The 143,382-nt window shown below is 48.1% G+C and overlaps 9 protein-coding genes and 5 pseudogenes across 9 annotated transcripts; 4 read left to right on the forward strand and 10 right to left on the reverse strand.

The window, feature by feature from the left end:
* Positions 1-12,523: 12,523 nt before the first annotated feature.
* LOC117193535 (glutaredoxin-C4-like) lies at positions 12,524-13,113 on the forward strand. The gene has a single exon (XM_033398281.1). The coding sequence runs from the start codon at positions 12,667-12,669 to the stop codon at positions 13,015-13,017; it is 351 nt and encodes a 116-aa protein (XP_033254172.1). The 5' UTR covers positions 12,524-12,666; the 3' UTR covers positions 13,018-13,113.
* Positions 13,114-40,406: 27,293 nt separating this feature from the next.
* Positions 40,407-42,216, reverse strand: LOC117193406 (annotated as a pseudogene).
* Positions 42,217-52,534: 10,318 nt separating this feature from the next.
* LOC108159773 lies at positions 52,535-53,188 on the forward strand. The gene is given in 3 exon segments (XM_017293332.2): positions 52,535-52,768; positions 52,771-52,799; positions 52,858-53,188. Coding segments are annotated over 3 exon segments (249 nt in total). The 5' UTR covers positions 52,535-52,674; the 3' UTR covers positions 52,984-53,188.
* Positions 53,189-53,862: 674 nt separating this feature from the next.
* On the reverse strand, positions 53,863-55,263 carry LOC117192964 (trypsin-1-like). The gene is made up of 2 exons (XM_033397686.1): positions 55,237-55,263; positions 53,863-55,038 (listed from the first exon to the last, which is right to left on the reverse strand). The coding sequence occupies exons 1-2, from the start codon at positions 55,261-55,263 to the stop codon at positions 53,944-53,946; spliced, it is 1,122 nt and encodes a 373-aa protein (XP_033253577.1). The 3' UTR covers positions 53,863-53,943.
* LOC117192965 lies at positions 55,213-60,782 on the reverse strand (annotated as a pseudogene).
* A 166-nt stretch (positions 60,783-60,948) lies between these two features.
* Positions 60,949-62,041, reverse strand: LOC117192966 (annotated as a pseudogene).
* LOC117193201 (serine/threonine-protein phosphatase PP1-like) lies at positions 61,936-63,145 on the reverse strand. Its single transcript, XM_033397952.1, has one exon. The coding sequence runs from the start codon at positions 63,005-63,007 to the stop codon at positions 62,048-62,050; it is 960 nt and encodes a 319-aa protein (XP_033253843.1). The 5' UTR covers positions 63,008-63,145; the 3' UTR covers positions 61,936-62,047.
* Positions 63,146-63,391: 246 nt separating this feature from the next.
* LOC108160898 (serine/threonine-protein phosphatase alpha-3 isoform-like) lies at positions 63,392-64,578 on the forward strand. Its single transcript, XM_017295170.2, has one exon. The coding sequence runs from the start codon at positions 63,482-63,484 to the stop codon at positions 64,544-64,546; it is 1,065 nt and encodes a 354-aa protein (XP_017150659.2). The 5' UTR covers positions 63,392-63,481; the 3' UTR covers positions 64,547-64,578.
* Positions 64,579-64,581: 3 nt separating this feature from the next.
* Positions 64,582-65,967, forward strand: LOC117193202 (serine/threonine-protein phosphatase alpha-2 isoform-like). The gene is made up of 2 exons (XM_033397953.1): positions 64,582-65,728; positions 65,800-65,967. The coding sequence occupies exon 1, from the start codon at positions 64,677-64,679 to the stop codon at positions 65,613-65,615; it is 939 nt and encodes a 312-aa protein (XP_033253844.1). The 5' UTR covers positions 64,582-64,676; the 3' UTR covers positions 65,616-65,728; positions 65,800-65,967.
* Positions 65,968-68,241: 2,274 nt separating this feature from the next.
* On the reverse strand, positions 68,242-83,963 carry LOC117192967 (annotated as a pseudogene).
* A 570-nt stretch (positions 83,964-84,533) lies between these two features.
* LOC117192973 lies at positions 84,534-86,094 on the reverse strand (annotated as a pseudogene).
* Positions 86,095-93,960: 7,866 nt separating this feature from the next.
* Positions 93,961-95,568, reverse strand: LOC117193003. Its single transcript, XM_033397729.1, has 2 exons — positions 94,264-95,568; positions 93,961-94,175 (listed from the first exon to the last, which is right to left on the reverse strand). The coding sequence occupies exons 1-2, from the start codon at positions 95,344-95,346 to the stop codon at positions 94,164-94,166; spliced, it is 1,095 nt and encodes a 364-aa protein (XP_033253620.1). The 5' UTR covers positions 95,347-95,568; the 3' UTR covers positions 93,961-94,163.
* Positions 95,569-97,796: 2,228 nt separating this feature from the next.
* Positions 97,797-99,474, reverse strand: LOC117193002 (proprotein convertase subtilisin/kexin type 5-like). Its single transcript, XM_033397728.1, has 2 exons — positions 98,381-99,474; positions 97,797-98,307 (listed from the first exon to the last, which is right to left on the reverse strand). Exons 1-2 carry the CDS (start codon positions 99,446-99,448, stop codon positions 97,897-97,899), a joined length of 1,479 nt encoding a protein of 492 aa, XP_033253619.1. The 5' UTR covers positions 99,449-99,474; the 3' UTR covers positions 97,797-97,896.
* Positions 99,475-102,673: 3,199 nt separating this feature from the next.
* Positions 102,674-106,755, reverse strand: LOC117192974 (L-asparaginase-like protein GL17509). The gene has a single exon (XM_033397696.1). It carries the CDS (start codon positions 106,753-106,755, stop codon positions 105,601-105,603), a length of 1,155 nt encoding a protein of 384 aa, XP_033253587.1. The 3' UTR covers positions 102,674-105,600.
* Positions 106,756-143,382: the final 36,627 nt, after the last annotated feature.

Here is a 143,382-nt window from a genome sequence, read left to right on the forward strand (position 1 = left end):
AAATTTATGCATGTAGGCGAATGTGCGATGCATGCGAAAGAATGAATTCGCAAATTTGCATCCGGACGTGAGATCGGCATGTGGAGACGTGATTAGCAATCCTCTCTTGCGAAGCTCCAAAGTTGCAGAGATACAGGCCACTTATCCTTGGAGCCTAGCAAAAAGGATGACTGGATAAGATGGTTGGGAAGCGAGCCTCTCGAGAGAATATCAGCAGGATTTAACGATGTGGGAACATAGCGCCATTCCATGGCTGCCGTCAACTCCTGAATTGATGCCACTCGATTTGCCACGAAAACTTGAAATTTAGCTGGCTCGTCCCTAATCCAAGATAATGCTGTTGACGAATCCGACCAGCAATAGAACCGACCTGTAAAGATTCCCATGTCCTTTACATTCTGCATGATTTTCGCAAGCAAATGGGCTCCACTTAATTCCAGCTTAGGAATCGATATAGTCTTTAGCGGCGCCACTCGCGACTTTGAGCACAAAACGTGGCTCAAAGACTGGGCTTCCCTGGACACGACATACACGCAAGCGCCATATGCTTCTAAGCTGGCATCACAGAATCCGTGAACTTCTGTAGCCACACTAGAACGAAGAACCAAGCGAGGAAATGAGATTCGAGAAATGCTTGCCAAACTATTTCTCAAGTCCATCCAAGTTGAATGCAACGCTGAGGGTAGGCTTTCATCCCAATCCAAATTTTCTCTCCAAAGCTGCTGAAGGAAGATTTTGCACCTGACAATGACTGGATTTATCAATCCAAGAGGGTCGTAGAACCGCGCAATCGTAGATAAAACCGACCGCTTTGATGGCTTTGAGTTTGTGTCCAGTGCGGACAAGGCAAAAAGCAGCTGATCCGAAGCAGGGTCCCACGCTAAGCCGAGAGTTTTGGCAATGTCGCTTCCATCATTAAACTTTAGGAACTTCTCTATGTCATCTTCAGGGGTTCCCTCAAGTACTTCCTGGTGACTGGAGCACCATTTCCTAAGTCTAAAATTACCACGGGACAGTAAAGCTGATGTTTGGTGAATCTTGTCCATGACCTGTGCGACCGAATTACCGCCCGAAATAAGGTCATCCACGTAAAACTCCTGCCGCAGAGCAGCTGAGCCAAGAGGGTAGGACTCACCCTCGTCGATGGCCAGCTGGTGCATTGCGCGGACCGCTAAAAATGATGCAGCCCTCGTCCCGTATGTGACGGTGTCTAATGTGTAGACTTGAACCTCGGACTCGATGGAATCTCGCCATAGGATGCACTGATACAAATTGTCGGGTGGAGACACTCGTACGCAGCGGTACATTTTACAAATGTCCCCAGTGAGAGCGACTGGATATGTTCGAAAGCGAATCAATATGTTAAACAATGCAGACGTTGTAACAGGGCCTGGCATCATCACATCATTTAGAGAATATCAAGTTGATGTAGCTGCGGATCCGTCGAAAACGACACGGAGTTTTGTCGTCGTACTGTCCTCCTTTAGGACACAGTGATGAGGCAAGAAATATTTGCAGAGACTTCGGGAATCAGGGTTGACTTGGTGCATATGATGCAAATCAATGTACTCCCTCATAAAGGCGGAATACCGCTCCTTGAGTGTAGGATTACGCTCCAGTTTTCGCTCCAGACTGATGAACCGTCGATAAGCCTGAGCATAAGATTCTCCTAAACGATCAGTATTGTTATTTAGCGGCAGACGAACTGCATACTCCCCGGATGGCAACCGTGAAAGGTGGCTTACGAAATGTGCTTCACAATCGTCTTCTTCTTTGGTATTCAACCCAGCCTCCACACAATTCTCGACTTCCCAAAACATACGAAGAGTTTTATCCAGCCTTGCTTCCATCTCAGCTATCGAATCTGGACAATTGTGCGTAGCCAAAAGCGCCGAGCTTGATACCTTCTGTCCACCGCCAGATACGATCCACCCAAGCCGGGTCTTCTGCAGAAGAGGCAGTCCATCGGTGAGTTTGATTTGCCCTACGCAGAGGAGATCATAAAAAATGCTCGCACCAATGAGAAGATCAACCCGTTGAGGATTGAAAAATGCAGGATCAGCGAGCTGAATGTTAGATGGAATACGCCAATCGGATACATTTACTGTCATACTTGGTTGAGAATCGGTAATCGTGGGGGCGATGAGAGCAGTAAGTGTAGTTGTGTAAGCAGAGGTGCGAGAATGCATACAAATGCTTATGGTGGATCCCTCAGTAGAAACGCTGGTATCGCCCAGCCCAGACACAAGTGCAGACGATTGAGTTCTCCTAAGCTGAAGCTGCTGGGCGAACCTGGATGTGACGAGATGCAGCTGCGATCCTGAATCTAAGATGGCACGACAAGGAACTAAAACGCCAGACCGATTCTTTACGAGAACCACGGCTGTAGCCAGAAGCACGACATCAGAGTGAAGACCTTGGGCAGCAAGAGAGGTAGACGAAGGTAGAGACGAGATGCTAGCAGAATTTTGAGCAACGGAAAGAGTGTCCGGTTGAACGGCCAGATCGGGAGGAGTAATACCTGGGCAGCCTTGTGTTGTAAGCTGTATACTATCGAAGTGCAACAAACTATGATGCCTACCGCCGCATACTCGACATTTTCCACTATTGCATGCGCGGGTCCGGGGCCCCGGCTTTAGGCAATTGAAGCATTGGGAAAGCTTCTTCACTTCTTTGTGGCGCAGGAACGGTGAGAGATTTCCGAATATCTTGCACGAGTATATTCCATGGCCCGCTGAGTGGCAAAAGACGCATACAGACGGATCGGCGGAAGAGTTGGAAGCTACAAACGTTTTCTTAACCTGCGTATAGAAATGGTTTTTTCCCACCTGATCGCTACTAGCGTGTGTCGCTGTAGCATATTCCAACCGCTCCATTTTCTGGCAGCGTTGCTGCAAGAATTCGAAGAATTCCTCTGCGGTAGGTATAGCATCCGACGATGTGTGCTCCTCCCATTTGGTTTGCGTCTTCGAATCCAACTTCTGCAGCAGCATGTTGATGACCATGAATCCTGAAATCTCCTCAGCAGTTCCCAATGTCTGCAACGCTCGCATGTATCCGAAAACTCCCGAAGCCTTTTAGCAGAAGGCGAGTCTACCCTCTTTAGCCCAAGAATCTTCTTGATGTGTGCCTGGAAAACAAGTCTTTTGTTATTAAAGCGTTTATTAAGTATATCCAGAGCCACACGATAATTGGCACTGGAGAGCTCTAACGATCGAACCGAATCCAAAGCCGCATCAGCGAGGCAAGAGCGAAGGTGCTGGAATTTCTCGATGTCACTGAGATCCGCATCCGCTTCAATCACCGACTTGAACATTGCCATAAAATCCGAGAACTCGACGTGTCCACCAGAAAATTTAGGCACCTTCAGCTCAGGAAGTCGCTGCTGGTGAGCCATGATGATGGTACTATGTCCGGAATGGCTTGGCAGAGTCGTAGAATGGCAGCGGCGTGTGACTGGCTTACTTCAACAGCAGCCGGCAACTCAGCTTTCAACGATATGAAAAGAGTATCGAAGATTTCGCGCAGCTCACTCCCAATCTCGTTTTGATCGAGAGCCTCCAACTCATTATGGGCCTTATTAAATTCCTCTCGAATTTCTGCCAACATATCAAGGCGCACCTCGACTTCCGCGGCGGTCAGCTTATCGATTTTATTCCCCACGAAGGATTCGCCAAGCCTGTGCAATCGATCATATAATGACTGACTTTTACGCTTATACAGACTCAGTCTGGAATCAGCCACCACAATATTTCCGCCCGCGCCTGTATTCGGATCGTTGTCCATGTTAACCGTTGTGCAATTCGACACAACAACGGAAAATGAAATACCGCTTAAGCGACGATGTATAGACGCGAGAGCGAGAATGCAAGACACGAAAAGTCAAGAACCGCGGCTGCAGCTGCGCAGAGAATGAGAGATTCGACGATTAAAGTACCGGAATTTGTCTATAAATATCCCAGCCGCACTCTCACTGAATTTGCACTTTAAACTGTTTTTCAACGTGCACCCAAATGTATTTGTTGGTAGTTAAACTACCCAACAACAAAATATTGTATAAATAATAAGTGTTTTAACGGAACGCGATTGAGCAATGGTTTTATATCACGTCGGGGGGTCACCAATTTTTGAGATGCCAAGCTTTTTTGGCACCTATGTGTTTCAAAAATGAAAAGAGATTTCGGGTTAAACTTTATAATTCGTATTTAATCTTGGTGGCTTAGCGGAAGCCGATTGCTTGCTATTGCCAGATAAACTTTATGCGAGATCGATATGCAACCAATGCGCAGAGGGGTTAGCATAGAACTAAACTATAGACGACGGCGTTAGATCAAAGTGATTGCCGAAGTGGCGGCAGCAGATCAAAGTAGTTGCCGAAGTGGCGGCGGCAGAGAGCCCCTTTAGCGGGAGAGCGCAGCAGCTCTGCAGAACGTCAACGTTTTACAACATAGGCGGCTCTCTCTGCTCATACAATAATAATGTTAAAGTTACGGTTATTCTTCAGCGGCTGGCCCGAACAGCCAGCTCTTGTAATTTGGATCAAAACTTTGGACTGCCTCCCTAACCCATAGATCAAAATATGACCAGCTATGTTCAGAACTCAACGCGCCTCGTCCCAACTAAACTTTGTGGCAACTGTACCTCAACAATTACCCTCTCGTTACCCCAGAGAATTCGACGATTTTCATACTTCACCTTAGCAACTATTTACACAGTCTCAACTATCTCAAGAACTATGCAAAGCGACTCGAGACTTGGGGAGGCGCCACTCTACGCCTAAGCTCATCTCGCTGAGCATTTCGCTGGCAAACGCAAACGCGAACGCGAACCGAGAAATCCCCACATGAATAATTACCGCGCACGCAGTTCATTTAATTTCGCTTTCGCTGGGTGGGGCGGAGCTGGAGCTCAGCGAAATGCGGCAGGCACATGAATGGAAATATTTAATGAAGAAATTTATAACAAAGTTTTACAAATGGCGGCAGACTGTACGGAATGGCTGCAGATGCGTAGCGGGGGTGAAAAACAGAGGGTTGGGCCATTAAATAAATTATGAACATTAAATGTAAATTAAGCTAATCAATTAAGACGAAATTGTGCTGAAGATTGGCGACGCCTTCGAGTATGCCATGGCCTTAAAGAACGAGTACGCACAAAGAGGGAGAGCGAGAGGCAGCTTCTGGCCCATTTGCTACCCAACCCAATTAGCCATTAGAAAGGGGACTCCCCCCGACAAATGACCCACATTTAAATGGGGCTGGTGCGGAGAGGGCAGCGATCAATTGAGGAACCTCTCACACCCCGCAACCCGCATAACCCTTTGCTGTGCTGTGTAGTGCAGTGCATAGCTGAGTTAATGATTGGAAATTAATTTAATGATTGGCACGGGGACAGGACAGGCCATTGGGATTAGGCCATTGCGTTGACAAATTGGTGGCAATTAGCTGGGAGGACAACGACCGACGACTTCTCCAGTGGAAGAACAGAGACAAAGGCATTGTTCGTGAGGCGCGTACAGGTACAGGTGGAGGCGGACAGCTCCACTTAACGGACAAGGGCTATCGATCTGCGTGGAGTTGAGATATTGATACGAATCGTCGATGCGTTCAGTGGATGTAGAGAGAAAGGGAGAGAGCTCCTTTTGAGAATTAGATGAAGAAAAGAATAGATAGAAGAAGTAAGCAAGGATAATATACCAAAGAAGTATCGCCGAGTGTTATATGATATTCATTCAAAGCTCCATCAGAAGTGAGTCTGAACAAAATATACATATGTATAAGTATGTAAATATTCTAGTATAATCGTCGTTCAGTGGCATTCGACTATAACCACCAGTCGACCGACCCACTATGGTAAACAGTCGGTTACCCCTTTCAATGAAATTCTTTAACGACCGCCACTAACGAACTGAAAAATTCAAGCCAAACAATAACGAGGGGGAACGTTGTGAGTTGCTGCGGACACAGCAACTCTACGGTTATACCCGATACTAAGTCAGTATGGCTCTCCTCCGGCAGACGCCGCTAATATTAAACGACACGACAAAGAGTGCGTGCGAGAGAGACAGAAAATCAGTCTGAGCGTGACGTAGGGCGTAGCCCACTGCAAATTGATTTGTTCCTATTGGCTATAAAAATGATCTGATCTGATCCAGATTCAGCAATCTGATAGATATGGTCATTATCTATGATTCTGCGTTTTTAGTTGTCTCGAATGTGCAATATTGTGGATGCAACAGATTTTCGTCCTTTGTGTGGGCGGAAGGGGGTGGGGCGAAATTTTGAGATACACGTTTTATAGTAAGATCTAACAGGAGTGCGGATACCAAATTTGGTTACTCTAGCCTTAATAGTCTCTGAGATTTTTGAATATCCCCAGATTTTCGTCCTTTGCGGGGGCGGAAGGGGTGTGGCGAAATTTTGAAACAAACTCGTCTCGGTCCGATATATTAGGAGTGTGGATACCAAATTTGGTTGCTCTAGCTTTTGTAGTCTCTGAGATCTAGGCGCTAATGTTTTACTCTAAGCAAAGCCGCCTATGCTACGTGTGTGTTAGAGAGAGACAGGGCGAGAAAAAATGAAATCGTTTTCTTGATGCTGGCTATAATAATGGTACGATCCAATTCAGATTCCGCAGTCTTAAAGATATGGTCATTCTCTACAATTCTACGTTTTTGGTTTTCTCATATCCTTAAAATTGTGGATGCCACAGATTTTCGTCCTTTGTGGGGGCGGAAGTGGGCGGGGCGAAGTTTTGAAATATTTTTGTAGCAGTGACATATCACAGAAGTCTGGATCCAAAACATCGTTGCTCTAGCTCTTATAGTCTTTGAGCACTAGGCGCTGAAGGGGACGGACAGACGGACAGGGCTCAATCGACTCGGCAATTGATGCTGATCAAGAATATATATACTTTATGGGGTCGGAAACGATTCCTTCTGGACGTTACACACATCCACTTTTACCACAAATCTAATATACCCCAATACTCATTTTGAGTATCGGGTACAAAAAGGCGTCACCAGAGCCGGGTAGCAACTGCCGACTTGAATGGGCCTAATCAAATTAAGTACTAATCCTTGGGAAAAACCGCGAACAATTTAAAATGATTGTTAAGTAAATTTCCCAAAATAATTACAATGCAGCAACGATTCTCAGAGAGCGAGGAGTCCCAGGCGCAGGCGCCAGAAAGAGCGATTTTCTCTAGCATGGGAGAATGTTATTTGTAGCATGGGAAAAGTGCAGGGATACGGACTTCAGACGAAGGACTGGCGCTTTACATATGTGTAAATTGTTAGCGAGCAGATGGCCATTGAACAAGACAAGACGACAATAATGAGTTGGCGTTTTTCGACTGGAAGTTGGTGGAAAGAGGTGCCCCAACTTTTTGGAGTAACTGAAGGAAGGATAATCCACTTAGGAGCGACTCCAAAGGCGGACACCAAAGGCAGTCCTGGGGACGACAACGTTGCACATATGGCTGTGGGGGGGAATTTGTTTTATTACCCAAGCGAAGCCGTTGAGTGTGTGTTGACTGAAAACAAAGGTGCGCACAATAAATTACATTGTTACACGGAAACTTACGACCAGGACACGGACACGGACACACACATGGAGCCAGACACAGAGGGGACACACAACACAGTGTGTATTCTAGTGAGTGCGGTCGTGTTTTTAAATCGTTCCGTATAATTCAGTGGAAAACGTCGGAAGTTAGCCTGGAAAAGAGGCAAAGAGTTGTTAGCGCGAGCCATAGTAGTGCTGCGTTACTTACCTGCGCGGAACGCAAGTCCGCAAGCAGAGAAGCGGCCACCTGGCCAATAGTACTGGCCGAAATCCCAGTGGGACGCCGTCGAGCCCTAGGCCGAAGGGGGGGGAAGGAACAGCAGGTAAGTGCCTGTTTTCCTATTCTTCTTCGCTGTGATTCTTGGCGCCACTTGTTGGTTGCTGCCTTCTTTTTGTTTTTGGGAAAAATTGGCCAAGCACACCGCAAGTGGTGTTGGATAACGACTGAAGAACAGCTGACTAAAGGCACGGAGCTAAGTGCTGGAAAACGACAGCGTCTGGCCAATAGAGGGCGCGGCCACAGCAACCGGAGTTGCCAGATCAACGGCCAGATCGGAGATGAGCGATCAGCGGGAACAAGCTGCGGCTTGCAGCACTCCACTAACAAGCTCATTCGCCTGGGATGAGGAGAATCCCTTTCGCCGGAAAAATGCTCTGGCGCGATCGCCAAACCAGCTGGCGGAAGCAGTGGAGGAGCGCGCAAGATCCTCTCCTCCAACGCTGCAGCGCCCCCAAGAGGAGCAAGCAGACCAGAAGGAGAGGGCCATGGCGCATTTGGCGAGCTTGGGCCAAAAGGCCAGAGAGTTGAGGAAGCTGATGGTGCTCCCAAAGAGGTCCATCACGAACCCAATGAGGGATCTGGTGGATGAGATCGAATATCTGCAGCGAGAGTTGGAATCGTGCTGGCAGGCGATCTCTGCGGAGCAGGCTGTAGCCAAGGTTACACAGCCGGCAGTGACGGAGAGGGCGGGAAAGAGGGCACGGCCAGAGCCCAGGAACACCACCCACCCGTCCCCGTCCCCGTCCCCAAGGCCGAAGAAGCCAAAACATGGACCCAAAAAGTCAAAAAAAACGGAGAAGAAGCCGCAGGAAGGCCAAATGAGGGACGCCGTAGCTCGCAAGGGACCGGAGGACGCCCCAAAGGATCGAGATGTGGGGTGGGTGAAGGTCGTAGCTAGGCAAAGGCCAAAGCCAAAGCAGCAGCAACGACCAAGACCGCCACGCAGCGATGCAATAGTCATCGCCGCCACCAGCACTGTCTCATATGCAGACATTCTAAGGAAGGTCAAGACAGAGCCAAGTCTTAAAAAGCTAGGGCAATCGGTGCAAGGGGTGCGACGCACGGCAAAAGGAGAGCTGTTGCTGATGCTGGAAAAATCGGCGGACCCGAGAACCCACGAGATGCAGGCAGCAGTCAAGGAAGCGCTAGGAAGCACGGTTGAAGTAAGGAGTCTTACCGAAACTGTCATCTTGGAGGTAAGGGACATAGACGAAGTGTCCACCCAAGAGAAAGTCCTAGCGGAACTCAAAGCGCAGGCAGGGGTGGAAATCTGCGAGGCCGCAGCCATCTCCATCAGACCAGCCTATAGGAGCACGCAGACCCTGACTCTGAAAGTTCCACCGGCAATAGCAAAGCCCCTCCTGGAGAAAGGAAGAATTCGCCTGGGGTGGGGGTATTGCAGAATACGACCCAAATCAACTCCCCGAAGATGCTACAAGTGCATGGAATTTGGCCACATCGCGCCTAATTGTAAGAGCAGCCAAGACTTCACGAAGTGCTGCTACAATTGCGCAGGAGCCGACCACCAGGCCAAAGATTGCAAAGACGAACCAAGTTGCATTCTTTGCAAGCGCCACCGGGTGAAGGACCCGAAGCACCAAACGACGAGTTCGAGGTGCCCGCAGTACCAAAAGGCGATGCAGCAAATGAAGGATAGATGAAAATCATCCAACTAAACCTCAACCACTGCGAGATGGCACAGCAGCTGCTGGACCAGACCATAAGGGAGCACCGTATTGATGTAGCAGTCATAAGCGAGCAATACCGGAATCGCAACTCGGGAGAGTGGATTGCTGACTCGAGCAAGAAGGCAGCGATATGGAGCTGTGCGAGTCCCACACAGCAACTACTGCAAACATACGTCGGAGACGGATTCGCCAGAGCCCGGATAAATGGAGTGCACATATATAGCTGCTACCTGCCCGCGAGCCTCAGTCTACAGCAGGCGACGCAGGCACTGGAAAGGATTGCTGAAGATGCGCGGGAGAAACACCCTACGCTCATAGCCGGCGATTTCAACCCCGCCGCCAATGTGTGCAGATCTGCTGGTTAACATAGTAGAAACCCTATTTCCAGAGAAAGTGGCAGCCTCAATAGGGCAATCCACAAATGTACGTGGATTTATTCAATGCTTGCATGTCCGAAGGGACCTTCCACAGACCATGGAAGCGACAGCGGCTAGTCCTCTTACCCAAGGGGAACAAGCCGACCGAGGAGCCATCATCCTATAGACCACTCTGCATGCTCGACACAGTGGGTAAGATCCTCGAGCGCATAATCCACACCAGGCTGGAGAAGGCAGTAACGCGTCAGCTCTCACCGAGACAGCACGGGTTTCGCAAAGGCAGGTCCACGGTGGACGCAATCGGCGAGGTATGAGAGATAGCAAAGCGAGCTATCGATGGCACCCGATGGATGTACGGGACCAAAGAGTATTGCATAGTGGCAACACTCGATGTCCAAAATGCATTCAACTCTGCCAATTGGGATCACATACTAGAAGAATTGAGAAACTTTCAAATACCGCCGTATCTGCAGAATATCATCGCGGACTACCTAAGAGACCGAGTGCTCATATATGAGACGGATAAAGGGACACGTGAGCACCAAATCACTGGAGGAGTTCCCCAAGGATCGGTCCTCGGCCCGCTGCTGTGGAACATCATGTATGATGGAATCCTCAAGATGGATATGCCAATGGGCGCCACGGTGATAGGCTTTGCCGACGACATAGCAATAGTCGTAGTGGCAAAACAGAAAGAAGCGGCGGAAGAAATCTGCAACGACGCGGTAGAGAGAGCCAGAACATGGCTATCAGGGAGGGATCTCTCATTAGCCACCCACAAAACGGAGGCGGTGCTCATAAGCAGCAGGAAAGTAGTGGAGACGGCCACGATCCGAGTAGGAGACTGCACTATTAGCTCCAGTCCAAGCCTAAAGTACCTGGGGGTCATGATTGACCACAGACTCAGCTTCAAGCATCACATGGCGTATGCAAGCAGCAAGGCAGGAAAGACGGCAGTGGCCCTATCCCGCATCATGGCCAACACCGGAGGCCCGAAACAGCCAAGGCGAAAGCTACTAGCGAGCGTAGTTGGCTCAACGCTAATGTACGCTGCACCAATATGGGTTGATGCAATGAAGCATAAAACATATGCCCGAGAATGCAACGCAGTCCAGAGGCTGTGTGCCCTGAGGGTGTGTTGCGCATTCAGAACGGTATCCCAAGACGCCGCACTTGTGGTCGCAGGAATGATTCCCATCCATCTGCTGGCAAGAGAAGCCGCAGGAATCAGGGCACAGCGAACCCTGGGGACTACGGACCAGGACACCAGAGGTGCCTTAAGGCAGCGCACAATCCTGCAATGGCAAGATTCGTGGGATAACAGCAGCAAAGGGCGATGGACCCATAGGCTAATCCCAGACCTGAAGAGTTGGCTGAACCGTAGCCATGGACAAGTGGAGTATCACCTGACACAACTGCTGACAGGACACGGTTGCTTTAAAGCCTACCTGCATAGGTTTAAGCACGAGGACGACCCCTTCTGCGTGGTCTGCGCAGGAGTCATCGAAGACGCAGAGCACTGCTTCTTCGAATGTCCAAGATTTCGGCAAGAACGAGAGGATCTAAGCAACAAGCTTGGAAGAATGCCAGCGGTGTCAAACCTGGCAGAATGCCTGCTGGAGTCGGAAGGAAACTGGGCCTCGATTAGATTCATGGCCATATGGCTACCAAACTGCGTCGCGAAGAAAGAGCACGCAATGCAAGGAGATAAAGGATAAAGGAGATTATTAAGAGAAGAGCCCTACGGACATCTCCCCCGGCGAAGTAATATCTCGCGACAGTACCGCCGGGATCCGGGATAGGTGTGGTTGGTTTTAGAGCGGTTAGAGTCCCTCACTTCGGCTTCGGCTGAGTCGGCATGAAGCTTTCCTGTAGTCACACAAAAAAAAAAAAAAAAAAAAAAAAAAAAAAAGACACAGAGGGGAACACAGATATGGACACAGACACGGACATAGACACAAACACAGACACAGACTTAGACACAGACAGGGGGTCCTCCTGGCAGGAAGTCAGCAACAAGCGTCGCGTTAATGAAAAGGATTTCTCTGCCATCTCCACATGTCTGCAGCTAGTTCTCCATCTCCATCCACTCCCTGAACTTGAAGTGACTTTCCGCTTTTGGGTTATTTAATATTTAAACTCTGGCCAGACTGTGGATGTCCTGAAGAAGGTGTCCCTTCTTTGATGGCCTCGATCCATTAGTTGAGGTCTCAACTGCTGCATATATAAACGCCTCAGTTCATTAGTGAGTCTCGCCCCCAACATCGCTCGATTCTCAACTCGGAAAAGGGTTTACGGGTCTCTGCGGTTCTCTATTCCAACAGTTGCTGCGGTCGCCTTTGAGGCATGAAAGTGCGTGAAAGTGTCATAAGCCAGGGAAGTGGGAAGCAGAGGTAATGGGTTTTATGACAGACCACAGTAATGCGGCTTCAGAAACGACTGCCATTTGGGGCATAGTTGGGTTGCTATTTGTGGGTTTTGCTTAAAAATTAATGATGTTTTAATCGATTTTGAAGAGAACTTTGAAGAGATTCCCTAGAGAAGCAGTGGATAATGAACTGAAACTGAAACCCTATTAAAAGTAGGCTTTGGAAACCCCCAATCATATTCGAATCGCAGTAACTCCTGCAAACTTCAATCAAATTCAGTCACAAATCATAGATCAAAATTCAACAAACGCTCTTTTCATTAGCAATATTTTCCTTGGACTGTGTGCCCAGTGTTTGTGCCAACAGAAGTGGCATCCTGTTAGATTAATGGGTTCAGTCGTCAGTCAACTGCAGCCCCCTGCTCTGTACGTGAACATGAACAGTTCCCAGGCGGAGTTTGTGCGCGAGACGATCAGCAATCACAAGGTGGTGATCTTCAGCAAGAGCTATTGCCCCTACTGCAGCATGGCCAAGGAGCAGTTCCGCAAACTGAATGTGAACGCGACGGTGATCGAGCTGGACCAGCGCGACGACGGCAACGAGATTCAGGCGGTGCTCGGCGAGATGACGGGGGCACGTACTGTGCCGCGCTGCTTCATCGATGGCAAGTTCGTGGGAGGCGGTACCGATGTGAAGCGCCTCTACGATCAGGGCATACTCCAGAAGTACTTCCAGTGATCCACTTTCAAGGATACTGCTGCTTTTTCACCACTTAAACTACGTTTCATCGAATAAATACTCCAAGTTTTTCGCTTCTTCAAATGCATGTATCCCTTTAAAGAGTGCCTTTGCTATATCTTCTTGGTACACAGCAAAAGAACAACAAGGCATGAGGTAGGTAGGAGGTAGGCAGGAGATGGGTAAAAATGCCTTTTATCTGCTCAATATGGCGCTCAAGTTGTTCCTGAAAGGGATCACAACGAATCGGGGGTGTGTCTGGGCCAGGGAGACAATTATGCAGTGAATGCTGAAAGGCAAAGAAGGACTCCGGACAGGGAGACAATTATGCAGTGAATGCTGAAAGGCAAAGAAGGACTCCGGACTCGGGCTGACTGCGCTTTCTTTGCAGCTGCACACCTGCCTGCAGTCGGGGCATTATTTCGTTCCCCATTGTTGTCCCGGATAAGTTTTAATACCCATTTGCATATGAAAAATTGAAAGCATCAACCCAGGAAGCGGCATCCAGAGGTCAAGGCTCTGAGCAATACTCTCAGAACAGTAAATTTCAAAGGAAAAGGATGTGGAATGGAAGATGGGGAATTATGTGTATGGATTGACTGGATTGACTTAGAATCCAGCCACGTCTTTAGAAAAATATCTCATTCTTTGCGTTGCAAATATCTGGGTAAAATTGAAATACTTGTAGTCCCCAAAAGCAAAGAGAAATCCCTCAATTGATTGCATTTTATATACGAGTATTCTGCCTTTCTTAAAGACGACATAAAATTGCTAGCAATTTGTTTTGTCGTTTTCGTAAATGGTTTTCCCTATATCTACTATTTGAAAATTACCTTACAATGTCAAATTACTGACACACACATGAAAGTTGCTCAGGAATATCGCCTGGGCAGGTGCAGATAAACGGTTAAAAAACGCCAGAGTACACGTGTCGTATGCGTAATTTGGCTCATCGATTGTTTTTTTGGTTCGTTCTTTGGGGTTAAATCGCGCGTAAAACCAGCAGCAAGGATTGATTGTGGAAAATGGAGAGCAATCAGGGTTAAACCTCATGCCAGAGTCATGCCATTGAATTTGTAAAAAGCAAACGGGCTTGCAATTGTAATTGGAATAAGATTCCTTGAATTGATGGGTGAAAGGTATTAATCAAAAAATCAACTAAATTTGTACATATGTATGCATCTACTATCAATATTTGATCAATCGCTTTATGATTTACCGCACCTATGATCTCATTATTGTATTTCCTGGCCACTGCTCCTTAAGTTTTCCGTCTCTTTCCTCTTTTCATAGCCATGGCTTTCCCGCACATTTTGGACACTCCCTGGAAAGTGTTCACTCTCCCTCTCGAGCACAGTTAACTTTATATGCAACTAACCCTCGCCAGAGCCAAAAGTCCCTACAATGTTGCTTGCATATATTACATTTCCCTGTGATGTCCCTCAACTTAGTAAGGGAGTGATACGTTTTGGCAGAAAAACTAACACATTGATAAGTGCCTGATACCGGTTACTAATAGATGGGATTTTTAAACGATACTCTAATCATATGATAGCTATAACTTTGAAAATAATGGTTCCAACCGATTAATTTTCGTTAAAATTCTTGGTAAACCTGCTCCTGCTCAGTTCTTGACGGGATTTCCGCTTCTGAAGATCCTTCTAATTTTGTTGTATTAGGTATTCTACTCTTCAGCTAGCCCGCTTTTACATCTAAAATTCTGTAGTTGTTGGACTTATCCAGCGTGAAAGCTTGTTTTGGCCACCAACACGAAGAGCATTTACAACTGAAATGGAATGGAAATTTTTTTATGATCCCCAGGCGCTTGGCCATAATTTTGTTCCTTTTTTTCTGCTGTGGCAGAAGGGGCACTCAAAAAAAAAATATTTAACAGTGGCATATAACTTTGTTTTAATTTGTTGAAGGATGAGTGCAATTGCCACTGACGGACTGACGAAGCGACCGGTTGGACGTAGGGGTCTCCCGTATCTGTGTGCCCCAATAAAAAATGCATTTGGCAGTTTGATTGCGCTATTATCTACTTGGCAGATCCGTCCACGCCGGAGTAACATTGTCGCTCCGACTTTAATGTCCAGAGATTTAATGCAGTGAAATTTTGTAATGGCTAATTTAATAGGGCGTGGCCGCACAATGTATCTCCAGAGGGAGACCATTCAATCTCCCAATTATCAGAGCGTTAGGTTTTCTATTGTACAAAGAAAATATCTAAAAATTTATTAGAATTCCCTCCTGGCAGAAAAGTTGCTCGTTTTCGTGGCATCTCTCTTGCCTTTGGCCTCTTGCCACCTAAGTTTTGTGGCAACCAGACCCTGGCTAGACCAGCCATATATCATATAGTTGCCCTCCGAACGCTGTCTGCCTCGATGCATGCGCATGTGTGCATCTGTGTCTGTGTGTTTGAGTATCTCTGCGTGTGTGTATCTGTGTGCAATGCAGCTCCTCCTTCGCCTGTGATAGACGATTTATTAAGCGTTTTATTATTAGTTTTCTCGCTTGGTGGCTTTTGTGGCATTTTTGATTACAAATTCCGGGCATCAAGTGTTGTAATTATCAAACGAGGGGGAACGTTGTGAGTTGCTGCGGACACCGCAACTCTACGGTTATACCCGATACTAAGTCAGTATAACTCTCCTCCGGCAGACGCCGCTAATATTAAACGACACGACAAAGAGTGCGTGCGAGAGAGACAGAAAATCAGTCTGAGCGTGACGTCGGGCGCTGCGTAGCCACTGAAAATTGATTTCTTGCTTTTGGCTACAAAAATGATCTGATCTGATCCAGATTCGGCAATCTGATAGATATGATCATTATCTATAGTTCTGCGTTTTTAGTTTTCTCGAATGTGCAATATTGTGGATGCAACAGATTTTCGTCTTTTGTGGGGGCGGAAGGGGGGTGGTGCGAAATTCTGAGATATACATTTTATAGTGAGATCTAACAGAAGTGCGGATACCAAATTTGGTTACTCTAGCCTTAATAGTCTCTGAGATTTGTGGATGCCCCAGATTTTCGTCCTTTGCGGGGGCGGAAGGGGGTGTGGCGAAATTTGGACACGAAACGGTCAAGGTCCGATATCACAGGAGTGTGGATAACAAATTTGGTTGCTCTGGCTCTTATAGGTTCTGAGATCCTTGAACTCATATTTTGCAATTGACAAAACCGACCATGAAACCTGTGTGTTAGAGAGAGACAGAGCGAGAAAGAATGAAATTGTTTTCTTGATTCTGGCTAAAATCATTATACGATCTGGTTCAGATTTTGCACTGTAGAAGATATGGTCATCCTCACCGATTCTGCGTTTTTGGTTATATCGTATCTTTAAAAATGTGGATGCCACAGATTTTCGTCCTTTGTGGGGGCGGAAGTGGGCGGGGCGAAGTTTTGAAATATTTTTGTAGCAGTGACATATCACAGAAGTCTGGATCCAAAACATCGTTGCTCTAGCTCTTATAGTCTTTGAGCACTAGGCGCTGAAGGGGACGGACGGACGGACGGACGGACGAACGGACGGACGGACGGACGGACGGACGGACAGACGGACAGACAGACAGGGCTCAATCGACTCGGCTATTGATGCTGATCAAGAATATATATACTTTATGGGGTCGGAAACGATTCCTTCTGGACGTTACACACATCCCCTTTTACCACAAATCTAATATACCCCAATACTCATTTTGAGTATCGGGTATAAAAAGACCAACCGAGTGGAGCGGGTATTCCATTGTTGGAGATTCTTTTTGCGGTTTCCGAGAGATATAGATTGAGGGTTTAATAAATTTGCTTCACATCTGCTTCTGGTTTGGGCGACTTTAAATGGTATCTAATTTTGGCTTTGAATAATTACTGAATGGGTTCCCAAAACTCGTTCAATGATCCATCTAATGACATCCCATCAAGCTAAACGACTCTTCCCTGTAAGAGCGGCTTGAAATGTGTTAAAATTTCCCAAAACGACACTCGCACGTAACATGTCATGCCAACATATAATTATATTAGTGCCTGTATTTCTTTGTTTTACACATGCCATCCCCATACCATCCCCACATAGCCCTCATCCTGTGGCATTGCTCATGGAATCGGACCTCCAGCCAGCGCTGACTTTGAGCTTGTCCAGGCCATGCTTTGGCCATGGCCATGCAACGGAGATCTTTTCAGGTTGATAAAATACAGCGAGCGGGTCACCAACAACAATCGGGGGAGGCAACGCACGTGTTAACAAGGATGCGATACAAAAAATAAAGGAGAAGTAGAGCTAAGTGAGGAAATAAACCCTAGAATGACAGGAAATATGTGTGCGTGACATTGTTACTGTGGGTCTGGAACCGGAAGCAGCAGTGAGTGCCTCCTATTGTTGCTATTTCTGTGAACACGAAAGCAACAGGATATACAGAAAATATGCTACCTGGCTAAGGAATGCATTACAGCATTGATATGAAAAGAGAAAACCCCAGAGAACGACTGACATCGGGAGAGAGGATTCCGTTTTCCGAACTGCAATTATACCAATTAAGTTAACATAGAATGGGGGAGTAGGTGTTGCCACAAAACTTTAGCCTTAACTTTGAGCCTCGACCCCCTAACAATTGGCAGTTGCAATTCCCCTTGGGATGATCACCCCCGTAGTTTGATACCTTGCGATAGCGTTTTAGCTAAACTTTCAACTTTTGGGGCCATTAATCAATTAATTATGTATTTTATGAATATTGTAGGAGGGAGATGCAGTCGGGGGATACTTTGCCATCATCGGGGCGTTCCGAACGGAGCTTACCTTAACGCGACCGCATGAATATTTTAGCTAAATGTTTGGGGAAAGAGTTTTCCTGCGCCTTCAACAGCGAGCTGCCGTTGACGCAGATAATAAGTCGAGACGAGGGCCTTTTACCAGAGAAAAAGGGATAATGAGTTTGCTTCCAGGAAGTTGTTCATCAACTTTCTAAGGAATAAGCAATAAGAGCATAAAGCAGTAGAAAGGAAAAAAGGAACCAACTTTCCGACTAATTAATTAAATGCGCTATAAAAATGTTTGCTTCTGTTGGCGCTGGAAAAGTTTCAGCGCATTTACGGGGCTTGAAAAATGAGCGCCAAGAATGTTCCAGCACCACAGAGTGCAGGACGGGAAAGTGCTCAAGTTATTCGAAAATGTTTTCCCAAAAAAATTATGCAGGTGTTTGCCGGTTGGGGGGCAGGGGATCCCCATTGCCAAAGAGAGTCTTCTCCCCAAGTTTTTAATGAGTTTGCCAAATGCCGTGAAGTGCCGCGGCACTCGAAAGTTTCGACTCATGCGAACGTTAGTCACGATTAATTCCTTTTTTGTATTCGGGAAATTTATTTCAGGAAAAACTTGCTCATGCATGTTTTTTTATCGAAATGTTCTTTTGATAAAGCTCAAACGCAGCTGAATTTACGGTCGCATTCATAGGGACCGGCATGGGTACAGTCGTCTCTTGAAAAGTCTTCCTTCTTTGTGCAGTATCAACAGTGGATGATGCACAAGACGCGAGTACTACTATGGGCTTCTGCATACTCCATGTAACCCCTGTAACTAACACCATTTCGGTTGATTTCGGATTGGATCAGGTTGTAAGCAGTCTTCAACTGATTCATATGTCCAGTGCAGTTCCAGTTTCAGATCCATCATCTTCCCTCCCTCTTTACAAGTCGCTCATTTGTCAGCATCATTCACAATAGCTGTCAATGTCCAGGAACTCTGACCCTTAGAATCCCCCCACGTCATTCAATGCGTTCGTCATCCGAACTCCACCATACTCCGCATCCGACTCCCCGTAGATGTACGCACTCCATCACATACCTGCACCACACATTAATGGTCAATTTCATTTCGATTTGATTGTGTGCTCCTGGGTCTGACGAAACCAGACCTACGAACAGGCTCTTGCAAATTACCGCCGCCTCCTGTGGTGCGCGTTCGTGGCGCTCATTGAATTTCCACCCCAACCCCTTTTCGAAGGACCTCATGAGGGTTTGTCAAATTAGCGCATCGTTTGTTGTGTGCTCCTTTCTGGGGAGAAGGCATGCCACAAAACAAATTCCAGGAGAAAAACTTGTTCACTTTAAACCAAGTGCCTCACAGGCCATTTGCTTGCTCGGAGTGCGGAGGGCCCCATGCAGATTTCTATGCACGTTAAATATTGGCCCACGAATTTATTGTGTCAAGGGATAACTCATACATAAGACTCCAATTACCAATACCTCCATTCATGCTATACCATCAATTCCATTCTGCTAGCCAATCCAATCCAATCTCCTATCCTATCCCTTCCTGGGCACACATCAATGGCATCCACTTTGGTATCGTTATTTGATGGCATCGCACAGCCGTTGCCATTGATCAAACAAGCGAATGGATATTACTTCATCGAGTAAAATATTAAATACTTGAACGGAACGAACATCGAAATTGTCAACGGACAACCATCGAAACGACCTCAAAGTGGGGTCTGCTGTTTGGTGGGGTTGGGGATGGGTATGGTGTTGGTGTTGGTGTGCAGGTTGGCAGAGGGAGCTTGAAACAAAAGTAAATTGCAATAAAAGTTTTGTAATTGACAAACGGACAACAAACAAAACTCCACTTCAGTTGTCGTTTTGCTGGACAGCAGGAAGAGCAGCATCGAGAGAGGCAGCAGGGGGACAGCGGGAGGACAGCAGGCGAAGCATCAGAAACAGCAGGAACACCAGAGCCCAGCAACGGATGGTATGTGGTTTGGCCTGGAGGAGGATGGCAGTCTGTTTTTGTCCTAAACAACTGGCGCTCAAATCAACAAAAACCGATTTTGCCCCCGGAAAACAGGAAGCGGCAACAGCAGCGACAGCGTTGACAAAAACTGTAGGAGGCCCAGTTCGTTCCCTGCTCCAGTGGCTGGCCTGGATGTCTCATCATTTCGTATTGACTTTGAGTGGGGGCCGCACAAACGATTCACAGATTTAAGAAATAAAAGTTTAGTGCCCCAACAGGCAAAGCTGCCACCAATGCCAAACGGCTAATCCACACAGACGTAGACTCTGAGCACACACACACACACACACACACACATAAACACACCGAGACCCAGGAACAACAGGGAGTTGTACCCTCTGTCAAAGCAAACAAAAGACGCGTCTGTGGTTGCACCTCCCGTCCCGATTCCTGCCCGCTAGTTGTCGAACGCAAAATGTCGACGGTGGTTAGGACTTTGACTTGTTTGGTGCCAGCGACAGGATAGAATCAGAATCGGAATCAGGATCGGGATGGTTGAATGGCGGGGATGGTACTCGTAGGATGGTTGGATGCTTGACTGGGCTGCAGGGCTCATTGGGTACGAGTAAATAGACTCACTCGATCAGTGCACCAGAGGAGGGAAATCGGAGTTGAAACCATAGCAAAACAAGAGCAATCTGCTTAAGGTGTTGACTAAAGTTAGCCTTCGACTAAGTTACGTTAAGAGACTTACGTACTTACAAGTCATGCCTCTTCCTATACTTGTTTTTCTCTGTTCTGTTTGCAAAATGCAATTTAAAACAATTTGTCAAGGAGAAAGGAAACCAAAAAGAAAGCCAAAGAGAAACTTAAGCCGAAAATGTGAAAATGAAAATAATAATGAAAGAATGAATTATGAACTTCTATATACTCTACAGAGGTCCCCGAAGGACCTTACCACTTCCGCTCTCGCCCCGCCACAATCTCTCTTACAGTGTGGTACGTGAGTGGAAAGCGTAAGTTGTGTGGCATAAAAATGATTGTGTGTATGTTAAGTTTGGCACGCGGCACGCCTACAATAAACCGCAAAAGTCATAAGAGTGGGAGATGGCGATAGAGATATATAGTACATACATACATTCATACATCCATACATACATAGTTCCCCCGTTGCCGTTGCAAAAGTATGCAGCATATTTCACAGTTCGAGGCAGATGGCAGCAAAACAGAAAAGGACAAAACAGACCCCAGGGACGACAGTGTGCGCCAACTGTCAGCACACGCCTAGACTCATAGCGTTACTGTTAGTCACAGTACGCTCCCATCCACATACCCATGCCCGTCCCATCCTTTCAAATAGGGAGAGAATTTTGACTTATGAGCGCTCTGGGCGTAAGTTATACTTAACTACATGCCGCAAAAGTTGCCACAACTTTATTGCCATTTCATGTGCCATTAAACACAGCAGAGGGAAAGAGAAGGAATGAGTGCGTGCGAGTGAGATGACAGGCGACACCGAAACGGCCTGCTAATCTGTTGATAAATAAACAAAATGCACAACTTGATGGCTTCATTCCCCCACGTCGTTGATAAATGTCATGGCATTTTTACCTGTGCCAACAATGGCCACACTTTTTCACCATCCTTCTGCTCCAGCTTTTCCTCTTCAGTCATGCTGCTCACGTCGCTGGCACGCAAATGTGACCAGAGCCATTGAGAACGCGCTCTGTGGTTGTAGCTATTGTAATCCATCAGAGTCAGACAGAGATAGTAAGGGAGAGTGAGAGAGTGGCGTAATATTCAAATAAAGAATTGTCACCTTGACACGTCTGAGGCGTGCCCAAATGATTACCAATTTACCCATACTCCACGCTTACACTGTCCTCAACGCACTTTCGCTTCCAATATCTATTTGAATATCCGATATCTTATTTATTCATTGCTCAGTTCCATTCATTTTCCCGACTTGAAGGCGGCAGAATAGATGCATTGATTATCAGATAGGCTAGGATATTAAGGCCTTTCGGTTTATTAGCAAAGGTTAAAAAGCACAACTGTAGCGGCTCGATCGTTCTAGAGAGGGCTATTGCTCTAAAGCTTGGAAATTAGTCAGGGCTTACCAGATCCAATTGGCATTGACTAGCGTTAATAGGAAACTGTATAGAATGAGTTTAAATAGATTCAAGCCTTTCCAAACAATGGGTCTTGGTGGTATCCTGTTAGAATCTGCAGAAGTGCTATGTGAAACTGTACTGCGGATGCCGTACTTCCTTTGCAATCCGCCATATGTTGCTAATATTTCTATGCCAGTTATTCCTTATATAAACTACCAAAAAATCACCTTCCCTAGACCCCCTCCGCGCTTCGCAAGTAATTATGTATTTCCCAGTACATTTTTCCCCTAGTTTCCCTAGTAGCCTTCCATGGGAGTTCTCTATTTTGCATGGTATGAAATACAATATTTGTTGATGCGCGGGTAATCCTCGTCCGTAGTCCATATATCATGGCGTGTTTCTCTGTGCAAGGGGTCTCTGATTTGGTCATGGAAATTCATGTTTTAATTTAATGCAAATTGTACACTGATTATGCTGTCAGCCTCGATAGAGGCCCCACATACACATTTTAATGATATACATTTTAATACCGACTGTTCTGGGGAATGTTGGCTACAGCTTAATCATTTAAAATTTAAAATTGACATGTTAATGTATTATACGCCTGCTTTTGAAATGGCAATGCTTGCTCAATTACGAAATAGTTCACAATGCAATTAGATTGCCTCCCTTTAGGCCTCCCCAGCACGACTTTCAGCAACTTGTATCGATTGGCTTTGATTTTTAATAAGTTGAGAAAATGACTTTGTTGCATTTCAAATTTCATTTTGATGTTGATGTGGCACTTCCGATCAAAGTAAAATCCTTACAAATATATTGAGATATTCTTTGCTGAAAGGTTTGTTAAAGTAAATCTGAGTATAAAATTCATTAAAACAAATTCAATAGCACTCAAATCAATGCAGATTCAGCCGACTTACAGTCAGCAGCAGCCCGAAATTCAATTAATTATAAAAACTTAAGTGAAACCCCATACAGACACCCATGATGGCGTCATTATCAGGCAGTGGCAGCAACAGCAGGCCCTGCCACATCCGACAAATGCAATGCGGGAACATGCTGCAGCAGAAACAACTACGATAATGCTGCGGAATAGTCAAAATCTCTAACACACAACAGCTGGAAGACAATACGAAGGCGCAAACCCAAATCAACGGCAACATCCGTGGAGATGCGAGAGTGTTTATGCACATTATGAACAAGCATCGGTTGTACGGGACCCGCAGAGAGGGGTAGAGAGACATATATATCCACATATATATAGAGGGGCATACCTATCACATAAACGTTTTGTGCATTGCAAATCTGTTTCCCTGCTGCTGCCGCTATTGCCCCTGCTGGTGGCAGACAGCGCCCAGAATCCGGATGCGACCCCATTTCAAATCCATCCAAATTATGCACGAAAATTATGTGTGCGAAAGCGAAAATTTCCACAGACAAAATTATGGTTTTCCCAGTTGTTCTCTGGTTCTGCTTCTGCGACTACGACTGGTTTTGTATGGCTTATACGAATATTGCGCATACGACATGTGTTTGGCATATTTAAATGGGGCACAAGCCCAGAGGTGGAAAGAAGGGGTAGAGTGGTGCACTGCCATTAGCCCAATTTGGGCATCACTTTAAGAGAGACACAATTCAATTGTTTGCCTTTCGTCCAATCATTTGTCAAATGAGTTTTCAGAAAATGTCACGCAATGCAATTTTCTTTTCGCAGTGAAAGCAGGAGAAAGCCCCATGAAATAAATGATGCCGGAGCTTGCACTGCTCCTTTTGGGAGTTTTAGTGTCATATAAGTAAATCCCAGTGGGAGATAGAAAAATGACTGAGAACCGACTGCGAAAGTAAAAGTCCTGCAGACTATATAGACTCCATGCTCTACCCGCCATTATTACATTGTTGCATAAGACAGCCATCGTGGGGGGCTAAGGGGGTCGAGTGACTTAGACAGGCAGATGCGTGTGCGTCCTGCAGCCAATAAGTTGCAAGCAGCCGTTGCCACTGCAGCACAAATATCCTTGTCACATGACATTTATGCACATTCGTGTGTGTGTCCTACCTACTGCTGCACGTTGGCTGCAACTACAACTTAAAGCTTTTAATAAAAATGTCAAGTGCATTGAAGTGCATAGGGGGAAACGCCAAAGGAATGCGAATCAGCGAACGAGCGAACAAAGGTCAGCTGTGGCACCATTTAAAGCATGTTGGGAGACCTTTTCATCATTTTGAAGCATGGCATTTAACGTCATTGGACTTCAAAATTTATTGCAAGATCTGATAGTTAAGATTCCATTTAAAATAAAAAAAAACGAGGGGGAACGTTGTGAGTTGCTGCGGAGACCGCAACTCTACAGTTATACCCGATACTAAGTCAGTATGGCTCTCCTCCGGCAGACGCCGCTAATATTAAACGACACGACAAAGAGTGCGTGCGAGAGAGACAGAAAATCAGTCTGAGCGTGACGTCGGGTGCTGCGTAGCCAGTGCAAATTGATTTGTTCCTTTTGGCTATAAAAATGATCTGATCTGATCCAGATTCAGCAATCTGATAGATATGATCATTATCTATGATTCTGCGTTTTTAGTTTTCTCGTATCCTCAATATTGTGGATGCAACAGATTTTCGTCCTTTGTGGGGGCGAAAGGGGGTGGGGCGAAATTTTGAGATATACATCTTAAAGTGAGATCTAACAGAAGTGCGGATACCAAATTTGGTTACTCTAGCCTTAATAGTCTCTGAGATTTGTGAATATCCCCAGATTTTCATCCTTTGCGGGGGCGGAAGGGGGTGTGACGAAATTTTGAAACAAACTCGTCTCGGTCCGATATATTAGGAGTGTGGATACCAAATTTGGTTGCTCTAGCTTTTATAGTCTCTGAGATCTAGGCGCTAATGTTTTACTCTAAGCAAAGCCGGCTATGCTACGTGTGCGTTAGAGAGAGACAGGGCGAGAAAAAATGAAATTGTTTTCTTAATTCTGGCTATAATAATTATACGATCTGGTTCAGATTTTGCACTCTAGAAGATATAGTCATCTTCTACGATTCTGCGTTTTTAGTTTTCTCGTATCGTCGAAATTGTGGATGCCACAGATTTGCTCGTCGTTGCTCTAGCTCTTATAGTCTTTGAGCACTAGGCGCTGAAGGGGACGGACAGACGGACGGACGGACAGACGGACAGACGGACAGACAGACAGACAGGGCTCAATCGACTCGGCTATTGATGCTGATCAAGAATATATGTACTTTATGGGGTCGGAAACGGTTCCTTCTGGACGTTACACACATCCACTTTTACCACAAATCTAATATACCCCAATACTCATTTTGAGTATCGGGTATAAAAACATTTTTTTTTTTGCTGATATTATATCAAAATGCTGATGAAAAACTCAGCCCAATGGCATTGGCTCAGAGAATTTCCCTGCAAAGAAAATATTTGTTTTATCCTTAATGAAAAACACAAAGGGTTGATTAACTGTGACGCCCAGCGCCAGGAAGACCAAGCGCCGGCGCCACAAACACCACAACAATATCACTAGAAACACCAAGACAAGCCATGAAGACTAGAAAATAAGTATTAGTAGGATAAGTAGAACATAAGCGACAAATACATGAAGACCTGCCACATAAGAAATAAATATAAATAAACAAACAATAAAAGAGACATAAAACCAACCACAGCTGATCACCACCAATGGGCCCGTAGCACAGCCACCCACGGTCACACCCACAGCTGACCGCCCCAAGTGTGACCATAACCCAAGCTCCAACGGGCACACTATCAGCCGGTCCGTACAAACGCGTTAGGGACCCCTCAGCACAACGCGCTAGGGACAGACCGTACGATCAGCTGCTTTTCGGAAATAAAAGGGGCTTCGCCAGAGCGATCATCATCAGTTCGGCTCCGGTCAGTGGAGAGGTAAGCATCAGTAGCAGCCACCTTTCCCCTCATCGGAGCGCATTAACCCTCCGCAGCATTATTTCTCCTCGGAGCGCATTAACCCTCCGCAACATTATTTCTCCTCGGAGCGCATTAACCCTCCGCAACATTATTTCTCCTCGGAGCGCATTAACCCTCCGCAACATTGTTTCTCCTCGGAGCGCAATTAACCCTCCGCAACATTATTTCTCCTCGGAGCGCATTCACCCTCCGCAACATTATTTCTCCTCGGAGCGCATTCACCTTCCGCAACAGTATTTCTCCTCGGAGCGCATTCACCCTCCGCAACATTATTTCTCCTCGGAGCGCATTAACCCTCCGCAACATTACTTCTCCTCGGAGCGCATTAACCCTCCGTAACATTATTTCTCCTCGGAGCGCATTCACCGTCCGCAACATTATTTCTCCTCGGAGCGCATTCACCCTCCGCAACATTATTTCTCCTCGGAGCGCGTTCACCCTTCGCAACATTATTTCTCCTCGGAGCGCATTAACCCTCCGCAACATTATTACTCCTCGGAGCGCATTAACCCTCCGCAACATTATTCCTCCTCGGAGCGCATTTACCCTCCGCAACATTATTCCTCCTCGGAGCGCATTAACCCTCCACAACATTATTTCTCCTCGGAGCGCATTAACCCTCCGCAACATTATTCCTCCTCGGAGCGCATTAACCCTCCGCAACATTATTTCTCCTCGGAGCGCGTTCACCCTCCGCAACATTATTTCGCCTCGGAGCGCATTCACCCTCCGCAACATTCTTCCCCTCGGAGCGCTTTATGCCTCCGCGACCTCAACCGACACCGACCAGAAGACTACCAGGACCCGCACGCAACCATCCGCCACGTGCGGCCAACCCGAAGGACGACCCCGAAGGAAGAGCCAGCAGAAAAACACCCGCGCAACTACCAAACTTTGTACCTTTAAGAACAATAAAATTAACTCCATCTCTTTTGTTACCGCTCAAAGCCAGCCTTATTCTTGAACCACGAGACTGTCTTTCAGCTACCACACCCAGAGATCAAACAAATTTCTGTGGAACCCGGCGCGACGAGCAGCCTGGAACCTGCCCGAGCAGGTTGTGGTAGCATAAGAAGCATAATCTCAAAGGTCAAGATGGCAAAACAATGGATAAACCAAGCAACGAAACTGGAGTTACAAAACTATGGCGAGGAATTCGTATTGGAGAAACTGGATGGACTAGAAACCCAAAAGAAACAACTTTTACAATTTTTGGAGGGAACAGACCTCCAATACATATTCGAGAGAGGCTAGACCAACTAGCAAATACCCAAACACGAGGGAGAAGCCCGAGAACCAAGAGCCCAAGGCAACAATCACCAAAAGGAGTACCACAAAAACCAACAATGGAAGAGAGCCAAGGGGAGACCAGGACAGGCAGAAAGAAATCGCTATTTCCAAAACAGATAAAGAAAGGATCACCAGAAGCAGTAGCGATAATAGAAAAAATACGCAAGTGGGACCTGATCTTTACAGGAAAAGGAGGGCTGCTAGAATTCCTGAGCAGGATGAAGGAATTAGCAGAAACCTACGGGGTAGAACCGGACCACCTCGTATTCGCAATTTCGATAATTCTGGAAGAAAGCGCACTAGACTGGTGGCACACAAAGCCAGCGCCAGTCACATCATGGGAGGATGCAAAGGTCGGACTAAAAGAGAACTTCATATCCCCCAGATACCAAGAGGAGCTTGCAAAACAATTGGCAAAGCGAAAACAAGCGGAAACAGAACCAGTTCGAGACTATATCCAAGAAATAAGGAAGTTAATGAGGTTCGGAACCTACACAGAGCAGGAAAAACTGGAAATAATATACCAGAACTGCCGGCTGCCGCTGAAACTATACGTGAAGAGGAGAGAATTCCAAACGCTGTCGGAATTCATGATCATCACAGAGGAATTCGAAAAAATTGAGACAGATGCAGGACTCTCCAAGGTTAAAGGTCGCCAATGGAATTACCCACAAAACGACCAACAAGCTTGGCAAAGGACGCAATACCGACAAAGGAAATGTCAAAGATGTGGAAACTATGGGCACGAGGCCCGAACATGCAACAGGGAACCCGTACTGTACTGCTGGACCTGCAACAAACAAGGAGTACGCACAATAGACTGCTGCAGAAAACAACCGGAAAACACACAGGGCGCAGGACCAACCCGCGAATCTCCTGTGGCCCAAAACCAGCTGAGCGGGACAACACACAACTAATATTTAACAATAACCAACTTTTAGGACGGGCCAGGATTGGATCACAACTGATGGATGTAATCATCGATACAGGGGCAACAAGATTCATGAAAAACGAAAGGCGGCCGAAAAACTAAAAGAAGAAGGCATCGAAGGAGTGGAAAACAGATTTATCCGCCTCGCGGCTGGCAGCACTCGGAGAACAACACGGAGAATCCAACTAATAGTAGAACTAGGGGGAAAAGAGACCACCCAATCATTCCTAATCATGACAGGGGTACCAGACACCCCCATACTAGGAATGGAATTTTTAAAAGATGCAGGCACATCAATAACGTGCGGAGAAGCCACAGTAAACTTCAACGGGGAACCAAACCCAAAGAGAAAGGAGGAAAGCGCAAGAAATTCAGTATCAGAGCCGACGGACGAAGAAATCGAATAATGGATTAAAACGCAATGTGAGCAATGTTACGAAACATCGGATATTTCTGAAGGATGACAGACCAGTCAAACAGAGGTATTACCCAAGAAACCCAGCGCAAATGGAAATCATCAACAAAGAGATCAGCGAACTCATAAAGCAAGATCTAATAGAACCATCACACAGCCCATACAGCTCGCCGATTGTTCTCATAAAAAAGAAAACCGGAGATTGGAGGGTCTGCGTGGACCACCGACTGTTAAACGAAAAAACAGAGAAGGATGCATACCCATTACCACGGATGGACTTTATTCTAAATCAGCTTAAAGAGGCTAAATACATTAGCACGCTCGACTTAAAGTCAGGGTATTGGGAAATCCCTATGGAAAAACAGAGCCGACACTACACAGCCTTTACAGCTCCCGGGCGAGGATTGTACCAATGGAAGGTCATGCCATTCGGACTCACAACAGCACCTGCTACGTTCCAAAGAGCCCTAGACTCGGTAATCGGACCGGACATGGAACCATTCGCTTTCGCATACCTAGACGACATAATCGTTGTTCGGAGCAGAACCCAGCCGATTTGCTGCTTGCCAACTAGCACCTAATTCTTGGCCCTCAGCCGCTTATTTTGTTTGTTACTTATGTCTATGTCACTCATTTGTTTGTTAAAGCTTTGCGCTTGCTTGCCCTGCTAAACGCTCTCTGCCAGCTCGCTCTTCGCTATCTCCGCTTTGGGTCTGCCTACCGACGTCGGCCGAGCGAAGCTGCGCTTAGCGATCGGAGCGGCAATGTAAAGGGCAGGCAAGCCACACTTGCAATTTGGATGTCACGCATTAAAGAACATATCGTAATTTTATTTCTGCGCCGAGTTTTATTTAATTCGAAATAATTAGTCGGCCGATTGGGGATAAAAAACATTATCTCCACAATCGTAATTGGGCGGACGAAAGTTGAACACATGCAGAAACTACAAACGGTATTCGAACGACTACGGACAGCAAACCTACGCATTAACGCAGCAAAATGTCACTTTTTCCAAAAGAAACTTAAATACCTAGGACACATGGTGAGCGAGGAAGGAATACACACAGACCCATATAAAGTGGCGGCCATTAAAGAACTCACCGCACCAACTACACTGAAACAGCTGCACAGTTTTTTCGGCCTGGCATCTTGGTACCGCATTTCGCCACACCCCCTTCCGCCCCCGCAAAGGACGAAAATCTGGGGCATCCACAAATCTCAGAGACTATTAAGGCTAGAGTAACCAAATTTGGTTTCCGTACTTCTGTTAGATCTCACTATAAAACGTATATCTCAGAATTTCGCCCCACCCCCTTCCGCCCCCACAAAGGACGAAAATCTGTTGCATCCACAATATTGCACATTCGAGAAAACTAAAAACGCAGAATCATAGATAATGACTATATCTATCAGATTGCTAAATCTGGATCAGATCGAATCATTTTTGTAGCCAAAAGCAAGAAATCAATTTGCAGTGGCCACGCAGCGCCCGACGTCACGCTCAGACTGATTTTCTGTCTCTCTCGCACGCACTCTTTGTCGTGTGGTTCAATATTAGCGGCGTCTGCCGCAGGAGAGCCATACTGTGTACGCAGCAACTCACAACGTTCCCCCTCGTTTCTTTTGATTTTTCCTGCTTGCTTTTTATACCCGATACTCAAAATGAGTATTGGGGTATATTAGATTTGTGGTAAAAGTGGATGTGTGTAACGTCCAGAAGGAATCGTTTCCGACCCCATAAAGTATATATATTCTTGATCAGCATCAATAGCCGAGTCGATTGAGCCCTGTCTGTCTGTCCGTCTGTCCGTCCGTCCGTCCGTCCGTCCGTCCGTCCGTCCGTCCCCTTCAGCGCCTAGTGCTCAAAGACTATAAGAGCTAGAGCAACGATGTTTTCAAAACTTCGCCCCGCCCACTTCCGCCCCTACAAAGGACGAAAATCTGTGGCATCCACATTTTTAAAGATACGATAAAACCAAAATCTCAACCAGATCGTATAATTATTATAGCCAGAATCAAGAAAACAATTTCATTCTTTCTCGCTCTGTCTCTCTCTAACACACAGGTTTCATGGTCGGTTTGCCTATTGCAAAATATGAGTTCAAGGATCTCAGAACCTATAAGAGCCAGAGCAACCAAATTTGGTATCCACACTCCTGTGATATCGGACCTTGACCGTTTCGTGTCCAAATTTCGCCACACCCCTTTCCGCCCCCGCAAAGGACGAAAATCTGGGGCATCCACAAATCTCAGAGACTATTAAGGCTAGAGTAACCAAATTTGGTATCCGCACTTCTGTTAGATCTCACTATAAAACGTATATCTCAGAATTTCGCCCCACCCTTTTCCGCACCCACAAAGGACGAAAATCTGTTGCATCCACAATATTGCAGATTCGAGAAAACTAAAAACGCAGAATCATAGATAATGACCATATCTATCAGATTGCTGAATCTGGATCAGATCAAATCATTTTTATAGCCAAAAGGAACAAATCAATTTGCACTGGCTACGCAGCCTCCGACGTCACGCTTAGACTGATTTTCTGTCGCTCTCGCACGCACTCCTTGTCGTGTCGTTTAATATTAGCGGCGTCTGCCGGAGGAGAGCCATACTGACTTAGTATCGGGTATAACTGTAGAGTTGCGGTCTCCGCAGCAACTCACAACGTTCCCCCTCGTTTTAATTTCGTATTTTGTCTGTTCTATCCGCAACAAAGTAACCCGGTCGGCTGAGAAACCACTGACCTCAGCTACACTTGGCTACAGAGAAGGACAGGCACAAGTGAGAGAGCCAGGTTGATTTTGTTTAATTAATTGTGGGGCACGTTTGAGCAGTGCTTTTGTGTGTTCGGGGGAGGCGCAGCGAGGCAAACATTTGTTTTAATTATTATGAAATGCAAATTGCATAATTAAAAATGTTAAATTCATTTTAATTTTTAATTACAATTAATTTGAGGCCGCCTGCTGCAGAGAGTAAAATGATTTCCCATGAAACGAAATGAAAGATGTAAATCGGGGAAATGAGTGTGTATGGATGGTTTAATTGGTATCCGCGAAATGCCCATTAAACAGAGGAATCCCTGATCCTATACACATAGAAATCATGGCAAAAATTGGAAATTGCCTTGAAAAATCCTCTTATCAAAGTGATTTTTCGCAGCACTGCCCAATGCTTGATGATGGATGGTGCATGTGAAGCAATCAAATGGTCGTAATGTCATCCACACCCGCCATAAGTGGATACACACACACACACAGTAGCACAGGACACACAACCACTCACATATGACAGGAAACGAGGAGTAGGACGAAGGATGATGATGATGAGTCACTTTCGTCACGAAGCTATTTTTCCGCTTGATTACACGATAAATGAAAATCAAACGTTTGATTGCTTAATGCCATGGACTTAGGGTCATCTGCAACACCACCTACCAAAGCCACTACCCACTCCAGAACTCCAGAAGGGTTGCAACTTTGCGAAAGTATAAGCGTCCAGAGGGATAGAGGTAGTGGACGAGAGAGAGAGAGGGAGTCACATGGCAGAGGCAACATTTCAATTATTTATATGCTCGTTTGTCGCCTCTTCTTGCACCACCCCCTAAGCATTGGGGTTGGGACATGTCTGAGTGTCTGTGCACGTGTCTGATAACCCAATGGATGCTCCAACACTTGACTGCTTTCTCTCACTTCTATTACCACTTCCACTTCTATCTCCAGTTATCATTTATTTCCTTTGGACTTTGACTGATTTTCTGATAGTTGAGTGCGTTCTCTGGCCACAGTGAGAGCTTAAAGTTATTGCCCAGTTCCAGTCCAACACCTCTTTGAAGGAGCGTTGAGGTTGTATGTTGCTTTCGTACTTTGATTGATTTGTTAATCTCAAAGCGAAATACAAATTAAAAGCTTTTTGTTTTGCCACGAGCCCAAGGCAACCCCAGTGCCACTCCTCTGCAAGGACTCTACCTAAACCGCTTATGTTAATTAAATTTTTGGGGTTATTCGATGTACAAAGTTAAGAGCTTTCTTCACCCGCAATCAATCAATCAAAACAAGCGTCTTAGGGAGCGTCTTCCTAGTCCCATCTTGGGTTTGCTTTTGCAACTAAGTTCTCGATGGAAATCTGCTTACATTTCTGACTCATTTCGTTTTGTGGGCTAAGTGGGGCAAAAAGGGTTTAAGTTAAGGGCGGCAAGGGGGCTTCTGTTGATTTCTATCCTACTTATTGATGAGGTGCCAGAGTCCGTTCCAATAGGAGCGGAGCAATCAATAACCAAATGCTGACTGAGACAAATTAGAATGTATTTTAGAAGATGAAGAATTCAAGATTTAGAAAAGAAATTCCTGTTAGATATATTCCTCTCTTATTATATCTCCTATTATATATCCTAAACCGATTTCCTGGTACCTAAAGTGTCTTAACCAAAGTTGGAAGCATTCCTTGCTCCCTTTTTCAGTCAAGTTCCTTTAGTATCACTTTTAGTTCCACTTCAACACCCTTACAACGCCCGAAGCGACACTGATAGCTTAACTCGGACGCAGACTCGACGATTGACACTTGATGAATGGTTCGCTGACTTTGAAAATCTCAATGTCTCAATGTCTGCGACACGTTCACACACCACTGATTTTCAAGTTCAAGCGAAAGACCTTAGATATGTGCACTTTTAATTTCAAATAGAGATATATAGATTAAGATAAAGATAGTAATATGTAGAAAAATGTACAACCTCCCTTTGGTTAATAGTAATATTTGGCACAATTTGATTTGGTTGCAGCCCATCTTCCATTTCCCGCAATTAACCCTCCGCAACATTATTTCTCCTCGGAGCGCATTCACCCTCCGCAACATTATTTCTCCTCGGAGCGCATTCACCTTCCGCAACAGTATTTCTCCTCGGAGCGCATTCACCCTCCGCAACATTATTTCTCCTCGGAGCGCATTAACCCTCCGCAACATTACTTCTCCTCGGAGCGCATTAACCCTCCGTAACATTATTTCTCCTCGGAGCGCATTCACCGTCCGCAACATTATTTCTCCTCGGAGCGCATTCACCCTCCGCAACATTATTTCTCCTCGGAGCGCGTTCACCCTTCGCAACATTATTTCTCCTCGGAGCGCATTAACCCTCCGCAACATTATTCCTCCTCGGAGCGCATTAACCCTCCGCAACATTATTACTCCTCGGAGCGCATTAACCCTCCGCAACATTATTCCTCCTCGGAGCGCATTTACCCTCCGCAACATTATTCCTCCTCGGAGCGCATTAACCCTCCGCAACATTATTTCTCCTCGGAGCGCATTAACCCTCCGCAACATTATTCCTCCTCGGAGCGCATTAACCCTCCGCAACATTATTTCTCCTCGGAGCGCATTCACCCTCCGCAACATTATTTCGCCTCGGAGCGCATTCACCCTCCGCAACATTCTTCCCCTCGGAGCGCTTTATGCCTCCGCGACCTCAACCGACACCGACCAGAAGACTACCAGGACCCGCACGCAACCATCCGCCACGTGCGGCCAACCCGAAGGACGACCCCGAAGGAAGAGCCAGCAGAAAAACACCCGCGCAACTACCAAACTTTGTACCTTTAAGAACAATAAAATTAACTCCATCTCTTTTGTTACCGCTCAAAGCCAGCCTTATTCTTGAACCACGAGACTGTCTTTCAGCTACCACACCCAGAGATCAAACAAATTTCTGTGGAACCCGGCGCGACGAGCAGCCTGGAACCTGCCCGAGCAGGTTGTGGTAGCATAAGAAGCATAATCTCAAAGGTCAAGATGGCAAAACAATGGATAAACCAAGCAACGAAACTGGAGTTACAAAACTATGGCGAGGAATTCGTATTGGAGAAACTGGATGGACTAGAAACCCAAAAGAAACAACTTTTACAATTTTTGGAGGGAACAGACCTCCAATACATATTCGAGAGAGGCTAGAACAACTAGCAAATACCCAAACACGAGGGAGAAGCCCGAGAACCAAGAGCCCAAGGCAACAATCACCAAAAGGAGTACCACAAAAACCAACAATGGAAGAGAGCCAAGGGGAGACCAGGACAGGCAGGAAGAAATCGCTATTTCCAAAACAGATAAAGAAAGGATCACCAGAAGCAGTAGCGATAATAGAAAAAATACGCAAGTGGGACCTGATCTTTACAGGAAAAGGAGGGCTGCTAGAATTCCTGAGCAGGATGAAGGAATTAGCAGAAACCTACGGGGTAGAACCGGACCACCTCGTATTCGCAATTTCGATAATTCTGGAAGAAAGCGCACTAGACTGGTGGCACACAAAGCCAGCGCCAGTCACATCATGGGAGGATGCAAAGGTCGGACTAAAAGAGAACTTCATATCCCCCAGATACCAAGAGGAGCTTGCAAAAAAATTGGCAAAGCGAAAACAAGCGGAAACAGAACCAGTTCGAGACTATATCCAAGAAATAAGGAAGTTAATGAGGTTCGGAACCTACACAGAGCAGGAAAAACTGGAAATAATATACCAGAACTGCCGGCTGCCGCTGAAACTATACGTGAAGAGGAGAGAATTCCAAACGCTGTCGGAATTCATGATCATCACAGAGGAATTCGAAAAAATTGAGACAGATGCAGGACTCTCCAAGGTTAAAGGTCGCCAATGGAATTACCCACAAAACGACCAACAAGCTTGGCAAAGGACGCAATACCGACAAAGGAAATGTCAAAGATGTGGAAACTATGGGCACGAGGCCCGAACATGCAACAGGGAACCCGTACTGTACTGCTGGACCTGCAACAAACAAGGAGTACGCACAATAGACTGCTGCAGAAAACAACCGGAAAACACACAGGGCGCAGGACCAACCCGCGAATCTCCTGTGGCCCAAAACCAGCTGAGCGGGACAACACACAACTAATATTTAACAATAACCAACTTTTAGGACGGGCCAGGATTGGATCACAACTGATGGATGTAATCATCGATACAGGGGCAACAAGATTCATGAAAAACGAAAGGGCGGCCGAAAAACTAAAAGAAGAAGGCATCGAAGGAGTGGAAAACAGATTTATCCGTCTCGCGGATGGAAGCACTCGGAGAACAACACGGAGAATCCAACTAATAGTAGAACTAGGGGAAAAGAGACCACCCAATCATTCCTAATCATGACAGGGGTACCAGACACCCCCATACTAGGAATGGAATTTTTAAAAGATGCAGGCACATCAATAACGTGCGGAGAAGCCACAGTAAACTTCAACGGGGAACCAAACCCAAAGAGAAAGGAGGAAAGCGCAAGAAATTCAGTATCAGAGCCGACGGACGAAGAAATCGAATAATGGATTAAAACGCAATGTGAGCAATGTTACGAAACATCGGATATTTCTGAAGGATGACAGACCAGTCAAACAGAGGTATTACCCAAGAAACCCAGCGCAAATGGAAATCATCAACAAAGAGATCAGCGAACTCATAAAGCAAGATCTAATAGAACCATCACACAGCCCATACAGCTCGCCGATTGTTCTCATGAAAAAGAAAACCGGAGATTGGAGGGTCTGCGTGGACCACCGACTGTTAAACGAAAAAACAGAGAAGGATGCATACCCATTACCACGGATGGACTTTATTCTAAATCAGCTTAAAGAGGCTAAATACATTAGCACGCTCGACTTAAAGTCAGGGTATTGGGAAATCCCTATGGAAAAACAGAGCCGACACTACACAGCCTTTACAGCTCCCGGGCGAGGATTGTACCAATGGAAGGTCATGCCATTCGGACTCACAACAGCACCTGCTACGTTCCAAAGAGCCCTAGACTCGGTAATCGGACCGGACATGGAACCATTCGCTTTCGCATACCTAGACGACATAATCGTTGTTCGGAGCAGAACCCAGCCGATTTGCTGCTTGCCAACTAGCACCTAATTCTTGGCCCTCAGCCGCTTATTTTGTTTGTTACTTATGTCTATGTCACTCATTTGTTTGTTAAAGCTTTGCGCTTGCTTGCCCTGCTAAACGCTCTCTGCCAGCTCGCTCTTCGCTATCTCCGCTTTGGGTCTGCCTACCGACGTCGGCCGAGCGAAGCTGCGCTTAGCGATCGGAGCGGCAATGTAAAGGGCAGGCAAGCCACACTTGCAATTTGGATGTCACGCATTAAAGAACATATCGTAATTTTATTTCTGCGCCGAGTTTTATTTAATTCGAAATAATTAGTCGGCCGATTGGGGATAAAAAACATTATCTCCACAATCGTAATTGGGCGGACGAAAGTTGAACACATGCAGAAACTACAAACGGTATTCGAACGACTACGGACAGCAAACCTACGCATTAACGCAGCAAAATGTCACTTTTTCCAAAAGAAACTTAAATACCTAGGACACATGGTGAGCGAGGAAGGAATACACACAGACCCATATAAAGTGGCGGCCATTAAAGAACTCACCGCACCAACTACACTGAAACAGCTGCACAGTTTTTTCGGCCTGGCATCTTGGTACCGCATTTCGCCACACCCCCTTCCGCCCCCGCAAAGGACGAAAATCTGGGGCATCCACAAATCTCAGAGACTATTAAGGCTAGAGTAACCAAATTTGGTTTCCGTACTTCTGTTAGATCTCACTATAAAACGTATATCTCAGAATTTCGCCCCACCCCCTTCCGCCCCCACAAAGGACGAAAATCTGTTGCATCCACAATATTGCACATTCGAGAAAACTAAAAACGCAGAATCATAGATAATGACTATATCTATCAGATTGCTAAATCTGGATCAGATCGAATCATTTTTGTAGCCAAAAGCAAGAAATCAATTTGCAGTGGCCACGCAGCACCCGACGTCACGCTCAGACTGATTTTCTGTCTCTCTCGCACGCACTCTTTGTCGTGTGGTTCAATATTAGCGGCGTCTGCCGCAGGAGAGCCATACTGTGTACGCAGCAACTCACAACGTTCCCCCTCGTTTCTTTTGATTTTTCCTGCTTGCTTTTTATACCCGATACTCAAAATGAGTATTGGGGTATATTAGATTTGTGGTAAAAGTGGATGTGTGTAACGTCCAGAAGGAATCGTTTCCGACCCCATAAAGTATATATATTCTTGATCAGCATCAATAGCCGAGTCGATTGAGCCCTGTCTGTCTGTCCGTCTGTCCGTCCGTCCGTCCGTCCGTCCGTCCGTCCGTCCGTCCCCTTCAGCGCCTAGTGCTCAAAGACTATAAGAGCTAGAGCAACGATGTTTTCAAAACTTCGCCCCGCCCACTTCCGCCCCTACAAAGGACGAAAATCTGTGGCATCCACATTTTTAAAGATACGATAAAACCAAAATCTCAACCAGATCGTATAATTATTATAGCCAGAATCAAGAAAACAATTTCATTCTTTCTCGCTCTGTCTCTCTCTAACACACAGGTTTCATGGTCGGTTTGCCTATTGCAAAATATGAGTTCAAGGATCTCAGAACCTATAAGAGCCAGAGCAACCAAATTTGGTATCCACACTCCTGTGATATCGGACCTTGACCGTTTCGTGTCCAAATTTCGCCACACCCCTTTCCGCCCCCGCAAAGGACGAAAATCTGGGGCATCCACAAATCTCAGAGACTATTAAGGCTAGAGTAACCAAATTTGGTATCCGCACTTCTGTTAGATCTCACTATAAAACGTATATCTCAGAATTTCGCCCCACCCTTTTCCGCACCCACAAAGGACGAAAATCTGTTGCATCCACAATATTGCAGATTCGAGAAAACTAAAAACGCAGAATCATAGATAATGACCATATCTATCAGATTGCTGAATCTGGATCAGATCAAATCATTTTTATAGCCAAAAGGAACAAATCAATTTAAACTGGCTACGCAGCCCCCGACGTCACGCTTAGACTGATTTTCTGTCGCTCTCGCACGCACTCCTTGTCGTGTCGTTTAATATTAGCGGCGTCTGCCGGAGGAGAGCCATACTGACTTAGTATCGGGTATAACTGTAGAGTTGCGGTCTCCGCAGCAACTCACAACGTTCCCCCTCGTTTTAATTTCGTATTTTGTCTGTTCTATCCGCAACAAAGTAACCCGGTCGGCTGAGAAACCACTGACCTCAGCTACACTTGGCTACAGAGAAGGACAGGCACAAGTGAGAGAGCCAGGTTGATTTTGTTTAATTAATTGTGGGGCACGTTTGAGCAGTGCTTTTGTGTGTTCGGGGGAGGCGCAGCGAGGCAAACATTTGTTTTAATTATTATGAAATGCAAATTGCATAATTAAAAATGTTAAATTCATTTTAATTTTTAATTACAATTAATTTGAGGCCGCCTGCTGCAGAGAGTAAAATGATTTCCCATGAAACGAAATGAAAAATGTAAATCGGGGAAATGAGTGTGTATGGATGGTTTAATTGGTATCCGCGAAATGCCCATTAAACAGAGGAATCCCTGATCCTATACACATAGAAATCATGGCAAAAATTGGAAATTGCCTTGAAAAATCCTCTTATCAAAGTGATTTTTCGCAGCACTGCCCAATGCTTGATGATGGATGGTGCATGTGAAGCAATCAAATGGTCGTAATGTCATCCACACCCGCCATAAGTGGATACACACACACACACAGTAGCACAGGACACACAACCACTCACATATGACAGGAAACGAGGAGTAGGACGAAGGATGATGATGATGAGTCACTTTCGTCACGAAGCTATTTTTCCGCTTGATTACACGATAAATGAAAATCAAACGTTTGATTGCTTAATGCCATGGACTTAGGGTCATCTGCAACACCACCTACCAAAGCCACTACCCACTCCAGAACTCCAGAAGGGTTGCAACTTTGCGAAAGTATAAGCGTCCAGAGGGATAGAGGTAGTGGACGAGAGAGAGAGAGGGAGTCACATGTCGCCTCTTCTTGCACCACCCCCTAAGCATTGGGGTTGGGACATGTCTGAGTGTCTGTGCACGTGTCTGATAACCCAATGGATGCTCCAACACTTGACTGCTTTCTCTCACTTCTATTACCACTTCCACTTCTATCTCCAGTTATCATTTATTTCCTTTGGACTTTGACTGATTTTCTGATAGTTGAGTGCGTTCTCTGGCCACAGTGAGAGCTTAAAGTTATTGCCCAGTTCCAGTCCAACACCTCTTTGAAGGAGCGTTGAGGTTGTATGTTGCTTTCGTACTTTGATTGATTTGTTAATCTCAAAGCGAAATACAAATTAAAAGCTTTTTGTTTTGCCACGAGCCCAAGGCAACCCCAGTGCCACTCCTCTGCAAGGACTCTACCTAAACCGCTTATGTTAATTAAATTTTTGGGGTTATTCGATGTACAAAGTTAAGAGCTTTCTTCACCCGCAATCAATCAATCAAAACAAGCGTCTTAGGGAGCGTCTTCCTAGTCCCATCTTGGGTTTGCTTTTGCAACTAAGTTCTCGATGGAAATCTGCTTACATTTCTGACTCATTTCGTTTTGTGGGCTAAGTGGGGCAAAAAGGGTTTAAGTTTAGGGCGGCAAGGGGGCTTCTGTTGATTTCTATCCTACTTATTGATGAGGTGCCAGAGTCCGTTCCAATAGGAGCGGAGCAATCAATAACCAAATGCTGACTGAGACAAATTAGAATGTATTTTAGAAGATGAAGAATTCAAGATTTAGAAAAGAAATTCCTGTTAGATATATTCCTCTCTTATTATATCTCCTATTATATATCCTAAACCGATTTCCTGGTACCTAAAGTGTCTTAACCAAAGTTGGAAGCATTCCTTGCTCCCTTTTTCAGTCAAGTTCCTTTAGTATCACTTTTAGTTCCACTTCAACACCCTTACAACGCCCGAAGCGACACTGATAGCTTAACTCGGACGCAGACTCGACGATTGACACTTGATGAATGGTTCGCTGACTTTGAAAATCTCAATGTCTCAATGTCTGCGACACGTTCACACACCACTGATTTTCAAGTTCAAGCGAAAGACCTTAGATATGGGCACTTTTAATTTCAAATAGAGATATATAGATTAAGATAAAGATAGTAATATGTAGAAAAATGTACAACCTCCCTTTGGTTAATAGTAATATTTGGCACAATTTGATTTGGTTGCAGCCCATCTTCCATTTCCCGATTTCCGGTACAACCCCTTAGGGTCTCGCCAGCTGGCAGTTCTGAACTCTCGCATAGTTTTCCGTGTAAATCAGATCGCAGATGGCAGCATTGTTGTCCAAGCTCATCTCCGACACCTTGAACTCCGGATTGATGGCTATTTTAAGGATGTACGAGCCAGGATTCAGGTCCGTAACGTCCACCCATTGGCAGTCCAGATTATAGAGGTACACATCGGAGCAGTTGATGGAGATGCCTGAGAAATGGGCTGTAGAAAAGCAACCTTAGAGGATGAATGGTTTTCCTCTCACCCTGGTCTCCATAGTTGGCGCAATTGTACTTCTTGGAGACTCCAGGTAGGCAGGTGCTGTCCTCCAGACAGAACGATGCCTTGTGGCCCTGAGCGACCTTCCGACCGCTCAAATCGAAGATGTCAAAGGTGGCAAACACTTCCATGCTGTGAAAGTGCCTGGTAACAGAGGAATGAGAGTGATCTTGAGTGTTCAACGGAGAGAACAGTAATCTACTCACATGTGGCACATGTGCCACTCCCATTGACTCTTCTCCTTGAAGGGGCGGAAGTCCGCATTGCCCGCATTGATGGCGGCCGCAGTGAACTTCAGGAGCCTCCTTGTGCGATACCGCCAGTGGGGATCGTCGCGCTGTATCTGATAGGCTTCGCTGGCCACTCAGTTTTCCTCCATGGCGCACTGCATCAGCAGCATGGGTCGATCCTCCAGATGCGCCGTCTGCTCAATCTCAAGGTAGTCGATCACCAGATCGGGCGAGGAGTAATCACAGATCACAGCCGCCACATGCTGCCTGCTCCCGTGGCAGCTGACGACTCCTCGGATCGGATCATGGTGTAGGCAGTCGGCCAGCTCCGTTTCGTTGCCGTTGCACTCGCTACCACTGAGGACGGGCCGGGAGACGTTGGAGCCCCCAAAATAGTCCGTCTGGAAAGCCTCCCGTGCGTAGCCGAGGCCCAGCTGGCGACAAACGACGTTTGCCTCGAGGAGGCCCCAACCGTCGGCACAGATGCTGCCCCAGCGTCCGCCATCCAGTCTCACCTCCACGCGGCCCTCGTTCCGCTCTCTACCGCCCCGCAGTTGAACGTACAAGCGGGAGCGCGAGTGAATGGGGAACTTGGGAGGGGCTCTGGTATCAGTGCATCTTCCGGGGGATTGCATTCCACTCCCGCTGCCTCTCCCGGCCCGCAGTCGTTCTCGCCCCATCCTTCGAAGTGGCACTCCACCAGCTCCTGTTCGTGGCCCTCACAGAAGAGATTGTCCATCCAGAAGCGACGCCGGGCGGGGCCGAAGTAGCCGCTGTGCGTGTACCGCCTCATTCCGGGAAAGCCCAGCTGCCGGCACACAATGTGTCCCTCGGTGGCATCCCACTCATCGTCGCAGATTGCGCCCCACTTTCCATTGTGCAGCACCTCAATGTTGCCTGAAAGATAGGCGTGAGTCTGCGAGAATCCGTCTCTGATCAGCTCTCACCTTCGTATTCATTGTCTCCTCCGACTAATCGAATGGCTCCCTCCTCCTTGTTGAGGGCTGTGATGTACTTGTGCACCAGCCTCTGCCGCTCCAGGCGTGCATCCTCCAAGGAACGATGCTGCACTATCCCTGCAGCCAGGTGGCACCAAAGTACAGTCACGTACCAGAGTCTAGGAACCATGATAAAGCTGAAACTAAGATGCGATCCTTGCGCACATTCAACCGCCTCGACGTTCGCTCGAGAACTGAACGCGGCTTGAACATTTGAACGGCGAACAGAATCATTTAACTATGAACTTGCCAGCTCCATAGATACAAAGATAGATGGATAGATAGATAGATAGGTAGGTAGGTGGGCTGTTAGGTCGCTAGAGATACGGTTCAGAAGCTCGCTTATCTGACGTCAGCGACAGACGAGGGCGCAGATCGAGAGCCGATCCACATCCAAAGCTGAATCGGAATCTATTTTCCGCACGTAGCACATATGCATGTCACTTAATGAGTTTTTCAGACAACATTTTGAGGCAACTCTGACATTGCCGCACTCTTTGGGGGATCTTTAAACGGGGAGAGCTGCCAATGGAACCAAATCAGAGCGCACTGAGAAAAATGTACAGAGACGGAGGAGAAAACATGAAGAAATATTTTCAGAGGCATAAATTTGTTACATCTTTTAGAATGAATAAAGCCTCCATATATTTTTCGAATTTCCTTAAATAAAATTTTTCTCAGTGTATTGGCCCAAGACCTTGCAAATATTGCTCCATAAACAAATTCGAAAAGGAAGCAAAAGCCCATGTATCATAAAACACGAGATACTCGTACCAACAATAAAGCACTATAAAATATATTTCTCACAGACATTACCAGCATTTAATGACAGCTTTGTTTGAACCCTTAACCTCCACCTCCAACCAGACCTTCCCCGCCATAAAACCATTGCATTGCAAAATTCAAAATCCAAATAGAAATAATGAGAATGAAAATGAAAACATGGAAACCGACGCCATAATTTAGTGACTGAACACGACCCACATATGAATCTGTTGTGTGTTTTGAGTGGCAAAGTCATTGTCATCATCCAACCATCCATCGGAATCCACAGTGAGCCAGCGGGGGGAATGAAGTCCATTACTTTTGGCATGCGGCCATTTGAAACATTGCATGCAACTTGGCCAACATGAACTTGACACTGAAACAACAGCAAACAACAAGCGGAAAACACATGGAACACTGGGAGTTACTCGTACAATAAAAGCGAAGCCACGCCAAGCGATAATGAGGTTTACCCCGTTTTGGTGCGGATCGTTGCATGTAGAGGGCTGGGGGCAATGTTTACGGGTGCCTCATTAGCAAAAGTGCCAGCAGCCCAGTCGTAATTGGAAATCTAACTCGTTTAGGTCAGCGGCAGCTGCAGAGAGTGAGATAGAGGAAGCTCAAAGCAGATAGAATGCCAGATAGAGAACTGAAACCCATTGAAGCGTGATTTCCATACATTTGCTGGATAGATTTTCAAGATCAATGTGGATCATAGAACGCAACAGTTCTCTAATCATGTATCTCTGACGGATGAACGACAGTTCGTTGTCAGGGAGAACAAAAGTGTGGCATGGATATGGGAAAAGGAGTGCCATATAACTTAATCTTAGAGGCTTAGTCTCCGGGTGAAGGCATATTTTCGTTATTCGAGCTACAAGGCTATACTAATTATGGTATAGAACTGATTATTCACTTAGGTAATAGAACTGTAAGCTCTTTTAATACAACCAACCAGCAGCTAGAAATATTCCACAAAAATGCATGAATATCCATAACTACATAATAATAAATAACCAGCCATATATGCACTATAACCCAAAATACTCACCAGCTATGTAAATATCTCTTCGAATGCCCGCACGAATGGAGCATCAGGAGGAGCGGTGAAGAGCCACAAGGAGGACAATGTCTGTTCTTTGGCTATTCCCTGCCAATCCGAACACTAAAATCAAACTGGTCTGGCAACGCCACAGGCGACGAACCAATCTGCCCTTTTCAGATCCAGTCCCTGCGCTGCGGCTCCTCCAGATCCACTGCCTGCGCTGGGGCTCCGCCAGATCCACTCCCTGCACTGCTGGCTCTCCTCCTGAGACATGAAAATGCCAACGTGTGCTGCTGGCCAAGTCGAAAAAACGGCGACAACGACAGCAGCCTCCTCTTTGGACCTACAATAAAATGAAGGAAAAGTAGCGCAAAAAGAGGACAAAGTGGAAACCAGCAGGAAAATAATTTGTGTGGGAGTTGCCCACCCTCAAGGGATCCTCGGCAAGGGCACAGGGAGAAAAGTGTCTAAGAACGGATAAAAAGTGGTTAAAGGATATTGAAAGGCGGTAAATTGCTTTATTACTTAAGTGAGCCCGAGATGATTAGGTTCACGTTTCGCAGTGGAAAGGCGAACCCATTAACTGAGTGTTAACATGGTACAAGCGACTTGGAACATAATGGGTAAGCAGGGCCATTAACAGAGCGAGAACAGGGCTCAACAGATTACAGCTGTAGAAGGCGGAGAATGCTTTCTAAAAAAAAAACTGGTAACTAAGCCCCAAGCGATGTACATACATATGTCTTCAGGACAGAACTCCATTGCAATTTGGGTTTGAGCTGGATAGGATTCAATGACGATAAGATTGGGTGTGTATACTGAGGCAGAATTTATAAAGAATAAGTTTAAAGAAACAATGCCTCAAGTACTTTTAAAAGTCCTTTCAAGGCCCGTTTCAAAAACAAAGCCAAGTTCTCTCGAAAGCTACTCGTATTACCCTCGATTGCAAACAGAAGCCCATAACATCATTTAGCCCAAAGACAAGCAACGACAAGCGATGGCATTAAATCTCTTCATAATGATATCATACAGTCCTATCATAAGTATGTAGCGGAGCTCATTGGGACATTAATAAAATTGGATGACGCGCTGACAGCATAAATGTCACAGAAAATGCTATTAAAACTAAATTATAGCCGGCATAACCATGATTCACGAGCGGCAAGGCCTCCCATCTGCGAAAAGAAATCATAAAAAAATACAAAATGCCAAATTTGTAGCTAGCTTTGGATACAAAAAATGATTATTAATTCTTAATAAGAAGACGAAGAATGCAAAAAGAGAAATAAAACAAAACTTGTATAAAAATGTGGCAAGTGGAGGGCGTGTATCTGTGGCTCTGCCTTGAAAATGTGCCAAAAAAATATATATTTTATTCTCCACAAAGTAGAAAAAGAAACCATATTTTTCTATGGTTCACAATCAGTGAATGCCCTGCCTTTAATACCCTTTTTTTATGCGAATTTCAATGGAATTTGTTCAGAGGAGCTGGCACGAAACCAAAATAATAAAATTAAAATGCGATGGTTCGAAATTCAGTCAGTCGGACAGGCAAAAGTACGACGAAGCAATACAAATAATAATGAAATCAATGGAATAAATCCCACAGAGAGACAGGGACACACAAGTCTCCACGGAGCGGACACTGTGGATGGGGAGGGGAGGGACATTGGGAAAATGGTTCGTCCTTTCACTCTTGAATTTATAATGAGCTTTCGCTGGTTGAAAGAAGAAAATTTCATTCGGCGAATTAGAAATTATTGCTGTCTAGTAACCCTCAAGTTTAAACACATAAAAAAGCTTACTAATGTGGGAAATTAGGGGATACAATCTCAATAGATATATCTACTTTAAAGAGCCATCCCTTGACCATTAGTTTTTAAAAAGTTCTACCCCAAATGCCGGTATTCTTATTCCTGATTTACTGAAGCGTTCAGATTGGCGACAGTTTATCGCAATTCAATGGCATTCGGGGCATGCACTCAGAATCGCATCATTTCGAATATGTATTCGACATATTGTGTACGGATAACAGGTGGCTTTTCCGGTCTTCAATTTCTGTTTCCTTCATTCTTTTTTCTTGCATCGCTGGATACTGATGTTTGCAAGCTGGGTAGGTATGATTTTTATTCACCACTCACGATACTCTGTAGCTTGAAGGAAAGTGTGCGATTTTGTGTCTGGTCTGAGGACTCTACTTAGTGGACTTAGGGTATGGCAACAGGATATACACATAACAATTTGTGTAGATCTAACATTGGGAATGCGATAAACATACAGAAGTGGGTATGTATTTCTGGATCTATTCACCTTCTATGAGTACCAGAGAATAACGAATACCATCAAGTATAAAGTGGAGCCATTCTCCTATAAAATCTTCTTCCGCACTCACAGTCCTCACATAACAGTAAATATCCAATATGAAGCATTGTAAGTATTGCCAGTCATATATTTTTAGTCAGCCCTTGTAAGAAGTAGCGATAGCTACATTGTTATACCCGATACTCAAAATGAGTATTGGGGTATATTAGATGTGTGGTAAAAGTGGATGTGTGTAACGTCCAGAAGGAATCGTTTCCGACCCCATAAAGTATATATATTCTTGATCAGCATCAATAGCCGAGTCGATTGAGCCCTGTCTGTCTGTCCCTCCGTCCGTCTGTCCGTCTGTCCGTCCCCTTCAGCGCCTAGTGCTCAAAGACTATAAGAGCTAGAGCAACGATGTTTTGGATCCAGACTTCTGTGATATGTCACTGCTACAAAAATATTTCAAACCTTTGCCCCGCCCACTTCCGCCCCCACAAAGAGCGAAAATCTGTGGCATCCACAATTTCGACGATACGAGAAAACTAAAAACGCAGAATCGTAGAAGATGACTATATCTTGTAGAGTGCAAAATCTGAACCAGATCGTATAATTACTATAGCCAGAATCAAGAAAACAATTTCATTTTTTCTCGCTCTGTATCTTTTTAACACACAGGTTTCATGGTCAGTTTTGCCAATTGCAAAATATGAGTTCAAGGATCTCAGAACCCATAAGAGCTAGAGCAACCAAATTTGGTATCCACACTCCTGTGATATCGGACCAAGACGAGTTTGTTTCAAAATTTCGCCACACCCCCTTCCGCCCCCGCAAAGGATGAAAATCTGGGGATATTCACAAATCTCAGAGACTATTAAGGCTAGAGTAACCAAATTTGGTATCCGCACTCCTGTTAGATCTCACTTTAAAACGTTTATCTCAAAATTTCGCCCCACCCCTTTCCGCCCCCACAAAAGACGAAAAACTGTTGCATCCATAATATTGAAGATACAAGAAAACTAAAAACGCAGAATCATAGATAATGATCATATCTATCAGATTGCTGAATCTGAATCAGATCAGATTAGTTTAATAGCCAAAAGGAACAAATCAATTTGCACTGGCTACGCAGCGCCCGACGTCACGCTCAGACTGATTTTCTGTCTCTCTCGCACGCACTCCTTGTCGTGTCGTTTAATATTAGCGGCGTCTGCCGGAGGAGAGCCATACTGACTTAGTATCGGGTATAACCGTAGAGTTGCGGTGTCCGCAGCAACTCACAACGTTCCCCCTCGTATTTTATTTGAGTTTATTCCATTTTTATACCCGATACTCAAAATGAGTATTTATTAGATGTGTGGTAAAAGTGGATGTGTGTAACGTCCAGAAGGAATCGTTTCCGACCCCATAAAGAATATATATTCTTGATCAGCATCAATAGCCGAGTCGATTGAGCCATGTCTGTCTGTCCGTCTGTCCGTCCGACCATCAGTCCGTCCCTTCAGCGCCTAGTGCTCAAAGACTATAAGAGCTAGAGCAACGATATTTAGGATCCAGACTTCTGTGATATGTCACTGCTACAAGAATATTTCAAAACTTTGCCCCGCCCACTTCCGCCCCCACAAAGAGCGAAAATCTGTGGCATCCACAATTTCGACGAAACGAGAAAACTAAAAACGCAGAATCGTAGAAGATGACTATATCTTGTAGAGTGCAAAATCTGAACCAGATCGTATAATTACTATAGCCAGAATCAAGAAAACAATTTCATTCTTTCTCGCTCTGTATCTCTCTAACACACAGGTTTCATGGTCAGTTTTGCCAATTGCAAAATATGAGTTCAAGGATCTCAGAACCCATAAGAGCTAGAGCAACCAAATTTGGTATCCACACTCCTGTGATATCGGACCGAGACGAGTTTGTTTCAAAATTTCGCCACACCCCCTTCCGCCCACGCAAAGGATGAAAATCTGGGGATATTCACAAATCTCAGAGACTATTAAAGCTAGAGTAACCAAATTTGGTATCCGCACTCCTGTTAGATCTCACTTTAAAACGTTTATCTCAAAATTTCGCCCCACCCTTTTCCGCCCCCACAAAGGACGAAAAACTGTTGCATCCATAATATTGAACATACAAGAAAACTAAAAACGCAGAATTATAGATAATGATCATATCTATCAGATTGCTGAATCTGAATCAGATCAGATTAGTTTTATAGCCAATAGGAACAAATCAATTTGCAGTGGCTACGCAGCGCCCGACGTCACGCTCAGACTGATTTTCTGTCTCTCTCGCACGCTTTCTTGTAGAGTTGCAGCAACTCACAACGTTCCCCCTCGTTCCATTTTATTTTAATTTCGTCTTTGGGCTTACCCCTGACTTAGGCTGGGGCATGCCCCAGGACAGAGACGGCCAGCTCTCTCTCTGTGGGGGATTTGCGACAAAAAGTTTTCGCTTATGCTGCTGTCTGTCTTTCCAGACAACGTGTGCAAATATTGATTTTGGGATTTTTATGAAGTCAAAGCTAAACGAGGGGAACGTTGTGAGTTGCTGCGGAGACCGCAACTCTAAATTTATACCCGATACTAAGTCAGTACGGCTCTCCTCCGGCAGACGCCGCTAATATTAAACGACACGACAAAGAGTGCGTGCGAGAGAGACAGAAAATCAGTCTAAGCGTGACGTCGGGGCTGCGTAGCCAGTGCAAATTGATTTGTTCCTTTTGGCTATAAAAATTATCTGATCTGATCCAGATTCAGCAATCTGATAGGTATGGTCATTATCTATGATTCTGCGTTTTTAGTTTTCTCGGATGTGCAATATTGTGGATGCAACAGATTTTCGTTCTTTGTGGGGGCGGAAGGGGGTGGGGCGAAATTCTGAGATATAAGTTTTATAGTGAGATCTAACAGAAGTGCGGATACCAAATTTGGTTACTCTAGCCTTAATAGTCTCTGAGATTTGTGGATGCCCCAGATTTTCGTCCTTTGCGAGGGCGGAAGGGGGTGTGGCGAAATTTGGACACGAAACGGTCAAGGTCCGATATCACAGGAGTGTGGATACCAAATTTGGTTGCTCTGGCTCTTATAGGTTCTGAGATCCTTGAACTCATATTTTGCAATTGCCAAAACCGACCATGAAACCTGTGTGTTAGAGAGAGACAGAGCGAGAAAGAATGAAATTGTTTTCTTGATTCTGGCTATAATCATTATTCGATCTGGTTCAGATTTTGCACTGTAGAAGATATGGTCATCCTCACCGATTCTGCGATTTTGGTTTTATCGTATCTTTAAAAATGTGGATGCCACAGATTTTCGTCCTTTGTGGGGGCGGAAGTGGGCGGGGCGAAGTTTTGAAATATTTTTGTAGCAGTGACAAATCACGGAAGTCTGGATCCAAAACATCGTTGCTCTAGCTCTTATAGTCTTTGAGCACTAGGCGCTGAAGGGGACGGACGGACGGACGGACGGACGGACGGACGGACGGACGGACAGACGGACAGACAGACAGGGCTCAATCGACTCGGCTATTGATGCTGATCAAGAATATATATACTTTATGGGGTCGGAAACGATTCCTTCTGGACGTTACACACATCCACTTTTACCACAAATCTAATATACCCCAATACTCATTTTGAGTATCGGGTATAAAAAGCAAGCAGGCAAAATCAAAAGAAACGAGGGGGAACGTTGTGAGTTGCTGCGTACACCGCAACTCTACAGTTATACCCGATACTAAGTCAGTATGGCTCTCCAGCGGCAGACGCCGCTAATATTGAACCACACGACAAAGAGTGCGTGCGAGAGAGACAGAAAATCAGTCTGAGCGTGACGTCGGGTGCTGCGTGGCCACTGCAAATTGATTTCTTGCATTTGGCTACAAAAATGATTCGATCTGATCCAGATTCAGCAATCTGATAGATATAGTCATTATCTATGATTCTGCGTTTTTAGTTTTCTCGAATGTGCAATATTGTGGATGCAACAGATTTTCGTCCTTTGTGGGGGCGGAAGGGGGTGGGGCGAAATTCTGAGATATAAGTTTTATAGTGAGATCTAACAGAAGTACGGAAACCAAATTTGGTTACTCTAGCCTTAATAGTCTCTGAGATTTGTGGATGCCCCAGTTTTTCGTCCTTTGCGGGGGCGGAAGGGGGTGTGGCGAAATTTGGACACAAAACGGTCAAGGTCCGATATCACAGGAGTGTGGATACCAAATTTGGTTGCTCTGGCTCTTATAGGTTCTGAGATCCTTGAACTCATATTTTGCAATTGGCAAAGCCGACCATGAAACCTGTGTGTTAGAGAGAGACAGAGCGAGAAAGAATGAAATTGTTTTCTTGATTCTGGCTATAATAATTATACGATCTGGTTGAGATTTTACACTCTAGAACATATAGTCATCTTCTACGATTCTGCATTTTTGGTTTTATCGTATCTTTAAAAATGTGGATGCCACAGATTTTCGTCCTTTGTGGCAAAGTTTTGAAATATTTTTGTAGCAGTGACATTTCACAGATGTCTGGATCCAAAACATCGTTGCTCTAGCTCGTATAGTCTTTGAGCAATAGGCGCTGAAGGGGACGGACGGACGGACGGACGGACGGACGGACAGACAGACGGACAGACAGACAGGGCTCAATCGACTCGGCTATTGATGCTGATCAAGAATATATATACTTTATGGGGTCGGAAACGATTCCTTCTGGACGTTACACACATCCACTTTTACCACAAATCTAATATACCCCAATACTCATTTTGAGTATCGGGTATAAAAAGCAAGCAGGCAAAATCAAAAGAAACGAGGGGGAACGTTGTGAGTTGCTGCGTACACCGCAACTCTACAGTTATACCCGATACTAAGTCAGTATGGCTCTCCTGCGGCAGACGCCGCTAATATTGAACCACACGACAAAGAGTGCGTGCGAGAGAGACAGAAAATCAGTCTGAGCGTGACGTCGGGTGCTGCGTGGCCACTGCAAATTGATTTCTTGCTTTTGGCTACAAAAATGATTCGATCTGATCCAGATTCAGCAATCTGATAGATATAGTCATTATCTATGATTCTGCGTTTTTAGTTTTCTCGAATGTGCAATATTGTGGATGCAACAGATTTTCGTTCTTTGTGGGGGCGGAAGGGGGTGGGGCGAAATTCTGAGATATACGTTTTATAGTGAGATCTAACAGAAGTACGGAAACCAAATTTGGTTACTCTAGCCTTAATAGTCTCTGAGATTTGTGGATGACCCAGATTTTCGTCCTTTGCGGAAGGGGGTGTGGCGAAATTTGGACACGAAACGGTGACAGGACCGTTCCACAGGAGTGTGGATACCAAATTTGGTTGCTCTGGCTCTTATAGGTTCTGAGATCCTTGAACTCATATTTTGCAATTGGCAAAGCCGACCATGAAACCTGTGTGTTAGAGAGAGACAGAGCGAGAAAGAATGACGGACGGACGGACGGACGGACGGACGGACAGAAATCTAATATACCCCAATACTCATTTTGAGTATCGGGTATAAAAAACAGGAAAATATCTCCATAGAACCAGCAGAAGAGTCAATAAACGACTATATGAATATTGTATGCCCGTGGAAATCAATTAATTTTTTGCCCCAGCTGCTGGATGTTATACCACTTTGTGGGCTGCTAATTGAATTTGCCATATAATAATATACTCCAGTAAAATAATAAATAAATCCAGTGAACAATGGTGCGATGAGTTTGAAAGAGAAAAGAGACACAGCCACATGTTCCATATCATGGACTTTGTCCCTGTGCAGACTAAATGAATTATGTTGCATGTCTAGCCATTTAGTGCCATAATTCAGAGCAATGTATAGCGGCACAGACAACACCCATCAGCCATCAGCCAACCAATAAAAAGGAAAGCCGGTGGGTACGGAACCTAAATTGCAGTCCAGACAAATTTCATTTGCATAGCGTAATTGGAAATTGTCGCGTGTGGAAAAAATACATAGAGCTTAAATGATTGAAAAACTATAATGACTGATGAAGCTCAAAGCTGTAACAAAAGAGATATCTAAATAGAATCGACATAGAGTAAAATGGAAGGGATTTAGCTTAATTCTATGGCGGAATATATTAGGATAATAATTAGGATAATTCATAGGGCATTCCCTGGACTACGCTCTCACTTCAATCTCTTACAATGATTGAGTGCGTCAAGACCATCACTTTGAGCTTCTGGTATTTTTTGGGCTGTTGATAAATATACTACCATGGTTTTAAAAAACATTATTCCATGCTTTCCGTTCTGCTGCTTTCCATTCTGCTGCTCTCTCCTTCACCAGCACGAATTTTCGCGTGAGATGATACCTAGACTTTTCCGTCATGATAGGTACTCAGTAAAATTTTGTTTACTTAAAAAATTGATTTAAAAATTGTCTGCAAAAAATAATGTTTGAAAATCAGATTCTTTCAAACTTGGCGGTGCGAGTGCGGACCCAAGCCCCTTCCACATAATGGCCATTGCAGTGCGACTAGTGGAAGCTCTGACCCTGGTCACCATACTGGGGCTTATTATCTGTCTGAGCCTGACCGTGATCCTCGCCGAGCGTTCATCAGTTTGATCATGACGTTTCTTGAGGTGAGAATTGTACTTCTATTCGAAGGTTGCTAATACTCATTCTCTAATGATTCTGCAGCCAGCTGCGAATATAGCACAGTTTGGGCTGCATGTTATTGAGAAAATTCTGGTGTATGGCCTGCTCAGCATATTGCGTTTTGTCAATACGGTGGCCAAAACTCTGCGTATTACTGGTCTGGCCTGAGGATCGCCTTCCCCATGTCAAAAGTTGCCAATAAATTTGTTGTTTTATTTTTTCGTTTCCCTTCTATACTCGTACTCGCAAAATCCTCGATTGGGCATCGAAAGCAAAGCCGCACACTAATATTCAATCAAACAATTTTACGCCCCAATAAACTTTTCTAACCTGCGGCGGCCCCAACAAGACTGCAACAAATCAAATAAAACAACACAAAACTCCGCTCAATTGCAGCAAATTTGAGCTTGGCCAGAGGAGGACGAGAAACCGTCGGTACAACAAAATGTTTTTACCACAAAAGCCAATTTTAGACGCCGCACATTTGCACTGCGCTCGAGGATGAACATAATTTTTGGTGCCTTTCCTATACCCTTAAGAAAGGGTATGGCAATTATTGGCAGCAGCTTGTTCTGTGTAAGGGGGTCTCATGTGTGTTGGAAGTCGAATCCCTTACATGGTCCCTCAGTCTTGGTGATACGATACGATCCGATACGGTCCGATACGATCCGAGTGTAGGTGTCTGCAGCGGTTGCTAGGGCTGGATCCATTGGAGTATGAGTATTTTTTGATTTAGTGGCAATTTCGTGGAATGGCCCAAGGGTAGACTTGAAAACAGCAGATTACAGGCGGAAATTGAAGCGAGAGTGGAGCTAACAAGCCGAAACTGGAGCAACCAGAGGCTCCACTGAAGTGAGCCGAGTCGAAAGATACAGAGATTAAGAGAACCAATTACCAGAAACCCTGCAGAAAGCCAAGAATCCAATACAGAGAAAGCAATGTATTACGTATGTACATATTACTTGGAATAAATGTTGTTGTTCTACGTAAAACTCGTTTGAATCATCCAAGTAGAACAAACATGTTTGTGGAACTTGGAAAAGGCTGTTTTTTCATGGGCTCTGGGAAAAATCGCCTTTATTGCTCGTATTACTCGTAATATATAAGTGGAAAATATAGCGTGTAATCTTAGATCAATTTATTAGCTTCCTCAACTTCAGGACCTTCAGTGACCTGTCCTCCCGCTGAGGTGCTCTCCGATTCTGCCACAGGCTGCTCGCTGGTACTGGTGGAGGAGACTGGTTCGGCCGGCTCTTCAGCCTGGGAACAGGCGCAGGCATCGCGGGTATTTTTCTCGATCCATTCGTTGAAGTTGCTCACACGAGTATAAACGCCGGGGGAATTGGGCTTGACACAGCCCTCGCCCCAGGACACAACGCCCGCCAGTTGATAGGCTTGTCCGGCGCCCAGGACATGCATGGGTCCACCGCTGTCGCCCTGGCAGGAGTCCTTGCCGCCCTGATCCACCAACCCAGCACAGATCATGTTGTCGGTGATTTTGTCGCCGTAGTTGCTGTCCCGGCACTCCTGTTGCGTGAGTATGGGCACCTCCACTTCCTGCAGGGTGTCTGAAACAGGTCCGCCCTCGCTCAGGGCGCCCCAGCCGGTGACGACAGCCGTTTGACCGGCATAGTTCTCACTGGGCGTGGGCAGGCAGACGGGATGCATGTCGATGCCTAGGTGCACGGGCTCGCTAAAGCGAATCAGGGCAATGTCGCTGTCGAAGGTGCGGGTGCTGTAGCCGGGATGGATGAACACACGCGCCACACGCCTGTCCACGATCTTCACATTGCTGTCCATTCGATTGTGCTCCAGCAGGCGGACCGTGATCAGACGGTGGTAGAACCCGTTGACGCAGTGCGCCGCGGTCACGGCGTACTGGTCGTTGACCAGCGATGCGCCGCAGTAGAAGCTGCCGAACCACATCAGCATGGCCATCCAGGGATACTCGTGCACTTCCGTCTCCTGGCCCCCGACGATGCGGTGGCGCGTGTTGATGTTACCGCAGGCGCAGGCCGCGCACTCCCTCTTGGCCGGGACACTGGAGTCGGAGTACTCCGGCCCCAGGATCGAAGTGATCCAGTCGAGGAAGCTGTTCTGTCTGATATTGCTCAGCGACTCCAGAATCTTGGCTGGCTCTGCGGAGCTACGCAGACGGGGCGTGGCAAAACCCACATCGCCCAGAGCCACCACAACGAGGAGCAGCAGACAAATGTACCTCAACTAACCGAAAGCGTCCTGGCCAAGACCACGGTCAGAAAGATGACTACAAATAGAACCAAGAACTAGAACCGGCTGAAGAACCAGAAGAACCGGCTTCAGGGAAAGGTGAATGCCTTTCCATGTAGCGAATTTTCTTTTAATCAATAAATATAGAACAGCTTGACAATATGATCTTCGACAGAGCCGAAGCTGGAATACTCTGGCAGAGAAGGAAGACGATTTCATTGAACTTTCTAGCGGGGATCCATATCTCAAGAAAGTCTTAAGCTTTTTTCTTTGGGAAAAAGCCCTACTTTCTTCAGATATAAGTTGTTTTTGTTACAGAAACAATAGGTTTTGTCATAATGAAATCCTATCTTTCAATCGACAGTTTTGCTGAGGATAAATTGGGTTTTGGGTCTCCATTCGCCGCTCATCTTCGCTGGCCAGAGTATTAAAGCAAGACTACTGAACACGCTAGAACTAGAACTACTTGATCTTCTTGGTCTCCTGCTGGCAGAGGCAAGCCTGTTTGGTGAGATTCTTGATCCAGGTCCCGTAGCGATTCACGCGGGCATAGACACCAGGATAACCTGACTTGGCACAGCCCTCGCCCCAAGAGACAACACCGGCGATCTGATGCTCTCGCGTTCCGCTGGCCACGATATGAAGCGGACCGCCGCTGTCGCCCTGGCAGGAATCCTTGCCACCCTCGTCGTAGCCGCCGCAAAGCATGTTGTCCGTGATTTTGTTGCCGTAACGACTCTTGCGGCACGCGTCCTGCGACAGTATGGGCACCTGCACCTCCTAAAGGAAACAAAAGATGAACATTTTAGTCGGAAAGCCAGTCTCCGATGGAGAATAATGCTCACCTGAAGTGTGTGCGAGGTGGGACCGCCAACCTTGAGGGCGCCCCAGCCAGTGACGATGCCCGTCTCCCCTTGAAGCTTCTACCCGGCGTGGGCATGCACACGGGATGCAGCACCTCATCGAACTGCACGGGCTCGTCCAGCTTAATGATGGCTATGTCGTTGTCGTAGTTTCGGGCATTGTACTTGGGATGTGTGATCACCTCCGCGACATTCCGGTCGATCTTTTGGGTGTGGGACATCTTCCGGTTGTGGTCCAGCAGGCGCACGGTGATCCGCTCCCGACGGAAGCCGTATACACAGTGAGAGGCAGTGAGCAGGAACTGGTCGTTGAGCAGCGAGGCGGCGCAGTAGAAGCGACCGCCGTAGAGGAGCATGGCTACCCAGGGGTACTGGTGCACCTCCGTCTCCTGGCCCCCGACAATCCGCTTCTGGATGTTGGCTATCCCGCAGACACAGTCGGTGCAGTTGCGCGGCCTGGTGGTGGTGGTGCTGGAGGAGGGCGCTGGCGTCGTCGAGGTGGTGGTGCTGCTCGCGGGCTCCGGCTTCGTGGAGCTGCTGCTCAGGGTGGCCAGCGTGGCGTTCTCGGCATCGGAACTGCCCGGACGTTGAGGCAACAGCGATAGCACCCACTGGATGAAGGTGTTCTGGGACTGCTTTAGAAGGGGCGAAACCGGTGTGGCTTCCGGACGAGATGGCTGCTCCTCGGCAAAGGTTTTGATTTGGCTGTGGCTTTGCTTTCTCCAGAGCTTTCTCCACCGACTGCCGTGGCTAGTGGCGAACTAAACAGGCAGAAACGATATTTGAAAGCCAGCCAGCCCCATTTCACCCGAATTCCCATGGCCGAGCAACAAAAGTGGTTCTGACCGGTGGCACGTCCACTTTGCCAATCCGCACAACCTCAGTCGGTCGCTTGGTAGCTCGCACACTCAACCAGACAGCGCGATAGAGCGACAGAGATAGAGACCGAGACACTCTCCCATGCGGATTTGCATTTGTATTCTGCGCATGCGTGGGCGCCTCTGGGCACCCGGCTTGACCACACACAATCGCACCACACTCTCGGCCAGCGCCAGCAACCACTCATCATACTCATACTCTACTTTTGGATTGTGTTTTATTTTTTGCGCCACTGAAATAGCGAAAGTTTTATTTCCCGCTTCAAAATTTATTGAAATTCATTTTTAAACCCGATACTCAAATGAGTATTGGGGTATATTAGATTTGTGGTAAAAGTGGATGTGTGTAACGTCCAGAAGGAATCGTTTCCGACCCCATAAAGTATATATATTCTTGATCAGCATCAATAGCCGAGTCGATTGAGCCATGTCTGTCTGTCCGTCTGTCCGTCCGTCCGTCTGTCCGTCTGTCCGTCCCTATTGGCGCCTAGTGCTCAAAAACGATTAGAGCTAGAGCAACGATGTTTTGGATCCATACTTCTGTGATATGCCACTGCTACAAAAATATTTCAAAACTTCGCCCCGTCCACTTCCGCCCCACAAAGGACGAAAATCTGTGGCATCCACAATTTTAAAGATACGAGAAAACCAAAAACGCAGAATCGTAGAAAATGACCATATCTTTTAGACTGCAGAGTTTGAATAAGATCGTATTATTATTATAGCCAGCATCAGGAAAACAATTTCATTTTTTCTAGCATAGCCGGATTCGCTTAGAGTAAAACATTAGCGCCTAGATCTCAGAGACTATAAAAGCTAGAGCAACCAAATTCGGTATCCACACTCCTAATATATCGGACCGAGACGAGTTTGTTTCAAAATTTCGCCACACCCCCTTCCGCCCCCGCAAAGGACGAAAATCTGGGGATATTCAAAAATCTCAGAGACTATTAAGGCTAGAGTAACCAAATTTGGTATCCGCACTCCTGTTAGATCTCACTATAAAACGTATATCTCAGAATTTCGCCCCACCCCTTTCCGCCCCCACAAAGGACGAAAATCTGTTGCATCCACAATATTGAGGATACGAGAAAACTAAAAACGCAGAATCATAGATAATGACCATATCTATCAGATTGCTGAATCTGTATCAGATCAGATCATTTTTAGAGCCAAAAGGAACAAATCAATTTGCACTGGCTACGCAGCCCCCGACGTCACGCTCAGACTGATTTTCTGTCTCTCTCGCACGCACTCTTTGTCGTGTCGTTCAATATTAGCGGCGTCTGCCGGAGGAGAGCCATACTGACTTAGTATCGGGTATAACTGTAGAGTTGCGGTGTCCGCAGCAACTCACAACGCTCCCCCTCGTTTTGTCTGAAGTTTGCACTAGATAAATCTGCTGCTGTCCGACCCACTTAGAGGTGTTTCCTCTGTTTATTCCTTTCCCTTTGGCGACAGGAAAACAAATTAAACTTAAAAATAAATAGAAACGCAGAGACTAGAGCAAAGGGCTACGGCTACGCGTACCAGAGATTGGATCATGGGTGGGGCCACAGTTTAAGTTTAGTTGCTCGTAAAACTTTCACTTGACCCTTGTCAAGCCACTGGGGGCGATAGGTGGGTGGGAGTGTTGTGTTGTAATCAACAGAAAATTGGCACCAGTCAACAGTCCCAGTCCCAGTCGCAGTCGCAGTCCCACCCCCCTGCTATCTGTGTCAGCATCGCTTACTCTTAACATCCTTGGCGATCTGGGGGTGGCTCCATTGACCAACTGACTTAGTCAGAGGGTTGTTCTACTTTGCTTCCGTTCTGTTCTGGCTGATAAGTCTGCCAGTTCAATAAATCGCAGCATTACCCCAAAAATAGTTAGTAGATAGTTCAAGTCGTTTAGAGTGACTCAGAGCCTCCAGGGGCAGTGGCCCATTATCGTTCAGACGTGGTACAATCCAAACTAATGACCCCATGTAATCGTTTGCCATTTACTTTATCATTTACCAACATAAATTAGGACTAGGGCCAGTGCCTGGCGCATTAAGTTATGGAGGGATTTATATACGTACCAGTATATGTATGCCGTCCAAATGCTAATTAAGTGGAGTGCAGAGAGCGGGCGCCACATGCCAAATATTTGCCACACCTGGCACCACAGCTTGGAGTCAGAGGCACGTGATCGTTAATTAAGCGGCAATCCAAATGCATTACATGTCCTAAGGCCCAGGTGCAGCCTTCGCGAGACTGGCCCATTCCATCTGGAACGGATTACGTGACTTTCTGAAAGTTCTTTAATTTTAAATCACAAATTTTGGGATGTTCCTCCCCTCCCATGGGACGCCTGTCCAACTAACACACTTTTCCGTACCCTTTCCGACCATTATTCAAACGCTTTTCGCACTGACCGGTTTTGGGTCACCAAAAAATTGGCAAATTTCCTTTAGAGCAAGTCATGCATTCCACTTCCTCTTTACATTTGTCTATCTCTCGCCAAAAAAAAGCGTAGCCAAAGAAATGAATTTAATAGAAAACCATGAAGCACCAGGGTTGTTGCCCCTTGGCCACGGCCAGGGCCGTCAGTGTGGCGCCTGGCAACCCTGTTGGCGCCACACAGAATTCCTCTCCGCATTGCGTTCTGTCCGTTTTTATAGCATGTGATTGCTTAATTTATTTGTATATATTTGTAAAGTTCTATACTGAGGGGAGAAGAAGGTATAACCGGCACTGTCAGATACTCTGGTATGGTATGTAGTACCAGTCTCAGAAAAGACACTTTCTACGTTTCTATTTATTGTGCTATCTGTCTGGATTATTCCTGTTTGACATAAATACATTTGTATCATAAAAGCTAAAAAGCTAATCAAGGGTAGCCAAAGCTTCGACCATAGGAATGTCTCTAGAATTTGTCGTTTTTGTGAGGTTTTATATCTCGTTTGGAGCTGACCAAATGGTGCCAAGTAGACGCTATGCGCCAAGAATAGTTAAACGTTTGCCAACTGCAATGTAAATTGGTTGCACTTCCGGAATATGCGTTAATAGAGAGGATACAGATGGATAGATACAATGCTAGTAGCAGTAGCTTCATTCAAGCAGATTATCCCAAAAGATTTCCCATTTATATAACTGAATTAAAAGCATTTCTCTAGTTCTTTGACCTCAAATCGAGTTTGGTTACGGCACGAAAAGAGGCGAGTAAAAATATTTTCGCATCCACGTAACCATAAATCATTCGGCGTAAACCCCTGTAACAAATTTGTATGCATGCAAATCAATTGTGCAATTGTTTCTATGAGAGAATAAATAAAAAATAAGCCCCCTCTAGCAGGGGAAGCGACTGGTGGGCGAGGATCCAGGGAGTAAGGACTGCAAACAAGTTGGAAGCCATAAATAAATATCGCTTAAGCCCAGATACCAACATAGAATATAAATTTGCTCTCCCCTCCCTCCCTGTTTGTAAAACAATCAACTTTATTTTGTAAAAATTCAATTTAAATAATGCCGCGGCTCTATGTGTATCGCTTTCTCTATGTTTTGAATGTTTTGTATTTTTTGTGGCTGAACAAATTCGATTGTCGGGGTTTAGTCGAATGCCAGATGTTTGTTTTTTTGAAGGTACTCGATTTTGGTTGGATTATTTGATTAAGCAAAGATGGGTGCCTCTCACACTGGCATATATTTGCACTCTCTATCCAACTACCTTTCAAAAACAATCGTCGAAAAGACCCCCAAGTTATCTTTAATTATTTCACCTTTTAAAAACTTCTTAATATTCATTACTTTTACATAAATACACTGCATAATTTTTGTAGTGTTTTGCTTTTGTTCTGTATGCTGCTAAAATTAAATTGAATTTGCTGCTCGAGTTAATTTAATTTCCTGTGGACACGATGCGACACGAACTAATAAAACGACAAAGACACGTACGCACCTCAGACAGAGCTGCCGATGATGATGACGAAGTGGGCTCCGTTGGTTGCTCTTTCGCCGCACTGTCCGCGTCCATGCCACATGTGTTGCAATTTGCTGTCGAGGCTGGAGCGCAAGCTGATGCGGAAATTACATCGAATTATCTGGAAAAAAAGGGAGAAAGTACTTTAAGAACCGAGTTTAATCTTTACAAGTAAACGGATTTTATTTCTCAGCCAAAATATGTTTAAGTACTTTCGGATACCCTAGGTATCGATACTAATATTCACTGGAGCGTTGGAAGCGAGGTGGTTTAATGGCATTTTTAATCCTCATGGCAGCCCTGAAGACTTTGCCACTCTCCCGAGGACCCAGCCGAATCGAAGTAGAGGTGTGTGGAGTGGAGTTCTTTGCCGGATAGATGTCGAAAGTAATGGTTAGATTTTCAGCGATCTTCATGGTGGCTCCGGAATTTTCAAAGGTGCCACAGTAGTTGGGGGCCGAGAAGATGGTGACCAGTTGGCGCTTGGCAAAGAACTCATAGCCATCCTCCACGCCCTGGTGGGCCCGACAGATGAGATCGAAGTCATTGCGGACGAGGAACCGCTCGATCGTGTCCCGACCAAAAGATATGCTCATGCCCCGCTTGTTCGGCGTCCACCCATAGGCCGTGTGATGCGGATCGGACCACAGCAGGTCGCAGAGCAGGCCCTCGTTGGGTATTTCGGTGGGGCGCTTCAGCTGGTTGATCTGCTCGATGCAGCTCAGGTGGGGACTTAGGCCGCCGTGGCAGCAGAATACCCGCTTCGAGACGATCGCCGCCACTGGCATGCAGTTGTAGCAGTCGACGGAGGTCTTCCACAGCTTGACCGTGTAGCGGCGCTTGCATTCGTCGAAAAAGCCGTAGACCTGGTTGAGCACCTCGCTCTCATGGTTGCCGCGAAGCAGGAAGATCTTGTCCGAGTAGCAGATTTTGTAGCAGAAGAGCAGCGTAATGGTCTCCACGGAGCGGTGGCCCGGTCTACGTAGTCGCCGAGGATTCGCAGGAGGTCCTCGAACTGTCCGTGTAGATCGCCCACAATGCAGATGGGGGCGTCCACCCGCAGGCACATCGCCTCCTACAGGAAGACACTGCGGACCATATGGCAGACACTCGCTATATCCTTTTGGCTGATCGGCCGCTTCGATCAGCGAAGGCGTCCGCACACGAGGGTTCGTATGATGTCCTCGATGTTTGGCTTGCGCAAAAATAAGCTCATATTCAGTTTATAGTTGTGTTGTATATTGAAAAATGCAGTGCAATGCAGTGAGTAAGTGAAGTGTAAGGAAGAGAATACTTTTTCCCACAATTTTCATATCGTGTCAGCCCATCAACATGTTCGGTGTGGCCCCCTCCGTCATGGGTCTCTTGTTGTGATGAGCGTCGTGCATCTTGGGCTTCATCACCACCAGTGTGATGTTGAGATCGGGGTCCACGCACATCATGGCGCCGGCATTGTCGTACTCTCCGCAGTAGTTGACCGCCGAGAAGACGGTGATGAGCTGCCTCTTGGCAAAGAACTCGTAGCCATCCTCGACGACCTGATGAGCACGGCAGACCAGATCAAAGTTGAACCTCGTGAGGAACGCCTCCACCTGCTCCACGCCAAAGGTGAAGCTCACGCCACGCGAGTTCTTCGTCCAGGTGCTGACGGTCGGATCCGGATCGGACCAGAGCAGGTCGCACAGCAGCCCGTTCTGCTTGATCTCCGCTGGCCGCTCGATGTTGCGTATGTCGGAAAGTTGGTGCAGGGAGGGACTCAGCCCGCCATGGCAGCAAAATATCTTCGAGTCGATCACGGCCGCCACGGGCAGGCAGTTGTAGCAGTCGACAAAGTTCTTCCACAGGCGCACTGTGAAGCGGCGCTTGCACTCGTCGTAGAACCCGTAGTAGTGGTTGATGCTGGCCGACTCGTGGTTGCCGCGCAGCAGGTGAACGCTTGACGGGTAGCGCACCTTGTAGGCAAGCAGTAGGGTCAGGGTCTCCACCGAGTGCTGGCCCCGATCCACGTAGTCCCCCAGCAGCAGGTAACGTTTGGTCGGTGGATGCCCCGATGTCTCAAAGTAGCGCAGAAGGTCCCGGAACTGGCCGTGTATGTCCCCGATGACATTGACGGGCGGCTGCACCGCAAGCAGCATGGGCTCCGACAGCAGCACTTGGCGGGCCACGTTCAGCATCGCCACCATGTCCGTCTCCGGAACCTGCAACCGTTTGTCAGCCTTCCAGTTCACCAGCGACGTAATCATTTCGTCCAGCTTCTTTTGCAGTATTGATCGTTCCATGAGAACCAGTGCACTCGCCTCGATCCAAGATTGCTTCTGTTCTCAACGAGCGTGGACCTCTTTAGTGTCAGATCATCAAAATTTAACAAAACATTAACGTATTTTACATGGATGCTCTTAGCTGGCAATTGTTTCCTCACATACGTGATCTTTTCTAGGGTGTCCGGGTTGTTAAAAAATATTTTCGAGGAGGAAAAAGGGTCTTACAAGAGTTAAGATCCCACGTATACGTACATATAACCCTTCTTATGATCGTTCTTATAATATCAAACGATTCTCTAATGGTTCTTTACTGTGGATTGTGTAAGGGTTCAGCATCAGCGTCCGCAGATCTCCAAGCGTTCCTATGATCGAACTGTCAAATTGTATCTTTCTTTGCTTTCAAATATTTATTAAATTTTTTAAAGACTGTATGAGGGACTTCGTTTTTACACAGTACACAAGTACACTACACAGACACTAATTGGCCATAAAATGTCGAGTGGCTCAATATTTTTCCCCGGGGCCAAAAGCCGCTTCTCGACAATGTCTGCGCAGCTGGAGGAGAGCAAGAGGAAATCCAGCATAGTGCACGACAGCCTGTTGCGAGGCTCAGCATCTGATGCAGAAGGGTGGAATCTGGTCGATCTGATCAACAGATTGAAGAACTTCCGGAAATCCAAGCAGACACGCGTAAACATGCTCGAGGACGAGCTGTACCAGCTAATCCACACGGCCCGCGAGATGTTGCTGGGAGAACCAATGCTCCTGTCTGTTGAGGCTCCGGTGCGCGTCGTGGGCGACATTCACGGACAATTCGTGGACCTGTTGCGCATCTTCGATCACATAGGCTATCCTCCATTGGTCAACTATCTCTTTCTCGGAGACTATGTGGATCGGGGCCAGAACTCGATCGAGACGATCACCCTGCTGCTGGCCTTGCGGGTCAAGTATCCCGAGAACGTCTTCCTGCTGCGTGGCAACCACGAGGCGCCCGCGGTGAACCGGGTATACGGATTCTTCGACGAGTGCAAGCGTCGCTATACGGTCAAGCTGTGGAAGAGCTACGTCGACTGTTACTGTTGCTTGCCCGTGGCTGCGGTCATTTCGAATCGGATCTTCTGCTGCCATGGCGGTCTTAGCCCGCAGCTAAAGGACCTGAACAACATCATGTCGATATCCCGGCCCTGCGATGTGCCCGACCAGGGTCTTCTGTGCGACCTGCTGTGGAGCGACCCGGATCGGTATGGCTTCGGTTGGTCGCCGAGTGACCGGGGAGTGAGCTACCTCTATGGCCGAGACGTGCTCGAGAAATTCCTGCATAAGTACGACTTCGATCTTCTGTGTCGTGCCCATCAGGTCGTTGAAGATGGCTATGAGTTTTTCGCAAAGCGCCAGCTGGTCACCGTCTTCTCCGCGCCCAACTACTGCGGGCAGTACGACAATGCGGGGGCCTCGATGGGCGTAGACAAGAATTTGATGATCTCGTTCGATGTACAGCGTCCCAGTACCGGTCGCAAGGTTATAATAAAAAATGTGATTGCCTCGGCCATCAAGTGACTTTGTCTCAGGCCGGGGCAGGCTCCGATGGGAATGGCATTCCATATGTTTCCATCCGAAAACCGTTGGCTTTTCAGAGCGGCAAAATTAACATTTAGTTGTGGGATACCAGACACCAGAGCAACAGGAAATGACGGCTAGTGTCGTGGCGACGGATGCGGGCAACATTGATCAGCTGATACACAAGATTATCGATGTGCGACGCGTAAAGCAGCTCAGTCTTTCAGAGTCTGACATTCGGGGGATCTGCATGCGATCGCGGGAGGTGTTTCTCTCGCAGCCCATGCTGCTGGAGCTATCCGCTCCCGTGAAGATATGCGGCGACATCCACGGTCAGTTCACGGACCTCCTGCGACTGTTCGACTACGGCGGATATCCGCCGTCCTCCAATTATCTCTTCCTCGGCGACTACGTAGACCGGGGCAAGCAGTCCATCGAAACGCTGTGTCTACTGCTGGCCTACAAGATCAAGTTCCCGGAGAACTTCTTCCTGCTGCGGGGCAACCATGAGAGCGCCGGCATCAACCGCATCTACGGGTTCTACGATGAGTGCAAGCGCCGCTACACAGTCAAGCTGTGGCGCACCTTTGTCGACTGCTACAACTGCATGCCCGTTTCGGCCGTCGTCGACGAGAAGATCTTCTGCTGCCACGGCGGACTCAGTCCCGACCTGCTCAGCATGAGCCAGATCGGTCAGCTCAGCCGTCCCTGCGATGTTCCCGACAAAGGTCTGCTCTGTGATCTGCTGTGGTCCGACCCGGATCCCAAGATCATGGGCTGGAGCGACAATGATCGCGGCGTCAGTGTCACCTTTGGCGCCGATATTGTTGGCAAGTTCGTGCATCGCAACAAGTTCGACCTGATCTGTCGCGCCCACCAGGTCGTGGAGGACGGCTACGAGTTCTTTGCGAAACGCCAGCTGATCACCATCTTCTCGGCACCCAACTACTGCGGGGAGTTCGACAATGCCGGTGCAATGATGTCTGTGGATGAGACGCTAATGTGCTCCTTCTATGTCCTCAAGCCCTCCAAGAAGGCAGGAATGCGTAAGGTCCACTCAAAGGGATGAACTATTGAGAAACTGGAGAGAATCGGGTTTCGATGTTATGTTGGCGTGTTGCGCTGTTATTTCTTGGAAAGCTTTTGCCTCGCGTTGTATACAAATTTCATGTTTTATTCTGGGTAATAGTATGCACATACATATGTACGTTATTCGGAACTGATTCGATATGTTAAATCGTGGCGCCCCCCAGAGAACGCGGCAGAAATGCAACAGCTGTCAAAATCTCACCACGGACAACGAAGATTGAAGTCACCACCCCCCCACGCTGCTGTATGGCAATTAATTTCTCATTGCCCTGACACATTTTAATCAAATGACAAAACCGAAAATAATTTATTTTATAGCACATAATTTACAGCGCACGAATAGCCTCGGCCCCTGCCTCGGCCCCAGGAACGGTTTATTAAATTTTATTTGATCTGCCAGGCCAGAGACAGGCCCAAAAACCAGAAACAGGCCCCGGATCTGTGGTGCAGTTGTCGTTGGAGCTGGTAGATGGACGCTGGTTGCAAGACCAACCAATCTAATCCAGTCCAGTCCAGTCGGCAGTCGGCACTCGGCGAACGCTGTCAGCAACAAGAGTTGTGGATGTGGGGGTGCGGTGGGGTGGGGTGAGGGAAGGAGCTGCGCTGCTAGGCGACGTGATAAATGCAGCTAAATAAATTGGTCAACGGGCAGGCAGTTGGGTTAACAGACAGTTTTTTGTGACAGCTGCATGGAGATATCAATAGAAACAACAACAACAGCAGGGGCAGGTAGGGTATTCCACAAAAGGTGGATATTGCAGTAAAATAATAGACATTTGGGCGTTTTCATGCATCAAAAATGTATACGCTTTAGTTTGGGTTTTACTACGGCCTCGAAACGATTCCACATATTGATATAAATAGGTATAGCGACCTCCTGCTTTCTCATATTCCAAATATGGATACATATACGTCATTGGAATGTTTCGAGGTGGTGGATCTAGGGGCCATTAGATACATTATTCTGGTATGAATGGGGAGAAGAACGCCCGCTTAAACGGTGAATGCTGATGAGCAAGGCTCTAAGCGAAGAGAGTATCAGTTGAGAGGGTTCGGAATCTTGCAGGGGCCACATTCCAATCTGGCATACAGCATCCTTGGGATTCTCAAATAACACAAAATCAATCCGGTGACAGGCTCGACTCTGACTAAACACGTCCATACTTTGAGAAGTGAGAATGGAGAGGAGATTGATTAAGCTGCTGTATTGTATATATACAGCTACTTCACGGGAAATGTGGTCCTCTGGGTAGGCAATACTGTTAATGAAATAATAGTCTTGTTCAGACAAAACTAATATGTACTGTTAACAACCTGACAAGTTGCTCGAATAACGCAGAAGGATGGCGTCTGTGTGGACTTCATATCCAGGATTTGCATCGGATAATCCGAAGCTTCTTCCACTTACATCGATTATAAACGATGCAAGCCGAATTTCCACAAAATGTGAGTCCCAAACTTCGATTCGTTTGCAACAGAGATGAAATAGCAAACGCCTGCTATTTTGTAGTGACTTTTGTTGCTTACTTCTAGTACAGTGCACGATAAATACACGCTTGAAATCTGATCTCTTCTCTGGGACCGCAAGCACTTTCAATTGCTGGAAGAGCTTTCAATAAGTTCATTTATTTGCCATTACACATGACATGCCCCTTCGAGCTGCCGCCCACATGCGGAGCTTGGTATTGTGTAATTTGGCATTAAATCGTTGTCAGCCATTTAATTGCTGGGCATAAATCTAAAACGCAATTGCTTATCGCTGGCTCTTTCAAAGACCCGCTGTCCAGAGTGACCGGCCAAATGCCAGCAATTAAAACCCAATCAAATGGCCTTGCGACAAGTCTTTCGACCACAGAAAGTTGTTCCAGTCCTCGATGGAGTCCATGTTTGGGGCGGGCGGGCTATGCCATGGGTCCGATGGATTGTGGTGAGAGGGAGAGCTAATCTTCATGGCAATTTCGAATGACAAAACTGTGCGGCAGCCGATTAGCCAAACAGACAAATCTGCCCGTTGAATGGGCATGGGAGCCAATCCGTGCTGGTCCTTCCTTTATTCCGTTTTTTTGCCAACTCAGCAAATTTCAATTTGCTTTAAGCGACACATCGAAAAAAGGTCATGCCGGGGAGGCCAAAGGAACGCATTTGCATTTGCATTTTATTTCCGATGGCTGCGTTTTGCAATTTCTTGGCAACTTTTTCTATTTTGTGTCTTTTTTGCGTGCCATTGTTTTTGGATTTTGGAAATCGAGTTGGAGGGGCTAGCAGGCCATTTCACTTTTCAACTTTATCCAAGCGGACAATTGACGTGGCAAACGTAGGCGAAGGGTGGCTGGAGTCGGGAGTCAGCTGTCTGGACGGAAAAAGAAGCAGGAATTTAAAGAGTCTGAAGCGAGACAGGCGCTAAGGCCACATTGGAAAAATGCAGCAAGAAGTCTAGAGATGAGTGTTACAATGTATAAATACCCTAAGATACTCGCGATTTCCTTCTTGACAGGAGAAGAAAAGTCCTAAAAGTATTCTGCGATCCTTTCTTTTTGAAGGAAATGTCCGCAAGGGGCTATCTACTCGTCGTACTTATTGCTATCAAAATTATTTGAAATTTTCGTTTGGTATATTTATAAATCGTTCGTGTTCGTGGGAAGATCTGGGGCTCTTCAGAAGTAGCAGTGAAATCTATTCTATTCTATAAAGCTAACTAATTGTACAGTATGGCGACCTATCGATCACATCTTTCGGTGAATGAGAGGCTATCGCAGCATGCTGATGGCCAGGGAAACGATGAGGATCAGGCCCAGGCTCATGGCGGAGAGATGTCCCGCTGCTCCGGGCAAATTGGCCGTGTTGCAGCCATCCGTCTTGCAGACCTCGCAGTAGTCATCGTTGGTGATCACGCACTGTATTTCCCTGGCACAGCCGCGTTTGAGATGGCCGTCGAAGTCCTTGGCCGAGACACAACTATCGTCGGCGTCGTAGATGGGACAAACGGCCAGGTAGTTGGGATCCGTGGAGCAGTCCAATTGAGCAACAGAGTTGCAGATGTGGCAGCGGCGACGGTTGGCGGGGAAGATCTCGTTGTTGCACTTGTTGCCGGAGCAGACGGAGCAAGTGCCGTTGGCATCACAGGCGGCGCCGTCGCTGCTGCTCAGAGCGCTGAGGCAGCCTCTGATTGTGTGTCCGTTCTCCAGGCGGGCGACGCACTGTGAGTAAGGGGCGTGGCACGTGACAGTGGTGTTCACAGCTTCCGGATTTTGGGCACACTCTAAGGTCTTACTGGAGTCGCACGACACGCACTCGTCGTTCTCGGGCAGGCGGCTCAGATCGTTACACTCCTTGCCGGTGCAGGTCCACAGCTGATTGGCCTCATGCCACTGCTCGAGGCTGGTGCTGTTCTGGCTGCGACAGGACTGGGCGCGGCTGCTCGTGCAGGCGGCGTCCACGCAGGTGTGGCAGCTGAGGCGATCCGAGGGAAAGGCGAATGTGTTGCAGCTTCCTCCGGAGCAGGCTGCACAGTTGGTGCCGCTCTCATCGCTGCTGCAGCCGTCCCGATCGTAGAGCTCCTTGTCATCCAGACAGCTGCGGATGAGGTGTTCGCCATGGAGTGCCACCAGGCACTGGCCCTTGCACTGTCGCCGGCCCAAGCCGCTGACAGAGGGATCCATGATGCAGGTCGCATTATTTTCCGAATTGCAGAAAATACAGCTCACAAACTCTTCGGTGCTCCAGGCGTCGTTGCATTCGTTGGACTTGCAGATGGGGCAGAGTTCGGGGTTCTGGCGACAGTAGCGATCCTCGTAGTCGTCGACATCATCCGAGCAGCCGCGTCGACGGACCGTCACTCCATCCGCCTCGAATACAGTCTTGCAGTCCTGCTCGATGTTCAGGTCACACGCCACTGCTGGTCCCAGCGAGCTGAAGCAGTGCTCGCCCTCGCACTGGTGGCTCTTGAGCGGCAGCTCCTGGTAGAATCCATGCAGGCCATCATCCAGGCGGTTGGCCAGATCGATGGCATTGCACTCGCTGCCCACACAGCTGCGGCAGTTGCGGAAGTCGCTCGGATCACAGTCGAGGCTGCTGCTGCAGCCGCGAGTGCTCACATTTCCGGCGGTCAGGGAGGTCTTGCACGTCTCTGTATCGCTGACACAGGGACAGGCCAAGGCGTAGCTGGGATCCGACTCGCAGAAGACGTCGTCCTCAGAGGTGCACGTGTAGCACACTTGACGATCCGCAGGGAAGATCTGAAAGACATTCGATTGGGTTAGTACATTCTGCTCTAATTGGTGCTATCCGTTGCAGCCATCAGAAAAGCACACGGAGCAGTTAGCATCGCTGCCCAGCAGGCAAGCGGCAAAGTCGGACTGATCCTGGTCGTACAGACATCCTCGTGTGGTGGCACCATCTGCAGGTGTCGAAACTGCCGACGGCCTGGGCATTGGTGGCGCAGGTGGGATCCTCGCGAGAGTCGCACACGGCACAGCGAACGGGTACCGGGAGCTGGGGGACGTTGCAGTTGGCGCCTTGGCAGACGGAAATGCGCTTGGTCTTGATGATGCTTTCCTCGTCTTGGTTGCGGAAAGAGCTTCCATCCACAGGAAACAGCTGTCATTGGGTTTGTAGACGGCGCACGGCTTAGGCGAGGGATCCTCGCACTCGTCGCCGACGCAGGTGTAGCAGCTGAGTCCTGCTCGTTGTTGTCCTGGCACTTGACACTCGGAATGTTCTCCTCCTGGCAGGCCGTGCCCTCGCAGGTCAGACAGCTAAGCGGCAGATCCTGCCACTTTCCATGGTTGTCGACCGCCTTGGCGGACAGGTCCACCTGGTTGCAGTCGTCGCCTTCGCAGTAGACGCACGTCTTGGAGTCTGCCTCGCAGCTGAGGGAGGTGTTGGAGCCCCTGTAGGTGACGCCGTTGCGCAGATGGGTCACACACTGGTCTTTCACCTCGTACAGGTAGCACACGGTTAGGCTGCTCGGGTCGGACTCGCAGGTGGCGTCAGTGTCCGAGTTGCACACGTGGCAGGAGCGGCGGTCGGCGGGATACACCTCCTTGTTGCAGAAGGCGCCCTGGCAGGAGCTGCAGCTGGCGGAGGTGCCGTTGTAGCAGGAGAGGAACTCGTCATCCTCCAGGCTGGACAGACAGCCGCGCTCGGTGCTGCCGTCGTACAGGACACGCGAGTAGCACTCAGGCAGACCCGTCACCTCGCAGCTGGTGACACTGGCCACGCTCCCGGGAGCAATGGCACTGCTGGCGTCCGTGCGGGAGCTGCACAGAGCACAGGTCTGGGCCTCGGGCAGAGACTCAATGGTGTTGCAGTTCTCCTCGCCGCAGGTGAGCAGCAGCTTGGCGCGCTACAGCTGCAAAATCTCCTCGTGGCTGAGCTCGCTCACGCAGCCGAGTGCGGAGACGGAGCGCTGCTCATCGAAGCGAATGTAGCACTGGTCGTTATCCCTGTAGTTGGAGCAGATGGTGGCCTCCGCTTTCTGGCAGTCGTCGCCCTGGCAGACCAGGCAGCTGTGCCGCGAGGCCACCAGATCCTCCGTGTTGCACTTGGCCTCGTCGCAGGTGGCACAGAACGATTTGCTGCCGGCATTGCATGCGTCGCGGTCCTCCTTCTCCAGATCGTCGTAGCAGTTGCGCACCAGAGCGTAGCTGGGGTCCGTCGTTTCGCCGAACAGGGGCAAGAAGGCGGACACACAGCTCTCGTGGCACTGGCGCGTCTTGCTGATCGAGTCGGGCTCCGCCAGGCACGCGGAATTCTGGCTGGAGTCGCAGACCAGACACTCCACATAGGAGTCCTGGCTGCTGGCCACGTTGCAGCCGTTGGAGTTGCAGCGGGGACACCGGCTGGGCTGCTCCTCGCAGTAGGAGGATGCCTCGAAGACCTTCTCGGAGCACCCGCGCTCTGTCACGGCTCCTCTGTCGTCGAACACAGTCACACAGTTGTCGTAGCTGGTGCACGTCTCGAGGGTTCCGCCACCGGTGGCGGCGCACTCTGTGGCGTCGGAGCAGGCCAGGCAGCTGATGGGAACCTCTTGCCAGGTGCCGGGGAAGCCATCCTCATTGATCCGCCCCAAATCGATGGTGTTGCATCCGTTGGCGCCGCTGCAGATGCGGCAAGTGCGGGAGTCACTGGGGTCCGAACAGCTCAAGGTGGAGCCACAGCCCCTGTGGGTCACGCCGTCGAGCAGGGTCGTCACGCAGGAGTCTTCGTTGGCATACACGGTGCTGCTGCCGCTGCTGGGGGACGAGGAGCAGTTGGGGTCGCTGGCGGAGTCGCACTGATAGCAGCTGCGACGATCCGCTGGGAAGACAGTTAACCCGTTGCAATTGGTGCCGATGCAGGTGTCGCAGAGTCCTCCGTGGTCGCCGGTGAGGCAGCCGTAGAAGTCGTCGCTGTCGATGCTCGAGAGGCAGCCGCGGACGGTTGTGCCCTTGGCATCGATGTGGGTGACGCACTCCGTGTAGGGCAGGTCGGAGCACCAGTCGGTGGTCAGCAGTTGGTTGGGATTGGTTGCACTGCGAGCATCCAACAGAGAATTCCACTGCAGACAGCTGTTCGGATCGGGAACGATGTCGTAGAAGTTGCAGTTGTTGCCGGAGCACAGAAACATGGCCTTCTGGGCCACCAGCTCCTTGATGACCTGCGTCTCGAAGTCGCTGGCACAGCCCATGGCCACCACGTCGCCCGCGTTGTAGGCGAGGTAGCATTGATCCTCGGGCCTGTAGGCCAGGCACTTGGTCGTGGTCGGATCCTCGCACTCGGGATCGGAGCAGACGTAGCACTCCTGGGGGTTCTCGATGATGTCGCCGCCGTTGCAGAGTGCTCCCTCGCAGGAATTGCAGCTGGCGTGGGTTCCTGCGGCGCATGTGGTGCGCACCGCTTCGTTGAGATCGTCCAGACAGCCGCGGATCGGCTGCAGAGCCGAGTCGACGGAGGAGCTGCGTGGATACAAGCCCGTCATGCACTAGCCCTGGCACTTTCTAGTGTTCGTGGGTGTCTCCCAGGCGCAGGAGGAGTCCTCATCCGCGTCGCAGAGGTAGCAGTCCACGTACGCGTCCAGGCTGAGGACGTTGTTGCAACCATCCGACTTGCACTGCGGACAGCTGTCCCTGTTCAGGTCGCAGTAGTCCGCGTTGGCCGACTGCACGGAGTCGCTGCATCCCCTGGCCACCACCTGACCCGCCACATTAAAGACTGTGGCGCAGGTCTGCTTGTTGTTGCCCTGGCACTGGGCGGGCTCCGTGCCCACCGAAGCACAGCTGGCGGCATCGTTGCACACGTGGCAGCTCAGCGGGAGATCCTGCCACTTGCCGGGCTCGCCCACATATCCGGACTGCAGGTCCACATCGTTGCAGTTCTCCCCGGAGCAGGTGCGGCAGGTGCCGGCCTCATCGCAGTTGATCTCCGACTGACAGCCGCGAAGGCTGCGGACCTTGGACAGACTGGTCACGCAGGCGTGACCTTATTGTAGGTGCGACAGTAGCCGCCGTAGCCGGCGGGGGCCGTGGCACAGTCCGCATCGCTGCTGGAGTCGCAGCGCAGGCACTGCAGCCAATCCGCGGGGTACACCTCCGAGTTGCAGCCGTTGGTGCCGCAGATCTGGCAGCTGGCGCTGCTGCCGCTGGAGCATTCGTCAAAGAGCTCGTCGTCCGTGTCCGTCAGGCAGCCGCGGTGCAGGACGCCGTCTGGGGAGACATGTAAATATTAATTTTGATTTTATTGCATTTGATCTGCACTTGCCTTCATCGATGTGGCTGTAACACTCTGGATTGATGTAGTGCTGGCAGACAGCCGCTGCTACGGGCTCATCACCTGCCACACATCCAGCATCCCCGGTGGAGTTGCAAATGTTGCACGAAACTCCAACGGTGTTAAGCTTGTCGTTGGTGTTGCAGTTGTCGCCGGAGCACAGCAACAGGTCCCGGCGATTGGCCAGCAGGAATGCGTCCTCCAGATCTGAGGCACAGCCCACCTTCTCGACGCTGAGGTCGCCCACATGAATGTAGCACTGATCGGCGGAGCGATAGACGAGGCAGAGCTGGCTCTCGGGGGTGGCGCAGTCGGAGGAGCCCGTACAGAAATTGCAGCTGAGGCGATCTTCGGGCACAGCGGCCTTGTTGCAATTGGCGCCCGAGCAGGCCACACAGTGGTCCAATGTGCCGTCGGTGCAGGCCAAGCGATCGTCGTACTCCAGATCGTCCAGACAGCAGCGGGCCAGATCGAGGATGGTATTGGCCTCCGAGTTGCGGGGATAGAGACCAGTGAAGCAGCTGCCCACGCAGGAGATGCTCCGCGTCACGTCGTCCACTTTGCGGACGCACTCCGCCTGGTCGGCGCCATCGCACAAGAGGCAGACCACGTAGGTGTCCAGGTCCCTGGCATTGTTGCAGGCCGTGGACTTGCAGAACTTGCACTGCCCCGGCTGTTCGTCGCAGAACTGCAGCAGCTCCTCGTCCGCGTACAGCTCATCCGTGCAGCCGCGAAGCACCACCAGACCCGCGGTGTCGAAGACGGTGCCACAGTTCTGTTCGTCGTTGCCCACGCACTTCTTCAGGGAGCCCAGGCTCGTGCCCTGGCACTCGGTGCCGTTGCAGGTTTAGCAGTTGACGGGCGGCGACGACCACTTGCCGGGGTAGCCGATGTAGGAGCTCTGGAGGTCCGCCACGTTGCAGTTGTCCTTGCCGGAGCAGAGGCGGCAGTGCTGCTTGTCGGTGTCATCGCAGGTGAACTCCCGCAGGCAGCCGCGGTAGGTCTCGCCGCTCACCAGCTTGGCGCTGCAGCCCTCGTCCGCCAGATAGAAGGGGCAGACGCCGGCTGCGTCCGGGGCGGAGGAGCAGCTGGGATCCGTCACAGAGTCGCAGCGCTGGCAACGCCGACGATCGGCGGGATAGATGTCCGTGTTGCAGCGTTCGCCCTCGCAAACTTCGCAGCTGCTGTTGCCCGAGACGCACGCAGTCAGCTGCTCGCGTGGCAGACTGCTCAGACAGCCGCGTTGCGTGATGCCATCTAAAAGGAAAAGAGGAAGGAATGGAGATTGGACTTCCCAATAGGCCGGACCACTCACTTGTCACACGCGTCATGCAGCTGGTGTAGGGCAGGACGCCGCAGTCGCCGAACAGGGCGATCTTGGTGGGATCCACGGCGCAGTTGGGATCCTCCGAGGAGTCGCTGGCCACGCACCTGGTGGCCGTGGGCAGGCTGTCGAAGAAGTTGCTGTTGGCCTTGTCGCAGAAGAGCAGCGAGTGGAAGTTGTCGTCGACGAACTCGTCCTCCAGGTCGGACAGACAGCCCATGGAGGTGATGTCCCCGTCGTCCTGGTTGAACAGGACGTAGCAACTGTCCTCGGGACTGTACTGGCTGCACTGCAGATGACTGGGATCGCCACACTCTTCGCCGGAGCACTGGTAGCAGCTGAGTGTGGCCTCGACAAGCTGCGCCACGTTGCAGTCGGCCTCGTCGCAGGCCACACAATCGCTGTCCTCTCTGTTGATGCATAGCTGCTGGTCCATCTCGTCCTTGTCGTCCAGGCAGCCGCGGACAGTGTCGTAGATGCTGCTCTCACTGGACCGGCGCCGCAGGGCAGTCATGCAATGGTCGTTGCAGCTGCGTCTGGCCGTGATCTTCGTGGGATTGCGGGCACAGTCGGCATTCTCGGCATCGCAGTAGAGGCACGCTGTGTAGCTGTCCAGGGATGTGGCCCTGTTGCAGCCGTTGGAGTTGCAGTTGTGGCAGCTGCCGCCGTTGGCATCGCAGTACGCCTCGAAGGACTCCTCCACCACCTGGCTGCAGCTCCGAGCGGAGACCACACCCGTCGCATCGAAACCGTCATGCAGTACTCCGCCTCGGTGGCGCAGGACACTTCCTCAATGGTGCTGGCCGCGCAGGAGGCGGTGTCCTGGCAGCTCTGACAGCTGAGCGGCAGTTCCTGCTGCCAGGGACCCGGACTGCCGTCCTCCAGACGCTTCAGGTTGGCCGTGTTGCACTCAGAGCCAGAGCAGAGCTGGCACTTCTGGGGACTCGTCGAGTCGCACTCCAGCGAGGCACTGCATCCGCGCTTGGTGTTTCCAGCCAGGTCCAGGCTGGTCACGCACTGCTGGCTGCCGGTGTGCAGCAGGCAGAGGGCGGCGGAAGCTGGAGACGCCTCGCAATTGGGGTCCTCGCTGGAGTCGCAGGTCTGACAGCTCAGCCGTTCGGTGGGATGCAGCTGAAAGCAACAGGGTTTTGGGATTTTGGGTTAGAGGGATATTCCGAGAGAGAAAAGCCCTTGCTATATTCACCTCCAGATTGCAGTTCTCTCCGGAGCACTTGGCGCACTGCGTGACATTGCTTTCGCGCAGACAATCCAGGTACTCCGCGCCCTCCAGACTCGTCAGGCAGCCGCGCTCCGTGTGTCCATTGCCCAGAATCCTCGTGTAGCAGTCCGTGTTCACGGCGTTGTCGCACTCCGTCTCCGACTCTACCACGTCCGGATCGACGGCGCAGTCAGCATCAGTGCTGGAGCTGCACAGTTTGCAGCTCTGGGGCGCAGGGAGGGCGGTAGCCACATTGCAGTTGTCCGCCCCGGAGCGGTACCAGAGGCGTTTGTTCTCCTCGAGGAGCTGCACATCGCTGACATTGAACTGGCTGAGGCAGCCCTGTGCGGCGAGCGTTCCGGACTCGTCGAACTCGATGAAGTAGTGCTCCACGTCGTCGTCGGCGGGCACGGCGCGGCAGGTCTGGGGCAGGGGACTGGAGCAGAAGCCACGGCAGGCGTTACAGCTGCCTCGGACGCCCAGCTCCACCTGGTTGCAACTGGCTCCCGTGCAGGCCACACAATGCGGAAAGGTTCCTTCGGCGCAGGCCTCGCGATCGTCGTATTCCAGGTCGTCCAGGCAGGTCCTCACCAGCTCCAGGGTAGCCTTGGCGTCGCTGGTGGTGGGATACAGGGCCGTGATGCACTGCTGGTGGCACCGTCGCCGATCCTTCACCAGCTCAATGTCGAAGACGCAGTTGTCGTCGCTCTGGGCGTCGCAGTACACGCAATCCACCAGCTCCGAGTCGGTACTCAGGCTGTTGCAGCCATTGGAGCGGCACTGGTAGCACTTGTCCTGGTCCGCCGAGCAGGCCGTCACCAGGTTGTCGCTGCAGCCGCGCTGCACCACAGCCCCGTCGCTGTCGAAGATGGCCACACAGTTCTGGGCGTCGTTGTCAAGGCACTTGCGCAGGGTGCCGGAGCCGGCATCGCACTCCGCCAGGCTGTCGCATTCGTAGCAGTTTATGGGGCCCGAATGCCAAATGTGCTGTAACGTACCTGATTCTTGGTTCGCTTGAGTTTGCTGGGCTCGCTCAGCGGTCGGCCGATTCGTCGCAACGTATTTTTATTGTTGCCCCCAACGACAAATGATAGGACCTTTCTTTGAACCGTACCGGGTATTACTCTTACGTTTCGGCGGGGTTTCAACGTGCGCGATCACATCTCCACGGCAAAAGACCCCGCTTCGTTGCCGCAGCCTCCTTTTATAGCCCCTTGACGGGCCCCGGCTCGGCGTTGGTAGTTTTCCATCGCCGTCTCCTGGTTTCCACGGCCTTCGTAACGGGCCGTGTTTCTGTTTCTGTTTTATTGTTAAACAGTTGAAATTCACAGCGATTGTCCACATTGAAGATCGTCTGATGGTCAAAGCAGATGAACTCCTCGTTGTGTACTTTAAGACAACGTCGGAATTCCTCTTGGGTAGTGCCCATGAACTGGTCTCGGATGATGTTTACCGTTACTATGGTGGTTCTGAGGTCAAATAGACTTCAGCTTGTTGAGTCCCAAAACGGAATTGGGATGATGCTGAAGACTTCGAGCTGAGCTGTTGAGACCAGCGGTAGCGTCAGCTTGAAGATGACGTGTTTTGCAGTCGGGGTTCCTTCGGCTCGCATGATTCTGTATAGTTGAATTACCTCCTTCGTTGTGACCGGCAGCATTTGATCTTGTGGCAAATGATCCCGTATCTGGTCTAGTTGGTCTATTAGTTGCTCGGGAGACACCAGCGTGGGGCTTATTCTCCGACGATGAATACCGATTAGGACATCAGATATGTCGGACTGCATTCGTTGGAGAGTTGTTGTGAGCAGGGTTAATTGTGCTATTAGTCCTAAGTACGCTTGAGTCAGATGATCGCTGTGATATGACCCTCTTTCTCGGTTGATGGTAGCCATATGCTGTTCCAAAATTTTTAGGCGATTATCAGTTGTTACTTTGTCTTTTCTGACTACGTTTATTGTCGCGTCGACAATTGATGTTTGGTTTTGGAGCAGATGTAGTAGAAAGTCTTCATTGGTTTTGCATCGAGAACACCAAAAAGACTGCTTGCTACATTTCCTATGATGTCCAGCGGCGATCTGCGTTTTCGAGAGTTTTTCATTAAAACGCTTCCTGCTTGTAGCTCGTTATACACATGTTGAAAGTGTTGAACTATGGAGTTAGGTTAGGTTAGGTTAAAACGGTAGCCGGAAGGGGGGGGATAAGAGCCTCCCGCCCCCAAGCTCACTTTGACCTATAAAAGGTCCGTTGTGTTGCCGCATGGGCATGTGCCCCTTCGCATTGCCCGAACCGTGAGAGCATACTACTGCAGGTTAAGGGCAGTCCCATCCGGTGGCTTGGATGTATTTGGACAAGGTCCCTGGTTTGATTACGGACAGGCCCCGAGAATACGAAGACGACGATTTCCAAGGGCTGGGCAGCGGCAGAAGAAGTGGGGGACCGATTCCTCCTCCTCCTCGTCGCGACAACTCCTGCAGAAGTCGTTATGAGGGATTGACAGTCTAGAGGCGTGAGTGCCGATCTGCCAGTGTCCCGTAATGGCTCTAGTAACTGCAGAGCACTGTGCTCTGCTGAGCCTATACAGCTCTGCTGAGCGCTTCTTCGATCGATATGGCCATATCAATCTTGAGACTTTACAGGAAACGGTTTGCTGCCATCTCCTATTGGCATTTTGCTCGAACAATTCGTGCGTTAGGAGCCTGCACGTAGCCAAGGGCATCGCTACTTGCTCCCTCTCCGATAGAAGAGGAATCGTAGTACCCTGCCTGGCTAGCTCGTCGGCGGCGTCATTCCCCTCGATGTCCCTGTGGCCGGGGACCCATATAAGGAAGAGATCTAACTGCTCTGCGATCTCGTGCACAGACCTGCGGCAGTCATTTACAGTCGCTGAGTTCGACGATATTGAGCCTAGAGCTTTGATAGCTGCTTGGCTGTCCGAGAAGACGCACACTAAGTGCGTATCTAGAAATAATTTGGAGACGATCGAAATGGCCTCCTTGATGGCTACAACCTCCGCTTGGAACACACTACAGTGATCCGGGAGCCTGAAGCAATGACTGATGTTCAGCTCGCTGCAGTAGACTCCGCCTCCCACGCGGCCGTCTAGCTTTGAGCCATCAGTGTAGAAGTGAACCGCATTTGCAGGTTCGCCCATCTCCCAGTCCTCCCTAGATGGGATTGATACCTGGAAGGGCGTTGAGAGGTGATCACTGGGGATACAGTAATCTGTCCTCTCTGGTATTTGCGGGAGTCTCATCAGGATTCCCGAGTGCCCAACCGCGGATGCTTTCCACAGTCTGGCTTCTCTCATTCTGAGGGCGGAAAGTGTTGCCACCTTCTTTCCCATGAGATCCACAGGGAGGAGGTCCAGCACAGTATCCAGGGCTTCCCCTGGAGTAGTGCGTAGCCCGCCAGTTATGCATAGCTCTGCCATGCGTTGAACTCTGCTGAGTTTATTGAGGCATGTCCTTCTGTCCAAGGCTGGCCACCATACCACCACTCCATAGAGCATGATTGGTCGTATGATGGCGGTGTAGAGCCACCGAACTATATAGGGGGTCATTCCCCATTTTAGTCCGATGGCTTTCCTGCAAGTATAGAGGGCCACTGTGGCCTTCTTTACTCTATCCTCTATGCTCAATTTCCATTCGAGCTTTCTATCGAGGATTAGGCCAAGATACTTGGCGTTGTTGCTGAAGTCTAGCGTTTCCCCACATAGTCTTGGGGGAATCAGTACCGGAACTTTGTACTTCCTAGTGAAAAGCACCAGTTCCGTTTTAGACGGGTTGACGCCTAACCCGCATTTGTCTGTCCATTTCGACATTTTCGTGAGAGTACTTGTCATGCACTCACACAATGTCTGCGGAAATTTTCCGTAGAATGCTATGGCAACATCGTCCGCGTACGCCACCACACGGCAGCCACCCCCCTCTATCTCCCGCAGCAGTGTGTTCACTGCCACGTTCCATAGGAGGGGCGAGAGGACTCCGCCCTGCGGTGTGCCTCTGCTGACAAATCTGGTACACGTTGACGTCCCCAGTGATGCCTCAACCGTCCTGCATTGTAGCATCTGATCGATCAGGCTCACCGTCCTGGAGTCAACGCCCAGATCCGTCAGTGCGCCCGTGATGGCGGTCGGAAGGATGTTGTTAAAGGCGCCTTCTATGTCGAGGAAGGCTACTAGGGTGTACTCCTTAAAACTAAGGGATGCTGCGATGATCGATGTGATGAGTGTAGGGCCGTTTCGGTGGATCTTCCCTTCCGATAGGCATGCTGGGAGTCTGAGATCAGACTGGATCAGAATGCACGCCGTTAGATGCAGCCCCAGGAGCCGCTCCATCGCCTTTAGAAGAAAAGACGATAGACTTATGGGTCTGAAATCTTTTGGGGCAGTGTGCGAGGGCTTGCCTGCCTTGGGTATGAATACGACTTTGGTCTGAAGCCAGGTGTCAGGAATGCACCCGTGGGAGAAGATTCCCTCGTAAATTATTTTGAGCCAGTTAATGGCTTTATGTCCCGCGTGAATCAGTTGCGCAGGGAAAATGCCGTTTGGCCCCGCGGAGTTGTAGGGTTTAAAGCTTCTGATCGCCCAGGAAATGTTCTCCTGGCTTAGCAGTCTCAAGATGGCATTTGAGGCGACAGAAGGAGGCGCGAGGTAGTTGGGTCTGTTTTCATCGCAGCCAGGGAAGTGGGTATTTAGGAGAAGATTTAGCGACTCCTCGCTGGACGTAGTCCACGACTGGTCGGTGTTCTTCAAGTAGCCCAGGGTGGGTGTTGTCTTCGAGAGAACTCTGCGCAAGCGTGAGGCTTCTGAGTTACTCTCGATTTCGCTGCAGAACTTACGCCAGGAGGCGCGTTTGGCTTTTCTAAGTTCTTTGTTGTAGGTTGACAGACTGGCATTGTATTCGGCCCAGTTTTGCTCAACGTTTTCAGCCTTAGCTTTATTGAAGAGTCTCCGGGAGGCTTTCCGGAGTTCACCCAGTTTCGGATTCCACCATTCAGGTTTCTTCCGGCCTCTGTTCTTGCCAGAGGGGCATGCTTTGTCGAGCGCCTTATTGCAGGCCTCGGTAAAGATCTTAAGAAGACGAGTCGTGGCCTCCGTGGAGAACTCCTCCTAAGCACCATTATTAACAGATAATTTGTTAATTTAATAAATAAATAAATAGATGGGGGCTCAGGGAGAACACGACAGAGGTAATCAGAGTACCGAGTCCAGTTTGTCCGCCTGATGTTCCGGAATCGGACTGGCTTCGGTACTGAGAAGGAGAAGACAGTTTCCACGTACCTGTGGTCCGAGAAGGAGTGCTCTTCCAGGACCCTCCAGGATACAATGTTACGCTGTATCTCATGAGAGGCAAGCGTGAGGTCCAGGACCTCCTTGCGGTTTTTAATGATAAAGGTGGGATCACTACCCCGGTTTAGTAAGACCATCTGAGTGGTCAGTAAGTAACTGAAAAGGTACTCACCCCTTTCGTTTGTGTCAGTGCTTCCCCACTGACAGTGATGTGCATTGGCATCGCACCCCACAATTAGGCCGATGTCCTTGGCCGAGCAGTCTGCGATTAGAGCCCGGAGAGGCGCGTGTGGAGGGGGGTCTGGTTGTTCATGCCCCATGTATGCGGAGCAGATCCTCAGTGAGCGCTCCTGGCCTTCGAGGCTCACTGCGGTGTGGTCTTCATTGCTGAAATTTGGGAGCAAAAATAAGTGCACCTCTCTTTTTGCAAGAATGCAGGTACGAATTTTACCTGCGGTTTCAGCTACATATAGCTTGTAGTCAGAAGTCCTCAGACCGGAGACCCTGTTTCCGAGGATCCAGGGCTCCTGAATGAGGACTATGTCGGCTCCACCCTTGGCCAGGTGGAGCAGTAGAGCGCATGCTGCCTTACAATGGTGGAGGTTTATCTGCAGGAGCGTCAACGACATTCCTGAGGCTCGCCTCCACCATTGTTGCTTCTAGATCGCTGTCAGGGGACTCCGGCTCCTCCCCGACAACGATGTGGCTGAGACCTCTGGCTAGGTCTCTCTCGTCGAACGCGTAGTCGTCCAACATATCGTCCGACATCATGGGCGCCGCATCCGACGCCGGGTTGTCTTCCTCGCACGAGGCCCCCTCTTTCGGGATCTCCGGCAGCTCCGGGTCTGGCTCGACCTCCGCTTGCCTGCCCTTGCGATCGGACTTGTAAGTGGATATGGTGACCTTCTTGTAGCCATAATCCACTACACCGTCCGACTTTGCGAGGAGATCAATGGATTCCTCATTTAGGACGAGGATAATCTGGCGCCTCTGCCCTTGGATATCCTCCACCTTTGCCACCTTCCAATCGGCTGTAGGAATGTGGGGGTTGCAGACCTGCAGTAACCTGAGGATCTTCTCAGGCTCTGCAGGCTTAGCCGAGACCCACGCTCTGGCTCTCGGGCGACTAGGGACATCTTCCCACTTCACGGCCTCCAGTTTCGCCCCTGGATAGACCTCTTTTAGGGCTGCCACCGCCTTCATGTAGAGGGCCGCAGAGCGAGCGTCTTGGCAGGCGATGGCTTTCACCTTGCCTTGATGCCACCCTGCGTCCTCACACTTTGGCGGTGGTCCGCCGTTCTCCTCCAGTTCCAGTAGGAACCGGTCCTGGAGCTCGTTCTCCACCAGGTGCCACTTATCGCGAGGGACATGGCCGTCCTCGGCGCCCCTGTCCAGGACACCGATCAGGGTCTTGCCCCTCCCCTCTTCTGTGAACGACCGGTTCGTGAGGTGGGTCTGCCTCCGCTTGGCTTGCTGGGCTTTGCCTGGCTTATTTTCGGGGGCCTTCTCTGAGCGTTGCCGCTTGTTGGGGCCTTGGCTGCGCCCTTTCCGGCTTTGGCTGGCTGGAACAGTGGAAGGATTTAGCAGGCCCACAGCCTCTGCTCCTTTCCTTCGGCTGACGCCTTGAAGTTCGGGTCTTCGTTGGACAGGATGAAAGCCGCTCGTCTCCTGTCCTGGTACGACGGCTTTCCACCCCGTGGTGCAGAGACGCTGCCCGCCGGGGCTCCCATGGGTTCTTCGGTCCCGGTGCGCTTACCAGCCGCGATTACGCTCTGCTTGGCAGCCACCCCGGTATCCGCTTCGCCCTTGGAGCCACCCGACTTGGACGGACCCGATTGGCTTTTCGGGCCCCCCCTCGCTGCGGCTGCTGCCTGAAGACGGTGGACCGACTCAGTCTCCTTCCCCGTCTTCTTTGGACCCGGTTTCCCAGGCGCTGGTGCAGAGGGATTGGCTTGTCCCTCCGGTACTTTAAGAGGAGTACCGAGCTCCTTTGCGGCTTTGTTGGTTTTTATATGTTTATTATTTGGCATAGTAGTTCCCACGAGTAGGCGGGAAAGGGATGGTCACCCGAGGCATAGCCCGCTTGCCCCGGGAAGCCTGATTTAAACTGGAGGTCGGCAGGTATCCAGAGTCCGCATATTAGCGACCGGGCCCCCCCCCGGCCATGCATCCCTCGGCATATAACAGTGTCACCTTGGATTGGGGTAATTTCAATGAGAGTTTTCTTCTCTCCGCCGACTACCATTCGGCAGCATCCTAGCAGAGACATGACCGTGCTAGGACCTGTTTCCAGCCGCCCTCACGGGCACTTCCACCGGTGTGCACAGTTACGGCGGGTGACGGATCGCTCGTAATCCTCTGTGTCCTAGGGGGGGGGGGGGGGGGGGGGGGGGGGGGGGGGGTGAGACGCAGACCGCACCGGGTATTACTAACCGGAGTTCCGAGTTCACAGTTGTGCGAGCCGACCCGTCATCCGTTTGTCCCCCTGTAGCACCCGATGGCTGACGGCCAACTATGGAGTTACATGCCGGAACATTTTTTAATTCAGGGCACATGTATCGTAACTCTGAAATTCCAGCAGACATTAGTTGCATATCCTTCCAATATGGGTCCAAGTCATAGTATACGATCATGGTCCACTCAGATGTTGCTATTCTTGATGTTCCAAGTTTCGTACTGACTTAGTATCGGGTCTAACTGTAGAGTTGCGGTGTCCGTTCCCCCTCGTTAGAAATAATACTTCCCCCCATTTATAGTGTTTTTATTGTCGTCAATTTCTTGGTTGCCTTTCGATTGCCCATCGCCGGCCAATTGGTATTTTCTGTGCCTGTGGGTCTTTGACTTATCGCCGCGGATCGCAGCGACTTTTTGCAATCAATTTTTATGACTCACAAAAATATAATCGTGGCGTGTGATAGATAAGGCTGAGTAAGACATTTGCGTTTTTAATTGAATGGAGTGCAGCTCTTCAAGAGCTTTGACGAACGATATTCCACGAGTAGATTGTGGTTGTAGTACAAGCTCTGGTATATAGCATATTTCGTAGTAATACTGGTCAAAAATAGTTAGCTTACAGCAATCCCCGCAGATTTTCCTTTGTTTTCCTTTGCCGCAATTGAAAACTTTCCCGGAAAAACTTTAATGGTTAGGTCACACCCGTCAAAAGTTTGTGGGACTCGCACAAATTAAAGCACAACTGTACTTATTTGCATACATTTACAGCAGATTTTCGAAGGAAACCAACACGAGGGGATTACGTTACACAATCGCAAGGCAGGGGGTGGTCCAGAGGGGGGAGACTAAGCCCCGAAATGGAAAAAGAAGGGAAAATAATACTGAAAAATAACAAAGAAATATGCAAAGCAGATGAATTGGGGATACGAGTGCGGGAAAGGAAAACGAAAGGACCCGAAATGGAAAACTGGAAAAACTGAAATCGTTGTACAAATTGTGTGCTGCAGAGCTGCAGCGGGGGAGGGGGTCGGCAGAGGGCAAGGTTTTTTCCCCTCAAAAGTAAATAAAAGGAAAACGGAAGGGAAAAGGTGGCGCAAGGCCGAGCTGATGGAGCAAAAGATCTCCCGGAGATTCGTCTAAGAGGGATCGTACCTCCTCCTCTTTCTCCCCTTCATCCTCGTCTATTTCCGCGGCCTTGTCTTATACGTATTCCTCCTCAAACTCTCGGGAATCAACTCCTTCGTTAAGCGTAATTTTCTCCACTCGCTGCATCAAGATATCTTCCCCCCGGCCGCCCATATCTTCTTGGGGGCTACATAGAAATCTCCCCGGGGTCCTCCGGTTACGACTTCATGGCGATTCAAGCATTTGATTCTCTCTACTCGACGCATGGACCTGCCCCTGCTCTCGCCGCTAACCACAAACTGGAACTCATCCAGACCGGCGCACGCCGCCGAGTAGACACCCAATCGACTGACCACCACCAGGCCGCCATTGAACTCCGTGTGGTGCCTGAGAAGGCGTCGCATCACCGCCTCGGCGGCACTGGCCGGAGACTGTCCGGCGCGGAGGGCCTCTACGGCCAACAGGGCGGGCAAAAAGCGCATCAGGACATCCCCGTCTCCGGTGGCCAGGGCGCCGCCCACATGGTTATCGGCATAGATAACAGCATCCGGGCACAGCAGCATCGCCCACTCGGCCGGGGATGCGGAAGCGCGTGCCGCTCGAGAGGCTGGCCGCATGGAGGTGGCCTTCCGTGTCCAGGATCAGGAAGCCCACTTGATCGTGGTGGCCCGGCTCGATGGGGTACTCCTGACGCATCTCCCGCTGCTGCTGCTCCTGGGGCAGCGGCGAGTACGTGCCGCAGCTTTCGTTGGCCAGCGGACGCACATTCCGCCAGAAGTTGGGCTGACATTTGCCCAGAAGCCAGGGGAGCAGGACGTCCAAAGTGGTCGACAGAGAGTGAACCTCTTTCTTGTGTCCCATGGCCTCGGCGAACCTGGCGGCATTCTCGCCCACCAACAGCGAGTGGTTCGTGTACCTCAGGACGTCGTGCGCCACTCCGATGGCATTGCGTATCCCTGGCATTCCGGCCACAGCCCCGTTGTCCATGCTTGCGCCATCAATGAGGGCCGCTTCCAGGGTGATCCCGCCGGAGCTGTTGGGAGCGCTGTGACCGCCCAGAAGGCGGCCGCAGCTGTTCGAATTCTGGCAGTGCAGGCAGCCTTGGATCACGGACTGGCGCGTCCGCCGTGGGCCCTGCCGGAGCACGGTCAATGCCTCGCGGTTGGCGTCCGTGTAGTTCCAAGTGCTGATCATCAGCGGCAGAAAGCTTTTGGTGATGGGATGAGCTGGGACTGAGAGCCGGGCCTTGAGCAGTGCCAACAGCAGGAGACTCAGAAGCTGCGCGGGACACAAGTACCTCATGACTGAGGCCCAGACGAGTGCTGTGATGCCTTTTAACGTTCCTGATTTCTTATTTCTGATTGGATTAGTGGCCCCCAGTGAATCGTTCGATAGGAGTTGCAAAAACAACTTGGAAACTATTCCCAAGAAGTTGAAAACTTTTCAAATTAAAAGCAAATCGATCCGAAACAACACGAGTACTCAACAAGAACAAGCACAGACCCAACCCCAGACCAATTAAGATTCATGAATAAGTCAGACATGGATTTTGCACCTCCTTGGATACATTTCAGGCGAACAGCCACACACTTGATTTATTTGCCACTGACAATAAACAACTTGCAAGTATTTATCACATTCAGATTCAGGCATTGTCAGCGGGACACACACTTGTATCCATGAGATACAAATATTTGTTATGCATCGAACTTTTGTCGTATCTGTGTGCGGCTTGTGTGGGTATGCGTATCTGAGGAAAACAACACTTGTTGTGAAATCCTCGATACGAGATTTCAATGTTGAGCAAAAATGCTCTGGGGAATCTTTGCGTTTAATAATGTACTACACGATGTAGACAATTCGAGATTTATTCATTTGGACTTCAATCATCTTAAACTTTAATCTTAATCGCGTATAGAGTACAATGTAATGGGTAATACGGGTTTAAGCGCGGCCGGCTGCAACTGCTAATTGTCGTTGTGATTTCGTCGACACGCAAACGAAGACTCTTCATGGTGATCGGAGACGAGGTTACGCCGCCCTAGCATGAAACGACGCCGTTCTCCGAGTGGGCAATCGCAGTTAGAGCGCTCTCACTCTCTTTGTAGTTTAACCCTTAGAAAACCGTCCAACACTTTTCCTGGGAAATCACAGAGAGGGAAAGATTGTCTAAATTGCCACCCACTCGACCCACTGGGAGGAGGTGCGTTTTGCCAAGAATCAGTTTGGGAATATATTTATCCGCCACATGGTTATGTTGCGCAGGGTATCTACTCTTGATAGTTTTGGTTGTCGTCCTTTGTGGGGGCGGAAGGGGGGGGGGCGGAATTTTGAGATATACGTTTTAAAGTGAGATCTAACAGGAGGGCGGATACCAAATTTGGTTACTCTAGCCTTAATAGTCTCTGAGATTTGTGAATATCCCCAGATTTTCATCCTTTGCGGGGGCGGAAGGGGGTGTGGCGAAATTTTGAAACAAACTCGTCTCGGTACGATATATTAGGAGTATGGATACCAAATTTGGTTGCTCTAGCTTTTATAGTCTCTGAGATCTAGGCGCTAATGTTTTACTCTAAGCAAAGCCGGCTATGCTACGTGTGTGTTAGAGAGAGACAGGGCGAGACAAAATGAAATTGTTTTCTTGATTCTGGCTATAATATTTATACGATCTGGTTTAGATTTTGCACTCTAGAAGATATAGCCAACTTCTACGATTCTGCGTTTTTAGTTTTCTCGTATCGTCGAAATTGTGGATGCCACAGATTTTCGCTCTTTGTGGGGGCGGAAGTGGGCGGGGCAAAGTTTTGAAATATTCTTGTAGCAGTGACATATCACAGAAGTCTGGATCCAAAACATCGTTGCTCTCGCTCTTATAGTCTTTGAGCACTAGGCGCTGAAGGGGACGGACAGACGGACAGACGGACGGACGGACAGACGGACAGACGGACAGACAGACATGGCTCAATCGACTCGGCTATTGATGCTGATCAAGAATATATATACTTTATGGGGTCGGAAACGATTCCTTTTGGACGTTACACACATCCACTTTTACCACAAATCTAATATACCCCAATACTCATTTTGAGTATCGGGTATAAAAATGCTGTTTTCTCACAATTGGCTTCAATCATGCTGGCTCCCCAGCCCCAGTCCTAGCTTTTCGATTTCCGTTTGGCTAGCACCCGACCCACGCTTTTGCTTTTGCGGCCTGTGGATGGCTCTGTCATTCTATCTCTATCTAGTTCACGCCCTATCTCCCTCTCTCTGTCACTCTCCCTCTCTGTGGAAGGGCTCTCTTCAGGCTTGTAATTGCGTTTATTGTGCGTTTGAAATTTGTAATTCGGTCGATGCGTGTCGGTCCCTCTGTACATGTGTGGGCCTCGTTTGGCGTGTTGATTGAAAATGGCTCAAGAGTAATTGACAGTTTATTAGCTGACGCGATTGTTCGCGTTGTAGCTGGTTTGTCGTATTCGAAATGCAGAGGAGAGTGGAGAGGAGAGGTGAGAACTAGGTCGATATGACAAACTAGAGTCCAAGTATCCCTCGAAAGACAGACCAAACTAGATGCTACATCATTTTCAAGATGGAAAGTCTTCAGTTTAGTTCAGTATACATGTGCATATACGAGTTATGTAGGTGTGTGTGTGTGTGTTGTAACTGGGCCCATAGGGGAAGGTAGGAGAGTACAGTAAGAGCGCCACTTGAGTGCGTTGCGAGCCTCTTTTCAGGTCAACTAATGGTGGCATTTTGGCAAAGGCAACATGCAACAATAACAATAACAATAATCATGTGAATAACATTTTTACTGGGGAAGTAGATTTCCTTTGACGCCATTTTGCGGCATTTTCCGTCTCTTTGGCGGAGCATTTGCTCGGCTGCCACACGGCCCGTACATTGGCGTTTTATTCACGGAAAACCCAACCTATTCCCCCCCATCCGTGGAAATTACAACGGGAGCGAAGACCGAAGAGCTTATAATCGGGAATGCTATGGCCATCGTCATCCAGCCATCCATCCGTCCATCCGTCGCATAACTTCTTGGCATGGGCCCTGAGACGGGGGCTGCCAGTCGGGCCCAGACGTTTGCCGTTAATTATGTTGACAGCAGCGATGGGAATGATGGCATTGGGGGTTGGGGAGTGGGGACCACCAGCCATGTCGTGTCAATCGATAAACGTTTAATCGCCTTGAATTGATAATAACCAAACTGTACATTATGATGATGATGATGATGACAGAGAATGGACATTCCGTCTAATGGATAATTTGTGTTTGGACTCAGCTTTTGATTTGGCCGCTCAATCGCATTTCAAATGCAAAACGTCAGACCGAAACGGAAATGAAGGCGAAAAAAAGAACAGTTGGTTGGAGCAGGTTTCACCGTTAATTCTAAAGAAATTATGGGGCGGGGGGACATGGGGAAGACCTTTGCCTTGATTTAGGTGTAAAAAGTCGGATGACCTTTTGGGATTTATTTATTTGTTCTTTTCCCATAATAAAATTACAAAATAAATATAGAAATCCACAGAATAAACTCAACAATAAAAAAAAACATTTAGAAAGTCCAAACTGAAAATAAAAATAGTTTGATAAAAAAAACAGTAATAAATGGAATAATTTAGAGATATATTAAATAATAAATAAAACGAGGGGGAACGTTGTGAGTTGCTGCGGACACCGCAACTCTACGGTTATACCCGATACTAAGTCAGTATGGCTCTCCTCCGGCAGACGCCGCTAATATTAAACGACACGACAAAGAGTGCGTGCGAGAGAGACAGAAAATCAGTCTGAGCGTGACGTCGGGCGCTGCGTAGCCACTGCAAATTGATTTGTTCCTATTGGCTATAAAAATGATCTGATCTGATCCAGATTCAGCAATCTGATAGATATGCTCCCGCAAGTGCGGGAGTCACTGGGGTCCGAACAGCTCAAGGTGGAGCCACAGCCCCTGTGGGTCACGCCGTCGAGCAGGGTCGTCACGCAGGAGTCTTCGTTGGCATACACGGGGCACACGGTGCTGCTGCCGCTGCTGGGGGACGAGGCGCAGTTGGGGTCGCTGGCGGAGTCGCACTGATAGCAGCTGCGACGATCCGCTGGGAAGACAGTTAGCCCGTTGCAATTGGTGCCGATGCAGGTGTCGCAGAGTCCTCCGTGGTCGCCGGTGAGGCAGCCGTAGAAGTCGTCGCTGTCGATGCTCGAGAGGCAGCCGCGGACGGTTGTGCCCTTGGCATCGATGTGGGTGACGCACTCCGTGTAGGGCAGGTCAGAGCACCAGTCGGTGGTCAGCAGTTGGTTGGGATTGGTTGCACTGCGAGCATCCAACAGAGAATTCCACTGCAGACAGCTGTTCGGATCGGGAACGATGTCGTAGAAGTTGCAGTTGTTGCCGGAGCACAGAAACATGGCCTTCTGGGCCATTAGCTCCTTGATGACCTGCGTCTCGAAGTCGCTGGCACAGCCCATGGCCACCACGTCGCCCGCGTTGTAGGCGAGGTAGCATTTGTAGGCCGTCTAACCCGGGAATTGTAGTGACCAATATCGGTGCGTGAGTGAACTGTATAGGTATAAAAACACAAACCCGGTGATTTAATGTAACTCTTTTTTATTAGCTGCGCGTCCGTCTCTCACGATCGCCATTTACAAAGTGCACTCACTCTCTTCTCGATGTTTCTTATCCGATATCTCACTATTGGTATTTCCCACCGAGTGTATCGATGGTGCGGTAAATACCAATGCGCGCTGTATGCTATTTTAAATACTAGTTGAATGCCTCACTAATTATTACCTTGCTACAATTCGGCCATCCTGACCGGAGTGCTCCTGAACTCCTTACATTTAATTTAGTTTCTAGATAGGTTGATTTATTACAGTTGGGTGTGGTTTACTCTTAATATTCTAAGTTTACGTGTTACAATCATTTTCTTCATTTTGATTCCCTGTGACATTTGCATTATTACCATTTTCAATCCACGGCTTCATATTTGCCACCGCCCAAACTCCTTTATACGGGATCCTTGATTGTTGAAACCCCTCTACATCTTCTAGCAAATACCTATCATTTTTTAACACCTTTGATATCTTATAAGGTCCTTTGAACTTCGGGATAAGCTTTTTAGACACCCCTGTATGAGTGTCGAAATTTCTCACCATAACTAGATCATTATCTACGTACACGTGTGATTCTCTTCGCTTTGAATTTGTTGCTTGTTCGTTATAAGACTGTATTTTTTCCTGATGAGTGCCTGCTACTGCTCTAATCTTTTCTATATCCCTTGTTGCCCGCTGTTCGGTTAGTTCGTCTAGATGATCTTTAAGTAAATCTGAAACCTTTCCTTTTTGTACGACCCCAAACAACATTCTGCTCGGGTGTTCATTAATTGTTCTTTGAATTGTGTTGTTCATCGCGTGTTCTACTGTTTCCACTACCATATCCCAATGTAATCCTTTTTCCGGGTCAACAAGCTTTGCAATCATGGGTCCCAAACTTCTGTTCACCCTTTCTACCTGCCCGTTGGCCTGTGGCGACCCTGTTGCTATCTTTACGTGTTTAACATTGCTCTGTTCTAAGAATTCTTCAAACTCTTTTGACGTGAAACAGCTTCCTCTGTCTGACACAATGCATCTGGGTCTACTGTAAGCTCGGAAATAATCTTTCATTGCAATTACTGCTTCCTTTGTGCTAGTGGTTTTGGTCGTATAAAGTCTTACGAATTTGGTGAACGCGTCTATTACTACTAAAACATGTTTGTTGGCCCTGCCTTTGTCGACTGGCCCGAAATGGTCGATATGTACTACCTCGAATGGTCCTGACCCTTTTGGTATGTTGTGTAAAAACCCTTCCTCTTTTCCGTGTTTTGCTGAGTACGCTATGCATTTTAGACAGTTTTCAATGTGTCGCTTGGCTTTATACCTTACGTTTGAGATCCAGTAGCTTTTCGATATAGCGTCGGTCATCTTGTCTATACCGACGTGCCCTAGTTCATCGTGGTACTTATAGAGTACGTGGCCTTCCATTTCCTCGGGTACGCAGAATAGGATAGTATTGTTATCTTTTTTCCTGTATATTATTCCGTTTCTCATCTCATAATGTTTGTGTTCTGATTTCTGTAACGTTTCTCTCAGCTCCATCAGTTTGTTATCTCTGTTTTGGCATATAATTAAATTTTCTTCAAAGGTGTTTGTGTCTACCGTGAGTATCTGAACGGCTCTGCTTAGCGCATCTACGTGTTGCATTCTACTTCCTGACCTGTGTTCTAACTTGTAGTCATAATTTTGTAACTCTAACGCCCAGCGGGCAATGCGTGGATTGAGTTCTTTTTTGTTTAGAGTCATAGTTAGCGCGTTGCAGTCTGTCACTATTTTGAAGGGTATGCCTTGCACGTATACTCTAAACCGTTGTAGTGCATAAATTATCGCTAGTGTCTCCAGTTCAAAGCTGTGGTATTTTGCTTCGGTAATTGTTGTCCGCTTGGAGAAATAAAACACCGGGTGCATTCTGCCATCACCCTTCTTCTGCATTAGAATTGACCCGAAACCTAACGAACTTGCATCGCAATGTAATTCTGTCGGATCTCTGGGATTGTAAAGTGCCAAGATCGGTGCTTCCAACAAATTACTTTTGAGTTGTTCGAAACATTCTAGTTCTACGATACCGAATTCAAACTTCCTGTCTTTTTTGACCAAATCATAAAGGGGCTTAGCTTTCGTAGAAAAATCTTTTACGAACCGTCTAAAGTAAGAACATAACCCTAAGAAACTCTGCACTTCGTTCGTTTTCGTGGGGACTGGGAACCCTTTTACTGCCTGTAATCCCTTCGTATCTGGTTTAATTCCGTTACCCGATATGGAATAGCCCAGGTACTTAACTTCTGACTGTAAGAATTCGCATTTATCAATCCTTAATTCAAGTTTATTCTCTACCAATCGTCTCATCACTTCTTGTAAAATTTCCATGTGACTATCACTATCTTTTGTTGCTACCATAATATCGTCCATGTATATTATAACTTTGTCTTCCTTTACCATATCTGCAAAAATGTTGTTTGTGAATCTTTGAAACACCGCCGATGCATTTCGTAACCCGAACGGCATCCTCAACCATTCGTATTGTCCCATGGGGGTCGTGAACGATGTGTATTTAACTGAATCTTTATGCATAAATACGTGGAAGTATCCATTCTTCAGGTCTAACTTGGTGAAAAGTCTTTTCCCTGACAGTTTATCTAGTAGGTCGTCTATCAGAGGTGTTGGGTAATTGTCCTTTATCATACCTTTATTAAGTGTGCGATAATCGACGCACAGTCTCAACTCTCCCGAATTCTTTTTTACCAGTACTATAGGCGAAACGTATTCTGACTCACTGGTTCTGATGTAACCTTTTTCTGTGTATTCGTCTATCATTTTCTGTACTTGGGCTTTTTCGCTATACGACAGTCTTCTAGGTGGGCAATGAAACGGTTTTTCGTGTTCGAAATTCAACTTCATTTCCCACTTGGTTTGTGGTAAGTTTGGTCTTTCTGCGTTTACATACGCTGTCCTAAACATGTATTTAAGTCGTCCTGCGAGTTCTTGGCTACAATCTGTCCCTACTTTCAACTCCCAGTCGTTTTCTTTGTCTGGATACTGGCTTGGTAGTTCGTTGAAATTGGTTTTTACGCTCTCGCAGGTATCGCTGTCTTCCAGACACTCAACCATTGCAGAACACTCATTTTCTACCTTGCCTCCACTTTCTACTTCATGCTTATTCTCTTTATCACCCTCATCTTTAACTTCACATTCATATTCTCCTAAACACTCATTCTCTATTTTCCACTCATTTTTTTCTAAACACTCATTTTCTCCTAAACACTCATTTTCTTCTAAACACTCATTTTCTCCTAAACACTCATTTTCTTCTAAACACTCATTTTCTCCTAAACACTCATTTTCTTCTAAACACTCATTTTTTTCTAAACACTCATTTTTTATTTCACACTCGTTTTTTGTCTCACTCTCCTTCTCCTTGCAAATGTCACTTACAATTTTAAATTTGCATAAATTCATAAAATCCCTACCTAACACAGCCTCATAGCCCATCGACTCGTCTGCCACTACTAGTAATTCAAAGTTGATTCGATTTTTGTTAATAATTACAAAACTGGGTATTTTACCAAAGATGTTAAGTTTGCTATTATTTAGTCCAACATAAGCGTAATCCGCATTTTTATTCAAAATAAATTCAATTTCTCTGTTTTTCTTGTCTTTGTTAAACTTATATAAACTTAAATCATCTTCTTTGATTTCGTTCGAACTTAATCGTGAGCGCTCTTCCACTTTATTTAGGTTATTTTCCGACTGGTGCTCTAGACACGATAACTTCATAAAACTTATTGGGCTCCCTGAGTCGATGAGGCAATTCAAGGACAAGCATTTGTTATTGTAATTGCTAATGTATATATTAAATTTGTATATATAATCGTTATGTACCTTGTACTTCTTTTCGTCACAGTGTGACACCTGGTGACTCATGCTGCCGCATCCGTAGCACGCTCCTCTTTCGCGCTTGGGCTTGCGGCACTCCCCTGCCACGTGGCCCAAAGAGTTGCAGTTGTAGCAGCGAATGGGTGTTGGCGAGGCTCCAGTGTTTGCCCCTTCAGTTGAACCGTACTTCTTTGGCAGCATGATCTTCTCGAACGCCTTGAGTAGTTGATATGGAGCGCCAAAGCACTGCATGTGGGCTTGCCTACGCAGGCCTACATCTGGGATACCTTCGATGACTCCGTCAATAAACTCCTCGTCGTCAATGACTATGCGGGATGCCAGCGACACTTTGGCGTTGAAGTACATCGAGAACTCCTCGCCACGTGCCCATGAACGGGACTCGAACTTGCGACGGAGCAACAGTTTGCTTTCCTTGGGATGGAAAGTGTCTTCCATGACGTTCAACAATTGATCGATTGGCAGCGACATGTGCTCCGGACTCGAATGCAGCCACACCAATGCTTTGTCCTTAAGCTTCGACATTAGCAGCATTAGTAGCTTCTCATCCTTCAGTTTGTTCACTTTTGCGACGGCCTTAAACTGCGCGATCCAAGTTGTGACGTCATCGTTGTTTCCAGAAATGTTGCCATGATATGTTGGCAACATGTCTTTGGCGGCATTTAGCAACATGACGCCAGCGTCATTGCTGGCGGCTGGTGTTGTGTTCTCTCCTCTCCCTTCCTTCTCCCTCTCGCTCTGCAGCTTCAGCAGCTCGATTTGCAGTTTTAACATTTCAACCTCTGCTCGATATTCGCCATGGTTGTTGTTGTGCCCAGGCGCTTGCGGTGGTTTTTCGTTCTTCTCTTTGCGTTCGCTCTTCGTCGAGTCTTGATCTGCGGCCGCCTCATCTTCCCTCTCGTTCTCGCATGTTTCGGCTGCCGGTGGTCCCTGTCCCCGCAGCTCTACTGGGATTTCGTTAAGTCTCGCTGCCATGGCAGCTTTGCTTCCACCTTTTGGTAGATTGAGGGACTCCAGCCATTCGCGCAGCTGGGCGGCCGAGAACTCCTCCGTGCCGACCAAGTCCGACATGTTTTTTTTTCAGCGATGGCGTCTTCGACGGACGAGATAATAAAAATTTTCGCTATTTTTCACTGGCGGCGATTGATCGTATCCCACTTCTGAAATTGTAGGCCGTCTAACCCGGGAATTGTAGTGACCAATATCGGTGCGTGAGTGAACTGTATAGGTATAAAAACACAAACCCGGTGATTTAATGTAACTCTTTTTTATTAGCTGCGCGTCCGTCTCTCACGATCGCCATTTACAAAGTGCACTCACTCTCTTCTCGATGTTTCTTATCCGATATCTCACTATTGGTATTTCCCACCGAGTGTATCGATGGTGCGGTAAATACCAATGCGCGCTGTATGCTATTTTAAATACTAGTTGAATGCCTCACTAATTATTACCTTGCTACACATTGATCCTCGGGCCTGTAGGCCAGGCACTTGGTCGTGGTCGGATCCTCGCACTCGGGATCGGAGCAGACGTAGCACTCCTGGGGGTTCTCGATGATGTCGCCGCCGTTGCAGAGTGCTCCCTCGCAGGAATTGCAGCTGGCGTGGGTTCCTGCGGCGCAGGTGGTGCGCACCGCTTCGTTGAGATCGTCCAGACAGCCGCGGATCGGCTGCAGAGCCGAGTCGACGGAGGAGCTGCGTGGATACAAGCCCGTCATGCACTGGCCCTGGCACTTTCTAGTGTTCGTGGGTGTCTCCCAGGCGCAGGAGGAGTCCTCATCCGCGTCGCAGAGGTAGCAGTCCACGTACGCGTCCAGGCTGAGGGCGTTGTTGCAACCATCCGACTTGCACTGCGGACAGCTGTCCCTGTTCAGGTCGCAGTAGTCCGCGTTGGCCGACTGCACGGAGTCGCTGCATCCCCTGGCCACCACCTGACCCGCCACATTAAAGACTGTGGCGCAGGTCTGCTTGTTGTTGCCCTGGCACTGGGCGGGCTCCGTGCCCACCGAAGCACAGCTGGCGGCATCGTTGCACACGTGGCAGCTCAGCGGGAGATCCTGCCACTTGCCGGGCTCGCCCACATATCCGGACTGCAGGTCCACATCGTTGCAGTTCTCCCCGGAGCAGGTGCGGCAGGTGCCGGCCTCATCGCAGTTGATCTCCGACTGACAGACGCGACGGCTGCGGACCTTGGACAGACTGGTCACTTAGGCGTGACCTTATTGTAGGTGCACATGCCCAGATCGTCGTACTCCAGATCGTCCAGACAGCAGCGGGCCAGATCGAGGATGGTATTGGCCTCCGAGTTGCGGGGATAGAGACCAGTGAAGCAGCTGCCCACGCAGGAGATGCTCCGCGTCACGTCGTCCACTTTGCGGACGCACTCCGCCTGGTCGGCGCCATCGCACAAGAGGCAGTCCACGTAGGTGTCCAGGTCCCTGGCATTGTTGCAGGCCGTGGACTTGCAGAACTTGCACTGCCCCGGCTGTTCGTCGCAGAACTGCAGCAGCTCCTCGTCCGCGTACAGCTCATCCGTGCAGCCGCGAAGCACCACCAGACCCGCGGTGTCGAAGACGGTGCCACAGTTCTGTTCGTCGTTGCCCACGCACTTCTTCAGGGAGCCCAGGCTCGTGCCCTGGCACTCGGTGCCGTTGCAGGTTTAGCAGTTGACGGGCGGCGACGACCACTTGCCGGGGTAGCCGATGTAGCAGCTCTGGAGGTCCGCCACGTTGCAGTTGTCCTTGCCGGAGCAGAGGCGGCAGTGCTGCTTGTCGGTGTCATCGCAGGTGAACTCCCGCAGGCAGCCGCGGTAGGTCTCGCCGCTCACCAGCTTGGCGCTGCAGTCCTCGTCCGCCAGATAGAAGGGGCAGACGCCGGCTGCGTCCGGGGCGGAGGAGCAGCTGGGATCCGTCACAGAGTCGCAGCGCTGGCAACGCCGACGATCGGCGGGATAGATGTCCGTGTTGCAGCGTTCGCCCTCGCAAACTTCGCAGCTGCTGTTGCCCGAGACGCACGCAGTCAGCTGCTCGCGTGGCAGACTGCTCAGACAGCCGCGTTGCGTGATGCCATCTAAAAGGAAAAGAGGAAGGAATGGAGATTGGACTTCCCAATAGGCCGGGGCCACTCACTTGTCACACGCGTCATGCAGCTGGTGTAGGGCAGGACGCCGCAGTCGCCGAACAGGGCGATCTTGGTGGGATCCACGGCGCAGTTGGGATCCTCCGAGGAGTCGCAGGCCACGCACCTGGTGGCCGTGGGCAGGTTGTCGAAGAAGTTGCTGTTGGCCTTGTCGCAGAAGAGCAGCGAGTGGAAGTTGTCGTCGACGAACTCGTCCTCCAGGTCGGACAGACAGCCCATGGAGGTGATGTCCCCGTCGTCCTGGTTGAACAGGACGTAGCAACTGTCCTCGGGACTGTACTGGCTGCACTGCAGATGACTGGGATCGCCACACTCTTCGCCGGAGCACTGGTAGCAGCTGAGTGTGGCCTCGACAAGCTGCGCCACGTTGCAGTCGGCCTTGTCGCAGGCCACACAATCGCTGTCCTCTCCGTTGATGCATCGCTGCTGGTCCATCTCGTCCTTGTCGTCCAGGCAGCCGCGGACAGTGTCGTAGATGTTGCTCTCACTGGACCACACCCGTCGCATCGAAGACCGTCATGCAGTACTCCGCCTCGGTGGCGCAGGACACTTCCTCAATGGTGCTGGCCGCGCAGGAGGCGGTGTCCTGGCAGCTCTGACAGCTGAGCGGCAGTTCCTGCTGCCAGGGACCCGGACTGCCGTCCTCCAGACGCTTCAGGTTGGCCGTGTTGCACTCAGAGCCAGAGCAGAGCTGGCACTTCTGGGGACTCGTCGAGTCGCACTCCAGCGAGGCACTGCATCCGCGCTTGGTGTTTCCAGCCAGGTCCAGGCTGGTCACGCACTGCTGGCTGCCGGTGTGCAGCAGGCAGAGGGCGGCGGAAGCTGGAGACGCCTCGCAATTGGGGTCCTCGCTGGAGTCGCAGGTCTGACAGCTCAGCCGTTCGGTGGGATGCAGCTGAAAGCAACAGGGTTTTGGGATTTTGGGTTAGAGGGATATTCCGAGAGAGAAAAGCCCTTGCTATATTCACCTCCAGATTGCAGTTCTCTCCGGAGCACTTGGCGCACTGCGTGACATTGCTTTCGCGCAGACAATCCAGGTACTCCGCGCCCTCCAGACTCGTCAGGCAGCCGCGCTCCGTGTGTCCATTGCCCAGAATCCTCGTGTAGCAGTCCGTGTTCACGGCGTTGTCGCACTCCGTCTCCGACTCCACCACGCCAGGATCGACGGCGCAGTCAGCATCAGTGCTGGAGCTGCACAGTTTGCAGCTCTGGGGCACAGGGAGGGCGGTAGCCACATTGCAGTTGTCCGCCCCGGAGCGGTACCAGAGGCGTTTGTTCTCCTCGAGGAGCTGCACAACGCTGACATTGAACTGGCTGAGGCAGCCCTGTGCGGCGAGCGTTCCGGACTCGTCGAACTCGATGAAGTAGTGCTCCACGTCGTCGTCGGCGGGCACGGCGCGGCAGGTCTGGGGCAGGGGACTGGAGCAGTAGCCACGGCAGGCGTTACAGCTGCCTCGGACGCCCAGCTCCACCTGGTTGCAACTGGCTCCCGTGCAGGCCACACAATGCGGAAAGGTTCCTTCGGCGCAGGCCTCGCGATCGTCGTATTCCAGGTCGTCCAGGCAGGTCCTCACCAGCTCCAGGGTAGCCTTGGCGTCGCTGGTGGTGGGATACAGGGCCGTGATGCACTGCTGGTGGCACCGTCGCCGATCCTTCACCAGCTCAATGTCGAAGACGCAGTTGTCGTCGCTCTGGGCGTCGCAGTACACGCAATCCACCAGCTCCGAGTCGGTACTCAGGCTGTTGCAGCCATTGGAGCGGCACTGGTAGCACTTGTCCTGGTCCGCCGAGCAGGCCGTCACCAGGTTGTCGCTGCAGCCGCGCTGCACCACAGCCCCGTCGCTGTCGAAGATGGCCACACAGTTCTGGGCGTCGTTGTCAAGGCACTTGCGCAGGGTGCCGGAGCCGGCATCGCACTCCGCCAGGCTGTCGCATTCATAGCAGTTTATGGGGCCCGAATGCCAAATGTGCTGTAACGTACCTGATTCTTGGTTCGCTTGAGTTTGCTGGGCTCGCTCAGCGGTCGGCCGATTCATCGCAACGTATTTTTATTGTTGCCCCCAACGACAAATGATAGGACCTTTCTTTGAACCGTACCGGGTATTACTCTTACGTTTCGGCGGGGTTTCAACGTGCGCGATCACATCTCCACGGCAAAAGACCCCGCTTCGTTGCCGCAGCCTCCTTTTATAGCCCCTTGACGGGCCCCGGCTCGGCGTTGGTAGTTTTCCATCGCCGTCTCCTGGTTTCCACGGCCTTCGTAACGGGGCCTGGCCGGTGGCGTGATCCCATGCCCATATTTGGTCATGCGTCGGATCGCTGCCGGCCCGATCCCGCCGTCTCCTCTGCCTCTCGCGTTTCTCTCGCTCCGAGAGCGGGACACTTCTCCTCTCGGGGCCCTTGGCCTCTTCGCCGCATCCGGATATCCGTGGGTATCTGGGCTGACCTTGGCCTTATCCAGCCAGCCATCAGCCTTTATCCGACCGTCCCACCGCCTTTATCCGGCAATGCTTTGGTCGAATTCGGCCTGTGGGAACCGCGGTTCCTCACAGTGCACACAGGGATCTGCAAATGAACATGGCTAGACTCAGAGATGCAACGTTCTTGGTAGTATTTTATGCAGGACTGCCGAAGTCCGAAATTTCTCCAAGCCAGGTAGGACACTGATGATTAATCTTTGGTTTATCCATACAGTACAGTTTTTTAAGCGATTTGCCACACTCTTTCGTTCACACACTGTCTGTGATTTCACTTTCACTTGGGGTTAGGGCTAGCCCTTATCCTTTGAGGGGCTTGGGCCCACCTACCATTGGCACTGGACTGATTTGCACTTAGTGCAAGAAGCAGCAGGGCTGCTCCTGCAGCGATTAACTTCATGATCGGTTCGATTCGAGGGCTCTTCAAACCCTTTTCTTGACCGTGGGCACTCGCGTATTACCAACAAAAATTGATGCGGGCAACTAATTTCGTGATGGCCGGGTCGAGGCCTTTTATAGATTCCGTTACGACAAGTGAAAAGCGCCAGCGATCGATCGATCGGACGGACGGTCCTATCGGGGCTGTTATTGCTCTATATTATTGGCCACAGCGATTACATGGGTGGCTCTGCTGCTATGTGGCTCTGTTGCTATAGCTCTATGGCCGATAAAGTGATTTCGCAGTCCCCCGATTATTTAGAGCCGAGTGCGAGGGGGGATTTAACATAAAAAGGCAAAAACAACGGCCCCGATAAGCCCATCATAATCGAACGAACACGTTCGATAAGGCTCTCGATGGACAGCCCAAATATATGTTTGCTGATTAGACGGGCTTAGCCTTAGAGAGACAATTGGCCAACGGTTCCACTCTCCAACTAAATGAAGTCCATTTTGCGTAGTTGCAAATCAAATAAATGCACTTCAAACACTATCATCCAAAGAGGAGTGCATCCGGCATTCCCCCTAGGTTTTATCGATAGTTCCGTGCATCTCACAGATGGCGCTTTTCCACACTCTTTTGGCGTGGACCTGGACAAGCCCAGATATACATACATAGGTTTTCAATTGGCTTTCTTTGTGAAAGGAAACGCACGAAATTAATTAAATAAGATATATGGAGCTGTCTATCTAAGAATATCGTGATTAAGACCGGTGGAATGCACTCGCCTCCAAGAGTTCTTAGAGCTCTGAATCACAGCCGGGTTATTCGTTTAAAATACATGGCATATAATGTTAAAGTTATTTTATTTGTAAGACAGCAGAAGATCAGTATACAGAATTATATGTGCTTCCGAGTAACATACGCAAGAGACAGATGCCGAAAGAAGAATATCGATATGAGAACATCGATATGAGAACATCGATATGCAGCAGGGCACATGCGCAGTGTTGTTAGAGATCAATATCTAATTATCGTGGCGGTCACTTTGAACACTCCTCCTCAACACAACGCATGTTTACAAACTTTAAATATACTTAACTAATATTCAATAACATGTCAAGCACTTATAAACGATCTTTTAAACCAAATGCGAATACAAATTTAAGGTGCTTAACCTTGGCTAAGTTCTTTGTGAGGACATCTGCTATCATCTCATCGGTTGGCAGATACGCAATGTTGACTTCACCTCTCTTGAGAACCTCTCGAATATGATGTGTCTTGACGTCGATGTGCTTTGTACGTGCATAAAACATGGGGTTTCTAGCAAGCTGCTGTGCTCCAATGTTGTCGCCGTACATCTGAATAGCTGACTCCTTGGACATCAGCTTCAAGTCAATCAGTAGGCTGCGAAAGTATATCGCCTCTTTTGCTGCAGATGATAAGGCTATGTAATCTGCCTCCGTGGAACTGAGGGCAACCGTCGATTGCTTTCTTGACTCCCAAGAAACCGCTCCTCCTGCCAACATGCATACATAGCCAGTGAATGACTTTCGGTTCGTCATATCACTTGCCCAATCTGCATCAACAAAACACTCAAAACTCTTAAATGCGATACCACTGGCTTTCTACCTGTCCATATTTCAAAAGGTGTCACCCCGCTCAAGCAGCTGCTTGCCACTCTATTTCGCAAATACGTGGCAGTTCGAATCGCTTCTGCCCAATAGCATTCACTTAACCCAGCATGCAGCAGCATACTTCTTGCCATTTCTACCAATGTTCTGTTGGCCCTTTCTGCAACTCCGTTTTGTTGAGGTGTATATGGCACTGTTAAGTTTCGCTTTATTCCATTTTGGTTTAGGTAATTATCAAAAACGTTTGATATGTATTCTCGGCCATTGTCGCTTCGTAAAACCTTGACTTTTCTCCCAGTTTGGCACTCAACTTGACTTTTAAATTCTTAAAAAGCCTCGAAAACCTGATCTTTGGTTTTTAGGAAACTTACTGATACATATCTTGAACAATCATCAATAAATGTGGCGAAATATCGATTGCCTCCCATTGACTGCTTTTGCATTGGACCGCATACATCAGTATGTATTAAGTCTAGAACGCCCTTTGACCTGTTTGTGCTCGATTGAAATTGTTAATGTTTGTGTGTGTAGGAAGCTGGGTTGCATACGGTACATAAACCGTCTACAGTTTGGTCGTCGCAACTAGAACTTGAACCAGTTGGAATGCGGAGTGGGTATCCTACGGTGCGCAAGGGAGGGTCTGAAGACACGGCGACAGCCTCTGATGATTGCGATGGAAGATGAGTGACAGGCAGTTATGGTACTGTTTCTGATACTGATGTTATTGATAAAACTGATTCTTATTTATAGGTAATAAAATGTAAGTGCTGAGTCTGTAAAATATATGTTTTGGGTATTATGGATAATTTTAGTGTCTGGTGGGCAATTGCGATATTTTGATGGTCAGCAACTGCCCCGCTGTCTTTGCCCTCTGCGAAGAGAGTGCATTGTCAGCAGAACTCACTGCAGTGGCCAGTGTGTTGTCGTGAGGTATTATATTACATGTTAACTAGAGCACTGTGTCACGGTGCCACTGTGTCATGCCGACGGGTATTATAAACTATTACTTAAGCATATTTCTGCAACTGAACATTCTCCCGGCCGTTGAAACTGGTATAGGGGTATATATATATATAGGGGTATAGGGGGTGATGACATGGCTGGATCGGGATTTGATGGCCTTGGATTCCTTAGTTGATACTTCTTCCGGAAAATGAAGGCAATGATCAATAGAATTGATATTGCTAGGGCTGCATAAGCAGCGAGTTGATGGTGCTGCACGGTGGTGAGATGGTGTGGCAGCTCGTGATGATTGATGGCTGATAGTTGCTGGCGTAGATCATCAAGTTCTTGAAGAAAGTCTGATGTCTGGTTCTTCAGTTGCCACATTGGTGGCGAGGGTGATGTCTCCGGCGGGCTCACGTCACCAAACCGAGTGTAAGTCGATTTTACTTCGCTGATTGTGGTGCTGAAGGTGCTGATGCTTACTTCAGTATTGCGAGCCGTGCAACCAGGGGACATGGAGAGTAGACCAGTTCCTTCCAGTGTGATGGTTGACGGAACTCCGTTGCATACTGCTTGAAGTTTAGTTGTAGAATGCGTTGCGAAGATCCATTTATTTGGATGCTGAGTTTTTAGCCACACCGTGTCAGCCTTTGTGTGTGTTACCTGACACAGTGTTTCTGTTTTATTGTTAAACAGTTGAAACTCACAGCGATTGTCCACATTGAAGATCGTCTGATGGTCAAAGCAGATGAACTCCTCGTTGTGTACTTTAAGACAACGTCGGAATTCCTCTTGGGTAGTGCCCATGAACTGGTCTCGGTGGATGTTCACCCTTACTATGGTGGTTCTGAGGTCAAATAGACTTCAGCTTGTTGAGTCCCAAAACGGAATTGGGATGATGCTGAAGACTTCGAGCTGAGCTGTTGAGACCAGCGGTAGCGTCAGCTTGAAGATGACGTGTTTTGCAGTCGGGGTTCCTTCGGCTCGCATGATTCTGTATAGTTGAATCACCTCCTTCGTTGTGACCGGCAGCATTTGATCTTGTGGCAAATGATCCCGTATCTGGTCTAGTTGGTCTGTTAGTTGCTCGGGAGACACCAGCGTGGGGCTTATTCTCCGATGATGAATACCGATTAGGACATCAGATATGTCGGACTGCATTCGTTGGAGAGTTGTTGTGAGCAGGTTTAATTGTGCTATTAGTCCTAAGTACGCTTGAGTCAGATGATCGCTGTGATATGACCCTCTTTCTCGGTTGATGGTAGCCATATGCTGTTCCAAAATTTTTATGCGATTATCAGTTGTTACTTTGTCTTTTCTGACTACGTTTATTGTCGCGTCGACAATTGATGTTTGGTTTTGGAGCAGATGTAGTAGAAAGTCTTCATTGGTTTTGCGTCGAGAACACCAAAAAGACTGCTTGCTACATTTCCTATGATGTCCAGCGGCGATCTGCGTTTTCGAGAGTTTTTCATTAAAACGCTTCCTGCTTGTAGCTCGTTATACACATGTTGAAAGTGTTGAACTATGGAGTTACATGCCGGAACATTTTTTAATTCAGGGCACATGTATCGTAACTCTGAAATTCCAGCAGACATTAGTTGCATATCCTTCCAATATGGGTCCAAGTCATAGTATACGATCATGGTCCACTCAGATGTTGCTATTCTTGATGTTCCAAGTTTCGTACTGACTTAGTATCGGGTATAACTGTAGAGTTGCGGTGTCCGCAGCAACTCACAACGTTCCCCCTCGTTAGAAATAACACTTCCCCCATTTATAGTGTTTTTATTGTCGTCAATTTCTTGGTTGCCTTTCGATTGCCCATCGCCGGCCAATTGGTATTTTCTGTGCCTGTGGGTCTTTGACTTATCGCCGCGGATCGCAGCGACTTTTTGCAATCAATTTTTATGACTCACAAAAATATAATCGTGGCGTGTGATAGATAAGGCTGAGTAAGACATTTGCGTTTTTAATTGAATGGAGTGCAGCTCTTCAAGAGCTTTGACGAACGATATTCCACGAGTAGATTGTGGTTGTAGTACAAGCTCTGGTATATAGCATATTTCGTAGTAATACTGGTCAAAAATAGTTAGCTTACAGCAATCCCCGCAGATTTTCCTTTGTTTTCCTTTGCCGCAATTGAAAACTTTCCCGGAAAAACTTTAATGGTTAGGTCACACCCGTCAAAAGTTTGTGGGACTCGCACAAATTAAAGCACAACTGTACTTATTTGCATACATTTACAGCAGATTTTCGAAGGAAACCAACACGAGGGGATTACGTTACACAATCGCAAGGCAGGGGGTGGTCCAGAGGGGGGGAGACTAAGCCCCCGAAATGGAAAAAGAAGGGAAAATAATACTGAAAAATAACAAAGAAATATGCAAAGCAGATGAATTGGGGATACGAGTGCGGGAAAGGAAAACGAAAGGACCCGAAATGGAAAACTGGAAAACTGAAATCGTTGTACCAATTGTGTGCTGCAGAGCTGCAGCGGGGGAGGGGGTCGGCAGAGGGCAAGGTTTTTTCCCCTCAAAAGTAAATAAAAGGAAAACGGAAGGGAAAAGGTGACGCAAGGCCGAGCTGATGGAGCAAAAGATCTCCCGGAGATTCGTCTAAGAGGGATCGTACCTCCTCCTCTTTCTCCCCTTCATCCTCGTCTATTTCCGCGGCCTTGTCTTCTACGCATTCCTCCTCAAACTCTCGGGAATCAACTCCTTCGTTAAGCGTAATTTTCTCCACTCGCTGCATCAAGATATCTTCCCCCCGGCCGCCCATATCTTCTTGGGGGCTACATAGAAATCTCCCCGGGGTCCTCCGGTTACGACTTCATGGCGATTCAAGCATTTGATTCTCTCTACTCGACGCATGGACCTGCCCCTGCTCTCGCCGCTAACCACAAACTGGAACTCATCCAGACCGGCGCAGGCCGCCGAGTAGACACCCAATCGACTGACCACCACCAGGCCGCCATTGAACTCCGTGTGGTGCCTGAGAAGGCGTCGCATCACCGCCTCGGCGGCACTGGCCGGAGACTGTCCGTCGCGGAGGGCCTCTACGGCCAACAAGGCGGGCAAAAAGCGCATCAGGACATCCCCGTCTCCGGTGGCCAGGGCGCCGCCCACATGGTTATCGGCATAGATGCCGGCTCCGGGCACAGCAGCATCGCCCACTCGGCCGGGGATGCGGAAGCGCGTGCCGCTCGAGAGGCTGGCCGCATGGAGGTGGCCTTCCGTGTCCAGGAACAGGAAGCCCACTTGATCGTGGTGGCCCGGCTCGATGGGGTACTCCTGACGCATCTCCCGCTGCTGCTGCTCCTGGGGCAGCGGCGAGTACGTGCCGCAGCTGTCGTTGGCCAGCGGCCGCACATTCCGCCAGAAGTTGGGCTGACATTTGCCCAGAAGCCAGGGGAGCAGGACGTCCAAAGTGGTCGAAAGAGAGTGAACCTCTTTCTTGTGTCCCATGGCCTCGGCGAACCTGGCGGCATTCTCGCCCACCAACAGCGAGTGGTTCGTGTACCTCAGGACGTCGTGCGCCACTCCGATGGCATTGCGTATCCCTGGCATTCCGGCCACAGCCCCGTAGTCCATGCTTGCGCCATCAATGAGGGCCGCTTCCAGGGTGATCCCGCCGGAGCTGTTGGGAGCGCTGTGACCGCCCAGAAGGCGGCCGCAGCTGTTCGAATTCTGGCAGTGCAGGCAGCCTTGGATCACGGACTGGCGCGTCCGCCGTAGGCCCTGCCGGAGCACGGTCCATGCCTCGCGGTTGGCGTCCGTGTAGTTCCAAGTGCTGATCGTCAGCGGCAGAAAGCTTTTGGTGATGGGATGAGCTGGGACTGAGAGCCGGGCCTTGAGCAGTGCCAACAGCAGGAGACTCAGAAGCTGCGCGGGACACAAGTACCTCATGACTGAGGCCCAGACGAGTGCTGTGATGCCTTTTAACGTTCCTGATTTCTGATTTCTGATTGGATTAGTGGCCCCCAGTGAATCGTTCGATAGGAGTTGCAAAAACAACTTGGAAACTATTCCCAAGAAGTTGAAAACTTTTCAAATTAAAAGCAAATCGATCCGAAACAACACGAGTACTCAACAAGAACAAGCACAGACCCAACCCCAGACCAATTAAGATTCATGAATAAGTCAGACATGGATTTTGCACCTCCTTGGATACATTTCAGGCGAACAGCCACACACTTGATTTATTTGCCACTGACAATAAACAACTTGCAAGTATTTATCACATTCAGATTCAGGCATTGTCAGCGGGACACACACTTGTATCCATGAGATACAAATATTTGTTATGCATCGAACTTTTGTCGTATCTGTGTGCGGCTTGTGTGGGTATGCGTATCTGAGGAAAACAACACTTGTTGTGAAATCCTCAATACGAGATTTCAATGTTGAGCAGAAATGCTCTGGGGAATCTTTGCGTTTAATAATGTACTACACGATATAGACGATTCGAGATTTATTCATTTGGACTTCAATCATCTTAAACTTTAATCTTAATCGCGTATAGAGTACAATGTAATGGGTAATACGGGTTTAAGCGCGGCCGGCTGCAACTGCTAATTGTCGTTGTGATTTCGTCGACACGCAAACGAAGTCTTCATGGTGATCGGAGACGAGGTTACGCCGCCCTAGCATGAAACGACGCCGTTCTCCGAGTGGGCAATCGCAGTTAGAGCGCTCTCACTCTCTTTGTAGTTTAACCCTTAGAAAACCGTCCAACACTTTTCCTGGGAAATCACAGAGAGGGAAAGATTGTCTAAATTGCCACCCACTCGACCCACTGGGAGGAGGTGCGTTTTGCCAAGAATCAGTTTGGGAATATATTTATCCGCCACATGGTTATGTTGCGCAGTGTATCTACTCTTGATAGTTTTGGTTGTCGTCCTTTGTGGGGGCGGAAGGGGGTGGGGCGGAATTTTGAGATATACGTTTTAAAGTGAGATCTAACAGGAGTGCGGATACCAAATTTGGTTACTCTAGCCTTAATAGTCTCTGAGATTTGTGAATATCCCCAGATTTTCATCCTTTGCGGGGCGGAAGGGGGTGTGGCGAAATTTTGAAACAAATTCGTCTCGGTCCGATATATTAGGAGTATGGATACCAAATTTGGTTGCTCTAGCTTTTATAGTCTCTGAGATCTAGGCGCTAATGTTTTACTCTAAGCAAAGCCGGCTATGCTACGTGTGTGTTAGAGAGAGACAGGGCGAGAAAAAATGAAATTGTTTTCTTAATTCTGGCTATAATAATTATACGATCTGGTTCAGATTTTGCACTCTAAAAGATATAGTCAACTTCTACGATTCTGCGTTTTTAGTTTTCTCGTATCGTCGAAATTGTGGATGCCACAGATTTTCGCTCTTTGTGGGGGCGGAAGTGGGCGGGGAAAAGTTTTGAAATATTCTTGTAGCAGTGACATATCACAGAAGTCTGGATCCAAAACATCGTTGCTCTCGCTCTTATAGTCTTTGAGCACTAGGCGCTGAAGGGGCCGGACAGACGGACAGACGGACAGACAGACATGGCTCAATCGACTCGGCTATTGATGCTGATCAAGAATATATATACTTTATGGGGTCGGAAACGATTCCTTTTGGACGTTACACACATCCACTTTTACCACAAATCTAATATACCCGAATACTCATTTTGAGTATCGGGTATAAAAAAACAAAAACGAGAGGGAACGTTGTGAGTTGCTGCGGACACCGCAGTTCTACATTTATACCCGATACTTAGTCAGTATGGCTCTCCTTCGGCAGACGCCGCTTATATTAAACGAAACGACAAAGAGTGCGTGCGAGAGAGACAGAAAATCAGTCTGAGCGTGGCGTCGGGCGCTGCGTAACAACTGCAAATTGATTTGTTCCTATTGGCTATAAAAATGATCCGATCTGATCCAGATTCAGGAATCTGATAGATATGGTCATTATCTATGATTCTGTGTTTTTAGTTTTTTTGTATCTTCAATATTGTGGATGCAACAGATTTTCGTTTTTTGTGTGGGCGGAAGGGGTTGAGACGAAATTTTGAGATATACGTTTTATAGTGAGATCTAACAGGAGTGCGGACACCAAATTTGGTTACTCTAGCGTTAATTGTCTCTGAGATTTGTGAATATTCCCAGATTTTCGTCCATTGCGGGGGCGGAAGGGGGTGTGGCGAAATTTTGAAACAAACTCGTCTCGGTCCGATATATTAGGAGTATGGATACCAAATTTGGTTGCTCTAACTTTTATAGTCTCTGAGATCTAGGCGCTAATGTTTTACTCTAAGCAAAGCCGGCTATACTACGTGTGTGTTAGCGAGAGACAGGGCGAGAAAAAATGAAATTGTTTTCTTGATGCTGGCTATAATAATATTACGATCCAATTCAGATTCTGTAGTCTAAAAGATATAGTCATTCTCTACGATTCTGCGTTTTTGGTTTTCTCGTATCGCTAAAATTTTGGATGCCACAGATTTTCGTCCTTTGTGGGGGCGGAAGTGGGCGGGGCGAAGTTTTGAAATATTTTTGTAGCAGTGACATATCACAGAAGTCTGGATCCAAAACATCGTTTCTCTAGCTCTTATAGTCTTTGAGCACTATGCGCTGAAAGGGACGGACAGACGGACGGACGGACAGACGGACAGACGGACAGACAGACAGACAGACAGGGCCCAATCGACTCGGCTATTGATGCTGATCAAGAATATCTATACTTTATGGGGTCGGAAACGATTCCTTCTGGACGTTACACACATCCACTTTTGCCACAAATCTAATATACCCCAATACTCATTTTGAGTATCGGGTATAACGAGGGGGAACGTTGTGAGTTGCTGCGGACACCGCAACTCTATAGTTATACCCGATACTTAGTCAGTATGGCTCTCCTCCGGCAGACGCAGCTAATATTAAACGACACGACAAAGAGTGCGTGCGAGAGAGACAGAAAATCAGTCTGAGCGTGACGTCGGGCGCTGCGTAGCCAGTGCAAATTGATTTGTTCCTTTTGGCTATAAAATTATCTGATCTGGTCCAGATTCAGCAATCTGATAGATATGGTCGTTATCTATGATTCTGCGTTTTTAGTTTTCTCGAATGTGCAATATTGTGGATGCAACAGATTTTCGTCTTTTGTGGGGCGGAAGGGGGTGGGGCGAAATTCTTAGATATACGTTTTTTAGTGAGATCTAACAGAAGTGCGGATACCAAATTTGGTTACTCTAGCCTTAATAGTCTCTGAGATTTGTGGATGCCCCAGATTTTCGTCCTTTGCGGGGGCGAAAGGGGGTGTGGCGAAATTTGGACACGAAACGGTCAAGGTCCGATATCACAGGAGTGTGGATACCAAATTTGGGGGCTCTGGCTCTTATAGGTTCTGAGATCCTTGAACTCATATTTTGCAATTGGCAAAGCCGACCATGAAACCTGTGTGTTAGAGAGAGACAGAGCGAGAAAGAATGAAATTGTTTTCTTCATTCTGGCTATAATAATTATACGATCTAGTTGAGATTTTACACTCTAGAACATATAGTCATCCTCTACGATTCTGCGTTTTTGGTTTTATCGTATCTTTAAAAATGTGGATGCCACAGATTTTCGTCCTTTGTGGGGGCGGAAGTGAGCGGGGCGAAGTTTTGAAATATTTTTGTAGCAGTGACATATCACAGAAGTCTGGATCCAAAACATCGTTGCTCTAGCTCTTATAGTCTTTGAGCACTAGGCGCTGAAGGGGACGGACAGACGGACAGACGGACGGACGGACAGACAGACAGGGCTCAATCGACTCGGCTATTGATGCTGATCAAGAATATATATACTTTATGGGGTCGGAAACGATTCCTTCTGGACGTTACACACATCCACTTTTACCACAAATCTAATATACCCCAATACTCATTTTGAGTATCGGGTATAAAAAACAAATGAGTGCGGCGCTCCCCAAATGCCAACTGGGAGCAATCCCAAGCTCGGAAAGGCAGCGGCCCAAAGGCCTGGCCCAACCGGCTCTATAGTAGGGAATACCTGCAAGGTGGAAGGTGGGGTAAGGTAACTCCCGAAGCTGACACCTTGGAAGGAAAGCTAAGCAATATTGCGGCTGCCCGACCTTCTGGTAAAGCGGAGGGGGTTGACTTGCCGTCGACAAGCGCCCAAGCCAGACCCTACACATATGCCGAAAAGGGGAGTGCAGGGCAAATACTCCGTCGGCAACACGCCAGCAGTGAAGCCAGCCCATCAGCCGACTGGCTGAAGAAGGTGGAATGGGCTTCGGCCGTGCTCCCGGAGTTCACCTTAGAACAGAAAAAGGTGGCTCCCCAAGCCAAGAGGCAGCGCTCGCAGGAGACACCGGGACCGGTAGCAAAGCGCTCCAGAGTGCTGCCAAATGTCCCCTTTGCGCAGATTGCCAAGGAGAGGACGCTAATTGGTGTCCTCGACAGAGGCAGCGCAGAGGGTAGAATCCCAAGGAGTCAGTGGAAGTGGGTGGAAGCGGCACTGGCCGACCGCTGCTTCGAGCTCCTCGACAAAGACCCTGGACCTCCGCCAGTCTGCAAGGACATGGGGTGGTTCCAGGGCAATGTTAAGATAATTGCCTGCGAAGACGAGCGCTCTGTAAAGCTTTATAAAGCGGCGGTAGCGCAGGTCGGCGAGGTCTATGCTGGGGCGAAACTCGTCGCAGTCGACTGGAGCGAGGTGCCCAGCAGACCGAGGGCCAGAATTTGGGTGCGGGCTACCTTTAAGGAGCCAGAACGCATCCTCAAGATGCTGCAGAGATGCAACTCAGGACTACCAACCTCAGATTGGAAGGTAGCCAAGGTTGAGACGACACAAGGGCCGACTAACCAGTCAGTGCTCGTTCTCAATAAAGAGTCGCTGGCCCCGATAGAGGCAGCAAAAGGAGAGATAAACTTCGGCTTCAGCTCGGTTACCATCAAGGTGTACAAATCGGACGCGGCGGCCGCGGCGCTGCCTGTCGTCAACCCAGACGTGCAGGATGTCGCTGCGGAGATCGAAGCGCCTGACGACGAGCTGGAGCCAGACCAGGAAGGCTTCTCCTCAGAGACAGAGCTGATGCTCGACTTTGAGTCAATGTGCCGAGAGAGAGTCTCAGATGACTCGGACGCGGACATCACGGTGGTGGAGAATCTTGAAGATAGTCCTAAGGATCCTTCAAATAAATCTACACCACTGTAAAGCAGCATCGGCTGCTCTCATACTCCGCCTAGACGCAAGCGGAGCCGACGTAGTCCTGATCCAGGAGCCTTGGGTGGTAGGAGGCAAGGTCTGTGGATTGGGGACGAGGGAATACAAGATCATTGTATCCCAAAATGAAGGTAAAATCCGTACCTGCATACTTGCTAGAAAGCACCTAAATATCTTTCTGCTCCATAATTAAAGCGATGGCGATAACACGGCGGCAAGCCTAGAACTAAAAGGGAATCATCTCAGGCTGGTGGCGTCCTATATGGCCCACGAGGAGGATGATCCTCCGAACGACCTTGTTCGCAAAATAGCCAGCGACAGCGAAAGGACGGACAAAGACCTACTTAAAGGTTGCGATGCCAACGCCCACCACACCCAATGGGGGAGCACGGACACGAATGTAAGGGGTGAGTCACTGTTCAGCTTCATCCTGAACTCAAATTTATTCATATACAATCGGGGTAACGACCCCAAATTTATAATTAAAAATCGGCAGGAGGTCATTGACCTCACGCTAGTGTCTAGCAAACTGCTGGACACAATCAAGAGCTGGAGAGTCCTAGGAGACCACTCCTTCTCGGACCACAGGTATATCGAGACGATATTATCCTTCGATATTCCCAAACAAACCGACTATATCAACCCCAGAAAAGCCAACTGGGAAAAATATAACACAGCCCTGGAGGAGCTACTCCCTCCTAACGTCCCTAATTGCCCGAACACTGAAGACAACCTAAACCGTCTTGTGAACAGGTTTACGGATGCGTGCAACAAAGCCTTCAAGGCAGCATGCCCTTCTACCAGACCAAGGGGGAAAAAGAAACCCCCCTGGTGATCTAAGCAACTAGACACCCTTCGTAGAACTTGTAGGACTCTATTCAATAGAGCCACAAGAACTAAGGAGGATACTCACTGGGCAGACTATAAAACCAGTCTAGCACTATACAAAAAGGAAACGAGGAAGGCTAAAAGAGCATCCTGGCAAAAATTTTGCTCCGAAATCGAGGAAACTTCGGAGGCCGCAAGACTCCGGAAAGTTCTCTCAAAAACTACCCCCTCGGTAGGTTACCTCAAAAAGAATGATGGCACGTGGACCAACTCTAGTGAGGAGTCCCTACACATTCTGCTCGACACGCATTTCCCCGGATGCACATCCACCGAGCCGTCACACCTCCCAGGAGAGGGATCGGTAGAATCGATGGACCATATCCTTACAAAACGGAACATAAGTTGGGCAGTAAACAGCTTCAACCCGTTTAAATCGCCAGGCCCGGACCAGGTAATCCCGGCCCAACTTCAGAAGGCCGGGGAGACGGCCATCAACTGGCTCCATAGTATCTTCAGGAAGATACTGGCGGTATGTACAATACCGCAAGCGTGGCTTAAGGCTAGGATAGTTTTCATCCCTAAAGCAGGCAAAGCCTCACACTCAACCCCGAAAGACTTTAGACTAATCAGTTTATCGTCTTTCCTACTCAAAACCTTTGAGAGACTTATCGGGTTACAATTACGGACTACCATAAGTCCCCAGCTGTACCTACCGGAAAGGAAAATCCACGGAAATGGCACTTCACGAAGTGATCTCGAGTGTAGAAAAATCCCTCCATCTCAAAGAATACTCACTAATAGCTTTTCTCGATATCGAGGGAGCCTTCAACAACGTCACGCCGGGCGCCATTCCAGAAGCCCTGACTGACCTGGGGGTGGACCGTCACTTGGTGATGCTCATTGATCAATTGCTCATACGCAGGACGGTGACATCATCGATGGGATCGTCCACCCAGTCAAGGTATGTCAACAGAGGAACCCCGCAAGGTGTCTGTCTCCTCTTCTATTGAACATTGCAGTCAATAAGATTCTATGCGACCTGGAAGAGGGGGGCTGTAAAGTAGTGGCATACGCGGATGACGTTGCAATTATCTTTGCGGGGAAATACCCCCAAACACTATGCGACCTAATGACCGCATAGCTTGCTCGATTGTCCGAATGGACAGAATCGCGCGGATTGGGACTAAATCCCTCGAAGACGGAACTCGTGTTATTCACAAAAAAATACAAGGTCCCGCCCCTCAACCCCCCAACACTAAACGGATACAGGCTCTCCTTCAGCGACAGTGCCAGTTACTTAGGGTTGGTAATTGACAAAAAGCTTAGCTGGAACCTGATTGCCCAATAAAGATTGAGGAAGGCAACGACAGCACTCTATACTTGCAAAAAAGCTATCGGCCTAAAGTGGGGCATGAACCCAAGCATAGTCCGATGGACATATCTGGCAATAGTCAGACCTATAATACTCTACGGAGTTACTGTCTGGTGGCCTGCCCTAACAAAAAGGACAATCACCAATCAGCTGGGCAAGGTTCAGCGAACAGCCGCCCTCTGCATCAGTGGAGCTCTTCGAACTACACCAAATGATGCGCTAAACGCCATGTTATGCCTTCAGAGCCTTGACTTTGCAGGAAAGGAGCGGGCAGAAATTGGAGCAATACGTCTAAGGGACTCTGAACAATGGGTACCCCAGAACATAGGTCACTCATCTATACTAAATAACGAAGGGAACGTTGTAAGTTGCTGCAGAGACCGCAACTCTACAGTTATACCCGATACTAAGTCAGTATGGCTCTCCTCCGGCAGACGCCGCTAATATTAAACGACACGACAAGGAGTGCGTGCGAGAGAGACAGAAAATCAGTCTGAGCGTGACGTCGGGCGCTGCGTAGCCAGTGCAAATTGATTTGTTCCTTTTGGCTATAAAAATTCTCTGATCTGAACCAGATTCAGCAATCAGATAGATATGGTCGTTATCTATGATTCTGCGTTTTTAGTTTTCTCGTATCCTCAATATTGTGGATGCAACAGATTTTCGTCCTTTGTGGGGGCGGAAGGGGGTGGGGCGAAATTTTGAGATATACGTTTTATAGTGAGATCTAACAGGAGTGCGGATACCAAATTTGGTTACTCTACCCTTAATAGTCTCTGAGATTTGTGAATATCCCCAGATTTTCATCCTTTGCGAGGGCGGAAGGGGTGTAGCGAAAATTTGAAACAAATTCGTCTCGGTCCGATATATTAGGAGTATGGATACCAAATTTGGTTGCTCTAGCTTTTATAGTCTCTGAGATCTAGGCGCTAATGTTTTACTCTAAGCAAAGCCGGCTTTGCTACGTGTGTGTTAGAGAGAGACAGGGCGAGAAAAAATGAAATTGTTTTCTTTATTCTGGCTATAATAATTATACGATCTGGTTCAGATTTTGCACTCTAGAAGATATAGCCAACTTCTACGATTCTGCGTTTTTAGTTTTCTCGTATCGTCGAAATTGTGGATGCCACAGATTTTCGCCCTTTGTGGGGGCGGAAGTGGGCGGGGCAAAGTTTTGAAATATTTTTGTAGCAGTGACATATCACAGAAGTCTGGATCCAAAACATCGTTGCTCTCGCTCTTATAGTCTTTGAGCACTAGGCGCTGAAGGGGACCGACAGACGGACAGACGGACGGACGGACAGACGGACAGACGGACAGACAGACATGGCTCAATCGACTCGGCTATTGATGCTGATCAAGAATATATGTACTTTATGGGGTCGGAAACGATTCCTTTTGGACGTTACACACATCCACTTTTACCACAAATCTAATATACCCCAATACTCATTTTGAGTATCGGGTATAACAATCAGTAGGAGTTATACTACCCCCCACCCATGGATAAGAGAGGGGGGTTACGTAACAAATGTTTGAACGCTTACAATTGGTCACCCCAGTACGAGGTCCATTCATAGTCAAAAAGCTTTTCAATACAAAGACACGGCCTGGTGGGTCACCCACACTCGTGCCGCACTAGACAAAAGGCCGGAGGAGAAGTAGGGGTAACCCCAGGCGGTCCACGAGCCAAACTTATTTATTACACACCATTTTCAGATGTTTGATCTACCAAACACGGTGAACCCCAATAAGCCGTAAAGCGAGGAGGAAGCCCAGGCCGCAGTTTGAGGCCTAAACAACCGAATCGTGTTTAGTTTTTATCTCTGACATGCTTTCAGTTCCTAACCGATCGCTCTATGTTTCTAATTAATTTGTATGATCCGCTCACAGCGTGTCGGTAACTTCCCGCATCTGAGAGCATTCCTGAAGCCCTAACAAATTGCAGGCCATACATCAAAATCTATCAAATGAATGACCATTTTATTTGGCTTCCTTTTTCGACCATTCCGTATGGCACATAATTACTGGGATCCGGGAGTCTGCTGGGTTCGGGGAACAACGGGGTTGACACTGGCTGCCAAATGATGTCATTGTCGGAGCCTGGCACCAAGTCTCGGCCCTAGAACCTGTTGCTCTCAAAAGAGTTTCGTTTCTCTCTCTCTTTTATAAATTATTTATTCCGATTTTTCTTTTCTTTGCGCTTTTGTTGGGCTTACCTATTGAGACTTCTACTTTGGTTAATTGAGTCCATTATTTGGTTCGGAGTCTTTTTGTGTAGTCATGGCGGATTATGGAAGAAAGAGAATGCGTTTCGGATATGGCTAGATAATGGAGCTAATCATTATTCATTTTGAGACTAATCTTTGGTGGGTTCCAACCGATTTGGAGCTCATTTTGAAACTGTTAGGGAACGATATGGAAACTCTTCTTTGTAGAAAAGCCTGAAACGGCTATAAAAAGGTTATGAACAGTTTAATTATGGCCGAGGCCATGCATGCAAAAAAAAGAAGGAACGAGGGGAAACGTTGTGAGTTGCTGCGGACACCGCAACTCTACAGTTATACCCGATACTAAGTCAGTATGGCTCTACTCAGGCAGTCGCCGCTAATATTAAGCGACACGACAAAGAGTGCGTGCGAGAGAGACAGAAAATCAGTCTGAGCGTGACGTCGAGCGCTGCGTAGCCACTGCAAATTGATTTGTTCCTTTTGGCTATTAAAATTATCTGCCTTTTTATACCCGATACTCAAAATGAGTATTGGGGTATATTAGATTTGTGGTAAAAGTGGATGTGTGTAACGTCCAGAAGGAATCGTTTCCGACCCCATAAAGTATATATATTCTTGATCAGCATCAATAGCCGAGTCGATTGAGCCATGTCTGTCTGTCCGTCTGTCCGTCTGTCCGTCCGTCCGTCTGTCCGTCTGTCCTTCCCTTCAGCGCCTAGTGCTCAAAGACTATAAGAGCTAGAGTAACGATGTTTTGTATCCAGACTTCTGTGATATGTCACTGCTACAAAAATATTTCAGAACTTCGCCCCGCCCACTTCCGCCCCCACAAAGGACGAAAATCTGTGGAATTCACATTTTTAAAGATACGATAAAACCAAAAACGCAGAATCGTAGAGGATGACTATATGTTCTAGAGTGTAAAATCTCAACCAGATCGTGTAATTATTATAGCCAGAATCAAGAAAACAATTTCATTCTTTCTCGCTCTGTCTCTCTCTAACACACAGGTTTCATGGTCGGCTTTGCCAATTGCAAAATATGAGTTCAAGGATCTCAGAACCTATAAGAGCCAGAACAACCAAGTTTGGTATCCACACTCCTGTAATATCGGACCTTGACCGTTTCGTGTCCAAATTTCGCCACACCCCTTCCGCCCCCGCAAAGGACGAAAATCTGGGGCATCCACAAATCTCAGAGACTATTAAGGCTAGAGTAACCAAATTTGGTATCCGCACTTCTGTTAGATCTCACTATAAAACGTATATCTCAGAACTTCGCCCCACCCCCTTCCGCCCCCACAAAGGACGAAAATCAGTTGCATCCACATCCCACATCCATTTTTACCACAAATCTAATATACCCCAATACTCATTTTGAGTATCGGGTATAAAAATTAAAGAGGAGAATGAATGGAAAACCAGTAAAAACGAAACGGAAACTGCATAATCAACGAGGGGGAACGTTGTGAGTTGCTACGGACACCGCAACTCTACAGTTATACCCGATACTAAGTCAGTATGGCTCTCCTCCGGCAGACGCCGCTAATATTAAACGACACGACAAAGATTGCGTGCGAGAGAGACAGAAAATCAGTCTGAGCGTGACGTCACGCGCTGCGTAGCCACTGCAAATTGATTTGTTTCCTTTGGCTATAAAAATGATCTGATCTGACCCAGATTCAGCAATCAGATAGATATGGTCGTTATCTATGATTCTGCGTTTTTAGTTTTCTCGAATCTGCAATATTGTGCATGCAACAGATTTTCGTCCTTTGTGTAGGCGGAAAGGGGTGGGGCGAAATTTTGAGATATACGTTTTATAGTGAAATCTAACAGGAGTGCGGATACTAAATTTGGTTACTCTAGCGTTAATAGTCTTTGAGATTTGTGAATATCCCCAGATTTTCGTCCTTTGCAGTGTCGGAAGGGGGTATGGCGAAATTTTGAAACAAACTCGTTGTTCGGAGCAGAACCCAGCCGATTAGCTGCTTGCCAAATAGCACCTAATTCTTGGCCCTCAGCCGCTTATTTTGTTTGTTACTTATGTCTATGTCACTCATTTGTTTGTTAAAGCTTTGCGCTTGCTTGCCCTGCTAAACGCTCTCTGCCAGCTCGCTCTTCGCTATCTCCGCTTTGCGTCTGCCTACCGACGTCGGCCGAGCGAAGCTGCGCTTAGCGATTGGAGCGGCAATGTAAAGGGCAGGCAAGCCACACTTGCAATTTGGATGTCACGCATTAAAGAACATATCGTAATTTTATTTCTGCGCCGAGTTTTATTTAATTCGAAATAATTAGTCGGCCGATTGGGGATAAAAAACATTATCCCCACATAAAATTTGGCGACCCCGACGTGATCTCTGAGTTACAGTGTCAATTAATAACCATTCGCGATCGACATTCGTTAGCCCTAGCAAATTTTCGGCGGTTAAGCACAATTCGGTGCTAAAACACACTTACATACACCTACATACACGCATTTCTGGCTATTAATTTCTCTGTCGCGACAATTCGGTCAGTGCAGTGCGGTAGGCAGTGCAGCGAACTCACTAATACACACAAGCGGAGTACAAAGCGGAATCGGACAGCTCGCACAGCCGCACAGCTAAAGGCATTAGCTGTAATCCCTTTGCTTTCGGTTCCCACGTTTATACGTATACAGGATGTCTTTTTCGGTCGTGCTGAGTGACTCTTTTAAAACCTCAACATGGCAGCACCTGAGCCTACCAATGTCGCGAACGCAGCAATGCCGAGTGATGTAGATTTCTACAAGCACAAGGCCGAGTCCATCGCGCGCCAACTAAAGGCCATTGATCGCTTTCTCACCAAGGAAGAGCTTGCCGAGTTAGATGAGGCAGAACTTCAAGCTCGCTTAGAGCAGATCGAGCGAATGAATGCGGATTTCGATGCCGCTCAAACGAGACTTGAAAGGCTGGATTTCCTGCAGTTAGCCCATGATGCCCGGCTGGACTTTTCGAATGTTTATGTCAAGGTTAGGTCCAGGCTGTCGCGGGAGTTGATGGCTGCTCGCACGGTAAATGTTGCCAATTCAACGGCTCGGCATACTCTCGAGGGGAATTCGTCGTTGTTCGCCTATAATAGTATAGGCCGTTCTCGAATGCCCGAGTTGCAGCTTCCGCGATTCGGTGGGAGCTACATGGATTGGCCAGAATTCCACGCGATGTTTTCGACAATGGTGCACAAAGACCATCGTATACCAATCATCGAAAAATTCCAATATCTTCGTGGATGTCTAGATGGTGCTGCGCTGGATACGATTCGTTCCTTGGAACTTTCTGAGGAGAATTACGACAAGGCGTTGAATTTACTAATGTTGCGATTCGATAATAAACTGTTACATTTTCAGGCACACGTCAAGGCTATTTTCGGGCTGCAAGGGGTGGAGAAGGGCTCGGCTATCGGCTTGCGCGCGCTCAGCGATAAAATCAATTCGCACTTGCGTGCACTTCAGACCTTGGCGACCCCGCAGGAGATTTCCGATGGGTTGCTGATCTTCATCATAGGCACGAAATTGGACCACAAGACCAAGGAGAAATGGGAAGAGAACTTGCCGACGTCAGGATTGCCTCGGTGGTCAAGCATGGCCTCATTCTTGGAAGCAAGATGTCGGATGCTGGAAAATTTGGGATCGGCTATGGTAACAATTCCTAGCCAGCAGGTGGGAGAAAGTAAACCTAGCACCCTAATCACCTCCATTAACAATCATAATAGCTCAACATGCAAGTATTGCAAATCCTCCGATCACTACATATCCCAATGCCAGGCATTTATAGATCTCCCTGTTTTTTCTCGCTACAAGGAGGTGAAGAAGCGCCATTTATGTCTAAACTGCCTCAACAAAGGCCATTCATTGCAACGCTGCAAGTCAGGGGCATGTAGAAATTGCCAAGCAAAGCATCACACACTGCTCCACATGCAGTCGGGCGCTGACGCTGAGTTGCCGTCGCCGAGCACGGAATCGACCCAGCATGATCCTGCAAGTGCCCTAGTAGCAAGCAAATATATTAGCCCTCCCCCCTCGAGTCAAAAATCTCTGCCTAGCCAAAACGTGCTGCTAGCTACTGCAATCGTATATGTCAGGGGCCGTTTTGGATCGCTTATTCCATGTCGTGCCATTTTAGATTCCGCTTCTCAGGTTAACTTTATAACATCGAGACTCGCCAATCAGCTGCAGTTAGATCCTCACCCGTCTCACGTTAAAATCGCCGGTATTGGAAAGTCAATTCTACCATCCAGCAAGGCTGTGGACATCGTCCTGCAATCTCAAGACGAAAGCTATCGCGGTTTCCTCTCTGCAATTATCACTGCCTCAATCACAGGAATGCAGCCTAACTTCGGCCTAGACGCAAAGGATTGGCCAATGCCAAATAATCTAAAACTGGCTGATCCTAATTTCGCCAAGCCCCAGCGTGTCGATCTGTTGATAGGTGCTGGTTTGTTTTTCGAATTAATGTGCGTTGGACAGATTCGACTGTCAGACCAATTGCCAACATTGCAGAAGACGAAACTTGGCTGGATAGTGTCAGGAAGTATTAAAAACTCTGAGAAAGCCCGTGCGGCGCTAGCAGCCGTTGAAGATCCCCCTGTCATCTCCGCTTGCGAGACTAATTTGTGCGATATTGTAAGGCGGTTTTGGGAAGTCGATGGAGATTATTCGCCCTCATCAATTTCGGAGGAAGATGTTCATTGCGAACAGCATTTCGTCACAAACTGCATTCGCCTAGAGTCCGGAGCTTACTCCGTGCGTTTGCCAACCAAATTCAGTCTAGAGGAATTAGGAGAATCGTATCAGCAGGCGCTACGTAGATTTCTCAATTTGGAGAGGAAGCTAGCAAAAAATGCACAGCTTAAGGCAAAATATATGGAGTTTCTCCAGGAGTATCGTGATTTAGGACACATGTCGCCAGCTTCGCGGCAGTCAGACCTCCCGCAGTACTTCTTGCCTCACCATTGCGTCCACAAGCAGGATAGTACAACCACCAAATTACGCGTAGTGTTCGATGGATCTGCCAAAACAGCGTCTGGAGTATCACTGAATGATGCGCTAATGGCTGGACCCACCATCCAACCTAAAATTCTGATAACTCTGCTTCGTTTCCGCTTTTTTAAAGTCGCCTTGTGTGGCGATATCTGCAAAATGTACCGCTGTGTACGCGTTTCCCATCCCGATACGCACGTGCAGTGCATCCTATGGCGCAATGACCCGAAGGAGGAGATTCAGGTGTTCAAGTTGGAGACTGTTACTTACGGAACCAAACCTGCCGCTTTCTTAGCAATTCGTGCTATGCATCAATTGGCAAATGATGAAGAGTTGCGTTTTTCGCTTGGCGCTGATGTTGTTCGAAGAGATTTCTATGTCGATGATCTCATATCTGGCGGGGACAGCATTGATTCTGTCATCAAGATTCGTCAGCAGGTAAAGGAGCTACTTTCGAAAGGATGTTTTCCCATACGTAAATGGTGTTCCAATGAACCCGCTGCTTTGGAAGGCGTATCGGAGGCGGATCGCGAAAAGTTCCTTACCTTTCATGACGGGACTGAAGTAACCAAGGCGCTTGGTCTAGTTTGGGATCCCACCACGGACAATCTTCTGTTTAGCTTCGCTCACGTCGGAACCGCTGCAGGCCCAACCTCGAAGCGTTCGGTCCTGTCTACACTAGCTAGGTTCTACGATCCTCTAGGGCTCATCTCTCCCATCATCACAAAAGCTAAAATATTTATGCAGTCGCTATGGAACGAAAGCCCAAAGTTGAATTGGGACGAAAGCCTGCCCCAGGATCTACATACGACTTGGATTGAGCTGACTTCGCAGCTGTCGATGGTTAAAAACTTTAAGTTTCCACGTTACGTGCTTCGGCAGCAAGCCAGATTAGAAATGCACGCGTTTTGTGATGCGAGCCAAGCAGCATATGGCGCCTGTGTATACATGCGTTCGGAAGCTCTTGGCATTGTGCAAAGTCATCTCTTATGCTCTAAATCCAGAGTCGTGCCCTTGAAAAGTATGAATATCCCCAAGCTTGAGCTGTCCGCTGCCCTCGTATTAGCCGAACTAGTGTCCACCATAGTTAAGGGATTATCAGCTCCATGCCAAATACATTGCTGGTCGGATTCGTCCATAGCCCTTGCCTGGATTCGAGAATCACCATTGAATTTTAATATATTTGTTTCTAATCGAGTTCAGCGGATTCAGGAGCTCACCGCTGGAATAACTTGGCATCACGTGCCCACAAAGTTGAATCCTGCCGACATCATATCACGTGGATCCACGCCCGCTGAACTAATGGATAGCAGCCTTTGGATCTCTGGACCACCATTCTTGCGTCTTGAGAGCTCAGAGTGGCCTGCAGGCTTGCAATTGCCGACCGATGTACCAGAACGTCGTCATGCAGCATTGGTTGTTTCAAACGAAAGGGATGTATCGTACGATTGCAAATTTCAAAACTCATTCGGATCCATGCAGCGCGTCTTTGCTTACATATATCGATTCTACATTCTCAAGGACAAAGGCATAGCGCGGTCGAAGGGTCAACTTACCGTAATCGACATCAAAAATGGTACGCATTTGCTCATAAGGGCAATACAGCAGCAACAATTTTCGGAAGAGATAAGGGCCCTCGCCAGCAAACAGGCCCTACCCCCAAAAAGCACGATGGCCTCACTGAATCCATTTCTAGATAGCTTTGGATTGCTGCGTGTTGGAGGCCGCCTCCAAAATGCCGAATTGGACTACGACGCGAAGCACCCGATCCTGCTTCCTAAGGGACATCCTCTCACTGTCTCTATTATTATCTTCTTTCACGAAAGGTTTCTCCACGCAGGAGCTCAAGGATTGCTCGGACTGCTTCGGCAAAAATTCTGGCCTATTGGTGGACGCAAATATGTTGCGGGAATCATTCGCAAATGTGTTAGATGCTTTCGTTTGAAGCCAGTGCTGAGGGAACATATCATGGGAAACTTGCCTGCGGATCGCGTAAGGACTAATCCAGCATTCCACACAACGGGCGTTGATTTTTGCGGAACCTTTTATCACAAGTCGGAAGTCAGAAGCAGGCCTCCTATCAAATGTTCATCGCTGTCTTCGTATGCTTTAGCACCAAAGCAACTCATTTGGAAGTCGTTCGGGATCTATCTACAGACTCCTTTCTGGCAGCATTAAGGCGTTTTATAAGTCTACGTCCCAAGCCTCGAACCATCTGGTCAGACAACGCTACAAATTTTGTAGGAGCAAAAAATGAGCTTTTGGAACTTCGGCAAATGTTCCTCAGTGATCGTCATACGTCGGCTGTGTCACATCTCTGCGTTTCTAGTGGAATCGACTGGAAATTCATCCCCCCTCGCTCACCTCATTTTGGGGGTTTGTGGGAGGCGGCTGTTAAAGCAGCTAAATATCATTTTCATCGCATCGTCGGGACCTACATTTTTACTCTTGATGAAATTTAGACCTTGGCTTGTGAAATCTCTGCTTTGTTAAATTCCCGTCCGCTTTATGCAATTACAGAAAGTCCCGATGATCTAGATGTGCTCACGCCAAACCACTTTCTCAATGGAGCCCCGAAAGCTGCATTCGACGAGCCAGATGTGGCGCATCTCCGGGTCAACCTACTTAGTCGATGGCAGCGGCTGTGTCAAATGAAGCAGGCGTTTTGGAGAAAATGGAGCACGGCGTATCTTTCGATTCTTCAGGAGCGGAGCAAGTGGCGGTCATCGTCTCCAAACATCAAGCTAGGAGCGCTCGTCATGATCAAGGAGGAAACGCTGCCACCATTAAGGTGGCCGCTTGGCCGCATTGAGAGCGTCATCCCAGGAAAAGATGGAACCATCAGAGTAGCCGTCATCCGCACTCAAAAAGGCCTTTTCAAGAGGGCCGTTGGAAAAATAGCGGTTCTGCCCCTTCAGGATGGATCTGTTGAAAGCCTTTGCCTTCCAACGGGGGGTGAATGTTCGGAGCAGAACCCAGCCGATTAGCTGCTTGCCAAATAGCACCTAATTCTTCGGCCCTCAGCCGCTTATTTTGTTTGTTACTTATGTCTATGTCACTCATTTGTTTGTTAAAGCTCTGCGCTTGCTTGCCCTGCTAAACGCTCTCTGCCAGCTCGCAGTTCGCTATCTCCGCTTTGCGTCTGCCTACCGACGTCGGCCGAGCGAAGCTGCGCTTAGCGATCGGAGCGGCAATGTAAAGGGCAGGCAAGCCACACTTGCAATTTGGATGTCACGCATTAAAGAACATATCGTAATTTTATTTCTGCGCCGAGTTTTATTTAATTCGAAATAATTAGTCGGCCGATTGGGGATAAAAAACATTATCTCCACACTCGTCTCGGTACGATATATTAGGAGTCTGGATACCAAATTTGGTTGCTCTAGCTTTTATAGTCTCTGAGATCTAGGCGCTAATGTTTTACTCTAAGCAAAGCCGCCTATGCTACGTGTGTGTTAGAGAGAGACAGGGCGAGAAAAAATGAAATTGTTTTCTTGATGCTGGCTATAATAATAATACGATCCAATTCAGATTCTCTACGATTCTGCGTTTTTGGTTTTCTCATATCTTTAAAATTGTGGATGCCACAGATTTTCGTCCTTTGTGGGGGCGGAAGTGGGCGGGGCGAAGTTTTGAAATATACTTGTAGCAGTGACATATCACAGAAGTCTGGATCCAAAACATTGTTGCTCTAGATCTTATAGTCTTTGAGCACTAGGCGCTGAAGGGGACGGACAGTCGGACGGACGGACAGACGGACAGACAGACATGGCTCAATCGACTCGGCTATTGATGCTGATCAAGAATATATATACTTTATGGGGTCGGAAACGATTCCTTCTGGACGTTACACACATCCACTTTTACCACAAATCTAATATACCCCAATACTCATTTTGAGTATCGGGTATAAAAATGCCGAAAAAGTTAATGAAAATATGTGCAAATCCACTATCATTGGAGACTCGTCCTGCAGAAACGTGCTCATGATGATTAGGTTAGGTTAGGTAGAGACGGCCGCCAAGCTCGCTCGGAGCCCAGCACACTTAGGCCGGTTTCGGCCCGTTGTGATACCGCTTGGGACTCCGGAAAGTTCTCTCAAAAACTAACATCTCGGTAGGTTACCTCAAAAAGAATGATGGCACGTGGACCAACTCTAGTGAGGAGTCCCTACACATTCTGCTGGACACGCATTTCCCCGGATGCACATCCACCGAGCCGTCACACCTCCCAGGAGAGGGATCGGTAGAATCGATGGACCATATCCTTACAAAACGGAACATAAGTTGGGCAGTAAACAGCTTCAACCCGTTTAAATCGCCAGGCCCGGACCAGGTAGTCCCGGCCCAACTTCAGAAGGCCGGGGAGACGGCCATCAACTGGCTCCATAGTATCTTCAGGAAGATACTGGCGGTATGTACAATACCGCAAGCGTGGCTTAAGGCTAGGATAGTTTTCATCCCTAAAGCAGGCAAAGCCTCACACATAACCCCGAAAGACTTTAGACTAATCAGTTTATCGTCTTTCCTACTCAAAACCTTTGAGAGACTTATCGGGTTACAATTACGGACTACCATAAGTCCCCAGCTGTACCTACCGGAAAGGAAAATCCACGGAAACGGCACTTCACGAAGTGATCTCGAGTGTAGAAAAATCCCTGCATCTCAAAGAATACTCACTAATAGCTTTTCTCGATATCGAGGGAGCCTTCAACAACGTCACACCGGGCGCCATTACAGAAGCCCTGACTGACCTGGGGGTGGACCGTCACTTGGTGATGCTCATTGATCAATTGCTCATACGCAGGACGGTGACATCATCGATGGGATCGTCCACCCAGTCAAGGTATGTCAACAGAGGAACCCCGCAAGGGGAGTTCTGTCTCCTCTTCTATGGAACATTGCAGTCAATAAGATTCTATGCGACCTGGAAGAGGGGGGCTGTAAAGTAGTGGCATACGCGGATGACGTTGCAATTATCTTTGCGGGGAAATACCCCCAAACACTATGCGACCTAATGACCGCAAAGCTTGCTCGATTGTCCGAATGGACAGAATCGCGCGGATTGGGACTGAGCGTGACGTCGGGCGCTGCGTAGCCAGTGCAAATTGATTTGTTCCTTTTGGCTATAAAAATTCTCTGATCTGAACCAGATTCAGCAATCTGATATATATGATCATTATCTATGATTCTGCGTTTTTAGTTTTCTCGTATCCTCAATATTGTGGATGCAACAGATTTTCGTCCTTTGTGGGGGCGGAAGGGGGTGGGGCGAAATTTTGAGATATACGTTTTATAGTGAGATCTAACAGGAGTGCGGATACCAAATTTGGTTACTCTACCCCTAATAGTCTCTGAGATTTGTGAATATCCCCAGATTTTCATCCTTTGCGAGGGCGGAAGGGGGTGTAGCGAAATTTTGAAACAAATTCGTCTCGGTCCGATATATTAGGAGTATGGATACCAAATTTGGTTGCTCTAGCTTTTATAGTCTCTGAGATCTAGGCGCTAATGTTTTACTCTAAGCAAAGCCGGCTATGCTACGTGTGTGTTAGAGAGAGACAGGGCGAGAAAAAATGAAATTGTTTTCTTTATTCTGGCTATAATAATTATACGATCTGGTTCAGATTTTGCACTCTAGAAGATATAGTCCTCTTCTACGATTCTGCGTTTTTTGTTTTCTCGTATCGTCGAAATTGTGGATGCCACAGATTTTCGCCCTTTGTGGGGGCGGAAGTGGGCGGGGCAAAGTTTTGAAATATTTTTGTAGCAGTGACATATCACAGAAGTCTGGATCCAAAACATCGTTGCTCTCGCTCTTATAGTCTTTGAGCACTAGGCGCTGAAGGGGACCGACAGACGGACAGACGGACGGACGGACAGACGGACAGACAGACATGGGTCAATCGACTCGGCTATTGATGTTGATCAAGAATATATATACTTTATGGGGTCGGAAACGATTCCTTTTGGACGTTACACACATCCACTTTTACCACAAATCTAATATACCCCAATACTCATTTTGAGTATCGGGTATAACAATCAGTAGGAGTTATACTACCCCCCACCCATGGATAAGAGAGGGGGGTTACGTAACAAATGTTTGAACGCTTACAATTGGTCACCCCAGTACGAGGTCCATTCATAGTCAAAAAGCTTTTCAATACAAAGACACGGCCTGGTGGGTCACCCACACTCGTGCCGCACTAGACAAAAGGCCGGAGGAGAAGTAGGGGTAACCACAGGCGGTCCACGAGCCAAACTTATTTATTACACACCATTTTCAGATGTTTGATCTACCAAACACGGTGAACCCCAATAAGCCGTAAAGCGAGGAGGAAGCCCAGGCCGCAGTTTGAGGCCTAAACAACCGAATCGTGTTTAGTTTTTATCTCTGACATGCTTTCAGTTCCTAACCGATCGCTCTATGTTTCTAATTAATTTGTTTGATCCGCTCACAGCGTGTCGGTAACTTCCCGCATCTGAGAGCATTCCTGAAGCCCTAACAAATTGCAGGCCATACATCAAAATCTATCAAATGAATGACCATTTTATTTGGCTTCCTTTTTCGACCATTCCGTATGGCACATAATTGATGGGATCCGGGAGTCTGCTGGGTTCGGGGAACAACGGGGTTGACACTGGCTGCCAAATGATGTCATTGTCGGAGCCTGGCACCAAGTCTCGGCCCTAGAACCTGTTGCTCTCAAAAGAGTTTCGTTTCTCTCTCTCTTTTATAAATTATTTATTCCGATTTTTCTTTTCTTTGCGCTTTTGTTGGGCTTACCTATTGAGACTTCTACTTTGGTTAATTGAGTCCATTATTTGGTTCGGAGTCTTTTTGTGTAGTCATGGCGGATTATGGAAGAAAGAGAATGCGTTTCGGATATGGCTAGATAATGGAGCTAATCATTATTCATTTTGAGACTAATCTTTGGTGGGTTCCAACCGATTTGGAGCTCATTTTGAAACTGTTAGGGAACGATATGGAAACTCTTCTTTGTAGAAAAGCCTGAAACGGCTATAAAAATGTTATGAACAGTTTAATTATGGCCGAGGCCATGCATGCAAAAAAAAGAAGGAACGAGGGGAAACGTTTTGAGTTGCTGCGGACACCGCAACTCTACAGTTATACCCGATACTAAGTCAGTATGGCTCTACTCAGGCAGACGCCGCTAATATTAAGCGACACGACAAAGAGTGCGTGCGAGAGAGACAGAAAATCAGTCTGAGCGTGACGTCGAGCGCTGCGTAGCCACTGCAAATTGATTTGTTCCTTTTGGCTATTAAAATTATCTGCCTTTTTATACCCGATACTCAAAATGAGTATTGGGGTATATTAGATTTGTGGTAAAAGTGGATGTGTGTAACGTCCAGAAGGAATCGTTTCCGACCCCATAAAGTATATATATTCTTGATCAGCATCAATAGCCGAGTCGATTGAGCCATGTCTGTCTGTCCGTCTGTCCGTCCGTCCGTCTGTCCGTCTGTCCTTCCCTTCAGCGCCTAGTGCTCAAAGACTATAAGAGCTAGAGTAACGATGTTTTGTATCCAGACTTCTGTGATATGTCACTGCTACAAAAATATTTCAGAACCACGCCCCGCCCACTTCCGCCCCCACAAAGGACGAAAATCTGTGGAATTCACATTTTTAAAGATACGATAAAACCAAAAACGCAGAATCGTAGAGGATGACTATATGTTCTAGAGTGTAAAATCTCAAACAGATCGTGGAATTATTATAGCCAGAATCAAGAAAACAATTTCATTCTTTCTCGCTCTGTCTCTCTCTAACACACAGGTTTCATGGTCGGCTTTGCCAATTGCAAAATATGAGTTCAAGGATCTCAGAACCTATAAGAGCCAGAGCAACCAAATTTGGTATCCACACTCCTGTGATATCGGACCTTGACCGTTTCGTGTCCAAATTTCGCCACACCCCCTTCCGCCCCCGCAAAGGACGAAAATCTGGGGCATCCACAAATCTCAGAGACTATTAAGGCTAGAGTAACCAAATTTGGTATCCGCACTTCTGTTAGATCTCACTATAAAACGTATATCTCAGAATTTCGCCCCACCCCCTTCCGCCCCACAAAGGACGAAAATCAGTTGCATCCACATCCCACATCCATTTTTACCACAAATCTAATATACCCCAATACTCATTTTGAGTATCGGGTATAAAAATTAAAGAGGAGAATGAATGGAAAACCAGTAAAAACGAAACGGAAACTGCATAATCAACGAGGGGGAACGTTGTGAGTTGCTACGGACACCGCAACTCTACAGTTATACCCGATACTAAGTCAGTATGGCTCTCCTCCGGCAGACGCCGCTAATATTAAACGACACGACAAAGATTGCGTGCGAGAGAGACAGAAAATCAGTCTGAGCGTGACGTCGGGCTCTGCGTAGCCACTGCAAATTGATTTGTTTCCTTTGGCTATAAAAATGATCTGATCTGATCCAGATTCAGCAATCAGATAGATATGGTCGTTATCTATGATTCTGCGTTTTTAGTTTTCTTGAATCTGCAATATTGTGCATGTAACAGATTTTCGTCCTTTGTGAGGGCGGAAGGGGGTGGGGCGAAATTTTGAGATATACGTTTTATAGTGAAATCTAACAGGAGTGCGGATATAAAATTTGGTTACTCTAGCGTTAATAGTCTTTGAGATTTGTGATTATCCCCAGATTTTCGCCCTTTGCGGGGGCGGAAGGGGTATGGCGAAATTTTGAAACAAACTCGTTGTTCGGAGCAGAACCCAGCCGATTAGCTGCTTGCCAAATAGCACCTAATTCTTGGCCCTCAGCCGCTTATTTTGTTTGTTACTTATGTCTATGTCACTCATTTGTTTGTTAAAGCTTTGCGCTTGCTTGCCCTGCTAAACGCTCTCTGCCAGCTCGCTCTTCGCTATCTCCGCTTTGCGTCTGCCTACCGACGTCGGCCGAGCGAAGCTGCGCTTAGCGATTGGAGCGGCAATGTAAAGGGCAGGCAAGCCACACTTGCAATTTGGATGTCACGCATTAAAGAACATATCGTAATTTTATTTCTGCGCCGAGTTTTATTTAATTCGAAATAATTAGTCGGCCGATTGGGGATAAAAAACATTATCTCCACATAAAATTTGGCGACCCCGACGTGATCTCTGAGTTACAGTGTCAATTAATAACCATTCGCGATCGACATTCGTTAGCCCTAGCAAATTTTCGGCGGTTAAGCACAATTCGGTGCTAAAACACACTTACATACACCTACATACACGCATTTCTGGCTATTAATTTCTCTGTCGCGACAATTCGGTCAGTGCAGTGCGGTAGGCAGTGCAGCGAACTCACTAATACACACAAGCGGAGTACAAAGCGGAATCGGACAGCTCGCACAGCCGCACAGCTAAAGGCATTAGCTGTAATCCCTTTGCTTTCGGTTCCCACGTTTATACGTATACAGGATGTCTTTTTCGGTCGTGCTGAGTGACTCTTTTAAAACCTCAACATGGCAGCACCTGAGCCTACCAATGTCGCGAACGCAGCAATGCCGAGTGATGTAGATTTCTACAAGCACAAGGCCGAGTCCATCGCGCGCCAACTAAAGGCCATTGATCGCTTTCTCACCAAGGAAGAGCTTGCCGAGTTAGATGAGGCAGAACTTCAAGCTCGCTTAGAGCAGATCGAGCGAATGAATGCGGATTTCGATGCCGCTCAAACGAGACTTGAAAGGCTGGATTTCCTGCAGTTAGCCCATGATGCCCGGCTGGACTTTTCGAATGTTTATGTCAAGGTTAGGTCCAGGCTGTCGCGGGAGTTGATGGCTGCTCGCACGGTAAATGTTGCCAATTCAACGGCTCGGCATACTCTCGAGGGGAATTCGTCGTTGTTCGCCTATAATAGTATAGGCCGTTCTCGAATGCCCGAGTTGCAGCTTCCGCGATTCGGTGGGAGCTACATGGATTGGCCAGAATTCCACGCGATGTTTTCGACAATGGTGCACAAAGACCATCGTATACCAATCATCGAAAAATTCCAATTTCTTCGTGGATGTCTAGATGGTGCTGCGCTGGATACGATTCGTTCCTTGGAACTTTCTGAGGAGAATTACGACAAGGCGTTGAATTTGCTAATGTTGCGATTCGATAATAAACTGTTACATTTTCAGGCACACGTCAAGGCTATTTTCGGGCTGCAAGGGGTGGAGAAGGGCTCGGCTATCGGCTTGCGCGCGCTCAGCGATAAAATCAATTCGCACTTGCGTGCACTTCAGACCTTGGCGACCCCGCAGGAGATTTCCGATGGGTTGCTGATCTTCATCATAGGCACGAAATTGGACCACAAGACCAAGGAGAAATGGGAAGAGAACTTGCCGACGTCAGGATTGCCTCGGTGGTCAAGCATGGCCTCATTCTTGGAAGCAAGATGTCGGATGCTGGAAAATTTGGGATCGGCTATGGTAACAATTCCTAGCCAGCAGGTGGGAGAAAGTAAACCTAGCACCCAAATCACCTCCATTAACGATCATAATAGCTCAACATGCAAGTATTGCAAATCCTCCGATCACTACATATCCCGATGCCAGGCATTTATAGATCTCCCTGTTTTTTCTCGATACAAGGAGGTGAAGAAGCGCCATTGATGTCTAAACTGCCTCAACAAAGGCCATTCATTGCAACGCTGCAAGTCAGGGGCATGTAGAAATTGCCAAGCCAAGCATCACACACTGCTCCACATGCAGTCGGGCGCTGACGCTGAGTTGCCGTCGCCGAGCACGGAATCGGCCCAGCATGATCCTGCAAGTGCCCTAGTAGCAAGCAAATATATTAGCCCTCCCCCCTCGAGTCAAAAATCTCTGCCTAGCCAAAACGTGCTGCTAGCTACTGCAATCGTATATGTCAGGGGCCGTTTTGGATCGCTTATTCCATGTCGTGCCCTTTTAGATTCCGCTTCTCACGTTAACTTTATAACATCGAGACTCGCCAATCAGCTGCAGTTAGATCCTCACCCGTCTCACGTTAAAATCGCCGGTATTGGAAAGTCAATTCTACCATCCAGCAAGGCTGTGGACATCGTCCTGCAATCTCAAGACGAAAGCTATCGCGGTTTCCTCTCTGCAATTATCACTGCCTCAATCACAGGAATGCAGCCTAACATCGGCCTAGACGCAAAGGATTGGCCAATGCCAAATAATCTAAACCTGGCTGATCCTAATTTCGCCAAGCCCCAGCGTGTCGATCTGTTGATAGGTGCTGGTTTGTTTTTCGAATTAATGTGCGTTGGACAGATTCGACTGTCAGACCAATTGCCAACATTGCAGAAGACGAAACTTGGCTGGATAGTGTCAGGAAGTATTAAAAACTCTGAGAAAGCCCGTGCGGCGCTAGCAGCCGTATCGTGATTTAGGACACATGTCGCCATCTTCGCGGCAGTCAGACCTCCCGCAGTACTTCTTGCCTCACCATTGCGTCCACAAGCAGGATAGTACAACCACCAAATTACGCGTAGTGTTCGATGGATCTGCCAAAACAGCGTCTGGAGTATCACTGAATGATGCGCTAATGGCTGGACCCACCATCCAACCTAAAATTCTGATAACTCTGCTTCGTTTCCGCTTTTTTAAAGTCGCCTTGTGTGGCGATATCTGCAAAATGTACCGCTGTGTACGCGTTTCCCATCCCGATACGCACGTGCAGTGCATCCTATGGCGCAATGACCCGAAGGAGGAGATTCAGGTGTTCAAGTTGGAGACTGTTACTTACGGAACCAAACCTGCCGCTTTCTTAGCAATTCGTGCTATGCATCAATTGGCAAATGATGAAGAGTTGCGTTTTCCGCTTGGCGCTGATGTTGTTCGAAGAGATTTCTATGTCGATGATCTCATATCTGGAGGGGACAGCATTGATTCTGTCATCAAGATTCGTCAGCAGGTAAAGGAGCTACTTTCGAAAGGATGTTTTCCCATACGTAAATGGTGTTCCAATGAACCCGCTGCTTTGTAAGGCGTATCGGAGGCGGATCGCGAAAAGTTCCTTACCTTTCATGACGGGACTGAAGTAACCAAGGCGCTTGGTCTAGTTTGGGATCCCACCACGGACAATCTTCTGTTTAGCTTCGCTCACGTCGGAACCGCTGCAGGCCCAACCTCGAAGCGTTCGGTCCTGTCTACACTAGCTAGGTTCTACGATCCTCTAGGGCTCATCTCTCCCATCATCACAAACGCTAAAATATTTATGCAGTCGCTATGGAACGAAAGCCTAAAGTTGAATTGGGACGAAAGCCTGCCCCAGGATCTACATACGACTTGGATTGAGCTGACTTCGCAGCTGTCGATGGTTAAAAACTTTAAGTTTCCACGTTACGTGCTTCGGCAGCAAGCCAGATTAGAAATGCACGCGTTTTGTGATGCGAGCCAAGCAGCATATGGCGCCTGTGTATACATGCGTTCGGAAGCTCTTGGCATTGTGCAAAGTCATCTCTTATGCTCTAAATCCAGAGTCGCGCCCTTGAAAAGTATGAATATCCCCAAGCTTGAGCTGTCCGCTGCCCTCGTATTAGCCGAACTAGTGTCCACCATAGTTAAGGGATTATCAGCTCCATGCCAAATACATTGCTGGTCGGATTCGTCCATAGCCCTTGCCTGGATTCGAGAATCACCATTGAATTTTAATATATTTGTTTCTAATCGAGTTCAGCGGATTCAGGAGCTCACCGCTGGAATGACTTGGCATCACGTGCCCACAAAGTTGAATCCTGCCGACATCATATCACGTGGATCCACGCCCGCTGAACTAATGGATAGCAGCCTTTGGATCTCTGGACCACCATTCTTGCGTCTTGAGAGCTCAGAGTGGCCTGCAGGCTTGCAATTGCCGACCGATGTACCAGAACGTCGTCATGCAGCATTGGTTGTTTCAAACGAAAGGGATGTATCGTACGATTGCAAATTTCAAAACTCATTCGGATCCATGCAGCGCGTCTTTGCTTACATATATCGATTCTACATTCTCAAGGGCAAAGGCATAGCGCGGTCGAAGGGTCAACTTACCGTAATCGACATCAAAAATGGTACGCATTTGCTCATAAGGGCAATACAGCAGCAACAATTTTCGGAAGAGATAAGGGCCCTCGCCAGCAAACAGGCCCTACCCCCAAAAAGCACGATGGCCTCACTGAATCCATTTCTGGATAGCTTTGGATTGCTGCGTGTTGGAGGCCGCCTCCAAAATGCCGAATTGGACTACGACGCGAAGCACCCGATCCTGCTTCCTAAGGGACATCCTGTCTCTGTCTCTATTATTATCTTCTTCCACGAAAGGTTTCTCCACGCAGGAGCTCAAGGATTGCTCGGACTGCTTCGGCAAAAATTCTGGCCTATTGGTGGACGCAAATATGTTGCGGGAATCATTCGCAAATGTGTTAGATGCTTTCGTTTGAAGCCAGTGCTGAGGGAACATATCATGGGAAACTTGCCTGCGGATCGCGTAAGGACTAATCCAGCATTCCACACAACGGGCGTTGATTTTTGCGGAACCTTTTATCACAAGTCGGAAGTCAGAAGCAGGCCTCCTATCAAATGTTCATCGCTGTCTTCGTATGCTTTAGCACCAAAGCAACTCATTTGGAAGTCGTTCGGGATCTATCTACAGACTCCTTTCTGGCAGCATTAAGGCGTTTTATAAGTCTACGTCCCAAGCCTCGAATCATCTGGTCAGACAACGCTACAAATTTTGTATGAGCAAAAAATGAGCTTTTGGAGCTTCGGCAAATGTTCCTCAGTGATCGTCATACGTCGGCTGTGTCACATCTCTGCGTTTCTAGTGGAGTCGACTGGAAATTCATCCCCCCTCGCTCACCTCATTTTGGGGGTTTGTGGGAGGCGGCTGTTAAAGCAGCTAAATATCATTTTCATCGCATCGTCGGGACCTACATTTTTACTCTTGATGAAATTCAGACCTTGGCTTGTGAAATCTCTGCTTTGTTAAATTCCCGTCCGCTTTATGCAATTACAGAAAGTCCCGATGATCTAGATGTGCTCACGCCAAACCACTTTCTCAATGGAGCCCCGAAAGCTGCATTCGACGAGCCAGATGTGGCGCATCTCCGGGTCAACCTACTTAGTCGATGGCAGCGGCTGTGTCAAATGAAGCAGGCGTTTTGGAGAAAATGGAGCACGGCGTATCTTTCGATTCTTCAGGAGCGGAGCAAGTGGCGGTCATCGTCTCCAAACATCAAGCTAGGAACGCTCGTCATGATCAAGGAGGAAACGCTGCCACCATTAAGGTGGCCGCTTGGCCGCATTGAGAGCGTCATACCAGGAAAAGATGGAACCATCAGAGTAGCCGTCATCCGCACTCAAAAAGGCCTTTTCAAGAGGGCCGTTGGAAAAATAGCGGTTCTGCCCCTTCAGGATGGATCTGTTGAAAGCCTTTGCCTTCCAACGGGGGGTGAATGTTCGGAGCAGACCCCAGCCGATTAGCTGCTTGCCAAATAGCACCTAATTCTTCGGCCCTCAGCCGCTTATTTTGTTTGTTACTTATGTCTATGTCACTCATTTGTTTGTTAAAGCTTTGCGCTTGCTTGCCCTGCTAAACGCACTCTGCCAGCTCGCTCTTCGCTATCTCCGCTTTGCGTCTGCCTACCGACGTCGGCCGAGCGAAGCTGCGCTTAGCGATCGGAGCGGCAATGTAAAGGGCAGGCAAGCCACACTTGCAATTTGGATGTCACGCATTAAAGAACATATCGTAATTTTATTTCTGCGCCGAGTTTTATTTAATTCGAAATAATTAGTCGGCCGATTGGGGATAAAAAACATTATCTCCACACTCGTCTCGGTACGATATATTAGGAGTGTGGATACCAAATTTGGTTGCTCTAGCTTTTATAGTCTCTGAGATCTAGGCGCTAATGTTTTACTCTAAGCAAAGCCGCCTATGCTACGTGTGTGTTAGAGAGAGACAGGGCGAGAAAAAATGAAATTGTTTTCTTGATGCTGGCTATAATAATAATACGATCCAATTCAGATTCTCTACGATTCTGCGTTTTTGGTTTTCTCATATCTTTAAAATTGTGGATGCCACAGATTTTCGTCCTTTGTGGGGGCGGAAGTGGGCGGGGCGAAGTTTTGAAATATTTTTGTAGCAGTGACATATCACAGAAGTCTGGATACAAAACAAATTTGGTTGCTCTAGCTCTTATAGTCTTTGAGCACTAGGCGCTGAAGGGGACGGACAGACGGACAGACGGACGGACGGACAGACGGACAGACGGACGGACGGACAGACGGACAGACAGACATGGCTCAATCGACTCGGCTATTGATGCTGATCAAGAATATATATACTTTATGGGGTCGGAAACGATTCCATCTGGACGTTACACACATCCATTTTCACCACAAATCTAATATACCCCAATACTCATTTTGAGTATCGGGTATAAAAATCACAGCAAGCGGTAATCAACGGACCATATATTTTCAAGATGCCCCGCCGCCGCCACCGCTGCCGCCCCCCCGTGACCAGCCGCCAATCTTGAGGAGCCCACACACAGCAGCCTGGTATGGCATGTGGCATGGACCAGGGAATGGTCAAAACAAGTCCCAAGATCCAAAGGATGCTTACACGCTGCGAGTATGCGCTGTGTGCCACATGCGGCGTTCTGTTGAAAGCAACTTAGAAAGAGAGGTTGTGTCTAAGTTTCCAGACACTGAACTTGAATATGAATATTTAATTGCATGCGGCATGCGAAACTTGCTCAAGCCAATTAATTACGCATCGATTTGTGACTCGGCAGGTTTTTCCCCAAACCACATGCGAGGAGGATGGAGAGCCGTAGCCGTAGCTGGAGCTGGAGTCGAGTGTTCAGCATGTGGGGAGTCACATTTGCATTTGACAGGGGACGGGACGCACTGGGGTGAGCCGGAGAGTTGCCACTTAATTGTTGCCAGCCCCAGACCCAGCCCCAGCTCCAGCTCTGGTCTCTGACTTGGCAACTTTTGCGAAATTGTATGCTTATGGGATATGCAGCTGGGATATGGGATATGGTGTAGAGCTAAAATCAAAAGCCATTAGTTTTGTCTTCATGGGGAACCTGGGGGCTCATTTATCAATAATTTCCTGGTAAATCGATTCAAACTGCATCCCCAGTGATTGACATCCGAGTCGGGGTCCCCTTCTGACCTGATGCTGAGGACTGTCGTTGCTCCAGCTTCGGCCTACTCGTCATCTGGTGATTGCATGATTCACGGACCTGCTCCATGGCCTGTGGCTTGCAAAATAAGTTTCAATTATCCACAGGTACACCGCAAGCGATGAATAATAATTTCATTTAAGTGAAACCCTCTCCCGCACCAACAAAAAGGCAGTGGAAAAGGCACCGCACTCCATAAAAGCAGTTCGGTCGAACTAATCATACAATAAATGAATCCTCATCAATGCATAGATAGCAGCCGCAGCTGGAGGAAGAGGAGGAGCAGCAGCATCCTGGCATCATCATTGTCGTCCCGGTGAGTAAGTCCGGCCAAGAGCCAGAGCCATAGCGAGAGCCCGGCCTAGCCCCCAAATGAGCCAAGAGCCAGGCAAAGGCAATAAAATTTATGTTAAGTAGCGCGGCCATAAATAGCCAAAACGCAGGGGATGGTAGGGGAGTGGCTATCGGACAACGTCGTCATCTCCTAACCTTGGCAAAGGAGCAGCAAAGGAGCATCAAGGAAGAAGGCCTCAATCGATATTCGGACTATGGGATACCCGTTAGTCGAAAGATCATTTCGTTTGCTTTGTTTTCTACGGTCTGGCTGTCGGATGTTGGATAGGATAGGATGTGTGGAGTCCCTAATAATCATTCTTTGTGGGGCTCTAAGCCTCTCTTCTACCCATCAGAGACACCCCAAACCTCAGCCATTACAGGGTACCACAGCGAGAGGAAGAAGCAAAAAAATCGTGAAATCGTGGAATGATAAATGTCAATGCAAATGACATAAATAATCGAATCGAGCGCAAACTCAGTCAGCCATGAAAGCGATGTGCCTAGAGGGCAGGCAGCCTATCAGCGACATTGGCGTCGAGAGAATAATCAGCAATGGAGGGAGGAGCTGGAAGGAGACGAAATCCTTTAACGTCGCCAAGTGTGGTCCGAGGCTCGATTGCGTGCCCCATTCCCATTTCATTCCATTCTTCCATCCGGCACGAGCACGAGCCTCGTTCTCTCCGTGAATGGGGGGTGATGATGCCAATGCCCGGGCCAGTGCCGGGCAAAAGAGGCGACTTCAATTATTGATAGATTATTTACTGTCAGTCAGTCAGTCGGTCCGACTGGCAGGCAGGGAGGCGGCCAGGGAGGCAGGCTTTCTGGTAGGCAATGACATTGCCCATTGGCTTTGGTTCCAAGAAGGAAAAGCCCCGTCACAGTCCCATCGGCATCGTCATCTCCGACTCTTGTACGCGACTTACATTAATCATTAACTGAGGCACTTGTACCCCCACTTACCCCCACACTCCTTCACCCTTTATCTGTGCCTCTCCGTCTGTGCAATTTGTAATTCTGTATAAAGCATCAAAAGGTAGAGACTTCATATATCATAGATCTCAACTGGAAGAACGAGAATTTGCATTAACACATCATCAGTGGCTGATGAGACGCCCAGGAGGGAGTGTCTTTGAGGAAAGTATCGGTTACAAAAAGCACTTGAATCGCAGGGAAATGAGCAGAAGAATCCCGTAGATATTTCGAAAAACAAATTACTCGAAAACGAGAGCCCCCCCTATGCATAAATCAAGACCCCGATCAAAATAAGGAACTTCTCCGATCATAAATCCCCACAAGAGCAAATCGAGAAACACTTTCAAATCCGCGTGGGACTCCTCGGCAAGGGCCTCGGGCCGCTCGGCACACACCTTTATGGCTCATTAACGACATGTCATGGCCAGCCAGTCGATGGCTTTTGCATCTTTGGGGGCTCCACCAACAAAACGAGCTCAATAAAAATAAAAACAGTCTGTTGGCTGGGGACTGGACGACAATAAAACCAAATTGGAAATTTACGATTTTATTTACGAGCTGCCGTGCAACGGCGCACTACATCTAGACGGAGAGAGGAACTTCAAAAGGAGGCGCACAGCATGGCAAACGAAAAATTTGTCATGCTCAATGCGTTTCGCCTCACTCCGCCTCAAAAAAGCAAACAAAAACAAAGAGAGGAGTGCTCGCATTGAGATGGTTGTCTAAACTTGTGGAAACGCATAAATTATACTGCATATAGTACGATATACGAGAGGCTCTGTGCCATAGCAGCTGTCAACGCCCGTCCGCCCCCAGCAGCCGCCCACAATTGTGGAATTGTGGAGAAAATTGCATTTCGCTGCGACTTCAAAAATGACCGACACACCGCACCGCACCCCTTCCGTTGTGCAGTTTTATGGGCGTTTCACACACTCAGAGACACGCACCGCTGACGCAGACGCCCCCTATTTTTGGGGGTCGATTTTTGGGCATTTCTCTTAATTGAAAGTTTATTAGAGGCATTTGTTACGGCCCGGGCCGATAATGCGTTTCAGGTAAGAGCAAAAGGGGGCTTCAAGGTTAACCGTTTCTGGTTTTAATTGGGAAATGGGCGTGAAAAATTAGAGGATATGGTGTGTAGTATAGAAGAAGAGAGGTATCTATCTGTAAGTGTGTTCCATCTTGTTTCTATTCTTAGTCCCACATAAGATACAGCTTTTGCCGTACAACGCCTATCCACTCCATGACTTCTTCGTGCAGTACATCTATGCTCTATCTAAGACCCATGCCCTCTATGCCCGATCTATCCTTCACTCTTTGAGCCGAATCTTCCGTCAAGTTCATTAGTACAAAGTAACGTTGGCTAATGCACTACAGAATTATCATCCGAATACCTTTCTCTACTTCTTAATTGTATATCCAAACTCTTTCATCTCTTGACACTCTCTCACTCCCGCTCCAAGACTTTCTTTTCGAATTTCCTACATAAAAACTACCGAAAAATCGTAAAAACTTGCCCAAATCTGTTTTTCATTACGCTACTAGAAAGTCTAGAAGCCAAGACGCAGAATAATCCCCAAACTGCACTCCGCCGATGAGGAGCGGGAGGATAGATCTCTCTCTGGCTCCTGTGGAGATGGAGATGCCGCGTAATGCGTCCTAAATTCACATTAACACTCTGCAGACATGTGCGCGGTCGCCTCCCTTCGGGGCCGCACTCCACTTCTGCCCCACATTGTTGTTGTTGTCTGCCACACACATTTATGGGGCTCATTTTGAGTTTTAAAAGATACATTTTGTGTGCCATTTGTGTCATCCACGAGTATGTGTGCCGTCTGCGGCGCGACGGGTGGATTTTGTGCATCTGTTTTGTTAGAATTTTGATGCCATTACAACCACAAGTGGTATACCCTACACATTAGGGGTACCCTGACTGTGATGTGAAGACTAGACCGGCAAAGAAATGGAGGACGGTTACAGGAGATGTTATCCAGTATTTCCATTCGATTTTACAACCTTTTTTGTGGACTCAAACCACAATCTCACTCAACCACAATCTGTTCTCAGATTCGAGGAGTCCCTTTATTGCCGCTTTGTGGCCTGGCGATGGCAGCCGTCGCTTCAGTATATTTACTTTATAATTTTTTATTGCCCCATTTGAGTGTGTGGAGGCTTTTGTGCATTTGTCAAAATTTTCACGATTTACGATCGACATCATCATCAACATCAGGAGGATGTTGTGGACCAGTGGCAGAGGAGGTTGGGTGGCCGTTGCCCTTGCCACCGCTCCAGCACCCCACAACAGAGATCCCCAATCCCCAAACCCCGATCCCCAATCCATGGCTGAAAAGCCTTATGTTAATTTGTTGTGATTTATTGAACGATTTTTTATGGGAGTTTCACGCATTTTCTTCTCGGATACTCCAACCGCCAGTTGTCCTAAATTTATACCCGATACTCAAAATGAGTATTGTCCGTCTGTCCGTCCCCTTCAGCGGCTAGTGTTCAAAGACTATAAGAGCTAGAGCAACGATGTTTTGTATCCAGACCTCTGTGATATGTCACTGCTACAAAAATATTTCAAAACTTCGCCCCGCCCACTTCCGCCCCCACAAAGAACGAAAATCTGTGGCATCCACATTTTTAAAGATACGATAAAGTCAAAAACGCAGAATCGTACAGGATGACTATATGTTCTAGAGTGTAAAATCTCAACCAGATCGTATGATTATTATAGCCAGAATCAAGAAAACAATTTCATTCTTTCTCGCTCTGTCTCTCTCTAACACACAGGTTTCATAGTCGGCTTTGCCAATTGCAAAATATGAGTTCAAGGATCTCAGAACCTATAAGAGCCAGAGTAACCAAATTTGGTATCCACACTCCTGTGATATCGGACCTTGACCGTTTCGTGTCCAAATATCGCCACACCCCCTTCCGCCCACGCAAAGGACGAAAATCTGGGGCATCCACAAATCTCAGAGACTATTAAGGCTAGAGTAACCAAATTTTGTATCCGGACTTCTGTTAGATCTCACTATAAAACGTATATCTCAGAATTTCGCCCCACCCCCTTCCGCCCCCACAAAGGACGAAAATCTGTTGCATCCACAATATTGCAGATTCGAGAAAACTAAAAACGCAGAATCATAGATAATGACCATATCTATCTGATTGCTGAATCTGGATCAGATCAGATCATTTTTATAGCCAAAGGAAACAAATCAATTTGCAGTGGCTACGCAGCGCGTGACGTCACGCTCAGACTGATTTTCTGTCTCTCTCGCACGCACTCTTTGTCGTGTCGTTTAATATTAGCGGCTTCTGCCGGAGGAGAGCCATACTGACTTAGTATCGGGTATAACTGTAGAGTTGCGGTGTCCGTAGCAACTCACAACGTTCCCCCTCGTTGATTATGCAGTTTCCAATTCGTTTTTACTGGTTTTCCATTCATTCTCCTCTTTAATTTTTATACCCGATACTCAAAATGAGTATTGGGGTATATTAGATTTGTGGTATAAATGGATGTGGGATGTGGATGCAACTGATTTTCGTCCTTTGTGGGGGCGGAAGGGGGTGGGGCGAAATTCTGAGATATACGTTTTATAGTGAGATCTAACAGAAGTGCGGATACCAAATTTGGTTACTCTAGCCTTAATAGTCTCTGAGATTTGTGGATGCCCCAGATTTTCGTCCTTTGCGGGGGCGGAAGGGGGTGTGGCGAAATTTGGACACGAAACGGTCAAGGTCCGATATCACAGGAGTGTGGATACCAAATTTGGTTACTCTGGCTCTTATAGGTTCTGAGATCCTTGAACTCATATTTTGCAATTGGCAAAACCGACCATGAAACCTGTGTGTTAGAGAGAGAATGAGCGAGAAAGAATGAAATTATTTTCTTGATTCTGGCTATAATAATTATACGATCTGGTTGAGATCTTACATCGACATTAAAGTCATTGTTCGGAGCAGAACCCAGCCGATTAGCTGCTTGCCAAATAGCACCTAATTCTTGGCCCTCAGCCGCTTATTTTGTTTGTTACTTATGTCTATGTCACTCATTTGTTTGTTAAAGCTTTGCGCTTGCTTGCCCTGCTAAACGCTCTCTGCCAGCTCGCTCTTCGCTATCTCCGCTTTGCGTCTGCCTACCGACGTCGGCCGAGCGAAGCTGCGCTTAACGATCGGAGCGGCAATGTAAAGGGCAGGCAAGCCACACTTGCAATTTGGATGTCACGCATTAAAGAACATATCGTAATTTTATTTCTGCGCCGAGTTTTATTTAATTCGAAATATTGGGGATTGGGGCCGATTGGGGATAAAAAACATTATCTCCACATAAAATTTGGTGACCCCGACGTGATCTCTGAGTTGCAGTGTCAATTAATAATCATTCGCGATCGACATTCGTTAGCCCTA

Source organism: Drosophila miranda, assembly GCF_003369915.1.
Source record: "Drosophila miranda strain MSH22 chromosome Y unlocalized genomic scaffold, D.miranda_PacBio2.1 Contig_Y2_pilon, whole genome shotgun sequence".
Taxonomy (NCBI): domain Eukaryota; kingdom Metazoa; phylum Arthropoda; class Insecta; order Diptera; family Drosophilidae; genus Drosophila; species Drosophila miranda.

Bases quoted from the DNA above. Each gene is read 5' to 3' on its own strand.
- LOC108160898 (XM_017295170.2), top strand. From the start codon at position 63,482: ATGTCGAGTGGCTCAATATTTTTCCCCGGGGCCAAAAGCCGCTTCTCG.
- LOC117193201 (XM_033397952.1), bottom strand. From the start codon at position 63,007: ATGGAACGATCAATACTGCAAAAGAAGCTGGACGAAATGATTACGTCG.
- LOC117193003 (XM_033397729.1), bottom strand. From the start codon at position 95,346: ATGTCGGACTTGGTCGGCACGGAGGAGTTCTCGGCCGCCCAGCTGCGC.
- LOC117192964 (XM_033397686.1), bottom strand. From the start codon at position 55,263: ATGAAATCGTCTTCCTTCTCTGCCAGA. The intron at 55,039-55,236 runs GTATTCCAGCTT...GCTTTCGGTTAG, and splicing joins CGTCTTCCTTCTCTGCCAGA to TTGAGGTACATTTGTCTGCT.
- LOC117193202 (XM_033397953.1), top strand. From the start codon at position 64,677: ATGACGGCTAGTGTCGTGGCGACGGATGCGGGCAACATTGATCAGCTG.
- LOC117193002 (XM_033397728.1), bottom strand. From the start codon at position 99,448: ATGAATCGGCCGACCGCTGAGCGAGCCCAGCAAACTCAAGCGAACCAA. The intron at 98,308-98,380 runs GTGAATATAGCA...TGTTGCTTTCAG, and splicing joins GAGAGAACTGCAATCTGGAG to CTGCATCCCACCGAACGGCT.
- LOC117193535 (XM_033398281.1), top strand. From the start codon at position 12,667: ATGGGTTCAGTCGTCAGTCAACTGCAGCCCCCTGCTCTGTACGTGAAC.
- LOC117192974 (XM_033397696.1), bottom strand. From the start codon at position 106,755: ATGAGGTACTTGTGTCCCGCGCAGCTTCTGAGTCTCCTGCTGTTGGCA.